This window comes from Papaver somniferum, chromosome 7 (genome assembly GCF_003573695.1).
Source record: "Papaver somniferum cultivar HN1 chromosome 7, ASM357369v1, whole genome shotgun sequence".
Lineage (NCBI taxonomy): Eukaryota > Viridiplantae > Streptophyta > Magnoliopsida > Ranunculales > Papaveraceae > Papaver > Papaver somniferum.
Genome location: NC_039364.1, coordinates 131,993,863 through 132,138,041, shown reverse-complemented (window position 1 = coordinate 132,138,041; position 144,179 = coordinate 131,993,863). Strand labels below are relative to the sequence as shown.

The 144,179-nt window shown below is 39.3% G+C and overlaps 1 protein-coding gene across 1 annotated transcript; it reads right to left on the bottom strand.

The window, feature by feature from the left end:
- Positions 1-53,617: 53,617 nt before the first annotated feature.
- Positions 53,618-100,599, bottom strand: LOC113295246 (transcription initiation factor TFIID subunit 11-like). The gene is made up of 4 exons (XM_026543598.1): positions 100,419-100,599; positions 99,527-99,642; positions 99,008-99,166; positions 53,618-54,184 (listed from the first exon to the last, which is right to left on the bottom strand). Exons 1-4 carry the CDS (start codon positions 100,597-100,599, stop codon positions 53,618-53,620), a joined length of 1,023 nt encoding a protein of 340 aa, XP_026399383.1.
- Between the last annotated feature and the right edge of the window lie 43,580 nt (positions 100,600-144,179).

Sequence of the window (144,179 nt, the reverse complement as noted above, 5' to 3'; positions counted from 1 at the left end):
TATTTAAGATGGTATATGCAGTGGGCCGATTGAATGCCCAGAGTGAGGTCCGTATACGCTACATCTGTAAGACCAAAAATGTGTCCATTAAGTCCAAAACTTTAAAATATTAAACAGTCCAAATTAGGTCCCATTTCTTGGCCTACCAGCTAACGTCCACTAGCCCAAAGTAGCTTGTTAGCTCGCGTATCCATTAAGTCCTGCTAGCTAAGGTCCACTAGCTCAAAATGCTCAAAAGGGTCCGTTAGGCGTGAGTAAAAAGATGTCAAGCTAGGTTAGACGTCCGCCCTACAGAAATGTGTAAAAATGTGGACACCGATTCCTTTGCTCCCAGGACTTTCTATCCAACTAAAATCTTAGAATAAAGTGAAATATATTTTAGTTTTGGGAATGATATCGAAATAATTTGAGAAAGAAAATAATTTTTTGCGAAAATATGGAAATGAAATTTAGGTTTTTAATTGGCGCCATTGGATTTAGGTCGTTTAAATCTAAGGTTTTAGTCGAGAGGGAGAGAATATAAATAGGGAGCAATATCTTGTCGCCAGGAGGAGAAAAAAAACTTTGGGAGAGAAACAGAGAGAAAGAACATAGAAAAACCATTTTCAGTAAGAAGGAGAATATGAGACGTATTTTTGTGGGCATTCGATCGGCTATCGCTGGAAGTGGGACTTGGAAACGATCGGGTTTACGGAAGGGTGCATCCCTTTGTTGAATCATCCTGATCTAAGCGACATTTTGATCATTAATCAGTGAAAACAGGTCCGTACTATACCCTTAAATCTTTTTATCAAAAAATTGCTTGTGTGGTGATTGTATGCGAAAAGTAATGAAAAGTATTATTCTGTTTGGTAATGGATTCGTATCAAGTCTGTTCTTACTTTTCTTCATAAGTTTAATCGTTTGTCCACCACCATATCTCTGCCTAGATTGACTTCGTATGCCAAACGAGTTATACAACTTCATTCACGTCATATTTAAGTTGATCATATATCGCATGATTTTGCTATGATGTCTGCAAGTGAATGTCCATCACGATCTGTTTTGCTCCGTTATACTTCGGTGTCATATCTTGGATATTAGGTTCGCAGTATTGCTTGCAGTCGTGATTTGTTCTTGATGCTTGTTTGTGTCTTGTTTGGTGATATTCGTTCTTGTTAGTTGTCTCTTGTAGTTGGTTTTCATATCCATGCGTCTGTTGTGAAAGTGAAATTCATGCTAATGTGTCGTATACGAAATCATTCAAGACATATTTACGTGAGCAGTTTGTTGCTGTTAGTTAGCATACAGGTCCATAGTGGTTGTCAAGCCTGCAACGTAGGTTCATGCATCGTTTGTTTGGGTGGTGAAGAAAGTATGCTTACTGTTTGGTCTAAATGTTCCTCATGAGCGAGTGAATGCTAGGATATAGTGCCATGTCAATCCCTGCCATATTTGTTTTCCTAAGATGATGAGAATAGCATAATAATAATAATAATAATAATAATAATAATAATGATGATTGATTAATGATAATAATAATGATGAGATGATGATTGATAATAATAACAATAATATAATGATTGGTTAATGAAGTGATGATTAATAATAATAATAATAATGATATGATAATGATATGTGATGATTGATAAATAATGATAATAATATTGGTTTGAGGTGAATTCGGTTTTTGCGTGATTTTTGATCATAATAATAATTTTCTCGGTTTGACTGGTTTCTGTTTCCATTCTATAGGTGTGTTTATTAGCTTAATAGTTCATTAGTTTTTTATAATTTTATGTATTTATTTTATTATTTGTTATTGAAAGTTAGAACCCTAAAATCCTAAATATAAAATAGAGACCAAGTTTCGGCTTGGACGGGCTGGGTGAATCTCTGAAAATTGGACCAGTGTTACTTTTTTTGGATCCCAACTCCCTAAGTTGGGTGGTGGCTTCGATAATAATAATTCTCCTAAATAATTATTTCCTTGCGTGTTTCCCATTTTGGATATCGAGAGATCCTAACCGATTTCGACGATACCTATAGTGGCGACTTCACTGGGGATTGGAATATAACTTGAAACATATTTGGGATTTTAGGGTTTTAATTTGACACTACTCGGTGTTGCGCACACACACTGCACGCACCCATTCACCTTGCATTTTCATTTTGCATCGTCCAAGTCCGAATCTTAGGAAAATCCGTGGCTAGTAAGCTGAACCCACTGGGCGTTATCAGCCGAACCACCATAAGCCTTAGCCAAGTACCAAAGAAGACTAGTTTCGACTACGTCTGAGGTATATTCTGCTAAGGTAGCCCAAGCCTACCCAAAATCTAGTAAAACCTGCATGCACGTGCATAAACTGCATCCATTGGAGCACAAAATCTGAGGCATAAGCACTTCTTTACGTGTTGATTATTTATCTTTTGTGAAAACAGATTTAGGGAAAGTTTCACAAAATGACCGGGCACTCTGAAATGACCGGCGACACTGAGAACGTGGCAGGCTTGATTCAACAATTCCAGAAGATGTTGGATACTAAGTTCACTGAAAACAGGAAGTGGACTCTTGATACTATTGCTGAGGCGGTAGGGAAAAATAAGGGGTTTGAAATGGGTGACAATGAGAATGATGATGATGAAGAGGAGGAATAAGAGAAGATCAAAGAAAATTTTGTAGAATCAGGAGAAACCACTGCACGTGAACATCAATTATCACGGAGGCTCAAAGAGGTTGAAAGGACCTTACAAAAGATAGGGGGAGGTGCAGTAGGCATGCATGGTTATATCCTTATCCCGAGGTTCATTTACCGTCAGACTTTAAATTTCCGGACATGGATAGGTATGATGGAACTGGGTGCCCAAAAACTCATATTCGCATGTATGTTGGGTACTTGAAGCCACTGGGTATTGATGATGGGTTGCTAGTCCAATTGTTCCAAAGGAGTTTGTCCGGAACGACACTAAAATGGTTAATGAAGACAGATCCAAGTTCGGTTTCGACATGGAGGAATATGGTCAACATGTTCGTGAAGCGGTTTACACAAGTCACCGACATTCAATTTACCCGCAAGCATTTGGAGGCAGTCAAACAAGGTCCAAACGAATCTTTTTCTGAATTCTTCCCGCGTTGGAGGACCAAAGCCATGGAGTTGCATGAGAAGTTAACTGAAGAGGAGATGGTGGATATCGTAATAAACTGCTTGAATTATGAATATTCCAACAGGCTGAGTTCGTCTTACCATGCAACCCTAATCTCTTTTTGGAAGGTCGGTTCACAAGTAGAAAATGCACTGGATTCAGGAAAAATGACAAGGTTATCCAATCAGGTAGATTCGAAAGGAAAGAAGAATGGGGGAACCACAACCGCACTTAAAGATCAAGTGAACACCGTGTCAGAAATTACAAGGCAACCATACCAGCCAACCGCAACTTCGACAAAAGTTGTTCCTCCTGCAATGCAATACCAGGAGCAAGGACAGAACTGGAACCAGGGTCAAGGACAAAACTGGAACCAGGAGCAAGGTCAGAATTGGAATCAAGGAAGATATGGGTGTCCGCAGAGAAATTTTACTAAGTTAGGACACCCAATGAGTCAGATACTGCCTGCATTGATTACCAAAGGTTTGATAAAGCTACCTGCTATAAGACCTCCTCTGCCGAATCCACCAAGATGGTTTAATCCAGATGCGAGATGTGAGTTCCATAGGGAAGTCGGTCATTGGACTGATCGGTGTGCAACTCTTAGGCACACAATTCAAGATCTTATTGAATCTAAGCAGTTGTCTGTTGGGGAAGGAAGGAAACCGAATATAAATCAGAATTCATTACCACATCACCAGGGGCAGCCCAGAATCAACTTCGTTTCGTCTGGAAAGGATTATGATCCGGCTGATTCGATCTATAAGCATAATGACTAGCTTTGTTCGACAATCCACATCTCGGAAATTTTACCTACTCGTCAACCACGAACTGTCCATATCAGTGAACTCTTCACAGATCAGGTACAAAACATGGATTTTTTTGGTTCGACTAATCATTCTGGTTTTTGGTCTGATTCTTTCACAGTTCAATCAATTATGCCCGCAAATCAAACGTATGCGACAAGCACGAGCCGATTTCCGTCGGAACCTGTGTATCTCTCAGATATCCTGCCAGAACATACCAAGCCTGCAAGGACGATTCATATTTCTGAACTTTTGTCTACTCCCGTCCAACCTCTATCGGACCATGTCTACCTCTCAGACATCTTATCAGAACCAGTACTCAAGACGGACCGAACTCCTGTTGAGCCCGTTTACTTGTCGGACATTCTGCCCCAACCGATGTACGATATAGATCATTCATACACAAAATCATGGGTAGATCCATTTAAAGCTGAAGATGGTGATGAAGTACAAAATTTAACAAGAAGTGGTAGAATTTACAAGCCTCCAAATATGAGGGATGAGCCTGTTATCACACCGTCAGCACCACCAGTGAAATCCGCTATAGAAGAGGACAAAAAAATTATTGAGCAGTTGCAAAGGAGAAAGGCGAATATTTCCATTTGGGGTTTGTTGATGGCATCGACTAGCCATAGAGAAGCTGTATTGGCTGAGTTGAATGCTTCACATGTATCAACTATGATTTCTCCAGAGGAATTGGCAGCAACAGTGGCACAGGTGATAAGAGCAAACTTGCTATCATTTTCGGATGAGGATTTGCCGCCTGAAGGGAAAGACCATAATCGAGCACTCCAAATCACAGTAGGATGCCAAGGTTATCATGTGCCTCATGTGTTAATAGATAATGGGCATGTCGTTAACATTTGCACCCTCGCCACTGCAAAAAGAATTGGGGTGAAGGATGAAGATATATGTTTCCGAAGTGATACTGCAAGGACTGTTCGGGGTTTTGATAATGAGAAAAGGTGTGTCATGGGTGAGTTTACCACAACCTTGGTTATCGTTCCGGCTCATACCAAGATAACATTTTTGTCTATAGATATTAATGCAAGCTTTACAATTCTTTTGGGGAGACCGTGGTTACATGCGAACCTAGCTGTGAGTTCGTCTTTGCACCAAAAATTGAGATTCATCTACGGGGATAAGTTGGTAACTATCCAGGGAGATTTAGAGGAAGAAGAAGGAAAAGGTAAAATCAATCACATCACAATCCCAGCGGTCGAAACAAATCTGGTGGACAAGAATTATACAGAAGAAAGTGTGAATCAGGTATTTCACAAGGCCTTATCCAGGGAAAAACTTCCAAGTTGGTTCGAGCATGGTAACACCAAGGTGGCCCATTATCTGAGAAAACACCGATCCTTTCCCTGTATGGGTTTAGGTTTAAGAGGTAATGTTCGTACTGAACCTCTTGACGGACAGCAAGTGTCTCGTGAAGCTCCATACGGTTTAGGGTACCATCCGACTGAAGAAGACCGTTTGAAACATGAACTTGAAAAATCACCATGGAATCGCCAAGCAAGAAAAGCTGCAGGAATAGACTGGAGCACCCATCCTTCGTTAAATGGCCACTTTTAAGGAAGGGAGACTCAAGTCCTTACATGGGTTTCACGGAGCCATCTTTTATGAAAAGAATGGAAATTGATGGTGGCATTGGAGAAATAACCGAAGATTTGGGTAACCTCTTTGTGGAAGAACAAGAGGTAGACATGATACAAACTGAGCCAGGTAAGTCACCCGCTGGTATACGCTATGTTGATCCAGTTAGTTTAATTCGATTTGAAAAGATTAACCCGGTTTGCGTACCAGAAAACTGTATTTTGTCTAAAAATATTTCACGGAAACAAAATAATTTTGAAAACAAATTATTTGACTGGCACATGGGGCACAATGACACTGATAAACCAACTCTCAACAATGAGTAAATCCTCAAGAACTTGGAAAATAAGCCAAAACCAATCGAAGAAAAAAAGTCGGTCAATCTGAACACGGAAGATCGACCACAACCGGTCAAGATTGGTACTACTTTATTTTCAGGAGAAGGGAAGACGATAATAGAGGATATGCCAGGGTTAGACATGGATATAGCAGAGAATACATTCGTACAGTTTCCTTTAAATAAGAATGACAAGACAATCTTGAAGGACAAATTTATCCTCCCTCATATGGATGCCCTTATCGAAATGGGTGCAAGACATAGCTTACATTCAATGATGGATATGTTTTCAGGATATAATCAGATAAAGGTGAAGGAAAAATATAGAAGAAAGGCACCCACTGGTGAGATGGTTTATGAAACAGAAGAAGTTTTTCCCGCTGAAAAGGAAAAAGGCATGATACCTAAAGATGAATGAAAAAAGACAAAAATTCAACAACCAAATTTGATCAATGAAAGAAGGATACGTACTGCATTTCAAGCCCAGAAACATCATCCACGAAGATTAAAGGAAGTCAGGCCCGCAAAGCACTTGGACCCGAGAGGAAAATTCAAGCCCAATTTGGAAGGTCCGAATATCATCAAGAGAAGCTACCCAGGAGCCGCAGTCCGGCTAACTGATTGGGATGGACGAGAAGAATTAAAGGCATAGAATGCCGACCGACTGAAGAAATACTACACCTAAGGTAAGTCCAATCTATCTAAGGGCGGCGAACGCTCGTACAACTTAAGGAGATTTTTTTAGGAGTCCAATATCTCTCTCTCATAGTGTCAAGTAAAAAGTCTAGGGGTAGGGTCATCACCGTTTTTGGCCCCATCAGTCAAAAAAAAATCGAATCAGGAATCATTATTTTCAGTTTTAAAGTGTCAGTAAAAAGTAAGGCGACACCGCCATCATCATACTGGGCCCACGTCAGTAGAATAAGTCTTTTGAAGTCATAGAGAGAGATATGTCTGTATGTATGTATGTCACCACTAGTCTTGTGCACCATCTCCTAAAGTTCTATGAGCAACAGACGTCCAAACAGATAGAATTGAAAAGAAAAAAAAATGAAAAAAAAAATGGAAAAAGAAAAAAAAATTGTGTAGTTAATAAACAACCACTTGAGAAAATTGGTCGGCAATCGAAGAAGAATAAGAAGCATGGTCTATTATAAGAATAAGAATCAGCGGTCAACATTTGAAGAATGAAGAATCAGTGAAGAATAATAAGTCGTAGGACGAAATAAGGATAAAGAGAGGAAGGCAACATATAAGTACTAGAAATTTTTGGGCAAAACATCATACCGTTGGGGATGGTCGGAGGTGATCAGATTGAATCTTCTCAAAATTCAACGGTAATAGCATATTTCCAATGTTCACTCTCCCACATGGTATATCAGAGGTCAAGATCATTTGTAAACTAGTCAGGTATCTTTGTATTCAATTTTATATGTTTTTCAAAAATTAAAGATAAATATATAAAATAAAAATAAAATAAATAAAAAATAATTGGGAATGTTATATATGCCCCTACTATCCATGGATCCTGCACAAGTACCTTTATGAGTCTTTACATATACCCCTAGTGGAATAATTGAAATTATGAACAGAAAAATGATTTGCATAATCCCAACTTTAACCTTTACCTCTTACACTTCGGCCTCATCTTCATTTCTCACTCGAGAAAAACCAGTGGAACCCTTTCACTCTCATCTGCATCTCCCTCGCCACCACCATCTCCATCTCCGTCGCCACCACAACCAACGCCACCAACACCATCGCTATCGGCATCATCTCAGAGAGTTATCACTATCTCTCTTCTCCTTATCCCCGGCAATCACCACCACCACCAACAACAAACCCATCGATCCACCTCCAATTCCACCACCACCTCAAAATCCACCAAGTCTATCACCATATCCATCAACAATTCTCTCTTTATGTGAATCAAATCCTGAAATTCGAATATAAAAATCATCAGGAGCAGCGGTCCATCTTCTTCTTCTTCGTTGAAGATTCGGGTTAGATCCCAATTTTAGGTTTTGATTTCTGGTATGGATCTCATTTTAAACTAAATTTCCGATAATAAACGATTTCATTATCAGATTCAGAGTAACCGAGATTGATTTTTGGTTTCGTGTAACTTTTAAGATCGAGATTCGATTTTGAATGAATAATTGGCAGTTTGAATTTGGAGTTTGAATGAAGAATTCAGTGTCGAAAAAGATACATCAGTCATGGGTACTTGTTGATTTCGATTATAGATACTATAATTAGAGAAAGCAAAGAAGAATCATGGGTCTGTTGAGAAGAATCGGGAATTAGGGATTTGATTTACATAAAATGAAGAAATTGAAGCTCTCTAATGAACAACAAGAATTAGAGCTGATATTGCAGACAACAAGAATTAGAGCTGATATTGCAAACAACAAGAATTAGAGCTGATATTGCAGACAACAACAATTAGAGCTAAGAGATGAGCTGTGTTTGAGGATGCAGGGTTGTATTTACAGTGTTGGTGTGGAACTTGGTGATTGTCTTTTGGAAACTTAGGAGATGGCTTATGATGGAGATGTTTTTGATGATTTGGATATAGCTGTAGTTGTTGAGATGGGTTTGCAGTATTTGTGTACTTTAACAAAGACGGTGGTGGTTATATTACAGTTGACGAACTCCAGCAAGCTTGTGTAGAGCATAACATGACTGACGTTCTTTTATCATTAAAGAAGTTGATCAGGATAATGTATGTATTGAAAATCATTGAAATTTTTAATTTTTCATATATCATTTTAGGCGAACCTTCATTTTCGTTAAATGTTGTTTATGTATCAAGATGGTAGGACCGATTATGGTGAGTTTGGTCAGTGTTACCATTTATCTGTCTATTGAATGTGATTTTGATATGATTTTTTACATGGAAGAAGCTGAGCTATGTTGTGTCATGTGGTGGTGTATGAGATGGTGGTTGATGTTGTTGTAGTAGGAGGTGGTGTTGCTTTACAAGAGCTGCTGAGACTGAAACCAAACATGAACTGAAATTGGTGATGCAATGGCCAGGTCAAGAAGTGGTTTGTAAGATGCAGATGGTTTTTGAAGCAGGTAAAGAGTGAATGAGCTGGAATTGCAGTGACTAGTATTGGTAAAGATGCAAGTGCAGGAATTGCATTTTTAGTGATGCTGCAAGCGCAAAATTGCAGTTGTTGTTGGAGTTGATCTATAAGTTTGTGGAACAGGGTTGCAGTTAGTGAAGCAGTGAACAAATGGGAGTTGAAGTGAAGTGCAGAACAGTTTGATGCTGCAGCTGAAGGTTGGCCAATAGAGCTGGGTTTGCATACAATTTGTTAAGTTGAGATTACTGATAGATGCTCAACTGGTATATGTGAGTTTTTTTTTTGCCAAACCAGGTAGCTTTTTATATGCATGTTACCTTGTGTTTATGCATGAATATGTGGTGTAATGGTAGCACAACTGACTATATGTCAGAAGATGTGTGTTCGACTCACACTAGGTTCACTTTTCAGTGTACACTTTTTATTTTCTAGAGACAAATTGTGATAGTTGTCTCCATATATGAAGACAACTTGCGCTAGTTGCTTTCACTTTTGAAGACAACTTTGTGTTAGTTTCCTTCACTTTTGAAGACAACTTGAGCTAGTTGCCTCAGATTCGGAGACAATTTGAGTTAGTTGGCTCCATTTTGTTTTGCAACTTGTTCTTGTACACTATTTTATTGGAAACAACTTGAGCTAGTTGCCTCCACTTTTGGAGACAACTTAAGCTAGTTGCCTCGGGTATGGACACTATTTATTGGAGACAACTTGAGCTAGTTGCCTCTGATATGGACACAACTTCTGCTAGTTGACTCCACATGGTAGTGGTGGTCATCGGCGGCGGCGGTGGTGGTTGACGTTGGTGGTGGTTAGTGGCGGCGGTTGGTGGCGGTTATTTACGGCGGCGGTGGTGGTTGGTGGCGGTGGTGGTGGACATTGGTGGTGTTGGTTAGCGGCGGCGGTGGTTGGCGGTGGTGGTGGTTGGTGGTTAGCATGGTGGACATTGGTGGTTGGCGGTGGTGGTGGTGGTTGGCGGTGGACAGTGGTGGCGGGTAGTAGAGGTAGTTTTTTTTTTTTTTTTGAATAATGGTTAGCGCTTTTTGTATATACACTATATAAAAGAGGGTATTTTAGTAATGTATTAAGCTTAGGGGTATTTGTAAAGTTCAAAAGGGTATATTTGCAAGGGGCCTCATAGTAGGGGTATATAGATAATGTTCCCAAAAAATAAATAAAAACCTCTAGTTGTGTGGAAGCCGATGAGGAAAAATCTAGGTAAACATAAAATAAATTACACTTTTTAGATTGACTGAGGCAATAATTCCACACAATTAGTTGTATTTCATTCTTTTTTTATAGGACTTTTCTTTTCTATTTTCTAGAATTATTTTCTTCGGAAGCATGTACTACTAATCGCTCTCTCTTGTGTGAAGCACAACAACGTGTTTTTGCAGCTACTCAATTTGTAGGTCTATAACTTCAATTTGTAAGTCTTCGCGGGTAACTTTGCGCTTTAAAATAGGAATGGCCTCCCGCTCGAAGAAAATATAGGATTGAAATACCACAAAAATTTGCGGAAGTTAACAGGGTGATCCAAGAGAATTGGATTTGAAGAAAGTGGCGAAAGTAGGAGTCATCTACGGCAAGAGAGAACATTTATAACAGGTAAGTAAGTGTTTTCTTGTTTTCCGGAGCGCAACAATTACAAGCTTCTTGACTTAATTAATTAGTCATGAAGATGTATATGTATGCGTAAAATTAAATGCTTAGAGATGATCTGAGTGAACTCCATAGTGTCATCCCGGGTGGCTCAAGGTGAATTCAACAGATTTTGGGGAACCTTTTATGCACGAAATTTGGGTGTTCGGCTTAGCCATTCGGTTGTATACAACCTCTGCCAAAGAGGGGCAACTGTAGACACTAATTTCGTACGTAAATTTTAGAACCATTTTTTGGGGACCATGATTTTTTTGTTGGGGACCATGCTTCTATTTTAGGTAAGACATTATAAGTAATCCTAAGTCACCCCTTATCTAAATGTTTTTCTTAATATCAAACTTACTCTCCTTAATTAAATGTGTTAGTTTAATGATTAATTAGTTATTAGTTAATGATGAGTACGATCAGTATGATTAGTGATTAGTATGATTAGTAATGATTAGTTACCATTAACAAGTTCTATTACAAAAAATTGAAAATTTTCTTTGCGAAAAATTTTAAAATTTTTTGCGATTAAGTTCGGTTACCCAAATTTATGACCAAAAACGAACTAAATGATTAGTGATTAGTATGATTAGTAATGATTAGTGATTAGTATGATTAGTAATGATTAGTATGATTATTAATGATTAGTTACCAGTAAGAAGTTCGGTTACAAAAAATTAAAAAATTTCCTTGCGATCAAACTGAACTCTGTATTTGGTGTGACCATTAAATAGTTCGGTTATAAAAAAATTTAGAACTTTTTACGATCAAACCGAGCTTAAAGTTCGGTTAAGAAATATTTTTTGCGACGTAACCGAACTAAAGTTCGGTTGGGAAATGTTTTTTGCAACTAACCGAACTGTTAGGGTTCGGTTGGGAAATGTTTTTAGCTACTAACCGAACTAAGGTTCGGTTGGGAAATGTTTTTGCAACTAACCGAACTATTAGGGTTCGGTTGGGAAATGTTTTTTGCTACTAACCGAACTATTAGGGTTCGGTTGGAAAATGTTTTTTGCGACATAACCGAACTAAGGTTCGTTTGAGAATTTTTTTTTGCGAAATAGCCAAACTGTTCTTCATGTTCATCATTTCCATTAGGTTCGGTTAGTTCGACAAAGTTTTTCACATAATTCCTAACCGAACTTCTCTCTGCAACTTTCATTTTCAACTCATTTTGATGGTTAATACTCATTTTTCAATCGAACGAGGAACGTCAAGCAAAGAGAGAAGAAGAAGAGGATAATTATTTTTTTCAAAACTAAAAAATTTCGATTCCCCCTATTTTTGTTTTTGATTTTGGTTAATAGATTCATTTAGATTAGATATATATGATAAGATTTATATAGTTATTAGGTTAGGTTTAAATTAAATTAAAGTAAAGGGTAAATGTGTACTTACCTAATTTTAGGACACCCCTTATAAATAAAGGGAGGTTGACCTAATAAGACCATGGTCCCCCAAAAAAACCATGGTCCCTAAAAAATGGTTCAAATTTTAACCGCACTTCCGTATGATCGTATTTAAGATGGTATAGGCAGTGAGCCGATTGAATACCCAGAGTGAGGTCCGTATACGCTACATCTGTAAGACCAAAAATGTGTCCATTAAGTCCAAAACTTTAAAATATCAAACATTCCAAATTAGGTCCCATTTCTTGAACGATTTTTTGGGGACCATGATTTTTTTTTGGGGACCATGGTTTTATTTTGGGTAAAGGCATTAGAAGTAATTTTAGGTCACCCATATCTAGTTATTTATTTAATACCTAATCTACCCTCTTAATTAATTTTAGGTTATGATTAGTGAATGATTTAGTTAAAAACAATTACTGAGATTAAATTAAAAGATGGGTTTATTATTAGTTGAGTAGAATTATTGAGAGAGTAGAGTTAGAGAAGATGAATGAGAAAAGCATGGAAAATAAAAAAAAAATCCAATTCACTAAGTTTGAGTATTCAAATGATGAAAACTCATCTGATTCTTCATCTCCATCCTCTCCTAGAATATTTGTTAATCTTCAAAATGATCCGGATTTGAACTGGATTTTGAACAGTTCGGTTACTTTATATGAAGAACAAGTAACGGAACTCATCTGAAACTGTAATTCGGTTGCTCCGTGAGATGAACAAGTAACCGAACTCATCTGAAAGTATAGTTCGGTTACTTGTTCCAAACACGCAGGTTACCGAACTCTCAAATAATAGAATTTCTAGGAGTTACAACGTTATGTTCGGTTGGTTCTCAACTAACCGAACTTTGGTGTACAAAGTTCGGTTGGTTCGCAAACTGCATGCACTTTTGATCTAACCGAACTTTACGTAATATAAGAGTATATAAGTTTACAAAGTTCGGTTCTTTCGCAAACTTGAACCTAACAGCTAACCACCCGAACTCTGAGTTCGATTTCCGCGATAAAATTGTGAAGTTACCGAACTTAACAAAAAAAAATGTGAACTTCCAGAGTCTATTGGCTAAGTTCGGTTACTTTGTAGTTTTAAAATTTTTTGCGAACAAACCGAACTCTATTGGCTAAGTTCGGTTATTTTGGAACTCAACATAGTGGCCACAACAACACAGTTCGGTTAGACTGGATTTGTTTTTTTCGGTTCTAAGGGTGGAGTTCGGTTACTTTGTAGTTTTAAATCTTTTTGCGAAACAACCGAACAGAGAGTTCGGTGACTTAGTTTTAAATCCAATAGAACCGAACTGTTCTTCGTGTTCTTCATTTTCAAGAAGTTCGGTTAGTAAACTAGGGTTTTTTGGAAAATCGGCCTAACCAAACATGACTCTGTAACTCCTATTAAAACCCTATTTTGATGATTTCAATTCGATCGAAGCAATCAAAATCAAATTAAAGTGAAGGGTTTGTTGGAAAATACCTCTGGAGTGGTCCCATGCCAGAATCAGGTTGCGGCTGGCGTCTTTTATACTGGATAAAATTATTATGTAACCGAACTTAATTGTGATTGCATTGATGTTGTTACATTTCTTAAATAGGCGGTGGCGGTGGTGGTGGGAGGAGGTGGTGGTGGTAATCGGTGGTTGGTGGTGGTGATAATCGGATGTGGTGGTGGTGGTAATCGGCGGTGGTGGGCGGTGGTGGTGGGAGGTTATTCGGTTGGTTTTAAATTAAATTAGGTTAAGGTTAGGTTAGTCATTTCAAGGTTTTAGGACACCCCTTATCATTATAGGAAAGGTGGCCTAATAAAATCATGGTCCCCTCAAAAAAATCATGATCCCTAAAAAATCACTTGGCCTACCAGCTAACATCCACTAGCCCAAAGTAGCTTGTTAGCTCGCGTATCTATTAAGTCCTGCTAGCTAAGGTCCACTAGCTCAAAATGCTCAAAAGGGTCCATTAGGCGTGAGTAAAAAGATGTCAAGCTAGGTTAGACGTCCGCCCTACAGAAATGTGTAAAAATGTGGACACCGATTCCTTTGCTCCCAAGACTTTCTATCCAACTAAAATCTTAGAATAAAGTGAATATATTTTGGCTTTGGGAAGGATATCGAAATAATTTGAGAAAGAAAATAATCTTTTTGTGAAAATATGGAAATGAAATTTAGGTTTTTAATTGGCGTCATTGGATTTAGGTCGTTTAATCCTAAGGTTCTAGTCGAGAGGGAGAGAATATAAATGGGGAGCAATTTCTTGTCGCGAGGAGGAGAAAAAAAACTTTGGGAGAGAAACAGAGAAAAACCATTTTCAATAAGAAGGAGAATAGGAGACGTATTTTTGTGGGCATTCGATCGGCTATCGCTGGAAGTGGGACTTGGAAACGATCGGGTTTACGGAAGTGTACATCCCTTTGTTGAATCATCCTGATCTAAGCGACATTTTGATCATTAATCAGTGAAAACAGGTCCGTACTATACCCTTAAATCTTTTTATCAAAAAATTGCTTGTGTGGTGATTGTATGCGAAAAGTAATGAAGAATATTGATTCTGTTTGGTAATGGATTCGTGTCAAGTCTGTTCTTACTTTTCTTCATAAGTTTAATCGTTTGTCCATCACCATATCTCTGCCTAGATTGACTTCGTATGCCAAACGGGTTATACAACTTCATTCACGTCATATTTAAGTTGATCATATATCGCATGATTTTGCTATAATGGCTGCAAGTGAATGTCCATCACGATCTGTTTTGCTCCGTTATACTTCGGTGTCATATCTTGGATATTAGGTTCTCAGTATTGCTTGCAGTCGTGATTTGTTCTTGATGCTTGTTTGTGTCTTGTCTGGTGATATTCGTTCTTGTTAGTTGTCTCTTATAGTTGGTTTTCATATCCATGCGCTCTGTTGTGAAAGTGAAATTCATGCTACTGTGTCGTATACGAAATCATTCAAGACATATTTACGTGAGCAATTTGTTGCTGTTAGTTAGCATACAGGTCCATAGTGGTTGTCAAGCCTGCAGCGTAGGTTCATGCATCGTTTGTTTGGGTGGTGAAGAAAGTATGCTTACTGTTTGGTCTAAATGTTCCTCATGTGCGAGTGAATGCTAGGATATAGTGCCATGTCAATCCCTGCCATATTTGTTTTCCTTAGATGATGAGAATAGCATAATAATAATAATAATGATGATTGATTAATGATAATAATAATGATTAGATGATGATTGATAATAGTAATAATGATATAATGATTGGTTAATGAAGTGATGATTAATAATAATAATAATAATAATAATAATGATATGTGATGATTGATAAATAATGATAATATTGGTTTGAGGTGAATTCGGTTTTTGCCTGATTTTTGATCATAATAATAATTCTCTCAGTTTGACTGGGTTCTGTTTCCATTCTACAGGTGTGTTTATTAGCTTAATAGTTCATTAGTTTTTTATAATTTTATGTATTTATTTTATTATTTGTTATTGAAAGTTAGAGCCCTAAAATCCTAAATATAAAATAGAGGCCAAGTTTTGGCTTGGACGGATTAGGTGCCTCACACCTTCCTAGCCCATATCTTGATTCCCGGACTGAATCTCTGAAAATTGGACCAGTGTTATCTTTTTGGATCCCAACTCACTAAGTTGGGTGGCAGCTTCGATAATAATAATTCCCCTAAATAATTATTTCCTTGCGTGATTCCCATTTTGGATATCGAGAGATCCTAACCGATTTCGACGGTACCTACAAAAGTAAAGAACGAACTTGATAACCTTCAACTGCAGATAAACCAGCTTATTGATGGACATGCAAAAATCCTTGGTACTCAGAATATCTTGATCAGGAATCAGAAGAAAGTTATCCTTGACTGCGCTAAGGCTCGACATTTTGCTCGCATTGTTGATCGAAAAACTAACGTTCTAACTCATGAACATGGTGTCTCTACCGTCAGCAAGATCAAGTGTTAGATCATAGCTCGGTCAACCTCGCATGCGTTGTTATCTCAAGCATGTTTGTCAATATTAGTGATCAAAACTATGAGTCTTGATTTCTAGTCTACATAGCTAAGTCTCGGACTAGGATAGAAAAGTTTAGTGGATCTCAAGGACTTCATGGTGATTCATCATACAACAACGAAGATCTAGTCAAGGAACCGGTGGAACTTCATCAACAAAAAGGTATATGAAGACTTGAACTTATCTATCACTCGAAAGTCTATTTACTCTATCTCCTACTTCTTAAGAGACAAAAGTTGTATGCTATATAGAATTGATCATACACATTTGATATTTCGAGCCGATTATATCTCGCGTATCTATATCTCGAAATCATGTGTTGGTAAAGCGTTTCGCTTTGGTCGGTTTTATCTTCACCTAGTGACGAAAGTCATAATGTTTCAATCACTTTGAAAATCGCTTTGACGAGAAATAGTGTAACAACTATATAACGTCCTCTAAGAATGTTTCAATGGTTGGAATGAGAGTTTAGGTCAATATAACCAATGATGGATATAAGCATTGTGTGGAAACACATATGTGCATAAGTCCTATTCCTTAATCCGAAGTTTGCGAACTTTGTTGATTCAGAGAAACCGGAGGAATTGGCTTTGCCAAGTCCGCGAACTCAGTTTGCGAACTCAGTCCGCGAACTGACGGAAGTTCTCTTACTGAGAATTTCTGCTGGGATTTCCAAAAACTCATTTGCGTGTTTAGTCCGCGAACCTAGTCCGCGAAATAGAGGAAGTCTCTTTGCCGAGATTTTCTGCTGAGTTTGGAAACTCTGCCGGTTGCCTTAAGTCCGCGAACTTGTTTGCGAACTTGAGTGGGTTATGATCTAAAGATGTGCTCTGAACATGAAACTTAAATTACTAAGGAATGCAGTATGCAAACCGTGGCTATAAAGTTCATGAGCCGATTCAATCGAATCGAATCATCTTTGTTTCAATTGTGTCTTGTGTAGTTACATAAGATCTCATAGCAATTGAACAACTCTCTAACTAGTTCGTATTGAAGTCAATTGAACTAGTTATGGTGAAGAAGAACAAGGTTAATATGAAATGCTCATATGGTTAACCATTTGGTTACTATGTTGAACCAACATACACGTACACGTTTGGGTACGGTTTTCACAAACCCAGTAAACGTATATCTCAAGTGTGTGTGACAAGCTTAGTTTTCGATCTAACGGTTGAGAAATATTAGCTTGAATCTAAATCAGGTTTTCATCTAACGGTGGATAATGAATGCTTAGATACCAAGGTAACCTAGATTGCAAACCCTGATTTGAAAGGCTATATAAAGGAGACATCTAGCATTGGGCAAAACTAATCCCCACACGTATGTGTGATACTAGTGCGCTTGCTAGAGTCGATTCTCCTCTAACCTTTGGTTTTCTTCTCTAAAACCAGGTTAACGACTTAAAGACTTCATTGGGATTGTGAAGCCAGACCGATACTACTTTTATCGTAGTTGTGTGATCTGATCTTGCATCTTCTATCGTACGAGTACAATATGTGATTGGCTTCAGATCGTGAGAGTTCTCCGATAGGAAAGATAAAGAAGTCACAAACATCTTCGTCTCACTGTTTGTGATTCCTCGACTTCCTCTTGTTTATAAGAAGTAAGACTGTTGTGAGGTGATTGATTAATCTAGGTTGTTCTTCGGGAATATAAGACCGGATTATCAATTGGTTCCTGTTCACCTTGATTTCATATCATAAGACAGAACAAAACTTTAGGGTTCTTCTGTGGGAGACGGATTTATCATTCGATAGACTTTTCTGTGTGAGATAGATTTGTTTATTATCAAGTCTGCGATTTTGGGTTGCAGAAACTCTTAGTTGTGGGTGAGATCAACTAAGGGAATCAAGTGTGCAGTGTCCTGCTGGGATCAGAGGCGTAGGAGTACAACTGTACCTTGGATCAGTGGGAGACTGATTGGGGTTCAACTATAGTCCAGTCCGAAGTTAGCTTGTAGCAGGATAGTGTCTGTAGCGGCTTAATACAGTGTATATTCAATTTGGACTAGGTCCCGGGGTTTTTGTGCATTTGCGGTTTCCTTGTTAACAAAACTTCTGGTGTCTTTGTTATTTCTTTTCTGCATTATATTTGTTATATAATTGAAATAATATAAGTTGTGCGTTTAAGATCATCAATTGGAAATTCGACCTTTGGTTGTTGATTGATATTGATTGATCCTTGGACATTGGTATTTGGTACCGTCCAATTTATTTCTCTTTGATAAAGATTCGCAGATTTCTATTTGATTGAGTAAAGATCAAATCGAGAGATTGAGATATAAACTCGTTGATATACTTTTGATTGATTGAGTCTTGTAGATTCTCTTAAAAGTATATTCGGGTTTGTCCATACAGATTGCTAAGCGAAATATTGGGTGGTGTTGTTAGACCCCCTCTTTTTCAATTGGTATCAGAGCAGGAAAACACACTAAGACCTCATCAGTCTGTGTTTGTAGCAATCTGACTCTATGGAAAGAAGTGTTATTTCTGTTAACGTACCACCAGTCTTCGATGGCTCAAACTACATGTGGTGGAAAATTGCGATGCGTACATTTCTTCAATCGCGTGATTTCCAAGCATGGGTATATGTTGTTAATGGCTACACAGCTCCTGTTGAATTTTTCAGGATGTTATCGTGCCTAATGACATCGGTAACTATAATGTTGCTGAGTCACTTGCTGCGAAGCAAAACCCCGACGGCCTGAATGCCATCATGCATGCCATTAACCCTGATCTTAGACATCATGTGACTAGTTGCACGACGTCTAAAGAGGCTTGGGATACTTTAGAAACCGTATTTGAAAGTAACACATGTGAAAAGGAAGCAAGGCTTCAAAACCTTAACTCCGAATGGGAAGATCTTCACATGGCAGAAGAAGAGTCATTTGATGGATTTTATCACAAAATGTCTGAAATTGTTAATGCATCCTGTGCATTGGGTAAGACCATTCCTGAAAAGGAAATTGTGATGAAAATCCTCAGATCGCTGCCATCTATATACGAGTCTAAAAAGCATGCCATCGTTGAGGGAAATAACCTGGATACCCTTTCGCGAAATACTCTTGTCGGAAAACTTAGAATTTTCGATCGCGAATCTGAACCAAGAGATAAACATCAGTCGTCTACTCCTGATAGAAAATCTCGTCGTTCCAAATTGATTGGTAAGAAAAATGAGAATTTCTTTATTTCTACGTTATCTCTGTTCATACAACAAATTAAAAAAAATACTCAGACGGAGTAAAAGAAAGTCTCAAAAAGAGGGTCAATCAATCAATAAAAGGGATAAGAAAATTCAGAAAAGCTGTACTGACAAAACTGACTTGTGTGTTATAGAGGAGTTTCTACTTCTAAAGATTCAGTTTTTGAGGAGAGTAAGATAACTAAAGCTTGGATGAATACTCTTGATTATTGTCCTGGGGATGAAATCCATGATTGTTCTCTTAACTTGCTTGCTGAAAATCACAATTGTGATTCTTACATGACATGTCAAAATCCTCCGACTATGTCACTTAAACAATGTCAACAGACCTCACCTGATACTGTATTTCTCCCCAACTTGAGTAATACAGAAAAACACAAGCTGTTACCAAACTTCTCAGTTTCCTTGTGTAAAAATTAGGATCGTTGCAGCACAAATAATCAACAGCTATTCAACCCTACTAAACGTTGTTTGGAGAAAAAGAGAACGGAATCTCCTATGATGTCTCTGCCTAAAACACTACTGAAGCTACAGAAAACAACAATCAAGATCTTCAAGACCCTCGTTGGAATGCAAAAGGGTGTTGTGCATAACTCTTTCTCTCCAAAGGATAGACAGAAACCAGAGTTAACATGTAAGTCCTCCTCACATGAAATATCTCCCAGTCCTATATTGGATTGGAATGATTATTGTCTATAATCATGTCATTGTGATTCCTTGGTCTACCCCTCTTAGACAAGAATCACAATATTCAAGAGGGATTCGTTTTGTTTTTGTCTAGCGTTTGTGTTATCCTCCTTGTCAGCTCTTGAACGGGTCGTGATCCATTAAAGACGGTTCTGAGGGTACACATTTTTCTGTTAGGGTTTTGAAAGGTCTGTTTTGGAATTTCTCCATCTTTTTTTTCTTTAAATGGAGTTTTGTTTTTCTGGTTTATCATTTCATTTACCTCTTCCACCATGTCCTCCTCTAGTCTTTCAAGTAAGGAAAGTGATGTTTGGACTGTTTTGTTTCCCTCTAAGAAGATTCGTTTTGATTCTTCCGACAATGAGATGTGTTATGACAAACATGCCTCCTCTTCTGATGAGAATCCTTCCGTCTCTCAGTTTGAAAAGCTCTCTTTAACCATGAATCTCGTCTTGCAACAAGTACGTGCTCTGAAAAGTGAAATTGAAGCTTCTTCCAAAAGACTCGAAGAGAAAATGGACAATCTTGAATCCAGGATTGATCTAATTGAATATGAGCTTGATGAGTATAGGGAATACGAGAAGAATATTCAGTGTAAGTGAAATGCTTTTTAGATACCTAGTATGTCTTCTTTTTGGATTAGTTGGAAGAATAACTAATGTTTTGAATAGCGAAGATTGTGACTACACATAGTTATTTTTGTTTTCCTCTTCTTGTGTTATTTTTTAGGTTTATTGGTATTAAATTCTAAAAATATTTGGAGGATGATGTTATTGCAGTGCTAATCTGTTTGATTTTGAAGTATTGCAATATTTTTATGGGATATGTATTGTTTGCGTCCGTGAACTTGAAGGTCCCATATGTTGTCAAAAGTAAAGTCGTTCATAAATTGGTATTCGTATTGATGAAAGGACGAATGGACTTTTCACAAATACAAAACTTATACCTATGCAGTCATTTATTTGATGGAAAATAGGATGAAATCTTTTGTGTGACAAGGATAAAGTCTATTATGTTGTTATGAAAATAGTGATGGAAAATAGAATAGATCCTTGTATATTATCCACGGTTTTGATCTTCGTTGATCCATCTTTTGTTACCGTGAAGGCTTCATTGTTTGTCTCATGTTGAGCACGATACAACTAAGTCGATTAATTTTGGCTTTTTTGGTTGTTCCGTGAGATTCTATATGTTGAGCATTCTTGAACTAAATTAATCATCTTGTTGGTTATTTAGTTGTTTGATCCGAAAGTCTTCTTTTGTCGAGCAAAACAATTTACAATTAAATTGATTACTTCGGTGATTAGTTTGGTTGTGTATTCCAATTAGATTAATTATAGGTTCTCTTATAATTAATCTAGTTAAGTTTTCATATATTCCGTAAGGTTTTCCTTATGTTGAGTATTTGAACGGTTAAGTTAGTCATCTGCGTATGATTATCTTAGTCGTAGCTCCGTAAGTTTACTTATGTTGAGCACAATCAACTAAATTGATCACTTTTGTGGTTTGATTTAGTTGCGTATTCTAATTAAATTAATCATGGGTTTACTTGTGATTAATTTGGTTGAGTTTTGGATATAGAAAATCATTCCTATGGTTTTTGGTGTCCAATTAAAAATCCTTCTTTTCTTTCGAAATTAAGGTCGCTCTTGTTGTTCTTTCGGGAATGACATCAAATGGCGGAGAGTTCTTTTGAACTTGTGCTTAATGGTAATATCTTGCGGGGTGTGCGGCTGTGGAATTTTATAGGGGTTATCTTGTATCTTAAAACTCCTTGATGAATGCATTTAGCTTCGACTTCATGATTGCATCTAAATTAATTTGGTATGTATTTTTTCTTTTAGTCTATGAAACGTCTCTTCTCGGAAATTTCATTAGGATCCCGTTCTTGTACCTTTGCCAATTTTATTGACAAAAAGGGGGAGAATTAATGTGTAGTTCTACTACATATACACATGGTTTTCGGATCATTGTGTAAGGGGGAGTGGTTTTAATGTGAGATGGAGTATTGACTAAGGGGGAATGATACATATCACCATAGTATTATTGTTGAAGTCGTGATGCAATTGGACTTTGATGTTACATAATAATACTATGTCACTGTATAATGATGATCGAGAATCTCGAGTTCTCTCATTGTTATAGCTATGGATCTTCAACAAAGGTGATGCTAAACTTACAACCTTTGGGATCATTGGAGTACTTGGAAGGATGAAGATTTCAAGGAACGTTGAAGATTAGACTATGGAATAGGAGCCACTAAAGTTTATCTTTTTGTATTCTATATGTATTAATAGTTTTGTCACTAAAATTGACAAAGGGGGGGATTTTTAGAGCATAGCTCGGTCAACCTCGCATGAGTTGCTATCTCAAGCATATTTGTCAATATTATTGATCAAAACTATGAGTCTTGATTTCTAGTCTACATAGCTAAGTCTCGGACTAGGATAGAAAAGTGTAGTTGAGCTCAAGGACTTCATGGAGATTCATCATACAACGACGAAGATCTACTCAAGGAACCGGTGGAACTTCATCAACAAAAAGGCATGTGGAGACTTGAACTTATCTATCACTCAAAAGTCTATATACTTTATCTCCTACTTCTTATGAGACAAAAGTCGTATGCTATATAGACTGGATCATACACATTTGATATTTCGAGTCGAGTATATCTCGCGTATCTATATCTCGAAATCATGTGTTGGTAAAGCGTTTCGCTTTGATCGGGTTTATCTTCACCTAGTGACGAAAGTCATAATGTTTCAATCACTTTGAAAATCGCTTTGACGAGAAATAGTGTAACAACTATATAACGTCCTCTAAGAATGTTTCAATGGTTGAAATGAGAGTTTAGGTCAATATAACTAATAATGGATATAAGCATTGTGTGGAAACACATATGTGCATAAGTCGTATTCCTTAATCCGAAGTTTGCGAACTTGTTGATTGAGAGAAACCGGAGGAATTGGCTTTTCCAAGTCCGCGAACTCAGTTTGCGAACTCAGTCCGCGAACTGACGGAAGTTCTCTTACCGAGAATTTCTGCCGGGATTTGCGTGTTTAGTCCACGAACCTAGTCCGCGAACTGGCGGAAGTCTCTTTGTCGAGATTTTCTGCTAAGTTTGGAAACTCTGCTGGTTTCCTTAAATCCGCGAACTTGTTTGCGAACTTGAGTGGGTTATCATCTAAAGATGTGCTCTGAACATGAAACTTAAATTACTAAGGAATGCAGTATGCAAACCGTGGCTATAAAAGTTCATGAGCTGATTCAATCGAATCGAATCATCTTTGTTTCAATTGTGTCTTGTGTAGTTACATAAGATCTCATAGCAATTGAACAACTCTCTAACTAGTTCGTATTGAAGTCAATTGAACTAGTTATGGTGAAGAAGAACAAGGTTAATATGAAATGCTCATATGGTTAACCATTTTATTACTATGTTGAACCAACATACACGTACACGTTTGGGCACGGTTCTCACAAACCCAATAAACGTATATCTCAAGTGTGTGTGACAAGCTAAGTTTTTGATCTAACGACTGAGAAATATTAGCTTGAATTTAAATCAGGTTTTCATCTAACGGTGGATAATGAATGCTTAGTTACCAAGGTAACCTAGATTGCAAACCCTTATTTGAAAGGCTATACAAATGAGACATTTAGCATTAGGCAAAACTAATCCCCACACGTCTGTGTTATACTAGTGCGCTTGCTAGAGTCGATTCTCCTCTAACCTTTGGTTTTCTTCTCTAAAACCAGGTTAACGACTTAAAGACTTCATTGGGATTGTGAAGCCAGACCGATACTACTTTTATCGTAGTTGTGTGATTTGATCTTGCATCTTCTATCGTACGAGTACAATCTGTGATTGGATTGAGATCGTGAGAGTTCTCCGGTAGGAAAGATAAAGAAGTCACAAACATGTTCTTCTCATTGTTTGTGATTCCTCGACGTCCTCTTGTTTATAACAAGTAAGACTGTTGTGAGGTGATTGATTAATCTAGGCTGTTCTTCGGGAATATAAGACCGTATTATCAATTGGTTCCTGTTCACCATGATTTCATATCATAAGACGGAAGAAAACTTCATGGTTCTTCTGTGGGAGACAGATTTATCCTACGATTGACTTTTCTATGTGAGACAGATTTGTTTATTATCAAGTCTGCGATTTTGGGTTGCAGCAACTCTTAGTTGTGGGTGAGATCAGCTAAGGGAATCAAGTGCGCAGTGTCCTGCTGGGATCAGAGGCGTAGGGAGTACAATTGTACCTTGGATCAGTGGGAGACTGATTGGGGTTCAACTATAGTCCAGTCCGAAGTTAGCTTGTAGCAGGCTAGTGTCTGTAGCGGCTTAATACAGTGTGTATTCAATCTGGACTAGGTCCCGGGGTTTTTATGCATTTGCGGTTTCCTCGTTAACAAAACTTCTGGTGTCTTTGTTATTTCTTTTCTGCATTATATTTGTTATATAATTTAAATAATACAGGTTGTGCGTTTAAGATCATCAATTGGAAATCCGACCTTTGGTTGTTGATTGATATTGATTGATCCTTGGACATTGGTCTTTGGTACCGTCCAAGTTATCTCTCTTTGATAAAGACTCGCAGATTTCTATTTGCTTGAGTAAAGATCAAATCGAGAGATTGAGATATAAACTCGTTGATATACTTTTAATTGATTGAGTCTTGTTGATTATCTTAAAAGTATATTCAGGTTTGTCCATACAGATTGCTAAGTGAAATATTGGGTGGTGTTGTTAGACCCCCGCTTTTTCATCAAGGATATCAATGATTCCTTTTTCGATGGACCATTCCAGAGGTATGAAATCATCAAGGAAAACTGAGTTTATTTTTATTTGCCTAGTATGTCTTCTTTTTGGTTTAGGTGGAAGAATAACTAGTGCTTGGAATAGCAATGATTGTGACTACACATAGCTATTATTTTCATCTTCATGTTTTTAGGTTTTTTGTTTTAAATTCTAAAACTTTTGGAGGATGATGTTTTGCAGTAATTAATCTTTATTATTTGTTATATTGCAACTTGTTATGGGATATTGGTGTTTACGTCCGTGAACTATGTTTATCCCATACTTTGTCAAAAGTAAAGTCGTTTTTGATCAGTAATCATTTATTGATTAAAGAATGAATGGACTTTTGACAAATACAAAAGTTAAGCCTATATAGTCAATCTTTGATGGAAGATAGGTTAAAATCTTTTGTAACAAGGATTATGTCTATTAATTATCGCTATGCAAATAATGATTGAAGATAGAATGAATCCTTGTGTATTCCACAATATTGATCTTCATGGATCCATGTTTTATGTATTACCGTGAGGCTCCGTAATGTGTCTTATGTTGAGCACTAAACAACCAAGTTGATTATTTTATGATTGGATTTGTTGTTGTTCCGTAAGGTACTATATGTTGAGAATTTTGAACTAAATTACTCATCTTGTTTGGTTATTTAGTTATTACTCCATAAGTTTTTCTTGTGTTGAGTATATGAACGATTAAGCTAATCATTCTCTATGGTTAACTTAGTCGTAGCTCCGTAAGTTTTCTTATGTTGAGCATAATCAATTAAATTGATCACTTTTTGTGTTTAATTTGCTTGCGTATTCCGATTAAATTAATCATGGGTTTACTTGTGATTAATTTGATTGAGTTTTTGGATATAAAAATCATTCTTATGGTTTTGGTGTCCAATATAATCCTTCTTTTCTTTTGAAATTAAGGTCGCTCGTTGTTGTTCTTTCGGGAATGACATCAAATGGGGGAGAGTTCTTTTGAACTTGTGCTTGATGGTCATATCTCGAGGGGTGTGCGGCTGTGGAATTTTAGAGGGGTTATGTATCTTTAAACTCCTTGATGAATGAATTTAGCTTTGTCTTTATGATTACATCTGAATTAGTTGGTATGTATTTTCTTTTAGTCATAAAATGTCTCTTTCGGAAATTTCATTATGATCTCATTCTTGTACCTTTGCCAATTTTATTGACAAAAAGGGGGAGAATTAATATGTAGTTCACACTACAAATACATATGGTTTTCGGATCATTGTGTAAGGGGGAGTGGTTTCCATGTGAGATGGAGTATTGACTAAGGGGAAGTGATACATATCACCATATTATTGTTGAAGTTGTGATACAATTGAACTTTGACACTGTGTAATAATACTATGACACTGTATAACAATGATCGAGAATTATGTTTTCTCATTGTTATAGCTACGGATCTTCAACAACGATGATGCTAAACTTACAACCTTTGGGATCATTGGAGTACTTGGAAGTTACGAATATTTTGAAGAATTTTGAAGATTAGACATGTGGAATAAGAGCTACTAAAGTTTCATTATCTTTTTTGTATTCCATATGTATTGATAGTTGTAGATGGGGAAAAACGAGTCGCCGGTTTTTTGGGAAGTGAAGAGACGAGCGTGCTGTCGAGACTCTTCATCCGGGAAAAATGTTAATCCTCACACAGATGCACTGCAAAGGGAGTGCTTGTATTCGAGAGATCAATCTGTAGGACTCCGGCCTAAACCAAGTCAATGGCCGTTCCAGAGTCAATTCGGTCACAAAGAGGGAGATGGGATGATCTGTATGAGGGAAGCTGAGAATTGTGTGGGATCAGTGGTGATCAAGGATTGTGGATGTGTTGAAGGTTTCTGGAATAATTGGTGAACTGTTGAGTTCGAATAAGTTCTGGTGGATTGATGAATTCTTGAGAGTGATTACTCGTAAAATTCTTGTTAGACGTATGTTCGAGTGTTCGAATCTTGTCCTTCAATCATGGATTCATAGAATTATTTATATTGTCAGAGTAATGAACACATTGATCCCTGTAAGTGTGACGGTTTCTTGAGTGAAAGAGTGGGAAAGTGAGAGATCGTGGTAAAGTAAGTTCCATGTCGTGTGGAGACTTGACAGATCGTGCACCCACTACTTTGCTAACTCCTTCAACCGTTTTCACGACTTATGCACATTTCTCGTCGTTGATGAATCCACGTGTCGTAGACTGCCAGACCAAAACCCTGAGTGATATCCCCCCATTTGTGACGTGATTGATGTCTCACGAATCGTGGAGTCTGATTGGCAGACATGTATTTAGTTAGTCAGTTGTTGACTGATTAGACAATGAGTCTAGGTTTTGTTGAATCGAGCATAAGTGATAAAGTCTCAGCGATTCAAGGATCAAACATGTAGTTCTATGAATTAGTGTCAATATTGTAAGTTCAGTGATGAATTACTGACCCGTTGAACGACTGAGCAAGTATTGCTCAATTCGACGAATTGCTGAATATTGGGAATTTGACAAGTAGTTGAGCAAGTATTGTCAATTCGACAAATTGATAATTTTGACGTTCAACTGAGCAAGTATTGCTCAATTAGACAAAATACTGAATGTTGATAATTTGACGTGCAATTGAGCAAGTGTTACTCAATTCGACAAATTACTGATAAATTATTAAATATTGAAAACTGAACAATATTTGAGAAACTGAGCAAGTGTTGCTCGATTCGACGAAATATTTATTGGTGGCGTGACCCAATAAAATATTACAATATTGGTAGAATACCGAATATTATAAGATTAATTCATATATTAGTTGTTGAATTAATACAAATCCATTAGTTCTTGAATCTTACTCAGAATGATGATTCGTAGAACATTTATTTGAAACCCTAATTTCAGATCATAGTTGATGAATCGTTGAAAATAGGTTATGAGTGATAGAGGGACCGACCACATGGGATGATGGGCATCCATGTGGTGCCCGGTGCTCGACTGAGCACGCACCAGGGTTCTCAGTTTGAGAGTTGGCGAAAGAATGATGAATAAATGCCGGTTTCATCATTTTACTGAAATAGTGCTAGGTTCAGCATTAGGTTATAAAACCTAGGTATGAGAGATGGGGACCGACCAAGAGGCCATGGGACCGGCTCTTGGTGGTCACGTGACCAATTGTTGGCCATTTGAGAAATCCCCATGTTGGTTGGAGAGAGTTTGGGCCCAATATGAGCAATTGAGAAAATTAGGTCAGAATTATGAAAACGTGTGGGACCGGATTTGTGCAAGCCTTAGGAATGACTCTGGTCGATCATGAGGGCATGCACGCGCCTTGGTGTCTGTATCTCCATACCGAGAATTTCAGTATTTTCTGATGTGCGTTCGAGCAACATTGTGAATTTTCAGAAGAGTTTCATCTTGACTGAAATTCTTGATTTTTGTTGGAATGAGCGTGTATGCTCAATTCATCAATATTTTGTAAATATTGAAATAAAAGTTTTTTAATATTTAAAATTGTCGTGAGAGGATAGCCAGTCGTGTGACCATGTTGGCTTTTGGTTTTTCATGATTTGAGCAATATTTGAGAAAATATGAAGAAATCATGAATTTTGCTCAAACCCAGGAGTTTCATGAATTGAGGAAAATAATAATTACAAAAGAATAAGGATTGCAAGGTGTGGAACTGGCCACATCTAGGGCATGGCCGCCCGGCTAGATTTCCTGGTCCGACACACCTTTTTCTAATTTTATATTATTATTTTTTATGAATCCTTGAAATTACAGAGAATCCATGAGTTTTGTTGAAACGGAGGAGTTTCATGTGATTGGGGAGCAATAATTATAAAAATCTAGGGATTGTGAGGTGTGGGACTGGCCACGGATTTGGATGGCCGGCCGGCTTAGTTTCCCGGTCCTGTACACCTTTCCTTATTTCATAATATTATTTCATGATTCCATGAAGTTATGGAGAATTCATGAGTTTTGCACAAACAAGGAAAGTTGCTAAATTGAAGGAGTTTTCATGAGTTCATGAAAATAACAAAATAGGGCAAAATAATAAAAGAGGCATGGGACCGGTCACGGCTAGGGCATGGTCGGCCTGCCGGTGGGCCCGACCCCTGGGCGCCTCTTATTATTTTATTATTATTTGTTATTTTCTCTAGTTTTGCGTAGGATTCCTCATCCGTCTATGCTTTTTGGATGCTCGTTTGTGCATCCGGGTGCTCAGTCGTGCATCATTGTCGAGTACACTTGCACCATTTTCGTGGGGCTTACTTGATAGACACATTTTTGTGTCTAATTTGTCTCGGTTCTGTATATTGATAGTGCTCATTTTTGTACTTATTATGGTGTTTTATGTGTGTGTAATTATTTTTGGCCAATAAACATTTTTGGAAAAATCGGCTCGAAAAGTTGTCCATAGCACCCGGAGGAAGTGATTTTGCCCCCCAGACTTTGGATAAGGGACACCACCAGGGCACCCCCTAGACAACTGCTATCGGCACCCCTATTCTGGATAGGGGGCGCCTCTTCTTCTTCACAATTCAAACGAGTTCTTTTTGGCGGGAATTAATGCAGCAGCGAAGCAAGATTTGGAGTTGGATTTCTTGGCTGATTTGGAGAGATTCAACTGCATATTTGTTTTGGGCTGGACTTCTTGGAGCATAACAGAGTTGGTACAAGGGATTGGACCAAACAAATTGGGCTATATAAGCCGGGAGAAGCAAACAGAGGCGTCGGAAGTTTATCGGGTTTTGTTGCTGACTAGGCTTAGTTTTAGTCGGAGTTTGACGTGGAGATGGATTGGGATTCAGTTTATTCATCAAAACATGATTGGTATGTGTCTCAGATTCGCAAAAATAGCAACAAATCTTCGAATCAATCAAAACAGATGAGGAAGAGAAGATATTACGGGCTCTGGTGAGTTTATATATGGCAGTTACATGATTATGTTGGGTTTAATTCGAGATAGAATATTTCTCTAGCCTATTTGGAGTGTATACGGCTCATCTAAAAGCGTAAATAAGATTTAGCAGGGAAAGAAATCCCGAGACTTGAGGTGGAGGAAAAATAAGAATAACCGAAGATTTCTTGAGGTTTAATCGACCTATGGGCTATAAAAGGAGCAGGGATAGGTCAAGGAAGGGTTACGTACACTTTGGGGAAGTTTAGGAGAGAACAGAAAGCTGAAATCACAAGTTGAAGTTTTGTTTCTGCTGCTGCAATACCTAGAACACGAAGAACATAAGACGCACAAGCAACTGTCGCGGACAAATATCGTTATTCAACAGCAGAACCTATTTATCGTTTATCAACTGTGATTGCCTAAGGTCTTTATCTACTATTTATCCTTTGTAACAGAGATTCTGTAACACACTCACGCTGTTGCAAATCGGCTGTGTTATTACTTTTCATCCTTTTAATCATCTTTTGAGCCATAAACAAATATTTTAAGATCATGATTAATACAAGGAGATAAACCCCATTGCTGAGGCGATAGAGGAAGCTATTTTTCCAACAAGAAGTGGTATATTCTATTTCATCTATTTATTGCAATTATTATTATGATTATTTGCCTTGAGCTATAATTGAATATGATTTTTACTTGAGTGATTGTGATCTATTTTGATGAAGTATGCTTAGTTTAACTTTTGATGCTTCATACTTGATATTTACAATTATTGCTTTTGAAAATCTACTTGTTGCAATATTTTAGAATCAAATTGAACGAGAAAATTGCATAAATATAAAGATTGGATTAAATCACTTTGAACTTGGAAGATAGTGGAATTTTAGCCTTAGTTGTCTTTTAATATTGATATCAACTTTGTCAGTGTTTGCTATAATTATTAGTGAGTTTTCTATTTTAGTTTTAGAATTTAAGTCTATATTTTATCCTTCGCAAGTCTGAGAATCGAACCACTTTTACCACTATCTATAAAATACATCAATTTTTGGCGCCACCGACGCGGATTTGCTTTTAGGGTTTTAGACTTATTTTTCTTTTATTTTGTTAGGTTTTTATTATTTTTGTTCTTTTTTACGTTTTTGGGTATTTATCTTTGTCTACAGGTTTTGGATCACAAAGAAAATTGAGCCAAGGAGTTTGGTGATTTCGTAAAGACTGGATCTTAAAGCATAAAGACTTGGAGCGAAAGATTAAAGCGAAAAGAACGGAAAAGAAAACAGTTTCTTTTAGTTATTTTATTTCTTAGGGTTTTGTTTATATTTCCTTATTAAAAAAAACTGTATTAGGTTTTATTATTTTTGTAAATTTTCTTTTCTTTTTGGACACTTTGGACTTTAAACTTTAGGACATTATTTTTTAAACCCTACGGAAGGGTAGTTTAAATATAAACTGTGTGCAGAGAAGGACGGCGATTACGATATCGCCTCGGCCCCTCGGTTTCGTACATGACATAGGAGTTGTGGCCCGAGTCGACTTCAGCGGTTCTTCTCCCGCCTGGTACGGGAGGTAAATTTTTCGAAACACCCGTGAATCCCCTGTCAGCGGGTTTACTGTATTCCTTCGTTTGCATATATGCTGAGGACTTGAAAATGGCTGCTTTAATTTCCTAGTAAAGGGAAAGGACTGGCTATACAATATAAGGGTTCGGATTTCATCACCGTTCTTTTCTTGCCCGCCTTAGGAAAACGAAACCAAACGCGAACCTAAGCCTAAAATTTTGACTAGAACGAGACATATAGGGTAACGATCTTAATAGGAAAGTCGTTCGAAAATATTGGTTACTCTTTTGAGCATACTTCGAAGTTCATGATGGTTTCTGTGAGTTGAATGCGTGACTGCGCCGCCTTATAATACCGGTGAGGCCTTTGGGTATCAAAGCTCCACCGAGCTTCCCTCGCCTCTATTCAAATTACTTTGACTCGGATTGATTCCAGAGGGGTTTGCTCAGATTGTAACGAGTTCCTTTTCGAAAGAATAGAAGATGGTCTAGAAACAATATAAGTGGAGCCATCATGCTTTTTGTTTGCTAGAAATTAATGGAGCCATCATGCTTTTTGATGCCTTTTGGAGCCATCATGGTTTGATTTGGTTGAGTCAGCCTTGTTTTGTGATTGCATAGAAGTCCCTACCTTATTCTTTTACATGCCTGAACGTAAAAGAGACGCCCTAGGTAGATTTGTTAAAGAGAAACCTAGTAGTTCTAAGCGTCTCGATTACCTCAATTTAGAAAGCCCGATTCTTGAAGATTCCGTTTTTGAACGTCTATTTGAGGAGAAAATCCCTGATATTCCAATAGTGCCAGAAATGGCAACTTTGAAAGCTTTGTTGAACCCTACTAGGACTACTCGTCCCTCGTGTATCAGGTTATCTGAAACTGAAGAAAATTATGAACTTAAGCCTGGAACCTTACAGTTGCTCCCAATATTTTTAGGGAAAGAAAATGAAAACCTCTATTTCCATGTTAGGGACTTTGAGGAAATTTGTAGTACCCTAAAAATTAGAAACCTTGATGATGATGCTTTGAAACTCAGGTTATTAACCTTTTCCTTGAAAGATAAATCCAAATCGTGGCTATATAGTTTGGCTTCCAGATCAATTGAAACATATGAACAACTTACATCTGCCTTTTTGAACAAGTTTTTCCCTAGGCACAAAACATCGTCTATTAGGACGCAAATCTGCACATTTTCTCAACAGGAGGGAGAATCCTTGTATAGGTATTTGGAAAGGTTCAATGATCTATTAGCCCAATGTCCACATCATGGTTTAGAAAAGGTTAGGTTAGTTCAGATCATTTATGAGGGTTTAGACTATCCCACTACAACCACAGTAGAATCTACGTGTACAGGTGGGTTTGAAAACCAAACAGTTGATGATGCGATGACATATTTGCATGAAATCGCCGAAAAAGACCCAACAATAGGAAAGTAATAGGGGACCCCAGAAAACAATTCTTCTAGGCAGAGGAAACATTAATAGGGTAGAAGGAAACTTTGAATCAGATGCCAAAATTGCTGCTATAGCGAAAAGGTTAGAAGCTTTAGAAGTGGGTCACACTAGTGGTAGATTAGAGTCTTTTTGGGAAGGCCAGAATAATGAATAGCAAGCCAATGCTCTCTATAATAACACTAGATTCGATAACCGTCAGAAGTTTGACCCATATTAAGAAACCTATAATCCTGGTTGGAGAAACCATTCGAACCTTTCGTGGTCTAAGGGCCAGAGTCAAGGTCAGTTTAGTAATTCTAATGCTCCCCCAGGTTTTGGTTCAGATAAGAACTCTTCAGGTCAGTTTCAGAACTCTTCAGAGAATAGAATGACGAGCTTAGAGGAATCTCTTAGTATATTAAGAAAAAGCTAGGATATGTTAGCACAGAGGCAGGACATGTTAGTAAAGAGCCAAGTTAGTTTTCAACAGGAAACCAAGCAGAACTTTCAAACTAATGCTCAGACTCTTGCTAAGTTAGAACTTCAAGTCGGCCAAATAGCTAAGACCTTAAGTGAGAGAGATAACGGAAGGTTCCCTAGTCAGACTAATCCCAATCCTAGAGGATTTCATGAAGTATGTGCAAAACCATCTAATCAATTGAATGTTGTTAGAACCCTTAGGAGTGGCAGAGTAGTAGGCAATCAGGTAACCATGCCCGATAGTGAACGTACTGTAGTTCACCCCTCAGGATATCATCCCTCAAGACCACTAGCTGAGGGGACTGATAAAATTTCTGATGATGCCAACTCGGTTCCTGAGAGGTCTGATTCTGTGCCTAGAGCCCCATTTTCCCAGCTATTAGTACCAACAAAGAAGGAATCGAACTTTAATGACATATTGGGTTTTTAAGCAAGTTACCATAAACCTTCCTTTATTAGATGCAATTAGGCAAATTCCTGCTTATTCCAAGTTCCTCAAGGATATGTGTACGCGAAAGCGAAAACTTAACGTCCATAAGAAAGCCTTCTTAGCTAGTCATGTAAGTTCAATCATTCAGAACACCACAACTCCAAAGTACAAAGACCCAAGTTCCCCTACCATTGCTTGTAAAATAGGTAAACACCGGGTGGAAAAAGATTTACTTGACTTAGGATCCAGTGTGAACTTATTGACGTACCATGTGTACTTACAACTAGGACTTGGTGAAATGAAACCTACTCAGATGACACTGCAGTTAGCTGATAGGTCTGTTAAAATTCCTCGAGGTGTTATTGAGGATGTTCTCATTGAGGTCGACAAGTTTATTTATCCAGTAGATTTCATGGTCTTAGATACCCAACCTTTCCCTGACCCAGAGAACCAGATACCTGTGATTTTAGGTCGCCCATTTTTAGCTACATCTAATGCGATCATTAACTGTCAAAATGGTGTGATGAATTTATCTTTTGGTAATATGACTATGGAGATGAACATTTTTAATATCAGTAAGCTACCTTATGAGCTAGATGACACGTGTGTCGAAGAGGTGAATATGATAGAAGCCTTAGTTCAGGAGTCATTACCAAACATCTTGTCTGAAGACCCATTAGAAAATTGTCTATCCCATTTCGGTTTAGACTTTGACGACGATAACACTATTGAACAGGTGAATGCTCTATTATATTCTACCCCTGTGTTAGACACTAATAGATGGAAAGCTAGGTTCGAACCATTACCAGTTTCTGAGAATACCCTAATTCCTTCTTTATAAGAGCCTCCTAAGTTGGACCTTAAACCACTACCAGATACCCTGAATTATGTGTTTTTAGGACCATCTGAGACTTTACCTGTGATAGTAGCTTCCGATTTGGATAGTGATCAGGAAAGTAGGCTAGTAAAAGTTCTTCAAGATAATAAGGAAGCTTTAGGGTGGACTATAGCAGACATTAAGGGTATAAGTCCTACCGTTTGTATGCATCAGATTCATTTAGAAGAAGACTCCAAACCTTCTAGGGAGATCCAACGTCGGCTGAACCCTAACATGAAAGAGGTAGTTCGAAAAGAGGTGCTTAAGTTGTTAGATGCGGGTATTATCTACCCAATTTCATACAGTAAGTGGGTCAGCCCCGTTCAGGTTGTTCCCAAGAAATCAGGTATCACTGTAGTCCAGAATGATAACAATGAGTTAATCCCAACCCGAGTGACCACGGGATGGCGTGGCTGTATTGACTATAGAAAATTGAACAAGGTCACAAGGAAGGATCACTTTCCCCTTCCTTTTATCGACCAAATGCTAGAGAGATTAACTGGATATAGTTATTATTGCTTTCTAGATGGCTTTTTCGGATATAATCAGATCGTTATTTCCCCAGAAGACCAAGAGAAAACCACTTTTACCTGTCCCTTAGGTACCTTTGCGTATAAACGCAAGCCTTTTGGTATTTATAATGCCCCTGCGACCTTTCAGCGTTGTATGATGAGCATATTTTCTGATATGGTAAACGGTTTTTAGAGGTCTTTATGGATGATTTTTCAGTGTTTGGTTCATCTTTTGATGATTACTTGCATCATTTGACATTAGTGTTGACTAGGTGTAAGGAAAAGAATTTAGTGCTTAATTGGGAAAAATGTCATTTCATGGTTAAATCAGGAATTGTGTTAGGGCACACTGTTTCTTCAAAGGGTATAGAGGTAGATAAAGCCAAAGTTGACCTTATTAATACCTTACAGGTCCCAAAAACCATAAAAGACATTAGGTCATTCTTAGGACATGCAGGTTTTTATCGTCGATTCATTAAGGATTTTAGCTTGATTTCTAGACCTCTTTGCAATTTACTTGCAAAAGACGTTAAGTTTGTCTTTGATGAAGCTTGTTTAGAATCTTTCGAGAAGCTTAAGACTTTACTCACTACCGCTCCCATAGTCCAGGCACCTAACTGGAACCTACCCTTTGAGATTATGTGTGATGCTTCAGATTATGCTATAGGCGTCGTTTTAGGTCAGCGTGTTGAAAAATTATTTCATGTGATTTACTATGCTAGCAAAACTCTGAATGATGCCCCAGTTGAACTATACAACTACCGAGAAGGATCTGTTATCCATCGTGTTTGCCTTGGATAAGTTTAAATCCTACCTATTAGGTTCTAAGATCGTAATCTATACTGATCATGCTGTTTTTGAAATACCTTTTGTCTAAGAATGATAACAAACCTAGATTGATTAGGTGGATCCTATTGTTACAAGAATTTTCTCCTGACATTAGAGACAAAAAGGGTGCTGAAAATGTAGTAGCAGACCACTTATCTAGGCTAGTTTTTAGTTCCCCTAGTGATTCCCTTCCTATAAGGGATAACTTTCCTGATGAACAATTGTTCTCTGTTTCCCAATCACCTTGGTATGCAAATATAGGAATTATCTTGTTACTGGTCGAACCCCTCAACATTGGGGTAAACAAGATCGTTCTAGGTTTTTAGCCGAGGTTAAGCATTTCTTTTGGGATGATCCTTATTTGTTTAAGTATTGTCCAAACCAGATTATTAGGAGATGTGTACCTGAGAGTGACCAGTCAAGTATTCTTTCCTTTTGTCATGAACATGCTTGTGGGGGTCATTTTAGTGCTAAGAAGACTTCTGCTAAGATATTGCAGTGTGGCTTTTACTGGCCTTCGTTGTTTAAGGACTCCCATAGTCATTGTGTGTCTTGTGATCGTTTCCAGAGGTTAGGGACCATTTCCCGTAGAAATATGATGCCTTTGAACCCTATTTTAGTGATTGAGGTCTTTGATGTGTGGGGCATTGATTTTATGGGTCCAATTCCTAATTCTTTGGGTTATCTTTACATACTTGTCGATGTAGACTATGTGTCTAAGTGGGTTGAGGCGGTTCCGTGTAAAACAAATGACCATAGGGTCGTAATTAAGTTTCTGAAAGAGAATACACTTACACATTTTGGTACACCGCGAGCTATAATTAGTGATGGGGGTTCACACTTTTGTAATAGACCGTTTGCTCTATTAATGAAACAATATGGTAATACCCACAAAGTAGCTACCCCGTATCACCCACAGACTAGTGGTCAGGTAGAGGTTTCCAATAGGGAAATTAAGCATATTTTAGAGAAAATAGTTAATCCCAATAGGAAAGACTGGTCGTCGAGGCTTACTGATGCCTTATGGGCTTACCGTACTGCGTTTAACACCCATTGGAATGTCACCCTACCATTTAGTATTTGGCAAGGCATGTCACTTGCCTGTTGAGTTAGAGCATAGAACCTATTGGGCTGTTAAGCAGCTAAACTTTTCACTTGACAAGGCAGGAGCTCACAGAAAGATCCAGCTCAATGAGTTGGACGAGATTCGTAGAGATGCATACGATAGTGCTAAGGAGTATAAGAACAAAATGAAACTTGTGCATGATAATAATATTTTACGGAAGTCATTTTCTCCAGGTCAAAAAGTTCTTCTGTATGACACTCGTTTGCATCTATTCCCCGGAAAACTACGCTCTCGATGGACCAGTCCTTTTGTGGTCCGTACTGTTTTTCCTCATGGCGCTGTTGAGATTGAGACATCAGATGGTAGTAGTTCTTCAAAGGTTAATGGTCAGAGATTGAAGCCCTTTTTAGAGCCTTTTCTTACAGGTGATGTTGAGGAGGTCCCTCTGGAGGACCCTGTTTACCCTTGATTGACCATCGAGGCGATTTGTATGTTGTATACTATTTTTGTCAGTTTTTGGTTTCACTTCACCCAGGTACTATCTTTCCGAACTCTCTCTTTACTATTTCCTCATGTTACTTATATTTTTGGCACTGTTCTTTCATTCGAAACATTGAAGACAATGTGAGATTTAAGTTTGGGGGTGGGGTAGAAAATTTTTGTTATAATAAATAAACTCCAGAGCCTAGAAGTTTATGCATATTAAGGATAGCACTAACCAACCTAAGTGGATGGAAGCATTTTGGTTGTAGGAGTTGAGGAACCAATCTGATTAGATGGAAACATCTAGAAGAGTCTATTCATAAAAGCACAGAGCTCAGGTGTTAGAAATAACAAGATAGTTTCACCATATCTCGTTGAGTCCTTTTCACTTCTATTTTTTTTTTTAAACTATGTTACTCTAAGTGATTAGGTGGAGCTCACGATTCAAGTTGTTACTAATGCTAGGGTGAATTAGAGTGATTGAGATACAAAAAAAAAAAAAAAAAGAGAAAAGAGAAAAAGAAACTGAGACCAGACCATTTGACCAACCGGAATAAATTCAATAAAGTCGACCACTGGTACCCATGTATGTGCCAGCTGTGTTGACCTAGAGTTAGGATTATCAATCACTGGTTCCCTTGTATATGCCAGTTGTGTTGATATTAGTCAGACTAGTATCTCAGTCCATTAGGATAGGTTCATTTTGGCGGAGGCCTTCAGACAGATATGAGAAACACCGTTCACTTAGTAAACATCAAAACCATCTATGTTTGTCTCTATATCCATCTTCTTGATCTATCCATGTGATTAGTTTTGACTCCGGATATTGATGTCTATAGTGCGACTATCTAAGTAGAGCTATGTCACTTATATATGAATTTTAGTATGCTTGAGTGCAAACTTGTGTACATCAATTGGAATTTCGCATCAGGGTACTTCCTCCTGTAGTCAATAAGTATGCCAACCAAGGAAATTATTTAGTGCTTTCCAAGGTTCTGCGTAGATAGCTAGGGTCTGGAGTATAAAGGTTTTGTTGGTATACCTCTGGTAAGCCCTCCCGAGACTATAACTCGGCCACTAGGGCCACCTAGGGGTTTAAAGGCTTATTGCATACGCTAAATGCAATCGACGATGCCTGCGTCAGTGAGTTAGGATTTTATTTTTCTATTTTATCTTTACTCGAGGACTAGCAAATAATAGGTTTGGGGGTATTTGATAGACACATTTTTGTGTCTAATTTGTCTCGATTTTATATATTTATAGTGCTCATTTTTGTACTTATTATGGTGTTTTATGTGTGTGTAGGTATTTTTGGCCAATAAACATTTTTGGAAAAATTGGCTCGAAAAGTTGTCCAAAGCACCCGGAGGAAGTGATTTTGGCCCCCAGACTTTGGATAAGGGGAACCACCAAGGCACCCCTTAGACAACTGCTACCGGCACCCCTACTCTGGATAGGGGGCGCCTCTTCTTCTTCACAATTCAAACGAGTTCTTTTTGGCGGGAATTAATGCAGCAGTGAAGCAACATTTGGAGTTGGATTTCTTGGCTGATTTGGAGAGATTCAACTGCATATTACTTTTGGGCTGCACTTCTTGGAGCATAACAGAGTTGGTACAAGGGATTGGACCAAACAAATTGGGCTATATAAGCAGGGAGAAGCAAACAGAGGCGTCGGAAATTTATCGGGTTTTGTTGCTGACTAGGCTTAGTTTTAGTCGGAGTTTGACGTGGAGATGGATTGGGATTCAGTTGATTCATCAAAACAGGATTGGTATGTGTCTCAGATTCGCAAAAATAACAACAAATCTTCGAATCAATCAAAACAGAGGAGGAAAAGATATTACGGGCTCTAGTGAGTTTATATATAGCAGCTACATGATTCTGTTGGGTTTAATTCGAGATAGAATATTGCTCTAGCCTATTTGGAGTGTATATGGCTCATCTAAAAGCATAAAGAAGATTTAGCAGGGAAATAAATCCCGAGACTTGAGGTGGAGGAAAAATAAGAATAATCGAAGATTTCTTGAGGTTTAATCGACCTGTGGGCTATAAAAGGAGCAGGGATAGGTCAAGGAAGGGTTACGTACACTTTGGGGAAGTTTAATAGAGAACAGAAAGCTGAAATCACAAGTTAAAGTTTTGTTTCTGCTGCTGCAATACCTAGAACACGAAGAACATAAGACGCACAAGCAACTGTCGCGGACAAATATCGCTTTTCAACAGCATAACCTATTTATCGTTTATCAACTGTGTTTGCCTAAGGTATTTAGCTACTATTTCTTCTTTGTAACAGAGATTCTGTAACACACTCACGCTGTTGCAAATCGGCTGTGTTATTACTTTTCATCCTTTTAATCATCTTTTGAGCCATAAACAAATATTTTAAGATCATGATTAATACAAGGAGATAAACCCCATTGCTGAGGCGATAGAGGAAGCTATTTTTTCCAACAAGAAGTGGTATATTCTATTTCATCTATTTATTGCAATTATTATTATGATTATTTGCCTTGAGCTATAATTGAATATGATTTTTACTTGAGTGATTGTGATCTATTTTGATGAAGTATGCTTAGTTTATAGACTTTTGATGCTTCATACTTGATATTTAAAATTATTGCTTTTGAAAATCTACTTGTTGCAATATTTTAGAATCAAATTGAACGAGAAAATTGCATAAATATAAAGATTGGATTCAATCACTTTGAACTTGGAAGATAGTGGAATCTTAGCCTCAGTTGTCTTTTAATATTGATATCAACTTTGTCAGTGTTTGCTATAATTATTAGTGAGTTTTCTATTTTAGTTTTAGAATTTAAGTCTATATTTTATCCTTCGTAAGTCTGAGAATCGAACCACTTTTACCACTATCTATAAAATACATCATCCGTCTATGCTTTTTGGATGCTCGTTTGTGCATCCGGGTGCTCAGTCGTGCATCATTGTCGAGTACACTTGCACCATTTTCATGGGGATTACTCAGTGATGGTCCAGATGCCCGGTTGTTGAGTATTTATTACTAATTCATGAAATTCAGTGGAGAATAATTCAGGAAACGAAGTAATAAAATGAGTAGTTATTTATTATCAATTCATATGATCAGCTGTGGATTCGACCATGAATTCAGAATAATAAAACAGGCATTACCATTCTATGGGATCGTGGATTCGACCATAGAATCGGAATAGTATCTATCACCATTCCATGAGATCGTCCGTGGATTAGATCATGAAATCGGAGTAATAGGATAATATAATCGTTTATTGCCATTCTATGAGATCAAGCCATAAGGAAAAAACACCCTGTAATGTCTTGGGCTAAACAAATTTGGCAACCATTTATTCATCCTTATACTTCCACTAATGTATGGAAAATCCTAAGGGGAGCTTGTGCAACAGAGGAAGCAGTTAGAAAAAAGGGGTTCTCTACTGTATCAAAATGTTATCTTTGTGCAAATAGTCACGACACAATGGAGCACTTACTTTGGTCCTGTGATTTCAGTAAGAAGATATGGCATTGGATGAGTGGTATCTTTAAATGCTCCATACCAAATAACTTTAAGGAAATCTTGAAGGGTACATGTGGAAAAAGTCCTGCCATTTCAGAAATATAGAAAATATGCTCATTCAACATTATGGAAGAGCTGTGGTATTTGAGGAATTCCATCATTTATGAAGCTGCTACAAGTAATGTTGAAGTATTTAAACAGAGGATTATGAGAATTTTCAGAGAAGGAAGGGTAAGAATGAGAGGTGAAATGTGGGGAAACATGTATGACCTGCAAATACTTCAATATTTTGGTATCTCTGGAGTACATTCTAAAACTACAAGGGTAAAACAATGCATCTTCAAGATTCCTGAAGTTGATCAAGTCTTAATTTGTTGTGATGGTGCATCAAAGGGAAACCCTGGTATGGATGGTCTGGGATTTGTAGCTAGAGATAACTCAGTGATTGTATTGGAGCTGCTTCTGGAGGAATGGGTGTAGCCACAAACTATCTAGCATAAGTAATGGCTCTAATAGTGGCAGGAGAATGGGCCATTAGTAAACATTTCAGGAAGGTATGTTTCAGTCTTGATTCACAGGCTGTTTTAATTGCTTTTGCAAACAATAAGGTGCCATGGATAGTGCTGAGTAGATGGGAGAAGATCAAAAGGTTAATTTCTGCTATCACTTTGAGACATTCTTATAGAGAAACAAATTTTTATGCTGACACAATGGCAAAAAGGGGTGTGCTGATGCAAAGAGGAATAATAATCTATTATGAAGAAAAACCACAATGTCTGGAAAGGCTAGAAAATGAGACTGACATGTATTTTAGATTTTGAATTGTTGTAATGCCTTTGTATATCTGGCATATGCTTTTTGGTTGCCTTGTTGGCTTATTCTTGTAAATTCTTCATTTTAGTAATAAAATTCATGATTTAGCAAAAAAAAAGAGATCAAGCCATGGATTCGATCATGGAATAGGAGCAATTATTATTGCCATTCCATGGGATCAGGTCGTGGATTCGACCATGGAATAGGAGCAATAATAGATCATTCTGGGAATTCAGTGGTGAATGTCACGGCAGAATTAATCTATTGCAGAAAAGATATTAGCCAGTTAAAGCGTCACATCCATTCTGAATGGTGCATAGTCAGGGAGTCACGGTTGTTGTTTACAACCTGAAGGCGTTATTTCTCTCAATCTACGGAGAACTGCCTGAATCTATACACGGTCTCTCCACATAGTAAGGGAACGGCGAGTTTCACCGACGTCCTGAAGGCGTCCACTGCCCAACTATTCTTCTATGTGGAGGTGGGTCTCTCTCCTGCAGTCAGGGAACAGTGAGTGTCACCGACGTCCTGAAGGCGTTAAGCTCTCAGTCTACGGAGAACCGCCCAATTATGTTATTCTGCATAGAGGTCATGATGAAATTCCAGGGATCGAATCGCTCGGCTAGTGGGGCTTTTCGAAAACATGTTCATCATGGCTTCTAAAATATGAATCGTTGCATGCCTGAAAGCCATGTCAAAAACATGCCTCATGATTTTACGGTTTTGCCTTTTGTTGAAAATCCACCATCAACATTAAGTCCCATGCTTAGTGAGGGACAGTTATGTTCAGCAATAAGCATTAAATGGTGATTTTTAGTCGATGAGATCGGTGGTTGAACTCAGTCTACAAAGGTGTATTCTGAATCCTCGATTTTCCCAAATGATGTCATGTACGAGCAAATGTTCGGGTGAGGACCCTGATATTATGATAGAGTGTGATTCCGTGAGCATGAAGAGATGAAGCATCGCTGATTTGGTTAGTTAAAAGCCCAGGTTTGGTCGGTTTAGCATTCGTGGGCCCAAACCCAAAAGAGGAACCCGTGTGTTTTAGATTTTGGAAATAAAATTAATATAAAAGGGAAGAAGCCCTAATAATAATTCTCATCATTGACCGACCAGCTCTCCCTCTCTTCATCACCTCACGAGCAACATCAGCAACAGAAAGTCCGCCGGATTCCAGCATCGCCGCTCGTCTGCTCACCGTCCGGCTGAATTCCGGTCAACGCCGGCAGGTGAGTCCGTCATTTTTTTTTTTTTTGTATGTTTTATGAATTCATGAGTTGTTCATAAAACAAAAATCCCATGGTTGCATGTATGCATAGGATTTATGAAATTTTTTTAGAAAACGTATGTGTGCTCGTTCATTCGTTAGTTTAAGAAACGAGCAAAAATCCCTAATATGGAAGAAATATATAAAATTTTGAATAGACATGGTCTAGTTACAGTAGTAAAATTTTTGTTTATTAGGTTTCACGAAAACCCAAATTTGTTTTCGAAGCATGAAATTTGAAAATACTTTTAGAAACGTAGGTTTGTTCGTAAAAAGTAATAAATAATAAACCTTAGGGTTAAAGGGATTTTGAAAAGACCTGGAGTTCATGATAAAGAATTGTTTATGATCTTTCAAAAAAATTTAGAATATGTTGACCTTTGCAAAATATAAAAAAGACCCTCGCTTCATAGACGAATGCTCAATTGAGCAAAAAGATTTATATATATATATATATATATATATATATATATATATATATATATATATATATATATATATATATATATATATATATATATTCACGTGAGTTATTAATTCACGATATTTTTTTTAAAAGGTACGTGACTTATTCACGTTTTATTAGATAGAAATCGAGTTTTGAAAGCAAACAATTTATGAATTGATGAATTCATAGTGTATGTACGAGTTTAGTGATTTTATAGTGTATGTACACATAAAATCAGCGAATTCTCACATGGAAGGTTATGTGAATTATTCATAGTTTCGTGAGAAGTCATTGTTGACTCTTTGTAGATGGTGGATTTTCGACAAGGGCTAAAATCATAAACCCATAATTGTATATGCTCCTTATCCAGCAATCAGACGAGTATTGAGGCTCATGTCTCTTATCGAAAGCGTGAAAGCTCATGCCACGAGAATCCATGACTAAGAATACTGTCTCTCAGAGTATATGAAGATGTGTAGTCTCTCAGATGAGGCAACGGCATATCTCATAAATACTGAGCAATTTCAGTGATCATTTTATATAGAAATTTCAAGATTAGATGGCTCCTAGACAGCTTTCCTGCTAGTATAGAGAAACAACGTCTTCAGGATGTAACAATTGTTTTCCCTGACTATATAAAAGAATATTGGCGCTTCAACAAGCTCATATCACCCAATTCCTGAATAATTAATGCTCCTAGACGATCGTACTAGTATAGAGCCATCAGTTAATTATTCTTAAATCATTAGATTCATTAACTGAATCTCTGGAAAATATTCAATATTTTCATAATATTTCGTCACTTCAATTTATGGTTCTTCCCAGCAGAATTCCATGGGTTGGTGATAAATACTCAATATACGGGCATCTGAGCACTATCGAGTAAGCCCCGACCAAAATGGTGCGAGTGTATTCAGCAATAATGCACTAACGAGCACCTGAATACACGAATGAGTATTTCAGAATACGACGAGACGAATGAACCTATGTAGAATAGGAAAGAAAATAATAAACAATAAAATATTAACCAAAGCGTTTGGGGACTGGGCCCACCGGCCGGCTGGTCGTGCCATGACCAGTCCCACGCCCAGTTTTATATTTTATCATATTTTTGTTATTTTCCTTGATCTTATGAAAATCCTTTCATTTGAACAAATATCCTTCGTTTTAAGGAAATTCCTCAGTTTCATGATATTTCCTTCGCATCAAGGAAATAATATAAAATTGGGAAAAGTGTCATGGGACCGTGTTTACTTTCCAACCAGCTATGCCTTGATCCTGGCCAGTCCCACACCTTATGATTCCTCATTATTTTATTATTATTTCCCTAATCTCATGAAAACTCCTTAATTTCATGTTATTTCCTTCAAATCATGAAAAATAATAAAAAATTAGGAAAACTCGCGGGACCAGGCCCCAGTCGGCCGGTCATTCCCTATCCGGTCCCACACCCCCTTATTTTATCATTATTATTTTTATGTTTCCTTGATCCCACAAAATTCCTTGATCTCATGATATTTCTTTCAAATTATGAAAATTCCTTCAAATCATGAAATAATACATAAAAGTAGGGAAAACTCGCGGGACCGGACCCAAGCCGGCCGACCATGCTCAAGCCGGTCCCACACGCCCTTATTTTATTATTATTAATATTATTTGTTTCCTTGATCTCATGGAAACTCCTTCACTTCAAGGAAACTCCTTGATTTTAACAAAACTCTTGGGTTTCAACAAACTCCTTGATTTCATGATATTTTCATAAAGTCATGAAAATAATATAAAATTAGGAAAAGTACTATGGGACCATGGTCATTGGACGGCTGGCCATGCCTTGGCCTCAACCGGTCCCACTCATCATAATTCCTTCATTTTATAATTATTTTCCTTCATCCCATGAAGTTTTCTCAGTTTCAGCAAAATTTCATGATTTCTTCATATTTTCTCAAATGGTTGCTCAAACGCACGCCCGAAAATATCAAAATTCTCAGAACTGAGACACAGACACTTTAACGGCGTGAGCATGTTACCTTGACCGACCAAGGTTGTCTCTTTGCCTTACAAGGGGTCGGTCTCACGTATTCTGATAATTTGACCTAATTTGCACAATTGCACGTATGAGGTCCAGAACTCTTCCAAATAATTTTAGAACTTCATAAAATGATCGTCATTCGATCCCGTGACCATCCAGAACCGGTTTCATGACCCATTGGTTGGTCTCTCACCTCTTCATATTTAATTCGGTTTTATCATCTAAGGCTTAGACGAGCATTATTTTAATAAATGATTAAACCAATATTTGATCATCCTTTCACCAACTCTCCAAGAGACCTTGGTGTTTGCTCACTCGAGCATACGGGCATTACTCGGTCGACCCACGGTCCCATGTAGCCGGTCCCTCCTTCACTCCATGGTTAATTTTCAATAAACCATCAAATTGGTCATCAATTGATCGAATTAGGGTTTCTGAGTCCAAGGATCATAAATCCAGATTCGAACGCTAATAATTTTACGATGATCTCATGAGCATCATTTTATTAATTATGCTCGGTTCAATTACCAGTATCTTAAATTAATATTTTGGTCACGCTACCAATAATTATCAGACGAGCAATACTTGCTCAGATGAGCAATATTTGCTCAGACTAAGAAATGATGGTCCAACTGTCAATATTCAACAATTCATCGAATGAGCAATATTTGCTCACCCTAACTATCAAACGGTTCACTTACGCATTATACCTCTGACATGTTCAATTCATGAGTCTCAGAACATTTTCAAGTCATGTTCGACTCAAAAATACAAGGACTCATCGTCCCATGAAGTATACAAGGACTCATTTTCCCATGAATTCACGAAGTCAGCAACTGACTAAACTAAGTACACGTCTGCCTTGCAGACTCCACAATCACGAGACATCAATCGTGTCACATGGGGGATATTAACTAGGATTTTGGTCTGGCGGTCTACGACACGTGTGTTCATTCACAAGATGAGAATGTGAGCAAATCGTGCAATCAGTTGAAGGACTTAACAAAAGTAGTGGATGGAAAATCGATCAAGTCCCCGCACGTTGAGCAACTGGTTTTAACACGATTTCCATCTCTCCACTCTTTGATTCCATCAACTGTCACACTTCATGCGATCATGGTGTTTACAATTCTAGCAACATAAATAGGTCTTTGAATCATGATTGAAGGGAGAACAATCTCAGGTCAAACAGACAACACGAGATTAACAACTCAACGTCTGAGTAATTACTCTCAACAGAGTAAATTCAATCATTCAGAACTTATCTTATTCAGAATACACAATACACCTACAATCTTTGATTACCATTGATCTCACACATTTCTCAGCTTCCCTCCTACAGATCGACCCATCCTCTCTTGTGACCGAATTTACTCTGGAACGACCATTGTCTTGGTTTAGGCCGGAGTACTACAGATTGATCTCTCGAATTCAAAGCACTCCCTTCTTGAAGTGCATCTGTGTGAGGTTGAACATTTCGCTCGGTTAAAGGAGTCTCCTCCGCATGGTCGTCTCCTCAATTCCGTAAAAACGAGCAAATCGTTTTACCTCATCTACAGATTGGCGACCACAGTGGGAGATCATTCTCTCGGTTGCAATCTCACTTCTCACAAAGATGGTCGGTCTCAGATCCAACTCAGCTATGCAAAACTCCAATCAGAGTATCTCAAATGGTGACGCTTCTCTGGCTCATCCAAATGATTCTGGTAATATTCGTCATTCGTACTTTACTACTCCTTTTTCAACTATCAATACATTTGATGGATAACTTCCGTCACTATTCGAACTTGCACGAAGGCAGAAGATATTAGAAAGGAACATAAATACATTGAAGGGAGCAATCGATAATTTGTTCAACTTCATGGTGGACCTGAAAAGAATCTTAGGATCTCAAGTTGTGGAGAGATCATCTCCTGACACCACTGATGTTGGCCCTCAGACCAACAGTTTCACCACTTAGGAAAAGACGGTGGATCAGGAGGTCACGCACTTGATTGAAAGTCTTTGTGAACTCCTGCACTTCTCAAGGGATTAACGCACGAACACGTTCGCTGCACTCAACTAGATATCATCAGACATACAGCTAACCCCTCATGTCTAGCAATTGAAGAAACATCCATGATGTTTGACCATTCAATCGACAATATCACATTCGGAGAAGAAGACCGCATGGCAGATGAAGGACATAATCGAGCCTTGTACGTGATTGGTCTCATCAGAGACTCCGAGTTCAAAAGATCCCTTGTTGATACAGGCGCTTTTACAAATATTATCACTATGAAGACCCTCAAGGAGACCAAGTTCCCGCATAGTAAGATCGTTCGTCACCCCATCTTGATGACGGGTTTTGAAGGAAGTCAGATCCATACATAGACTTGAAGGTTGGCCCTATTCAATCAAAGGCCAAATTTCACGTGATCGAACAAGAGCCAGATTATCACATGATACTCGGACGACCATGGCTCCATGGCAACAAGGTGGTTCCTTCAACATACCATCAATGCATGAAGGTCTGCTCATTAACAAAATTGTTAGTATTGCGGCTTAATCATCTCCTTACACCCCGGTCTATGATGTTGAATTTCTCGAGTATCAAAAGGACATCCCTGAACCTCCCAGCAAGATTTATATTACTCCACTCCTAACTGGAAATCCATCAAAAAGGTTGCTGACAAGCCATCATCCTCAGGTACAATCAAGTCATCTGTTACACCAATTAAGAATGGTAAATATCAGGTCTCGACTCCAGGATCTAACTTCATAGCCAGTCATGATGCAGAGGGGAGGATCATTTATCGCCGACGCAAAGATTAGCAATTAATAGGGGAGAACGATGAAAAGTCTCCCCGCCCCGAAAAATCATGTCAGAGCGAACCATTACTCGAAGAAGAGGTTCAAGATGCTCGATGACAATTGCAAGATGGCACCGACTCCACTACTGATGATCTCGAAACAATCAACATCGGGACAAAGGATAATCCAAGGCCACTCTTAATTAGCTCAGCACTGTCACCGGAGGAGCGGACGGAACTGATAAACCCGTTGAAAGAGTATCAGGATGTCTTCGCCTGGACGTTCGAAGAAATGCCTGGTCTGGACAAAAAATTGGTCACTCATCATCTGCACATCACTCCCTGCTCCAAACCTGTCAAACAACCTCCTAGGCAATTCAGACGCGAAGTCGAGGAGCAAATCAAAGTCGAAATCCAGAAACTACTAGCAGCAGGATTCATCAAGCCTATTCAACATCTAACATGGTTAGCAAATGTTGTTCCTGTTAAGAAGAAAAATGGTCAAATCAGATGCTGTGTTGATTTCAGGAATCTAAATAAATGTTGTCTGAATGATGATTTTCCTTTACCCAACATTGATATGCTCGTCGATGCGACCAGTGGTCACGGTATGTTCACATTCATGGATGGTTACAGTGGATACAACCAGATAAATATGTACGAGCATGATGCCAACAAGACTGCATTCCGTACTCCCATTGGGAATTTCCACTACACTATGATGCCCTTTGGATTAAAGAACGCAGGTGCCACTTATCAACGAGCTATGACTGCCATATCCACGACATGATGCACAAGCAAGTGGAAGACTATGTTGACGATGTAGTGGTGAAATCGAAGACTCGAGCATCCCACCTCGAAGTTTTAAGACAAGTTTTCGAAATATGCATAGAATACAAACTAAAGATGAATCCTCTGAAGTGTGCTTTTGGTGTTTCCTCCGGAAAGTTTCTAGGATTCATGGTCACAGCAGAAGGAATCAAATTCGATCCAGACAAAACGGAAGCTATTACTACCATGCCTCCTTCACGCACTGTGAAAGAACTGCAGAGTTTTATGGGCAAGGGAAATTATATTCGACGCTTCATTCCTGGATTGGCTCAACTCATTGCTTCGTTCACCCCTCTACTGAAGAAAGGAGCAAGTTTTGCATGGATAACCGTTCAACAAGAAGCATTCCAGAAAATACAACAGATACTATTATCGTCTGTTGTCATGAAATCTCCAGTGCAAGGACGACCACTGATACTGTACACAGCTTCCAGTGATGTTGCTATCGGAGCGCTCCTTTCTTAAGAAGACGACGAAGGCATCGAACGACCGATCTACTACTTCAGCCGTACAATGAGAGACGCGCAACTCCGATACCCAAACGCTAAGAGAGCATGTTTAGAATTAGTATATGCAATTCAGAAATTCAAGCATTATTTACTATCCAACAAAGTCATACTTGCTTCCAAAGCTGACCCTATAAAGTTTCTACTATCAAAGCCAGCCTTGATAGGGAGACCAGCAAAGTGGCAACTTCAGATGTCATAATTTGACATAGCTTGTACACCACCTAAATCAATCAAAGGTCAAGCAGTTGCAGACTTGATTGCTGCTTTTCCAGAAGAAGATGCAGCGATATTACATGAAGATGTACCTGGTGAGTTTCCAGATATCTTAGTTATCAAGGAAGAGACATGGGTTTTATACTTTGATGGATCTGACACCCCTAGCAACGAAAATGGAGGAGCGGGCGTAGTGATAGTATCCCCATCTGGTGAAGTTTTCTCACATTCGTTCAAGTTGGATTTTCACTGCACCAACAATTTAGCAGAATATGAAGCTTTCTTGCTAGGATTGTCCCTGTCCAAGCAAGCAAGAGCAATACACCTTGAGATAAGAGGAGATTTAAAGTTGTTGGTAAATAAAATGAATGGAACATACTCTCTCAAAGAAGTCACGCTCGCTCCATTCAGAGCCGAAGCTCAACGGCTATTAACTCATTTTCTGATGCGATGATTGTCTATACTGGACGAAATAACAATAGGCATGTTGACTGCCTAGTGACTCTCGCTTCTAAGATACAATTCGAAGGAGCGGAGAAAACAATCACAGTGCAGAGGCGTGTTATGTCATCTACCTGGCTCGCTCAAGTTGAAGACATTCAGGCGAACGATTCAAGAGCACCCATCATTCACGAGTTGAACAGTTCTCTTTCAGAAGGGAAAGTTATTCTCAAAGAATTAAAGAATTATTTCTTGCTTCATGGAGCGTTATATTATCGAAATCCAGACGGGTCTTTATCGCGATGCCTCGGAAAAGACGAAGCGGACGAACAACTCAAACACATACATGAAGAAATCTGCGGACAAACACTGGTGGTAACACTTTACAGAAAGCTTCAAAGGATGGGATACTATTGGCCTTCCATGGAGGCTCAATCTAGGGTTCAGAAAAAGTCTTGTCCCAATTGTCAGACGCCTCCTCATCATTTAGAAACTCTGACATCCCATCACACTGGGGACTGGAGGGAACCTTACATCAAGTACCTTCGGGACAATGAATTGCCATTGGAAAAGAAAGAAATGATCAAACTCATTCAAAGGGATAAAATATTTGCCTTTCTTGACAGAGTCCTATACCGCAAAATCTTTGGTGGGAACTTACTACGATGCTTAGCTGAGCATGAAATCCCAACAATTTTGAAGGACATGCACGATGGAGAACATCAAGGAAAGAGGAAACTATTTCTCCGAGTTCATGAGAAATATTATTGGCCAACTATGGAAGACGATGCAGCTGCTTACGTACAGATATGTTACAAATTCCAAATCCATGGTAATCTCATCCACACTCCTTGTCTCCCATTGAACTCTGTGAATAGTCCATGGCCTTTCTACAGCTGGGGACTGGATACAATAGGGAAAATCAATCCAGTGTCTTCAAAACAGCATGAGTACATCATCACTGCAACAAAATATTTTACTAAGTGGGTTGAAGCCATCCCTCTTCGGAGCACCACTGGAGTCACGATTGAAGCTTTCATCAAAGAACACATAATATGTAGGTTCGGCGTTCCTAAGCATATCATCACTGATAATGGGACTCCTTTCGCCAACAAAAACGTGACAGACTTGCTCGAGGAATACGGCATCAAACAAATTTTCTCCACGCCATACTATCCTCAAGGAAACGGACAAGCAGAAAGCACCAATAAAACTTTGATACGGATCCTCAGTCGAACAATTCATGATAATCCTCGAACGTGGCATGAACAATTGCCCATGGATTTATGGGCCTATCGGACCGCACCAAGGAGTTTGATCGGAACTTCACCATACTCTCTTGTCTATGGAGCTGACTCCATACTTCCAGCAGAAATCAAGATTCCTTCAGCAAGGATCGCCACATCCAGTGGAGTACAATGGGATGAAGCAGAAGTATCCAACTCAAGGATCGCCGAACTGGACATGCTTGAGTCAAGAAGGGCTAAGGTAGAAAAATACGTGGAAGCATAAAAACAAAGGATCTCCAGAGCTTACAACAAAATGGTAAGACCTCGAACATTCCAAGTAGGAGATTTGGTGATAAAAACAGCAAAACACATTCAACAAGATATGTCTGCTCCCAAGTTCTCTCCAAAATGGGAAGGACCATATGTAATCATCAAGGCAGTGTCCAGTGGATATTACAAGATCTTAGCCATTGACGGAGGAGTGGAAGGAAATATCTTCAACGGAAAATGGCTCAAAGCATATTATTCCTGACCCGTAGAAAACCATTACCTTTTTATCATTTCAAGCATTTCTCAAAATGTAATTTATATTATTCCAGAGAGTATGCAAAGTACTCCTTTGTTCATTAAATATTTCATAAATGAACAAAAATTTCTTTATTAATTATTCTATCTACAGAAAAGCCTGAACCTATTCAAAAAACAACAATCACAAAGGCTCACTCAGAATAAACCATCCAGCAGAGGGTAATTCTTAAAGACAGCCATGTCTAACTTTTTTTGAAAGTTCTTGGTCTTCACCTTCAAGTCCTGGACAGCTTTCTCGACTCTCGCCGATTCCAAGGCAAGTGCCTTCTGCTCTTCCAAGAAAGCAGTTGTGGTAGAAATTGCATCAGCAGCAGCTGCCTCCCTGTGAATTTTGATCATCTCAAGCCGACAATGAAGCCAGCCTATGTTGAACCGCAAAGTTTCACAGTTTGAGATCATTTCATCCCATCTGTGCAGTTCATGATGCTTGACATCTAGCAGACTCGTCTCGTTCATCTCTTCAGTAATCGGTAACAACCCGGCAACCGTGGTCAAGAGGGTCGCGATAAAGCCTCTACATATTTCCGTTGTAACAATGTGTCCATACCGTCTCCAAATTTTGGTATACAGAGGTACGTGACATTTTGGAATGACGAATCCACTAACCACACCATTATTTAGGGAATTATTAGTCATGGGAACTTCAAAGGGGAATCCAGCTATTGGATACTCATGGACGTGAGCTCTAACCCCAGACTCCACGGAATCAGTAGAGTCCTCGTCAACATGGTTGCTGCTATCTTCAACCACGACCACTGACTTCCCGTTCCTCCTCTTTCTAGCATCGACAACAACATGCACATCAACCTGTGACAGAGAAGTTTTCAATTTCAGATGAAGATTGGATAAACCGTCGAGTGAAGCTTCAATCAAGAAATCATAAAATTACTCACAGACGTGTCGGCTCCAGTGTGAGCGGACCTATACCGGGCAGGGGCTCTGACAGTACGCTTGGGTCTTGAATTATGAGAAGAAGATGGATTCTTCTGATTATCCTGCAACAAATCATTTTCCTGTGATCAGTTTCTTTGATCAAAAGAATACGAAGAAGATATACAACTTACCGAGAACGACGCTTCTATTTCATGCTTCGACTGAGGTTCGTTTCGAGAAGAAACACTACAGCGAGACATGATGAGGAAAGGTATGGCGATCAAAATTTCCTTTGTGCAATGAAACTAACTCAGGAATGGAAGAAATATTTGCGTAAATATTAAACCCTAGGTCTTGGAGAAATATATACAAGACACGGTGGGTGATTATCTCTGCGTATAGTCAATTCAGTTGCGAGTTTTACTGAAACCCTAAGTTCCAAACAAGATCAATACTGGAGATGCGGAGGAAAATAATGCACTGGGGACTGACCAAAGCTGGACATGATCAGAAATCCACACGACCTTGTGTGTGTTATATGTCTTCTCGGCATATGTGACGTGTCTGGATATTTTCACATATGGAAACCGTTAAAGCAAGTAAAGGAGATCACAATGGGTTTGGCGCAAGAGCATTATTTAATTCTATTTGGTTCAATCAAGAAGAACCAACATTAATAAAAGGATTTCTCATTCAAAAGGAAAATCTTAATACTGAAGTGAAATTGTTCAAATAATCAAAGAGGATTCCTACAATGAATACTAATAAAACATTCAAATATTTAAATAAGATTAGGAATAAAACTACTCGTCAGATTCGTCAAAGTCATCAGATTTGTCAGGCTCATCATCATTCTCAGAATTCTCTTCTTCGTCAGAATCACTGTCAGTGCCATTGATGAAGTCTGGGTGAATGTCAAGATCGTCCGTGTCCGAGTCATCTTCTGCTTTATGCTCAGCTTCGAGTTCAGCTTCAACTTGTTTCGCAATCTCCTTGAGCTCTCTTGTACGCTGGTCTGTCTTAATCTTACGATCCTGTGGCACCCACATGGGTTCATCTTCCGAAGCGTCATAGTCAGAGTCGGAGGGTACACCGTCAACAAACCGATGTTTCTCCTCAGCCGCTAGTATTTTGCGCCGGACTCGGTCCTTTCTACGCTGACGATCCTCTGCCTCATCATCCTCGACTTTTCTCTTCATAAGCTTAGCATAAGTGACTCTCCGGTCATTAAGGGGGATACTAGGCTTTGCCTCCTCAACATGATTCGCCTTAGATTTCGATTCGACTGCAGAAGCTTTGGAATCCTCATCAGAAGAGCTGGAGGAGTAATAATGATTGTAATCACTGCTGCTGCTGGAGGTCACCATAGTCTGGAACCAAATCAAAAAGCATGAAATTACGAATGATCCAAGGATATCGATTCCAACAACAAAACGGTAACTCTTAACTCTTACCTCTTTACAATTTCACTAACATTAGTGATTGAGCTATAAGAGTTAGCACTACGAAATTAGTTCGCTCTTCAAAACCTACAAAAGACGAGAAAAACTCAGGTTTTCATAAAATCATGAACATTTCTACTGCGTAAACATTCACCTCGGGGTTATAAAAACAAGCTAAAACAACATTTCATCATAAATAATTGTTTACCTTTAAACACTATTCAAAATTCGAGTTTTGATTTTTTAAATATATATATATTCATATATATGAGTAAAATGTGATTACTCACGTAAATTAAAAAAAAAACATTTTTATGTGAGCAAGGCTCACGTAAAATATGTGGATATTCCACGGTCTCATCAAAAAAAAAATGTCCATGAACAGGCCATGGTTTTATTAAAAAAAAAAAAAAAACTTTTTCCTTCGTACTGTCGTCTTTCTTTGAAACGAAGGTTTATTTCGGTTTTGTGAAAAGTCCATGTCTTTTCAAAATAAAGTCTTGATTTCCATGAAAACTCATAAACAAAATTTTATCGCTGGACACAAGTTTATACATAAAATCTCTCCTAAATCAGGGATTATTGCTAGTTTCTTAAACTAATGATCGAACGAACATACGTCTTCAAAAAACAAGGGTTTTCAACAAAATTCACACTCATATATGCACATGTATATAATTTTAGCATGATCAAGACATGAACAACTCATGAAACTCATGAACTTCAGCAAAAAAAAATAATTGTGTAACTGGTCGGCGCCGACCGGAAGCTGGTCGGACGGGCGATCGACGGCGACTGACGGCGGTGGAGCTTCGACGGAAAATTCTTCTCCTGTTGTTGACGTGAGGGAGATGAAGGTGGTGTTGGTCGTGTGAGGTGAAATAAAAAAAATGGGGGGATTATATCCCTTTTATATCAAATTTTATTTCCAAAACCTAATCTCACAAGGATTTCCTTATTGGGCCCGGCCCGCGAATCCTAAAACGACCAAGGTCCCGTCATCAGAATCAGCGGTTCAACACCAATTTATGATCGTTATATGATGCTCTATCATGCCACTGGAATCTTCATTCAAGTCGTGGTTTGCTCGTGTCGTCAAAAATCCGGTAACGTCTTATCTTACGACTAAGTTCGATTACTTATATTGTTTGTAACCGGAAAATCACCATTCGATGTTGAATGAGGAACATGATTGTTCCTCACTAAGCAGGGGACTTAATGTAGATGGTGGATTTTCGACAAAGGCTAAAATCGTAAACCCATAATTGTATATGCTCCTTATCCAGCAATCAGACGAGTATTGAGGCTCATGTCTCTTATCGAAAGCGTGAAAGCTCATGCTACGAGAATCCATGACTAAGAATACTGTCTCTCAGAGTATATGAAGATGTGTAGTCTCTCAGATGAGGCAGCGGCATATCTCATAAATACTGAGCAATTTCAGTGATCATTTTATATAGAAAATGCAAGATTAGATGGCTCCTAGACAGCTTGCCTTCTAGTATAGAGAAACAACGTCTTCAGGATGTAACAATTGTTTTCCCTGACTATATAAAAGAATTATGGTGCTTCAACAAGCTCATATCACCCAATTCCTGAATAATTAATGCTCCTACACGATCGTACTAGTATAGAGTCATCAGTTAATTATTCTTAAATCATTAGATTCATTAACTGAATCTCTGGAGAATATTCAATATTTTCATAATATTTCGTCACTTCAATTTATGGTTCTTCCCAGCAGAATTCCATGGGTTAGTGATAAATATTCAATATACGGGTATCTGAGCACTATCGAGTAAGCCCCGACCAAAATGGTGCGAGTGTATTCAGCAATAATGCACTAACGAGCACCTGAACGCACGAATGAGTATTTCATAATACGACGAGACGATGAACCTATGCAGAATAGGAAAGAAAATAATAAATAATAAAATATTAACCAAAGCGCTAGGGGACTGGGCCCACCGGCCGGCCGGTCGTGACCAGGCCCACGCCCAGTTTTATATTTTATCACTTTTTTTTGTTATTTTCCTTGATCTATGAAAATCCTTTCATTTGAACAAATATCCTTTGTTTTAAGGAAATTCCTCAGTTTCATGGTATTTCCTTCGCATCAAGGAAATAATATAAAATTGGAAAAAAGTGTCATGGGACCATGTTTACTAGCCAACCGGCAATGCCTTGATCCTGGCCGGTCCCACACCTCATGATTCCTCATTATTTTATTATTATTTCCCTAATCTCATGAAAACTCCTTAATTTCATGTTATTTCCTTCAAATCATGAAAAATAATAAAAAATTAGGGAAACTCGCGGGACCGGCTTCAGCCGGCCGGTCATTCCCGAGCCGGTCCCACACACCCCTTATTTTATCATTATTATTTTTATGTTTCCTTGATCCCATGAAATTCCTTGATCTCATGGTATTTTTTTCAAATTATGAAAATTCCTTCAAATCATGAAATAATACATAAAGTTAGGGAAAACTCGCGGGACCGGGCCCTAGCCGGTCCCACACGCCCTTATTTTATTATTATTAATATTATTTGTTTCCTTGATCTCATGGAAACTCCTTCCCTTCAAGGAAACTCCTTGATATTAACAAAACTCCTGGGTTTCAACAAACTCCTTGATTTCATGATATTTTCATAAAATCATGAAAATAATATAAAATTAAGAAAACTACCATGGCATCGTGGTCATTGGCCGGCCGGCCATGCCTTGGCATCAGTCGGTCCCACTCTTCATAATTCCTACATTTTATAATTATTTTCCTTCATCCCATGAAGTTTTCTCAGTTTCAGCAAAATTCCCTGATTTCTTCATATTTTCTCAAATGTTTGCTCAAACGCACGCCAGAAAATCTCAAAATTCTCAGAACTGAGAAACAGACACTTTAACGACATGAGCATGTTACCTTGACCGACCAAGGTTGGCTATTTTCCTTGCAAGGGGTCGATCTCACGTATTCTGACAAATTGACCTAATTTGCACAATTGCACGTATGAGGTCCAGATTTCTTCCAAATAATTTTGGAACTTCATAAAATGATCGTCATTTGATCTCGTGACCATCCAGGACCGGTTTCATGACCCCTTGGTCGGTCTCTCACCTCTTCATATTTAATTAGGTTTTATCATCTAAGGCTCAGACGAGCATTATTTTAATAAATGATTAAACCAGTATTTGATCATCCTTTCACCAACTCTCCAAGAGACCTTGGTGTTTGCTCACTCGAGTATACGGGCGTTACATGGTCGACCCACGGTCCCATGTAGCTGGTCCCTCCTTCATTCCATGGTTCATTTTCAATAAACCATCAAATTGGTCATCAATTGATCGAATTAGGGTTTCTGAGTCCAAGGATCATGTTAGAGCATAGTTCGGTCGACCTCGCATGCGTTGCTATATCAAGCATGTATGTCAATGTTAGTGATCAAAACTATAAGTCTTGATTTCTAGCATATTAGCTAAGTCTCGGACTAGGATAGGAAAAGTGTAGTTGAGCTCAACGACTTCATGGCGATTCAACGACAACGACGAAGATCTACATAAGGAACTGTGGAACTTCATCAACAAATAGGTATGTGAAGACTTGAACTTATCTATCACTCAAAAGTCTATCTATTCTATCTCCTACTTCTTATGAGACAAAAGTCGTATGCTATATAGACTAGATCATACACATTTGATATTTCGAGCTGAGTATTCAATGCTTATCTTTTTCTCGAAATCATGTGTTGGTAAAGCGTTTCACTTTGATCAAGTTTATCTTCACCTAGTGACGAAAGTCATGAAAAGTTTCAATCACTTTGAGAATTGCTCTGACGTGAATCGGTCTGTGAATAACGGCTACATAGCGTCCTCTGAGAATGTCTCAATGATTGGAATGAGAGTTTAGATTACATAACCATGTATTCCTTGAACCGAAGTTTTCGAACTTTGTTGATCAAGAGAAATCGGCAGGATTGTGGAATGGGCTTTGCCAAGTCCGCGAACTCAATTTGCAGATTCAGCCCGCGAACTGACGGAAGTTTTCATACCGAAAATTTCTGCTGGGATTTCCAAAACTCGTTTGTGTGCTAAGTCCGCGAACTCAGTTCGCGAACCCAGTCCGCGAACTGGCGGAAGTTCTCGACCGAGAATTTCTGCTGAGTTTGGAAAACTCAACCGATTGAACTTAAGTCCGTGAACTTGTTTGTGAGCTTAAGTGGTTATGATCTAAATATGTGCTCTGAACATGATACATTAAATTACTAAGGAATGCTTTTGCAAACCGTGGATATAATTTTCATGAACCGATTCAATCGAATTGAATCATCTTTGTTTCAATTGTGTCTTGTGTAGTTACATAAGATCTCATAGCAATTGAACAACTCTTAACTAGTTCGTTTGAAGTAAATTGAACTAGTTATGGTGAAGAAGAATCAGGTTAATATGAGATGCTCGCTCATATGGTTAACCTTTTGGTTACTATGTTGAACCAACATACGCGTAAACGTTTGGGCACGGTTTTCACAAACCCAGTAAACGTTTACCAAGTGTGTATGACAAGCTTTGTTTTTCGATCTAACGGTTGAGAAATATTAGCTTGAATCTAAATCAGGTTTTCATCTAACGGTGAATATGGATTGCTTTGTACCTAAGGCAAAACCCTGATTTGAAGGTTATATATATGGGACTTCTAGCTTGAGCAAAACTTAATCCCCACACATCTGTGTGATACTAGTGCGCTCGCTAGAGTCGATCCCCATTAACCTTTGATTTTCTTCTTTAAAATAAGGTTAACGACTTAAAGACTTCATTGGGATTGTGAAGCCAGACCGATACTACTTTTATCGTAGTTGTGTGATCTGATCTTGCATTTTCTATCGTACGAGTACAATCGATTTGATTGATATCGTGAGAGTTCTCCGATAGGCAAGATAAAGAAGTTACAAACATCTTCGTCTCATTGTTTGTGATTCCTCGATAATCCACGTGTGTAGTCAGGAAGGATTATTGAGAGGTGATTGATTAATCTAGGTTGTTCTTCGGGAATATAAGACCGGATTATCAATTGGTTCATGTTACCTTGATTTTATATCTAAAGACGGAACAAAACCTAGGGTTTATCTGTGGGAGACAGATTTATCCTTTGATAGACTTTTCTGTGTGAGACAGATTTGTTTATTGTTAAAGCCTACGATTTTGGGTCGTAGCAACTCTTAGTTGTGGGTGAGATCAGCTAAGGGAATCAAGTACGTAGCATCCTTCTGGGATCAGAGGTGTAGGAGTACAACTGTACCTTGTATCAGTGGGAGATTGATAGGGGTTTAACTATAGTCCAGTCCAAAGTTAATTTGCAGTATGCTAGTGTCTGTAGCGTCTTAATACATTGTGTATTCAATCTGGACTAGGTCCCAGGGTTTTTTTGCATTTGCGGTTTCCTCGTTAACAAAATTTCTAGTGTCTGTGTTATTTCTTTTCCGCATTATATTTTTATATAATTGAAATAATACAGGTTGTGCGTTAAGATCATCAATTGGAAATCCAACCTTTGGTTGTTGATTGATATTGATTGATCCTTGGATATTGGTCTTTGGTACCATCCAAGTTATCTCTCTTTGATAAAGACTCGCATATTTCTATTTGCTTGAGTAAAGATCAAATTGAGAGATTGAGATATAAACTCTTTGATATATCTTTTTATTGATTGAGTCCGACTGTCTAGTTGATTCTCATAAAAAGTATATTGGAGTTTGTCCATACAGATTGCTAATCGAATTATTGGGTGGTGTTGTTAGACCCCCGTTTTTTCAATTGGTATCAGAGCAGGCAAACACGTTTAAGACCTAACAAGTATGTGTTTGTAGCGATCTGACTCTATGGACAGAGGTGCTATCTCTATTAACGTACCACCAGTCTTCGATGGCTCCAAGCTTTTCTTCAAGCGCGTGATTTCCAATCATGGGTATATGTGGTTAATGGATATGATGCTCCCGTTGTGGCATCCGGTGATGTAAACGTTCCCAAACCTATTGGTGAATATACCGTTGTTGAGATAACTGTTGCAAAGAAAAATTCCGACGGTTTGAATGCTATTATACATGCCATTACTCAAAATCTTCAGCATCATGTGACAAATTACACTAGGTCTAAAGATGCTTGGGATATCTTAGAAACCGTATTTGAAGGGAACTCCAGTGAAAAAGATGCTAGGCTTCAAAACCTTAATTCTGATTGGGAGAACCTTCGTATGGCGGATGAAGAAACATTGGATGATTTTAATCACAAAGTGTCTGAAATTGTGAATGCATCTTTTGCATTAGGTAAGACTATTCCTGAAAAGGACATTGTGATGAAAATTCTCAGATCGCTGCCATTTAGATATGAGTCTAAGAAGCATGCCATCGTTGAGGGAAATAACCTTGATAATCTTTCCAGAAACACCTTGGTTGGAAAGCTTAAAATCTTTGACCATGAGCATACATCCAAAGTCGGTAAGGATGTTTCCTTTAAAGCACAGAAGAACACCAAGTTACTTGTCAAAGGTAAGAGTGTTCATGTTTCTGAGGATGATCAGTCTGATGACGATTTTTCAGATGAAGATCTTGATAAATCAGTCTCCTTGATCACAAGACAGTTTAAGGATCTTCTGTTGAAGAGAAGTAAATGGTTTTCAAGAGACAAACCTAGGTCATCAGACAAACCTCACGGTCGCGACCCTCCTAAAAACAGGGATGCTGACGAGGCTTATGACGAGGATATGCCTCAGTGCTTTAAGTGTAAGGGTTTTGGCCATTTTGCTAATGAATGCCCAAATCGTAGAAAATACACTGGGAACAAAGGTCTAGCTGTAATACTTGATGAGATGTCAGAAACCTACAACTCCGATGAAGATAGGAAATCAAGTGTTGGTCTTTTATGTGAAAACATTGATTTTGATGGTTGCAGCAATACCTATATCAATCTTGATGGTTTTGGTAAAGAAGAAGACCCAATCAAGCTGGAAGATTCAATTGACTCATCTTTTGAGAACACTGGTTGTGATACTTCAGGATCTACTATGTGTTTAGTTGTTGTCGCTCCACAAATGCCTGAATACTATCCAAGTTTGACGTGCTCGTTTTGCTCGATGAAGGGACACGAACTATCAAGGTGTTACAAGCACAAACATCAAGTGAGGCACGCCAACAAACTTCAATGAAGAGCAAATCATTTAGCAGGAAAGCTTAAACTTTCCCAGAAGACTGCTGAGGTATGTAAGATTTTATCTTCGTTTAAGAAGCCAGTTCCCAAAGAAAGACCATTTGAGAAGAAAGTATGGTCAAAATGTTTTGATAGAAAGAAGTCTGTGGATTCCTCTCCTGAGGAAAATGGTGGACAAATTATTGTACATTACAGCACAAATTAATTGTGTTGATTGGTAAATCTTGTCTCATGTGCATGATCAAAAGAGACAAGATCATGAACGCACAGGCTTTAGGAAAGGGTGTTTTCTTAGGTTTGTTGTTTTCTGTCTATCAAATAAAAGAAAGAGTTATTATCGATAATTCTACTCTCTATAGGGTTTAGAGTTGAATGACCACGAAGCTGTTTATAGGTTTTGAACCCTACATTCCTTTTTCCTCTTGACATTATTTATATCTCAAGACTTCTTAATGAGGTTGTGAATTTCATCCACAAAAATCAGTTGGTTATAACTGTTCTCAAAGCATTGTGTCTATGGAGAGAAAAGATGTCAACATGATTGCTATGTCTTCAATCAAGGAAAAAGAAAAATCTCCTGGTTCTAGATATTTGAAAAGAAAAAGAACAAGAAAGCCAAAGGCTGTACCTTCCAACTCTCAGAAGTATTCCGATGTTCTTGATGAGTTGAAGGAAGTAAGAAAGTAGATTCGTGAAATAAAGGCTTTTGTTTCAAAGTCTTTGGAGATTCAGAGAGCCCTGGTTCGACATAATCAGCCTAGACAGTTCGTTGATGTTAACTCCTATCTTCGTGAACCGAATGTTCCAATGGTTGTTGACGACAAGGAGTTTGGGAATGATGCTGAATATCTCAAAGACATTATTTCCTAGGACGTCTTCTTTTTGGGATTAGTTGGAAGAATAACTAGTGCTTTGAATAGCGACGATTGTGACTACACATAGCTATTTTTGTCTTCATCTTCTTATGTTATTTTTTAGGTTTTGGTTTTAAAATTCTAAAAATATTTGGAGGATGATTATTATTGCAGTATTTTTGGTTTGATATATTGCAATATTTTTATGGGATATGTATTGTTTGCGTCCGTGAACTTGAAGGTCCAATATTGTTGTCAAAAGTAAAGTCGTTCATGATCGGTATTCGTTTATTGGTTTAAGGACGAATGGACTTTTGGCAATTACAAAAGTTATGCCTATGCAATCATGTATTTGATGGAAAATAGGATTAAATCTTTTGTTTAACAAGGATAAAGTATATTATATTGTTATGCATATAATGATGGAAAATAGAATAGATCCTTGTATGTTTATCCACGGTTTTGATCTTCATTGATCTATCATTTGTATACCGTGAAGGCTCCATTGTGTCTTATGTTGAGCACGATACGACTAAGCCGATTATTCTTATTGGCTTTGTTGGTTGTTTCGTAAGATGCTATATGTTGAGCATTAGGAACTAAATTAATCAACTAGTTTGGTTATTTAGTTTGTACTCCATAAGTTTCTTTCTTTCTTATGTTGAGTACATGTACGGTTAAGATTGTCATATTCTATGATGAACTTAGTCGAGGTTCCATAATTCTCTTATGTTGATCCCAAAATAATTAAATTGATTACTTCGGCGATTAGTTTGGTTATTTGTATTCCAATTAGATTAATTATATATTCTCTTGTAATTAATCTAGTTGAGTTTTCATATATTCCACAATTCCCTGTGTTGAGTATATGAATGGCTACACTATCATGTTTTATTGGTTAATGTAATCTCGAATATTCCGTAAGGTTTTCCTTATGTTGAGTATTCTTATATTTCGTAAGGTTTTCCTTATGTTGAGTATTTGAATGGTTAAGTTAGTCACCTCCATATGATTAACTTAGTCGTAGCTTGTTGATATGTATGTTTACTTATGTTGAGCACAATCAATTAAATTAATCACTTTTGTGGTTTGATTTAGTTGTGTATTCCAATTGAATTAATCAAGGGTTTACTTGTGATTAATTTGGTTGAGTTTTGGATATAAAAGATCATATCTTTGATTTTTGGTGTCCAATTAAAAATCCTTCTTTTCTTTCGAAATTAAGGTCGCTCTTGTTGTTCTCTCGGGAATGACATCAAATTGGGGAGAGTTCTTTTGAACTTGTGCTTAATGGTAATATCTTGCGGGGTGTGCGGTTGTGGAATTTTAAAGGGGTTATCTTGTATCTTTAAACTCCTTGATGAATGTTGTTAGCTTCGGCTATAAGACTGCATCTAAATTAAGATGATGTGTATTCTTTCTTTTGGTCTGTAGATGGTGGATTTTCGACGAAGGCTAAAATCGTAAACACATAATTATATGAACTTCTGATCCAGCAATCAGACGCGAGTATTGAGACACGGGTCTCTCATCAAATCTCTGACTGAGAATACTGTCTCTCAGAGTACATGCAGATATGTAGTCTCTCGTATTGGAAACGGCATATCTCATGAATACTGAACACTTCAGTAATTACTTCTATATAGAATCACGAGATTGACAGCTCCTAGACAGCTTGCCTGCTAGTATAGAGCAATAACGTCTTCAGGATACAAACAACAGTTTTCCCTGACTATATAAAGGATATGACGCTTCAACTAGCTCATGTCACTTAGAATAATTAATGCTCCTAGACAGCTTGCCTGCTAGTATAGAGCCATCAATTAATTATTCCTAAATTCTTGGATTCATCCACTGAATTTGTGAAAATATTCAAATATTTTCGTAATAGTTCGTTACTTCAATATATGGTTCTTCCCAGCAGAATTTCATGGGTTAGTAATAAATATTCAACGTACGGGCGTCTGAGCTACCTTCAAGTAAGCGCCGATTCAAATGGTGCAAGTGTACTCAACGATGATGCACTAACAATCACCGCACAAACGAGTATTTCAAAATACGACGAAACGATGAACCTATGCAAAATAGGAAGGAAAATAATAAATAATTAAATATTGACCAAGGCGTTGGGGGATTGGGCTCACCGGCCGGACGGCCGTGCCATGGCTAATCCCACGCCAGTTTTATATTTTATCATATTTTTTGTTATTTTCCTTGATCTTATGAAAATCCTTTCATTTGAACAAATATCCTTCGTTTTGAGGAAACTCCTCAGTTTCATGGTGTTTCCTTCGCACCAACGAAATAATACAAAATTGGGAAAATATTGTGGGGCCCACACCTCATGGTTTCTCAATATTGTTTTTTATTATTTCTCTAATCTCATGAAAACTCCTTAATCTCGTGGTATTTTCACAAAACCATGAAAAATATAATATAAAATTAGGGAAACTCGTGGGACTAGGCCCTAGTCGGCCGACCATGCCTCAGCCGGTCCCACACGCCCCTTTATTTTATCATTGTTATTTTAGGTTTCCTTGATCTCATGAAGTTCCTTTATTTCATGGTATTTCTTTCAAATTATGAAAATTCCTTCAAATCATGGAAATAATAAATAAAATACATAAAATTAGGGAAAACGCACGGGAACGGGCCCCAGCCGGCCGGCCATGCCTCAGACGGTCCCACACGCCCTTATTTTATTATTTTTAATATTATTAGCTTCCTTAATCCCATGGAAACTCTGTCACTTTAAGGAAATTCCTTAATTTCAACAAACTCCTTGATTTCATGATATTTTCATAAAACCATGAAAAATAATATAAAATTAGGAAAAGGCACCATGGGACCGTGGTCACTAGCCGATCGGCCATGCCTTGGCTCCAGCGGTCCCACGCCTGGTTATTCCTTTATTTTATAATTATTTTCCTTCATCTCATGAAGTTTCCTCAGTTTCAGCAAAACCCTGATTTTGTCATATTTCTCAAATGGATGCTCAAATGCACGCTAGGAAATATCAAAATTCTCAAGACTGAGACACGGACACCCTGGCGACGTGAGCATGTTACCTTGACCGACCAAGGTTGGATCTTTGGCTTGCAAGGAGTCGGTCCCTCGTATTTTCACAATTTAACCTAATTTTCGCAATTGCACGTATTAGGTCCAAAACTCTTCCAAATAATTTTGGAATTTCATAGAATGATCGTCAGTCGATCCCGTGACCACCCAGGACCGATTTCATGACCCCTTGGTCGGTCCCTCACCTCTTCATAATTAATTAGGTTTTATCACCTAAGGCTCAGACGAGTATTATATGAGAAATGATTGAACCCGCATTTGATCATTCTTTCACCAAGAGATCTTGGTATTTGCTCACGCGAGCATATGGGCGCCACATAGTCGATCCATGATCCCGTATAGCCGATCCCTCCTTCATTCCATGGTTAGTTTTCAAATAAACCATCAATTGGTCATCAATTGATCAAATTAGGGTTTTTCTGAGTCCAAGGATCATGATTCCAGACTCGCTAATAATTTTACGACGATCTCATGATCATCATTTTATTATACTCGGTTCAACTACCAGTATTCTAATTAATGTTTTATCTTGGTCACGCTACCAATAATTCATCAGACGAGCAACACTTGCTCAGAAGAGCAATATTTGCTCAAACCAAGGAATATTGGTTCAACCCTCAATATTCAACAATTCATCGAATGAGCAATACTTGCTCGCCTCAACTATCAATGTGAGAATTATATCTCTATCTCAACAGACACGTTCAATTCATGAGTCTCAGAATATTTTGCAAAATCATGTTCAACTCAGCAAATACATGGACTCATCGTCCTATGAAGTCAACAACTGACTAATTAATCACGAGACGTCAATCGTGTCACATGCGGGGATATTAACTAGGGTTTTGGTCTGGCGGTCTACGACACGTGTGTTCATACACACAATGGAATGTGAGCAAGTCGTGCAATCAGTTGAAGGAGTTAACAAAGTAGTGGATGGAAAATCGACCAAGTCTCTGCACTATGAGCAACTGGTTTCAAACACGATTTCCATTTCCCCACTCTTTTATTCCATCAACTATCACACTTCATGGGATCATGGTGTCTACAATTATATCAATATAAATAAGTCTCTGAATCATGATTGAAAAGACAACAAGAATCTCACGTCTCACAGACAACACGAGATTAACAACTCATCATCTGAGCAGTTACTCTCAACAGAGATTCAATCATTCAGAACTTATCTTATTAAAAATTCACAACACACCTACAATCTTTGATTACCATTGATTCCACACATTTCTCAGCTTCCTTCCTACAGATCAACCCATCCTCTCTTGTGACCGAATTTACTCTAAAACGGCCATTGTCTTGGTTTAGGCCGGAGTACTATAGATTGATCTCTCGAATTAAAAGCACTCCCTTCTTGCAGTGCATCTGTGTGAGGTTGAACATTCCGCTCGGTTCAAGGAGTCTCCTTCGTACGGTCGTCTCCTCAATTCCGTAAAAACCAGCAAATCGTTTTTCCCCATCTACAGATTGGCGACCACAGTGGGATATTAATCTCTCGGTTGCAATCTCACAAATCCACAAAATGGCTGGTCTTAGGTCTAGGTTAGTCACAGGTTCCAACGCAAACGGCGCTAGCACTAGCAGCAGCAACAACAACGACAACGAGGATATCCCGAAAACGATTCCGGTCTCTAACACTGACAGTGGTGTTGTTACTCCTCTTCACGTCAACACGGAGGGTCATCCTTTGTTCGACCGACACCCTGAGGAAGTCAGAGGAAATCCACCACCTACCATTGCTGATTTCATCAAAGTGCAAGAGACTCTTGCAAAAAATCAAACCGATATGGCTACATCACATATGGAACTATTTAATCAACTGAAGGCTCTCACTGATACAATGTCAGGGAAGATCCAAGAAAAATGAAAAGAGAAGGAGAAATCCTCAGACGCTGATCCTGAGGTAATCCCGATTCATACAGTGGATGATGATGAAGTCCGCAAAGCTGCAGACGATCCATCAGCGAAGGAGTCATCAAACTTCATCACTCAGGAAGATTTGGAACGCCTTCTGGAGAACCGTGGAAAAGACAAGACCCCACATGTCCATCGACACCAGCCTCCATACCCTGCTGCTACGCAAAGGATTCCTCTTCCAAAAGGTTATATCTCTCCAACCTTTACTTTGTACGACGGAACCGACAATGCTCGGGAACATGTTTCTCGGTTCCTAGAAGCTTTGGGTGAATATGAGCATAACCATGTTGTTCGCCTCAAAGAATTTTCAAAATCCTTGAAAGGCAAAGCATACACCTGGTACAACAACATCGCACCAGGAACTATCAACAGTTGGGGGGAAATGGTTAATGTTTTCTATTGGAAGTATTTCTTCGTTTCAGAGAAAGTTACCCTCTCTGATCTCGGAAGGATGTTTCAAAAGAACAACGAACATCCTAACGATTATGTGAAAAGGTTCAGAGTTCAAGCGTTGGATTGCCATGTTCTGAATGTCACAGAATAGCAACTCGTGGACTTATGCATCAACGGCGTGATTCCAGTCTACAGAGCTTTATTGGAGAATCTCAGGTTCCATACCTTCTCAGAACTCCATGAAGCAGCCAAGAGGTCGGCAACTACTGCACCTGCTCTATTAGAAAGGACTAAAACTGCAAAAGCTGAAGAGCCACGATAGGCCAGAGGCAGCAGCAGACGTTTGATCAACAAATAATACAACCTTCAACCTTCCACAAATGTTGTCGCGGAAGGGAGCAAACGAAAAGTTGAACCACAGCATAAGCATACTTCCTCAACCCCTTCAAAGGCGCAAAAGAAAGATAATGTGCAAGCTCCTCCTCAACACGCGGAAGATCCATAGGCACTTGATTTCCCCTGCTCCATTGAAGAATTTATCAAATTATTAGATGCCTGGATTCAAGACGGTGCCATCAAGTTGCCATATGTCCAGAAGGAACCAACTGAAGAGGCCATGGAAAATCCTCGGTATTGTCGCTTTCTTAGATTTGTCAGCCATCCCACAAGTGATTGCAAAACTTTGAAGCGCATATTTAAAGAAAAGGTCGAATCAGGAGAACTCAACCTGGGGACTGAAGGAGTGCACAGAAACCCCCTTCCCGTCAGAACTTTTACTATCTCTAAACCCCCCGTCAAAGAAGCAGTTCAATCCCTAATTTAGCATGTCTTCGAATTACTATACTTATCAAAAGCTCAAAGGAAAGACATGTTTGCTGCATTGAACCACATCGTGTCAGGCAAGCGTTTGTTGATTCAAGAGACGTCCACTGAGCCTCCAGCGACGGACAAAGAAATGTATGATTGGGGACTGCTCACTACAGTGCATATCAAAGAAAACGAGTTCAATAGGGAGTTTGTTGATGTCTGCACTGTCATCAACATCATCCCTTTGAAAACTCTCATAGCCGCTGGCATTACTCGACAGGAAGCTACTCATGACTTAATTTGCACAATTGCTCGTATTAGGTCCAACAATCTTCCAAACACTTTGGATTTTCATGAAGTGATCGTCAGGCGGTCACGTGACAACCCAGGGTCGGTTTCATGACTCCATGGTCGGTCCCTCGCCTCGTTATAATTAATTAGGTTTTCTCACCTAAGGCTTAGACGAGCATTTTTGAATAAATGATTAAACCAGCATTTAATCATTCTTTCACCAACAAATCGTCAACTCTTCAGGAGTTCTTCGTATTTGCTCACGTGAGCATATGGACACTACATGGTTGATCCACGGTCCCATGTAATCGCTCCCTCCTTCGTCCCATGGTTGAAATTCTGACGAACCATGAATTGATCATCAATTGATCAAATTAGGGTTTCTGAATCCAAGGATCATCATTTCATATTCCAACCTTAATAATTTTACGACGGCCTCATGGTCATTAATTTTATTAATTATGCTCGGTTCAACGACCAGTATTCTAATTAAAAATTTTGGTACGCTGCCAATAATCCATCAGACGAGCAACACATGCTCAGACGATCAAATATTCAACAATTCATCACATGAGCAACACTTGCTCAGATGATAAATATTTGTTCAAACAAAGGAATATTGGTTCAACAATCAATATTCAACGATCCATCGAATGAGCAACACTTGCTCACTTCATCGTAAGAATTATACCTCTGTCTCATGGCATGTTCAATTCATGAGTTTCAGAACATCATGTTCGACACTCAATAACTACATGGACTCATCGTCCCATCAAACCACGAAGTCATCAATTGACTAACAAACCACGAGACGTCAATCGTGTCACTTGGGGGATATCACTTAGGGTTTTGGTATGGCGGTCTACGGCACGTGTGTTCAAACACACGATGGAATGTGAGCAAGTCGTGCAATCAGTTGAAGGAATTCACGAGGTAGTGGGTGGAAAATCGACCAAGTCTCCACACGTTGAGCAACTGGTTTCAAACACGATCTCCACTTCCCCACTCCTTGATTCCATCAACTGTCACACTTCATGGAATCATGGTGTCTACAATTCCAGCAATATAAATAAGTCTCTGAATCATGATTGAATCATCAGTATCATCAATCTCACGTCAAACTGACAACACGAGATCATCAACTCATCGATTGAGCAACTACTCTCAATTAAGCAATTTCAATCACTCAGAGCTTATCGTATTCGGAATTCACACACCCACAATCTTTGACTACCATCGATTCCACACATTTCCCAGCTTCCCTCCTACAGATCAACCCATCCTCTCTTGTGACCGAATTTACTCTGGAACGGTCATTGTCTTGATTTAGGCCGGAGTACTACAGATTTATCTCTCGAATCTAAAGCATCCCCTTTGCAGCGGTGCATCTGTGTCAGGTTTAACATTTCGCTCGGTTTGAGGAGTCTCCTCATAACGGTCGTCTCCTCAATTCCTTAAAAACCAGCAAATCGTTTTTCCCCATCTACAGATTGGCGACCACAGTGGGAGGTCATTCTATCGGTTGTAATCTCACAATTTCCCAAGATGGTTGATCTCAGGTCAGGTTCAGTTACAAATCCTAACACAAACCGTGCTAGCACTAGCAACAACAACAATCAGAATATCCCGGAGACAATTCCGACTTCCAACACTGATGGTGGTGACACTACTCCTCCTCACGCCGAAGGTCATCCACTGTTCGGACGATACCCTGAAGAAGTCAGAGGAGATCCACCGCCTACCATTGCTGATCTTATCAAAGCGCAGGAAACTCTTGCAAAGAACCAGACTGACATGGCTGCTACACAGAAGGAGCTGTGTAATTATCTCAAAACTCTTATTGACAAGATGTCAGAGAAGACTCAAGAGAAGGGAAACAAGGAGGATAAATCCTCGGACGACGGTCATGAAGTAATTCCAATCCATACAGTAGAAGACGACGAAGTCCACAAAACTGCCGACAACTCATCAGCGAAAGGATCAATGAATTTCATCACTCGCGAGGATCTGGAGCACCTCTTAGAGAACCATGGAAAAGGCAAGGCATCGCATGATCATCATCATCAACCTCCTTATCCTTCCGCTACGCAAAGGATTCCACTCCTCAAAGGTTACGTTTCTCCAACTTTCACCTTGTATGATGGAACTGGCAATGCTCGGGAACATGTCTCTCGTTTTCTCGAAGCCTTGGGAGAACATGAACATAATCATGTCGTCCGTCTCAAGGAATTCTCAAAATCTCTGAAAGGCAGGGCATACACCTGGTATAACAGCATCACACCAGGGACCATCAACAATTGGGGAGAAATGGTTAACGCATTTTACAGGAAATACTTCTTCGTGTCAGAACAAGTCACCCTCTCCGACCTTGGAAGAATGTTTCAGAGGGTTAGTGAAAATCCCAATGATTATGTGAAAAGGTTCAGAGTCCAAGCCCTGGATTGTCATGACCCAAACGTCATGGAGCAACAATTGGTGGACTTGTGCATCAATGGCATGCTCCCGGTCTACAGGGCCTTGCTAGAAAACCTTCGATTCCAGACTTTCTCATAGCTTCACGAAGCTGCGAAGAGGTCGGCAACCACTGCACCCGCTTTTTTGGAAAGAGCAAAGTCAACAAAGTCTGAAGATTCAAAAGACACTCGAGGAAGCAGGCGTCTGATCAACAAGCAGTATAACCTGCAACCTTCAAAAAATGTTGTCGTGGAAAGGAGTAAGAGAAAAGCAGAACCACAACACAAGTAGACTTCCTCCACCCCTTCAAAGACACACAAGAAGGAGAATTCGAAAATCCCTCCTCAGCATACGGAAGATCCAGAAGCAACTGATTTTCCCTATTCAATGGAAGAAGTTAATGAACTACTCGATGCCTGGATTCAAGACGGCGCAATAAAATTTCCTTATGTCAAGAAGGAACCAACTGAAGAGGCCATGGAAAATCCTCGGTATTGTCACTTCCATAGATACGTCAGCCATCCTACGAGTGATTGCAAAATTTTGAAGCGCATATTCAAAGAAAATGTCAAATCCGGAGAGCTCAACCTTGGGACTGAGGGGGTGCACAAAAACCCCCTCCCAGTCAGAACTTTTACCATCTCCGAACCTCCTGTCAAGGAAACAGTCCAATCTCTGATCTAACATGTCTGCGAGCTGTTGTATCTTTCGAAAGCTCAAAGGAAAGACATGTTTGCTGCACTGAACCACATCGTGTCCGGAAGACTTCCGCTGATCTAAGAGACCACCACCGGACCTTCAGCCACCGACACAGAAATGTATGACTGGGGATTGCTCACTACAGTGCACATTAAAGGAAATGAGTTCAAGAGGGCGTTCATAGATGTTGGTACCGCCGTCAACATCATCCCTTTGAAAACTCTCAGAGATGCTGGTATTACTCGACGGGAAGCCACCCACGCTCCCATAGCAATCAGGGACCACGAAGGATTCTCCAAAAACGCATACGGCTTCATCACTCTCAAAGTTACGATGTGCACTGAGGCCAAGTTTTTCATAATCCGGGAAGACCCTGGATACGACATGGTCCTTGGGAGAACTTGGATTCATGCTGAAAGGACAACGATGCCTTCAACACATCCTGTCATCGACAAGGATTCCGAGTCGGAAGACGACGCAGAGGACGCATAACCGTTTGAGCATCTGGAAGAAGTAAAAACTCTGATGGGACTTACGCAGGAACTTGGAGATAATCCGCACACCTTTGTCAGAAGGTTTCGAGCTCGGGCAAGTCTTATTCCTCCTCTTGATCCAATATTACCAATGTTCAAATACGCTACTATGGTCCAGGGACTTCTCCCCATGAATAATTTAGCAGTCATCAAAAGCTACGAGTGGGTAACTTCACCTCGGCAATATGACACTCAATGGTTGGGTTCAGAACTTCTTCAAATCGGTCACTCCATCGAGAGGTTTATTGCTGAAGACTTGGCTAAGCATGATCAACACTATGTTGGATACTCTCTTCTGCGCGAGTGTCCATACGGGCCACAATCGAGGAATTCCATCAAAGAAGGAATTCCGAATCAGCGGAAGATATTCAAGGCACGATCGACCAAACCTAAAAAGTTTCATGAAGGGGACCTGGTTTTCAAAGCAGTTCAGCGCGGTCTTCATTCTACAAGGAACTCCAATTGGGAAGTACCATTCATGGTCGCTGAGTCCGTGGCCGGAGGATACTACAAATTGACCAACACATATGGAAGAACCCTACTGTAGATGGTGGATTTTCGACAAAGGCTAAATTCGTAAACTCATAATCATACGAAACTCTGATTCAGCAATCGGACGTGAGTATCGAGACACGAGTCTCTCATTGAATTCTCAACAGAGAGTACTTTCTCTCAGAGTACATGTAGATATGAAGTCTGGACAACGGCATATCTCATGAATACTGAATACTTTCAGTGATTATTTATATATAGCATCACGTGATGGACGGCTCCTAGACAGCTTGCTCTGCTAGTATAGAGCGATAACGTCTTCAGGAACAAACAACGAGTTTACCCTGACTATATAAAAGATATGACTTACCGACAAGCTCATATCGGGATGATTAATGATCCTAGACAGCTTTCTCTACAGTATGGAGCCACAAAGTTAATTATTCCTAATTGCTCCTATTCCGTGGTCAAATCCACCACTGGTCCCATGGAATGGCGATAACAATTGTTCGGATTCTATGATCGAATCCACGACTTGATCTCATAGAATAACAATAACTATATTATCTCATTACTCCGATTTCATGATCGAATCCACAACTGGTCTCATAAATGGTAATAGATAAATCTTAATTACTCTGATTCTATGGTCGAATCTACGATCCCATGGAATGGTAATGCTCACTTTATTATTATGAATTCGTAGTCGAATCCTCAGTTGATCCTATGAATTAATAGTAAACATCTTATTGCTCAGTTTTGTGAATTATTTTCCATCGAATTCCACAATTGGTAATAAATAATCAACAACCGGTCGTCTGAGCTACCTCTAAGTAAGCCCCGATTCAAATGGTAAAAGTGTATTCAACGATGATACACTAACAGTCACCGCACGAACGAGTATTTCAAAAATACAACGAAACGATGAACCTATACAAAATAGAGAAAAAAATTATAAATAATTAAAATATTGACCAGGATGCTGGGAGAACGGACAGACGACCAACCGACCTGTCGTGGTCAATACCACGCTAGTTTTTATATTTTAATGCATTTTTATTATTTTTCATGATTTGATGAAAATTCTCTCATTTTATCAAATTTCCTTCGTCTCGAGGAAACTCCTCGGTTTCATGGTACTTCCATAAATCCATAAAAAATAATATAAAATTAAGGAAAGGAGTGTGGGGCGTGACCATTGGCCAACCGGCCATGCCTTGGTCCCAACCGGCCCCACACCCACGGTTCCTTATTATTTTATTATTATTTCTCTAATTTCATGAAAAAACTCCTTTATTTCATGGTATTTTTGCATAAATCATCAAATAATAATAAAATAAATTATGAAAACTTGTGGGACCGGGCCTTGGCCGGCCGGCCATGCCCTAGCCGGTCCCACACGCCCATTTTTTTATTATTAGTTTTCCTTGAATTCATCAAATTTCTTGATTTCATGGTATTTCTCTTAAATTAGGAAAAATTCCCTCAAATCATCAAAACTACCTAAAAAATATTAAAAAATCATGAAAACTCGTGGGACCGGGCCCAAGCCGGCCGGCCATGCCTCCACAGTCCCGCACGCCCTTGTTTTTATTATTTTAATATTTTTTGCTTCCCTGAACTCATGAAAACTCCTTCAGTTCATGGAACTCCCTAAATTCATCAAATTTCTCAAAATTCATGAATTTTTCATAAAATCATTATAAAATTAGGGAAACTTGTGGGACCGGGCCCTGGCCGGCCAGTCATGCCTTCCACGGTCCCACACGCCCTTGTTTTATTATTTTAATATCTTTTGGTTCCTTGAACTCATGAAAACTCCTTCAATTCATGGAAACTCCCAAAATTCATGAATTTTTCATAAATCATCAAAATATTATAAAATTAAGGAAAAGGCACCACGGGACCGTGGTCACGACCGGCCGACCATGCCTTGACCATGGCGGTCCCACGCCTCTTCATTCCTTATTTTATAATTATTTTTCATTATCTCATGGTGTTTTCCTCAGTTTCGTCGAAACCCTAATTTTGGCATATTTTCTCGAATGGATGCTCAATTGCACGCCAAAAAATATCAAAATTCTCAGGACTGAGACGCGGACGCCTTGGTGACACGAGCACGCTATCTTGACCGACCAAGATTGACTCTTTGGCTCACAGAAGCCAGTCCCATCAATTTTCACAATTTTGACCTAATTTGCACAATTGCTCGTATTAGGTCCAAAACTCTCCCAAACACTTTGGATTTTCATGAAGTGATCATCAGGCGGTCACGGGTCAACCCAGGGCCGGTTTCATGACTCCATGGTCGGTCCCTCGCCTCGTCATAATTAATTAGGTTTTCTCACCTAAGGCTCAGACGAGCATTTTCGAATAAATGATTAAACCAGGATTTAATCATTCTTTCATCAAAAAATCGTCAACTCTTCAGGAGTTCTTTGTATTTGCTCACATGAGCATATGGACACTACATGATTGATCCACGGTCACATGTAGTTTCTCCCTCCTTCTTCCCATGGTTAAACTTCTGACGAACCATGAATTGATCATCAATTGATCAAATTAGGGTTTCTGAATCCAAGGATCATCATTCCAGATTCCAACCTTAATAATTTTACGACGACCTCATGGTCATTAATTTTCTTAATTATGCTCGGTTCAACGACCAGTATTCTAATTAATATTTTTGGTACGCTGCCAATAACCCATCAGATGAGCAACACATGCTCAGACGATCAAATATTCAACAATTCATCACATGAGCAACACTTGCTCAGATGATAAATATTTTCTCAAACCAAGGAATATTGGTTCAACAATCAATATTCAACGATCCATCGAATGAGCAATACTTGCTCACTTCATCGTAAGAACTATATCTCTGTCTCATGACATGTTCAATTCATGAGTTTCAGAACATCATGTCGATACTCAACAACTACATGGACTCATCGTCCCATCAAACCACGAAGTCATCAATTGACTAACAAACCACGAGAAGTCAATCGTGTCACTTGGGGGATATCACTTAGGGTTTTTGGTCTGACGGTCTACGGCACGTGTGTTCAAACACACGATGAAATATGAGCAAGTCGTGCAATCAGTTGAAGGAATTCACGAGGTAGTGGGTGGAAAATCGACCCAAGTCTCCACACGTTGAGCAACTGGTTTCAAACACGATCTCCACTTCCCCACTCCTTGATTCCATCAACTGTCACACTTCATGGAATCATGGTGTCTACAATTCCAGCAATATAAATAAGTCTCTGAATCATGATTGAATCATCAGTATCATCAATATCACGTCAAACTGACAACACGAGATCATCAACTCATCGATTGAGAAACTACTCTCAATTGAGCAATTTCAATCACTCAGAGCTTATCGTATTCAGAATTCACACACCCACAATCTTTGATTACCATTGATTCCACACATTTCTCATCTTCCCTCCTACAGATCAACCCATCCTCTCTTGTGACCGAATTTACTCTGGAACGGTCATTGTCTTGATTTAGGCCGGAGTACTACAGATTGATCTCTCGAATCTAAAGCACCCCCTTTGAAGCGGTGCATCTGTGTGAGGTTTAACATTTTACTCGGTTTGAGGAGTCTCCTCCGTACGGTCGTCTCCTCAATTCCTTAAAAACCAGCAAATCGTTTTTCCCCATCTACAGATTGGCGACCACAGTGGGAGATTAATCTCTCGGTTGCAATCTAATTTAGATCAGAATATTTCAAATGGAAACATTCCTCATGTTACATCTGGCGGCATGGAAGGCAGAGGGGTACCGACTTTGGCAGAGTTGTCTCAAATCCTAGAGGTCCATACCAGGAACATGGACCTGATGAAGAAGACGATAAACCACATCCTCGACTTTCTCATCAAATTAACATCCGAGTTAGGCGGTACCTCCGCTCCAGAAGTTTCAACACCGGGGACTGGAGCATCATCTGATCCTCGAATCAACAGCTTCACCACATACGAGAAACCGGTGGAACAATAGGTCACACATTTGATCGAAAATCTATGTGAACTCCTGCACTTCTCCAGGGATCGGCACACATACACATTTTCAGCATTCAACCAGATATCATCCAGCGTGCAAATAACGCCACCAACACCATCAGTTGAAGAAGTCTCCATAGTGCCTGAGCATTCGATTGACAACATCTCTTTTGGAGAAGAAGATCACATGACGGACGAAGGACACAATCGAGCATTGTATGTCACTGGTTTCATCAAAGGCACTGAATTTAGAAGAGCTCTTGTTGACACCGGTGCTTCTACCAACATTATCACCATGAAGACTCTCAGGATGGCCAGGTTCCCACAAGGTAAAATCGTTCGCTATCCCATCCTAATGACAGGATTTGAAGGAATTCAAAGCCATACATATGGATATGCATACATAGATTTGAGGGTGGGGCCGATTCGATCGAAAGCGAAGTTTCATGTGATCGAGAAAGAACCTGACTCCCATATAATACTGGGACGCCCATGGCTCCATGATAATAAGGTGGTTCCTTCAACATACCATCAATGCATGAAGGCCCTGCTCGACAACAAGATCGTTCGCATTCCGGCTTCATCATCTCCTTATGCTCCCGTCTATGATACTGAGTTCCTTGAATCTCAGAAAGGCATCCCGGAACCGCCAAGCAGGATTCACAGTACGCCACTTCCAAGCTGGAAGACTATCGAGAAGGCTGATAACGATCCGTCATCCTCAGCTGCTAAAGTGATCAAGTCACCTACTACACTGACTAAATTCCATAATGATCAAGTCTCAACTCCAGGGACAAACTTCACGACCGATCGAGACGTAGAAGGGAGAGTCGTTTATCGCCGACGGAAAGATTAGCAATTAATCGGGGAGAACGATGAAAAGTCTCCCCACCATGAAGAATCATGTCAGAGTGAGAAATCACTTGAAGAAGTCCAAGATGCCCCACAACAACTACAGGACGGCACTGACTCTACCACTGACGATCTTGAAACAATCAACATTGGGTCTGAGACGATCCAAGGCCAATCCTGATCAGTTCAGCGCTATCACCAGAGGAGCGGACCGAGCTGGTGAAATTATTAAAAAAATATCAAGATGTCTTCGCCTGGACGTACGAAGAAATGCCGGGTCTGGATGAAAAACTCGTCACCTATCACCTGCACATCGTCCCTGGTTCCAAAGCTGTCAAAAAACCGCCCAGACAATTTAGACACGAAGTCGAGGAGCAAATCAAGGTCGAAATCCAGAAACTATTGGTAGCAGGGTTCATCAAACCTATTCTTCATCCAACGTGGCTAGCAAATGTGGTACCTGTTAAGAAGAAAAATGGTCAAATCAGATGTTATGTTGACTTCAGGTTCTTGAATAAATGTTGTCCGAAGGATGATTTCCCTCTAACAAACATTGACATGCTCGTCGATGCAACCAGCGGTCACGGTATGTTCTCATTCATGGACGGCTATAGTGGGTACAACCAGATCAAGATGTATGAACATGACGCCAACAAGACTGCGTTCCGTACTCCCATTGGGAATTTTCACTACACCGTGATGCCCTTTGGATTAAAGAATGCTGGTGCCACCTATCAACGATCCATGACTGCCATATTCCACGACATGATGCACAAGCAAGTAGAAGACTATGTTGACGATGTGGTGGTAAAATCGAAAACTCGAGCATCTCATATCGAAGTTCTAAGGCAGGTGTTCGAAAGGTGCATAGACTACAAATTAAAAATGAATCCTTTAAAGAGCGCATTCGGAGTTTCTTCTGGAAAATTCTTAGGATTCCTGGTCACGGCTGAAGGGATCAAAGTCGACCCCGACAAGGCAAAAGCTATTACCACCATGCCTCCTCCACGTACCGTGAAGGAACTAAAGAGATTTTATGGGAAAGGTAAATTATATTCGACGCTTCATTCCTGGATTAGCTCAACTCATTGCTTCGTTCACCCCTCTGCTGAAGAAAGGAGAAAGCTTCACCTGGACAGCTGTTCAACAAGAAGCTTTCCATAAAATACAAAAGATATTATTATCACCGGCCATCATGAGGTCTCCAGTGCAGGGACGAGCTCTGATTCTTTACACATCCTCCAGTAACATCGCCATCGGCGCACTCCTCGCTCAGGAAGATGACGAAGGCGTCGAACGACCGATTTACTACTTCAGCCGCACAATGAGAGATGCTCAACTCCGATACCCAAAGGACAAAAGGGCATGCCTGGCATTGGTACATGCAATCCATAAGTTCAGATATTACTTACTATCTAACAGGGTCGTACTCATCTCCAAAGATGATCCCATAAAGTTCTTGCTATCAAAGCCAGCCTTGATAGGAAGACCCAGCGAAGTGGCTACTCCAGATTTCAGAATTTGACATAGCTTGCACGCCACCTAAAGCCATCAAAGTTTAAGCGGTCGCAGACTTGCTCGCTGATTTTCCAGGGGAAGACACAACAACACTACATGAAGAAGTACCCGGCGAATTCCCAGACATCTTAGTCATCAAGGAAGAAACATGGATTCTATACTTTGATGGATCTGCCACCCATAGTAGTGACACCGGAGGAGCGGGCATAATGTTGGTGTCTCCATCTGGTGAAGTTTTCTCACATTCGTTCAAGTTGGATTTCCACTGCACCAACAACTCAGCGGAATATGAAGCCTTCCTATTAGGATTATCCTTGGCCAAGCAAGCAGGAGCAACACACCTCGAGATAAGGGGAGATTCAAAATTATTGGTCAACCAGATGAATGGAACGTATTCTCTCAAATAATTCACACTTGCTCCATTCAGAACCGAAGCTCAGCGACTGTTGACCTATTTTGCTGACGCAACGATCGTCCATACTGGACGGACTAACAACAGGCATGGTGATTGCCTAGAAACTCTCGCCTCCAAGCTGCAATTCGAAGGATCACACAAAACGATCATTGTACAAAGACGTACGGTATCATCAACTTGGCTCACTCAGATCGAAGACATTCCAGCGAATGATTGGCGAGCACCCATCATTCATGAATTGAGCAGCTCTATTTCAAAAGGCAAAGTCAGCCTCAAGGAATTTAAAAACTACTTCTTGCTTCATGGAGGGCTATACTATCGAAAACCTGATGGATCTCTATCACGATGTCTTGGGAGCGACGAAGTGGAAGAACAGCTCAAACGCATACATGAGGAAGTCTGTGGGCAAACGTTAGTGGTAACACTTTACAGAAAGATTCAAAGAATGGGGTAATACTGGCCATCCATGGAGACTCAATCAAGAGCTTTACAAGGGTCTTGTCCTGATTGCCAAACACCTCCTCATCACTTGGAGGTTTTGACGATCCACCACACTGGGGACTGGAGGGAGCCTTACATCAAATACCTTCAGGACAACGAACTACCACTGGAAAAGAAGCAAGCAGTCAAACTCATTCAGAAAGCTAAGAGATTTGTCCATCTCGATGGGATCTTATACCGCAAAAGCTTTAGTGGAAATTTACTAAGGTGCTTCGCCGAACATGAAATCCCTACAATCCTGAAGGAAGTACATGATGGAGAACATCAGGGAAAGAATAAACTATTTCTTCAAATTTATGAGAAATATTATTGGCCAACCATGGAAGATGATACAGCCGCACACGTTCGTAGGTGTCACCAATGCCAAACTCATGGTAATCTCATCCACACTCCTTGTCTCCCATTGAATTCTGTGAATAGCCCGTGGCCTTTCTACAGCTGGGGACTAGATATTATTGGGAAGATCAATCCAGCATCTTCAAAACAACATGAATACATCATCACTGCGACAGAGTACTTCACCAAGTGGGTCGAAGTTATTCCTCTTCGAAGCACCACTGGAGTTACGATTGCCGCCTTCATCAAAGAGCACATAATATGCAGATTCGGAGTTCCTAAGCATATCATCACAGATAACGGAACTCTTTTTGCCAATCAAGATGTTGAGAGGTTGCTCAATAAATATGGGATCAAACAAATCTTCTCTACGCCTTACTATCCACAAGGAAATGGTCAAGCAGAAAGTACTAACAAGACTTTGGTTAGGATTATCAGTCGGACGATTCATGACAATCCTCGATCATGGTATGAGCAATTACCCATGGATCTATGGGCTTATAGAACTGCACCAAGGAGCTCGATCGGTACTTCACCATATTCCCTTGTCTATGAAGCCGATGCCATACTTCCAGCAGAAATCAAAGTTTCCTCAGCCAGGATTGCAGCATCCAGTGGTGTACAATGGGATGAGGCCGAAATCTCCAGATCAAGAAACACTGAGCTAGATATGCTGGAATCAAGAAGAACCAAGGTGGAAAAATATGTGGAGGCCTACAAACAGAGAATCTCCAGAGCCTACAACAAAATGGTAAGACCTCAAACATTTCAAGTAGGAGATTTGGTATTAAATACGGCAAAGCACATTCAACAAGACATGTCCGCTCCTAAGTTCTCTCCTAAATGGGAAGGGCCATATGTTGTTATCAAAGCAGTGTCTAGCGGATACTACAAAATTTTAGCAATCAATGGAGGAAAGGAAGGAAACATCATCAACGGCAAATGGCTCAAAGCTTATTATGCCTGATCCATGAAACAAACTACCTCTTCATCATTTCAAGTATTTTCAAAAATGTAATTTCATTCCTCCAAAGAGCATGTGAATGCTCCTTTGTTCATTAAACATTTCAAAATGAGCAAAATTCGTTCATACCACGATCAACTGTTTCACCTAACTAGAAACTCAGATTTACTCAAAAAATAACAACCACAAATGCTCACTCAGAGCAAACCATCCAGCAATGGATAATCCCTGTAAGAAGCCACGTCAAGCTTCTTCTGAAAAATATTGGTCTTTGCCTTTAAGTCTTCGACCGCTTTCTCAACCCTTGCTGACTCCAGAGCCAGTATCCTCTCCTCATCCAGTAAAGCTGCATTCATGGAAATCGTATCAGCAGCCTCTGCCGCCTTATGAACCTTGATTATCTCAAGACGACGACGGAGCCAACTTACATTGAATCGCAATATCTCACAATTCGATATCATTTCATCCCATTGGTGAAGCTCATGGTTTTTGATGTCTCGCAAGTGCATCTTATTCATTTCCTCGATGATCGGCAATAACCCCGCTACCGTGGTTAAAAGGGTTGGAAGAAAACCTTTCCACACTTCAGTGGTGGCAATATGACCATACTTCTTCCAGATCTTGGTGTACAGAGATACATGACATTTGGGAACCACGAATCCGCCGACCATTTCATTGTCTGGGAAGGTATTAATCAATGGGGCTTCAAATAAAATTCCAGCGGTTGGGTATTCACAAGCATGGACACCGTCTCCGGTCTCCACGGATCCTGCAGAATCTTCACATGCCTGGTTGTTTCTTTCCTCGACCTCAACCACGGTCACGGACTTTCCACTCTTTCTTCGTCTAGCGTCGACGACGACACGGACATCCGCCTATGATGAAATGAAAGAGTGTTAATCCCGGGACTCAGTACAATTTCAAGAGTCATAAGTTTACTTACAGACGATCCAGCTTCAGCATGAGCCGATCCATACCGGGCAGGAGCTCTAACAATCCGCTTAGGCCTTGCATTATGACGAGTAGTATTCTTCTTACATTCCTACGACAAATCATTTTCTTGTGATCAACAATCGAACAGAGACAAGAAAGGAGAAGAAGAAGAAGTGTACAACTTACTGAGATAGACGTTGTTGTTTCACGCTTCGACTGAAGATCATCTTGAGAAGAAATGTTATTGCTCGACATGACAGCAAGGAGGTAGGATCAAAACTTCTCTGCACGATGAAACTGACTCAGGAATGGAAGAAATATTTGCGTGGATCATAGATTTGGAGTCTTGAGGATATATATATACCAGGAGATAGTTATGTAGTCAACTCAGTTATGAGTTCCACTGAAATCCTAGGCTTCAAAGATCGATACCGGAGACACGGAGGAAAATAACACACTGGGGACTGAACATCACGGGTCAAAGGATAGGCCACGCGCCTTGTACACGTCATGAATTCTCGGCCGTGTGTTATGTTGCTTCTCATGAAAATCGACAAGTCATGATGAATTTGGATATATGGGCATCGGTCCATGTCATGGATTAGAAGAAATTGACGTTAACAAAATGTTCATCATTCAGAAGAAAAGTCTAATTGAAATAAAGTCGTTTAAACAGTCAAAAAGAAAGATATCTACTATGAACACTAAAAAGGGAATTCTCTACCATCTACAAGAAGATGGAAGTAAAACTACTCGTCGGACTCATCCGAATTGTCAGCTTCATCATCACTGTCCTTCTCGGAATCATCTTCTTCAGAGTCACTATCAAGATCATTGGCGAAGTCCGGTGGACGGAAGATAACATCATCATCTGAATCTGAATTATCTTCTGCTGCAGCTTCATCTTCAATTTTCTTCATCGTCCTCCGATGCTCTCTTTCATATCGATCAGGCTTAATGTAACGCTCGGAGGGTTCCCATGCGATCTCTCCTTCAGAAGAATCAGCATCAGAATCAGAAGGCACCCCATCCAAGAATTGACGCTTCTCCTCAACCCTCTGTCTCTTACGACGGGTGCGATCTTTTTCACGTTGACGGGCATCCTCCTTTTTGTCTTCAGCTCTTTTCTTTTCGAGTTCAGCAAAAGAGACTCTTCGCTTAGCCAAAGGAACATTAGGCTTCGCCCCTTTCTGGGTAACCCTAGCCTTCGATTTCGCTATAGGAGCGTCGGAACTCTCATCAGAAGAGCCAGAGGAAGAAGAGGAATACCAGTAATCGTAATTGTTGTTACTGTTGGTCGACATTTTCTGGAACTGGAAGATCAAAGATTACTACCATGTAAACAAACCAACATCAGCAAAAAATGGTAACTCTTAACTCTTACCTTTTACACTTCCACTAAAAATGGTGATAGTAATACTAGAGTTAACACCTCAAAATCGTTCGTCTCTTCGAAAACTGCAAAAACGAAACTTTATTTAATTTCCGAAACTGATTTTTCATGAAATCACGGACACAATTTTCATAATGTGAACATTCACACAACTGACCTATGAAGTTTACAACAATAAAATATTTCATCATAAATATATTGTCTATCTTCGAAGGTTCCTCAAAACCCACGTTTCTGGTTTTTCGAAAAAGCAGCAATTAATGCAACTTGCATACATAAACTCTCAAGGATTTTATTTGATGAAAACAAACTCATGAAAATAAAATATATCATCATATTATGCACAATATATGTCACGGCTGCATATACATATATATATAAAAAAATTATTTTTCCTTCGTATCGTCGTTATTTGTCTTTAAAACGAAGGTTTATTTCAAAAAATATTGTGAAAGCTCACATCTTATACATATGATAAAGTTTTGTATTTACATGAAAGCTCATAAGCAAAATTTTATCACTGGACACAAGTTCATCATCCATATTTTCCTTCGTGTCATCGTCATTTGTCTTTAAAACGAAGGATTATTCCGATTTCATGAAAATTCACTTCTTTTATGATGAAACCTTGGTATACATGAAATATCATACACCAAGTTTCATCACTGGACCTAGGTTCATATTAAAAAAAAAATCTCTCCTAAATCAGGGATTATAGTTAGTTTTCAAAACTAACGATCGAAAGAACATACAATTTCAAAAACGAGGGTTTTTCATAAAACTCACACTAATATACACACATGTATATAACTTCATCATGATCAAAGCATGAACAACTCATGAGAATCATAAACATCAGCAAAAAAAAAAAAAAAAACGTACCTCGTCGGCCGGAATTTGGTCGGCGACTGCGGCGCCCGGCGGTCTTCTCCTGCTGCTGGCGTGAAGGCGCTGAGGTGATGAAGGTGCTGGCCGTGTGTGAAGGAAAATAAAAAAAAAAAGGATTAATCCATTTTATATCAATTTTTTTTCCAAAACCTAATTTTCTAAGGATTTCCTTATTGGGCCCGACCCGCGAATCCTAACCGACCACGGACTCGTCATCCAAACCAGCGGTCCAACACCAATTTATGCTCATCAAAACGATGCTCCAATCATGACATTGAAGCCTTCATCAAGTCGTGGTTTGCTCGTGCTCTCTAAATCCGGTAACGTCTCAACTTATGACTAAGTTCAATTATTGGTATTATTATTTATGGTCGGAAAATCACCATTTAATGCTGACTGGGGAACACAGCTTTCCTCAGTAAGCAGGGGACTTAATGTAGATGGTGTATTTTCGACAAAGGCTAAATTCCTAAACTCATAATCATACGAAACTCTGATTCAGCAATCAGGCGTGAGTATCGAGACACGAGTCTCTCATCGAATTCTCAACAGAGAGTACTTTCTCTCAGAGTACATGTATATATGAAGTCTCACGACTGGACAACGACATGTCTCATGTATACTGAATACTTCAGTGATTATTTCTATATAGTATCACGTGATGGACGGCTCCTGGACAGCTTGCTCTGCTAGTATAGAGCGATAACGTCTTCAGGAACAAACAACGAGTTTACCCTGACTATATAAAAGATATGACTTACAGACAAGCTCATATCGGGATGATTAATGATCCTAGACATCTTGCTCTACAGTATGGAGCCAAAAAGTTAATTGTTCCTAATTGCTCATATTCCATGGTCGAATCCACGACTGGTCCCATGGAATGGCGATAACAATTGTTCTGATTCTATGATCCAATCCACGACTTGATCTCATAGAATAGCAATAACTATATTATCTCATTACTCCGATTTCATGATCGAATCCACACCTGGTCTCATAAATGGTAATAGATAAATCTTAATTAATCTGATTCTATGGTCGAATATACGATCCCATGGAATGGTAATGCTCACTTTATTATTATGAATTCGTAGTCGAATCCTCAGTTGATCCTATGAATTAATAATAAACATCTTATTGCTCAGTTTTGTGAATTATTCTCCATCGAATTCCACAATTGGTAATAAATAAACAACAACCGGGCGTCTGAGCTACCTCTAAGTAAGCCCCGATTCAAATGGTAAAAGTGTATTCAACGATGATACACTAACAGTCACCGCACGAACGAGTATTTCAAAAATACAACGAAACGATGAACCTATGCAAAATAGAGAAGAAAATTATAAATAATTAAAATATTGACCAGGGTGCTGGGAGCACGGACACACGACCAACCGACCGTGTCGTGGTCAATCCCACGCCAGTTTTTATATTTTAATGCATTTTTATTATTTTTCATGATTTGATGAAAATTCTCTCATTTTATCAAATTTCCTTCGTCTCGAGGAAACTCCTCGGTTTCATGGTACTTCCATAAATCCATAAAAAATAATATAAAATTAAGGAAAGGAACGTGGGGCGTGACCATTGGCCAATCGGCCATGCCTTGGTCCCAATCGGCCCCACACCCACGGTTCTTTATTATTTTATTATTATTATTTCTCTAATTTCATGAAAAAACTCCTTGATTTCATGGTATTTTTGCATAAATCATCAAATAATAAAATAAAATAAATTATGAAAACTTGTGGGACCGGGCCTTGGCCGGCCGGCCATGCCCTAGTCGGTCCCACACGCCCCTTTGTTTTATTATTTTATTATTAGTTTTCCTTGAATTCATCAAATTCCTTGATTTCATGGTATTTCTCTCAAATTAGGAAAAATTCCCTCAAATCATCAAAAATACCTAAAAAACATTAAAAAATCATGAAAACTCGTGGGACCGGGACCAAGCCGGCCGACCATGCCTCCATGGTCCCACACGCCCTTGTTTTTATTATTTTAATATTTTTTGCTTCCCTGAACTCATGAAAACTCCTTCAGTTCATGGAAACTCCCTAAATTCATCAAATTTCTCAAAATTCATGAATTTATAATAAAATCATTATAAAATTAGGAAAACTTGTGGGACCGGGCCCTGGCCGTCCAGTCATGCCTTCCACGGTCCCACACGCCCTTGTTTTATTATTTTAATATCTTTTGGTTCCTTGATTTCATGAAAACTCCTTCAATTCATGGAAACTCCCAAAATTCATCAAATTTCTCAAAATTCATGAATTTTTCATAAAATCATCAAAATATTATAAAATTAATGAAAAGGCACCACGGGACCATGGTCACGACCGGCCGACCATGCCTTGACCACGGCGGTCCCACGCCTCCTCATTCCTTATTTTATGATTATTTTTCATCATCTCATGGTGTTTTCCTCAGTTTCGTCGAAACCCTAATTTTGGCATATTTTCTCGAATGGATGCTCAGTTGCACGCCAGAAAATATCAAAATTCTCAAGACTGAGACGCGGACGCCTTGGGGACACGAGCACGCTATCTTGACCAACCAATATTGACTCTTTGGCTCACGGAAGCCAGTCCCATCAATTTTCACAGTTTTGACCTAATTTGCACAATTGCTCGTATTAGGTCCAAAACTCTCCCAAACACTTTGGATTTTCATGAAGTGCTCATCAGGAGGTCACGGGTCAACCCAGGGACGGTTTCATGACTCCATGGTCGGTCCCTCGCCTCGTCATAATTAATTAGGTTTTCTCACCTAAGGCTCAGACGAGCATTTTCGAATAAATGATTAAACCAGCATTTAATCATTCTTTCATCAACAAATCGTCAACTATTCAGGAGTTCTTTGTATTTGCTCACATGAGCATATGGACACTACATGGTTGATCCACGGTCCCATGTAGTCTCTCCCTCCTTTGTACCATGGTTAAACTTCTGACGAACCATGAATTGATCATCAATTGATCAAATTAGGGTTTCTGAATCCAAGGATCATCATTCCAGATTCCAACCTTAATAATTTTACGACGAACTCATGGTCATTAATTTTATTAATTATGCTCGGTTCAACGACCAGTATTCTAATTAATATTTTTGGTACGCTGCCAATAACCCATCAGATGAGCAACACATGCTCAGACGATCAAATATTCAACAATTCATCACATGAGCAACATTTGCTCAGATGATAAATATTTTCTCAAACCAAGGAATATTGGTTCAACAATCAATATTCAACGATCCATCGAATGAGCAATACTTGCTCACTTCATCGTAAGAACTATACCTCTGTCTCATGACATGTTCAATTCATGAGTTTGAAAATATCATGTTCAACTCAACGACTACATGGACTCATCGTCCCATCAAACCACGAAGTCATCAATTGACTAACAAACCACGAGACGTCAATCATGTCACTTGGGGATATCACTTAGGGTTTTTGGTCTGGCGGTCTACGGCACGTGTGTTCAAACACACGATGGAATGTGAGCAAGTCGTGCAATCAGTTGAAGGAATTCACGAGGTATTGAGTGGAAAATCTACCAAGTCTCCACACATTGAGCAACTGGTTTCAAACACGATCTCCACTTCCCACTCCTTGATTCCATCAACTGTCACACATGGTGTCTATAATTCCAGCAATATAAATAAGTCTCTGAATCATGATTGAATCATCAGTATCATCAATCTCACGTCAAACTGACAACACGAGATCATCAACTCATCGATTGAGCAATTACTCTCAATTGAGAAATTTCAATCACTCAGAGCTTATCGTATTCAGAATTCACACACCCACAATCTTTGATTACCATTGATTCCACACATTTCTCAGCTTCCCTCCTACAGATCAACCCATCCTCTCTTGTGACCGAGTTTACTCTGGAACGGTCATTGTCTTGATTTAGGCCGGAGTACTACAGATTGATCTCTCGAATCTAAAGAACCCCCTTTGCAGCGGTGCATCTGTGTGAGGTTTAACATTTCGCTCGGTTTGAGGAGTCTCCTCCGTACGGTTGTCTCCTCAATTCCTTAAAAATCAACAAATCGTTTTTCCCTATCTACACCTACCAGTTTTTCACGAAAATTGGCTCAAGGCGTTTATCTGAAATTATTGGACATTTAAGGTATTGGGCGTTTGAAGAACTCATGGTGTTGGGATTTATTATTTAGGATTTTCTTTCATTTGTATTTCAATTCCTCCAAAACATTTGCAATACTTGCAATCAGTGTTTGAATTCAGCAATTTATCAAAGTTCAGTTCATATTTCGTAAAAGAAAATCTCTATCAAATCTATAAGAAAATCCTTAACCATCAGTCGATCCAAAACCTTATAAATATCAAAACCCAAGTATAAACCTCACATCTCTCAGAAGTTTATAAGTTCAAAAGATCAGCAAGAAAAGGCTTTCGCTCATCAGCATCCTTCAAGGCTTGCAAAGCAGACCTCTCCTTGTTCAACTCCTCGATCAGCTTGGAAATCTTGTCCTCCTTCTCCTCCACAACATCATTAGGAAAGGGTATGTTCTTTTCACATGAATCCTTGATATACGAAGTCATTTCACGTTAAGGCCAATTCTTTCTGAATTCTCCAAGTTAAACTTCCAATCAAAGAGTATATCTGGAGTCATGGTATTCCTGGGTCTCGTATGCATATCACTCACGACACGCAAGATAACGCCTACTTGCATGGTTAAAGCATAATCACGCCCAGGGTTCCTGTCAACGATCATGTGGCCGAACTTCTTCCATATCGTCTCGTACAAGCGTGCATATCCAATGGGAACGCTGAATCCACCGACCAGTTCATGATACGGGAGTGAAGTGAAAAAGGGAGGATTGAAAGAAACCCCTACAGTTGGATATTCATACACTATTATACGGTTCTCAGTCACTGGAGCGGCTTCCACGACCAAAGCAACAGTTCCTTCGGTATTCTCCGCTGCTATCTCGGTTTCTTCTATCACTGAAGAAACAACCATCTGGTTTTCCATAACATCATAAGCGACTATCTCATGGCCTCGAAGTGCCGGGATGGTTGTCTCTTCATCAATAACTTCAGAAAGGTTAGAGTTGTCATCATGGTCTCCAGTATCCTCAACTTCGGTATTTAGCACCTAATACGAAGATTACATGAGGTTAGAATCACGAAGCCAAAGGATATTATTAAACACAGCATACCATCAAGGCAACATCATCAAGGTTCATCATACTGCATTCAAATCACGAGCAAGGTTCATCATACTGCATTCAAATCACGAGCAAATAACATGAAAGTCATGAAAATACATTTTACGATGAGTCCGTCTGAGGAAACTGAACTCTTCCCTGTACTAGGAGACTAACTGGGAGAAATCTACAAGGAATCTGAGGATGGGTCATATTCCATTATCTTTGTATGGATGTCCTCTAGGACATGTCAAAATTTCATGACAATCCGATGAACGAGCGAGTAGATGTGGCCAAATTATCAAGTGATGCGCAATCTGAAAAAGTTCTGGAAGTCTCCTGGAAGTTTACTATTTCGCCTTTTTCAGGCTCTGAACGTACTCAAAACTTAAAAATCTTCTATGTTAAAGCTTGGAAATTTTCCGGGATTGAATTTGCACATGCAGATCATCAAAATCCTACTCCGGACGAGGATTCTACAGCGTTTTTACTAAAAAGCTGGGTTCTGAATTTTCTGACGACGCGATTCGACTAAGTTTTCATATATTCACATGGTTTCTCATTCATTCATTCACAATTCAACACTTTTGTACTTCTATGAAGAATATACATGATATATACTTACTTGAAGAGTCATCGAAGTGTCCAAGGGGTTGGAATTGTCCACATCAACGACAAGAGGAACATCACTTCCATCCGGCTCCGAATCTTGGGAATTACCTCCATTTCCCTTCCCAGAGGATGATTGAGTTCCAGAATTATCCATCTCCATGATGACATCCTCCTGTACACGTCATTTACAATCAATATTTTTCATCCATGAAGCTCCACATTTGAACATATGAAGAAATACTTACAGTTTCTTCGTCACTCAAATCAGCGATTGCTTGTTCAGTAGCAGAAAATTGAATACTTTCAAGACTCGATGGAGTAAAATTCTGCAACAAAATTAACAACATTGGCTTCATGATTCTAATGTTAATAGCAATGAAAGTCACAGTGGGAAATATTGGGAACTCACCAAAGCACCAACTGGGGACTTTACGGTATTGGGTAAAGCTTATAACCTTTATGCATGCCTTCCCCGCCATGAATAACCGCCTCAATCTCTGAGAAATCTACACCGATTCGAGGTCGTACATTACGACCGTCTTGTGGTGGAATCCAGTAATGTAATCAGAATACAGTTCTTATAATTTCGTGAAGATTATATGAAGAAACATACCTGAGAGCATCCTGAAGACGACTTTCGTTTATCACTAGAAAGATACTTCAATCTGGGTCGAATGAAAATCATCTCAGCCGAAGGAAGATCCTTGAATGGAGGTTTGGGAAATCTTACAAATCCATGCAAACGCCCAAGTTGCTGGTCCCAGAATTCTACATAACCTGGGGTTACATAAGCGAATCTATCAGAACCAGGAAACCAGTAGCTACTCCCTTCCACGTGAGTATGATCCAAATGAGTCCTGAGTTGCTCAACTGATGGCTTCCTTCTCCGTATGGTTGGAACACACTGATCCATACCCATTTGTCGAGCTGCTCTATCAATATTATACTCCTCCACTTAAAGCTCTCCAAACGTGACTGATAGCAAATGACCAGGAGTGCAACTCAACATGAAAGATCTTTCGCCATCACTCAGATGCGCACCAGACGTCAAACTCGTGCCTTCTCCAGTATTGAAAGTCATCGGCTGAGAAACATAATCAGGGACTGACACCCACGGGCGAAAATTGAACTCAGATTCTTCATCTAACACATCAATAAAACGTATTTTAGAACGAGGCTGCTTGGTGGACCAACGCATGATCCTAGCATTATCTTTCTCAGGGAAAGTATGGCGTGCATCAGTATTCGGTCCTTGCAGAACATTACGTTGAGTAGGTGCATAATTCTTAAAATGCTCCCACATCAAAGCTTGAAGAAACATCGTGTTGGCATAACACTCAATCTTCATAGAGCCGTTCGACACACTGGAGTCTATAGTCAAGGAGTCCGGGTTGTAATACAAGGAGCGTAAGAATAAACTACCTATCGGAAGTTGCTCACCTTGATCCATCTTAATAGCAAAGGGAATCACAAAAGACTTCAACAAGTTTCCACAGTCTTCAAAAACGTCTCTGGACAACCATAAACATAAGAAATCAACAATGGGTAACATACCGTAGATGGGTTTATCAGAAACCTCGTCTTTGGGCCACCAGTGTGTCAACAAGGAAGCATAGCATCCTTTAATACCATCCTTATTCGCTTTCTCCATTGCAGCTGTCAAGACATGAGAAACGGCGGTCTCCTCATCTGAAAGGTCCCCAGGAAGATTTCCCGTGATCGAGAGATGCATCAGAGCCGCCACGTCTTCCAAGGTAATGGTAAACTCTCCCCATCTACATATGAAAGTGTGAGTGGGAATGCACCAGCGAGAAAACAGAGCCACAATACCACTTGCGCCATGATAAATGAACAACTCTCCAGAAGCTTGAATAGCTCTCGTCACTTGCGCCTGGTCGAGCATAGTCCTCAGATGAGGAAAACCCAACATATGCCTCGCCCAGCCGGCAAATTTCTCCAAAGGTCGTCGAGAAAGCTTAAACTCTATGATTGATGAGGCGAAGACCCTTCGTTCAAGACAAAATCGAATCACTGTCTTAGGAGTCACCAATTTCTTCTGAGTAACAGTTCTGGGATTTATCAAAAGATGATACACTGGGGATTTCAAATGTTGCTTAGCTCCTGGGATATCTTTTTCAAAGAATGCATCATCTATGTTCGGGACATTCTTAATCCCAGGGATTTCGTCTTCGTCTCCCCCAACGGAAGTTTCATCCATGCATGTCTCATATCTGGAGATGCCATCATCAACGCACATCTCTTCCCTCGAGGCGTCGTCAGCTTGGGATTGGACATCTTTGCTAAGTAGCTGAAGAGGTTCACACTACATTCTACTTCAGTATGCCGTCCAGATATAAATCAAGGAAATACGAGAAAAAATGGTAACTCTTAACTCTCACCTTTTATACTTCCACTAACAATAGTGATAGTAATGCTAGAGTTAACACCCCAAAATCGTTCGTCTCTTCGAAAACTGCAAAAACGAACGAAACTTTATTTAATTTCCGAAACTGATTTTTCATGAAATCACGGACACAATTTCCATAATGTGAACATTCACACAACTGACCTACGAAGTTTACAACAATAAAATATTTCATCATAAATATATTGTATATCTTCGAAGGTTCCTCAAAACCCACGTTTCTGATTTTTGGAAAAACAGCAACTAATGCAACTTGCATATATAAATTCTCAAAGAATTTTATCTAATGAAAACAAATTCATGCAAATAAAATATACCATCATATTTTACACAATATATGTCACGGCTACATATATATATATAAAAAATTATTTTTCCTTTGTATCGTCGTTATTTGTCTTTAAAACGAAGGTTTATTTCAAAAAAATATTGTGAAAGTTCACATCTCATACATATAATAAAGTTTTGTATTTAAATGAAATCTCATAAGCAAAATTTTATCACTGGACACAAGTTCATCATACATATTTTCCTTCGTGCCATCGTTATTTGTCTTTAAAACGAAGGATTATTCCGATTTCATGAAAATTCACTTCTTTTATGAAAAAACCGTGGCACACATGAAAGCTCATACACTAAGTTTTATTACTGGACCTAGGTTCATATTAAAAAAAAATCTCTCCTAAATCAGGGATTATAGTTAGTTTTCAAAACTAACGATCGAACGAACATACGTTTTCAAAAACGAGGGTTTTTTCATAAAACTCACACTAATATACACACATGTATATAACTTCATCATGATCAAAGCATGAAAAACTCATGAGGATCATAAACATCAGCAAACAAAAAAAAACGTACCTGGGAGCGCCGGCCGGAATTTGGCCGGCGGCGACTGGCGCCGATCCCGGCGGTCTTCCCCTGTTGCTGGCGTGAAGGTGCTGAGGCGGTGGAGAACTACTCGTGGGAAAAAAAAAAGGATTAATCCCTTTTATATCAATTTTATTTCCAAAACCTAATTTTCTAAGGATTTCCTTATTGGGCCCGACCCGCGAATCCTAACCGACCACGGACTCGTCGTCCAAACCAGCGGTTCAACACCAATTTATTCTCATCAAACGATGCTCCAATCATGACATTGAAAATTTTATCAAGTCGTAGTTTGCTCATGCTCTTTAAATCCGGTAACGTCTCAACTTATGACTAATTTCAATCACTGGTATTATTATTTATGGCTGGAAAATCACCATTTAATGCTGACTGAGGAACACAGCTTTCCTCAGTAAGAAGGGGACTTAATGTAAATGGTGGATTTTCGACAAAGGATAAAATTGTAAACTCATAATTATATGAAGCTATGATTTAGCAATCAGACGTGAGTGTTGAGACACGGCTCTCTCATCGAATTCTCAACGGATAGTACTTTCTCTCAGAGTACATGTGGATATGTAGTCTCACGACCGGACAACGGCATATCTCAGGAATACTGAATATTTTAAGTGATTATTTCTATATAGCATCACATGATGGACGGCTCCTAGACAGCTTTCTCTGCTAGTATAGAGCGATAACGTCTTCAGGAACAAACAACGAGTTTACCCTGACTATATAAAGGATATGACTTACCGACAAGCTCATATCGGGATGATTAATGATCCTAGACAGCTTGCTCTGCTATTATAGAGCCACAAAGTTAATTATTCCTAATTACAATCGCTCCCATTCCATGGTCGAATCCACGACTGGTCCCATGGAATGACAATAACAATTGTTCTGATTCTATGATCGAATCCACAACTTGATCTCATAGAATAGCAATAACTATATTATCTCATTACTCCGATTTCATGATCGAATCCACAACTGGTCTCATAAATGGTAATAGATAAACCTTAATTACTCTGATTCTATGGTCGAATCTACGATCCCATGGAATGGTAATGCTCACTTTATTATTTTAAATTCGTAGTTGAATCCTCAGCTGATCCTATGAATTAATAATAAACATCTTATTACTCAGTTTTGTGAATTATTCTCCACTAAATTCCACAATTAATAATAAATGATCAACAACTGGGCGTCTGAGCTACCTCTAAGTAAGCCCGATTCAAATGGTGAAGGTGTATTCAACGATGATACACTAACAGTCACCACACGAACGAGTATTTCAAAAATACAACGAAACGATGAACCTATGCAAAATGGAGAAGAAAATAATAAATAATTAAAATATTGACCAGGGTGCTGGGAGCATGGACACACGACCGACCGACCGTGTCGTGGTAAATCCCACTCCAGTTTTATATTAATGCATTTTTATTATTTTCCATGATTTGATGAAAATTCTCTCATTTTATCAAATCTCCTTCGTCTTGAGGAAACTCCTCGGTTTCATGGTACTTCCATAAATCCATAAAAAATAATATAAAATTAAGGAAAGGAGTGTGGGGCGTGATCATTGGCCAACCGTCCATGCCTTGGTCCCAACCGGCCCCACACCCACGGTTCCTTATTATTTTATTATTATTATTATTATTATTATTATTATTTCTCCAATTTCATAAAAAACTCCTTGATTTCATGGTATTTTTGCACAAATCATCAAATAATAATAAAATAAATTATGAAAACTTGTGGGACCGGGCCTTGGCCGGACGGCCATGCCCTAGGTGGTCCCACACGTCCCTTTGTTTTATTATTTTATTATTAGTTTTCCTTGAATTCATCAAATTCCTTGATTTCATGGTATTTCTCTCAAATTAGGAAAAATTCCCTCAAATCATCAAAATACCTAAAAATATTAAAAAAATTAGGAAAACTCATGGGACCGGGCCCTAGCCGGCCGACGATGCCTTCCACGGTCCCACACACCCTTGTTTTTTATTATTTTTATATTTTTTTCTTCCTTGAACTCATGAAAACTCCTTCAATTCATGGAAACTCCCAAAATTCATCAAATTTCTCAAAATTCATGAATTTTTCATAAAATCATCAAAATATTATAAAATTAAGGAAAAGTCACCACGAGACCATGGTCACGACCGGCCGACCATGCCTTGACCACGGAGGTCCCACGCCTACTCATTCCTTATTTTATAATTATTTTTCATCATCTCATGGTGTTTTCCTCAGTTTCGTCGAAACCCTAATTTTGGCATATTTTCTCGAATGGATGCTCAATTGCACGCCAGAAAATATCAAAATTCTCAGGACTGAAACACGGACGCCTTGGGGACACGAAAACGCTATCTTGACCGACCAAGATTGGCTCTTTGGCTCACGGAAGCCGGTCCCATCAATTTTCATAGTTTTGACCTAGTTTGCACAATTGCTCGTATTAGGTCCAAAACTCTTCCAAACACTTTGTCTTTTCATGAAGTGATCGTCAGGCGGTCACGTGACAACCCAGGGACGATTTCATGACTCCATGGTCGGTCCCTCGCCTCGTCATAATTAATTAGGTTTTCTCACCTAAGGCTCAGACGAGCATTTTCGAATAAATGATTAAACCAGCATTTAATCATTCTTTCACCAAAAAATCGTCAACTCTTCAGGAGTTATTCGTATTTGCTCACGTGAGCATATGGAAACTACATGGTTGATCCACGGTCCCATGTAATCGCTCCCTCCTTCGTCCCATTGTTGAAATTCTGACGAACCATGAATTGAACATCAATTGATCAAATTAGGGTTTCTGAATCCAAGGATCATCATTCCATATTCCAACCTTAATAATTTTACGACGGCCTCATGGTCATTAATTTTATTAATTATGCTCGTTTCAACGACCAGTATTCTAATTAATATTTTTGGTACGTTACCAATAATCCATCAGACGAGCAACACATGCTCAGACGATCAAATATTCAACAATTCATCACATGAGCAACACTTGCTCAGATGATAAATATTTGTTCAAACCAAGGAATATTGGTTCAACAATCAATATACAACGATCCATCGAATGAGCAACACTTGCTCACTTCATCGTAAGAATTAAAACTCTGTCTCATGGCATGTTCAATTCATGAGTTTCAGAACATCATGTTCGACACTCAGAAACTACATGGACTCATTGTCCCGTCAAACCAAGAAGTCATCAATTGACTAACAAACCACGAGACGTCAATCGTGTCACTTGGGGGGATATAACTTAGGGTTTTTGTCTGGCGGTCTACAGCACGTGTGTTCAAACACACGATGGAATGTGAGCAAGTCGTGCAATCAGTTGAAGGAATTCACGAGGTAGTGGGTGGAAAATCGACCAAGTCTCCACACGTTGAGCAACTGGTTTCAAACACGATCTCCACTTCCCCACTCCTTGATTCCATCAACTGTCACACTTCATGGAATCATGGTGTCTACAATTCCAGCAATATAAATAAATCTCTGAATCATGATTGAATCATCATCAGTATCATCAATCTCACGTCTCATCGACAACACGAGATCATCAACTCATCAATTGAGCAACTATTCTCAATTGAGCAATTTCAATCACTCAGAGCTTATCGTATTCGGAATTCACACACCCACAATCTTTGAATACCATCGATTCCACACATTTCCCAGCTTCCCTCCTACATATCAACTCATCCTCTCTTGTGACCGAATTTACTCTGGAACGGTCATTGTCTTGATTTAGGACAGAGTACTACAGATTGATCTCTTGAATCTAAAGCACCCCCTTTGCAGCGGTGCATCTGTGTGAGGTTTAACATTTCTATCGGTTTGAGGAGTCTCCTCCGTACGGTCGTCTCCTCAATTCCTTAAAAATCAGCAAATCGTTTTTCCCCATCTACAGTTTGCAATACTTGCAATCAGTATTTGAATTCAACAATTTATCAAAATTCAGTTCATATTTCTTAAAAGAGAATCTCTATCAAATCCAAAAAAAAATCCTTAACCATCTACCAATCCAAAACCATCTAATATAAAAACCCAAATAAAAACCTCACACCTCTCAGAAGTTCAGAAGTTCAAGAGATTATGAAAGGGAAATCAAAGAAAATCAGCAAAAAAGGATTTTCGCTCCTCCGCATCCTTCAAGACCTGCAAAGCCGCCTTCTCCTTGTTCAACTCTTCAGTCAGCCTGGCAATCTTGTCTTCCTTCTCCATCACAGCATCATTGGGAAAGGGTATGTTGTTCTCACATGAGTCCTTGATAGCGTTCATTTGCTTACGAAGCCACTTCACATTGAAGCCAAGCCTTTCTGAATTCTTTAAGTTAAACTCCCAATCAAAGAGTATATCTGGAATTACAGTATTTCTGGCCCTAGTGCATATATCACTTACGACACGCAAGATAATACCTACTTGCATTGTTAAATCATAAGCGCGTCCAGGATCCCTGTCAACAATCAGATGACCAAACTTCTTCCATATTTTCTCGTACAAGCCTGCATATCCAATGGGAACGCTGAATCCACCAATTAGTTCATGATACGGGAGTGAAGCATCAAATGGATCATGAAAATACGTTTTACGGTAACCTCGTCTGAAGAAACTGTACTCTGCTCTGTACTAAAAGACGAAATGGGAGTAATATACAAGGAATCTGAGGATGGGTTATATTTCATTCTCTTCGTATAGATTTCCTCTAAAGTGTGTCACAATTTCATGACAATCCGATGAACAAACAAGGAGATGCGGTCAAAACATTGAGCAACATATCATCTGAAAAAGTTCTGAAAGTCTCCTGGAAGTCTACTGTTTCGCCTTTTTCAGGCCCTGAACGTTCTCAAAACTTAAAATGATTCTTCAATAAAGCTTGGAAATTTTCCAGGCTTAAATATGCATATGCAGATCATGAAAATCCGACTCCAGATGAAGGTTTTACGGCGTTTTTGCTAAAAAACTGAGTTCTGAATTTTCTGACGACGAATTTCGACTAAGTTTTTCGTGTATACACATGGATTCTCATTCATTCATTCACAATCAGCACTTTCATACTTCTATGAAGAGGATACAGGGCATATACTTACTTGGGGGGTCTCCGAAGTATTCAAGGAATTGGGATTGTCTGTGATAACGACAAAAGGCTCATTACTTCTATTCGGCTCCGAATCTTTGAAAGTGCTTTCGTCTCTATTCTCAGAGGATGGCCGGGTATCAGCACTCTCCGTCTCCATGACGAAATACTCCTGGATACATCCTCAACAATCAACATTTTATCTATAAAACATCATAATTGAATATACGAAGAAATACATACGGCTTCTTCTTCATCGCTCAAATCAGGAATTGTTTGCTCAGTAGCAGAAAACCGAAGACCATCGATACTTGATGGAGTAAAATTTTGCAACGGAATAACAACATTGGTTTCATGATCCTAATAATGCGTGAGAGAAAAAGTCACAACAAGGGAAATACTGAGAACTCACCAAAGAACCAACTGGGGACTTTACGGTATTAGGTAACAGCTTATAACTTTTGTTCCGTCTTTCTCCACCATGAACAATCGCTTTAGTTTCTGAGAAATCTACACGGATTCGAGATCTTACATTACGACCGCCCTGTGAAATCATCTCAGTAGAAGGGGGATCCTTCACTGGAGGCTGACCAACCCTCACAAAATCACGCAACCGCTCAAGTTGTTGATCCCAGAAGTCTACATAACCTGGAGTTACATATGAAAATCTCTCAGAGCAAGGAAACCAGTAATTACTTCCTTCCACATGGGTATGGTCTAAATGGGTACTGAGATGTTCAACTGATGGCTTCCTCCTCCGGAAGTTGGAACACACTGATCCATACTCATTTGTCGAGCTACTCTATCAATATTATATACCTCCACTGAAAGCTCTCCGTACATAGCCGACATCAAATGACCAGGGGTGCAACTCAACATGAAAGATCTCTCGCCATCATTCAGATTCGCACCAGATGTCAAAGCCATACTCTCTCCAGTGTTGAAAGTCGTCGGCTGAGAAACATAAGAAGGGACTGACACCCACGGGCGGAAGTTGAATTCAGATTCATCATCTAACACATCAATAAGGCGTGCTTTAGACCGAGGCTGCTTTGTGGACCAGCGCATGATCCTGGCATTATCTTTCTCAAAGAAGATATGACGAGCATCATCATTCTGTCCTTGCAAGATATTACATGGAATAGGCGCATAGTTATTGAAATGCTCCCACATCAAAGCTTGAAGAAATATCGTGTTAGCATAGCACTCAATCTTCATAAAGCCGTTTGATACACTGGAGTCTATAACCAAGGAGTCTAAGTTAGAATACAAAGATCCCAAGAATAGGCTACCTATTGGAAGTTGCTCACCTTGAGCCATATTGATAGCAAAGGGGATCACGAAGGGTTTCAACAAGTTTCCACTGTCTTCAAAAATGTCTCTGGACAACCATAAACATAAGAAAGCAACAATGGGTAACATACCGTCGATGGGTTTATCATAAACCTCATCTTTTGGCCACCAGCATGTCAGCCAGTAAGCACAACATCCTTTACTTCCAGACGCCTTATTCACTTCTTCCATTGCAGTTGTCAAGATGTTAGAAACTGCAATCTCCTCATCTGAAAGATCTCCAGGAAGATTACCCGTGATTGGGAGATGCATCAAAGCAGCTACATCCTCTAAGGTAATGGTAAACTCTCCCCACAAGGTGTGAGTGGGAATACACCAACGAGGAAGTATTCTCCAGAAGCTTGAATAGCTCTCGTCACTTGCGCCTGATCAAGCATAGCCCTGACATGAGGGAAACCCAGCATATGTCTTGCCCATCCAGAGAAATTTTCCAAAGGTCGTCGAGAAAGCTTAAACTCTATGATTTATGCAAAGAAGATCCCTCGTTCAAGACAAAACTGGATCACTATCTTGGGAGACACCAATTTCTTCTGAGTAACATTTCTGGGATTTATCAAAAGACGATATGCTGGAGATTTGAGATGTTTTTCAGCTTCCTTCTGAACCTCAAAAAATGCATCATCCACATTCGGAACATTCTTAATTCCAGGGGCTTCATCCTCTTCTTTGCCAACGGAAGTCTCATCCATACATGTTTCATCCCTGGAGATATCATCATCAACGCACATTTCATCTCTCGAGGCGTCATTAGCTTGGGAGTTGGACATCTTTGCGGAGTAACTGTAAAATTCACACTACATTCTACTTCAGTACATCATCCAGATATGAAATTCAACAAGATGATGGAATCATGCAAATGGAAATACTAGCATCTACAAAATGGTAATTCTTAACTCTTACCTTTTTACGATTCCACTAACAATAGTGATAGTAATGCGAGAGTTAAACACCTCAAAACTCGTTCGTTTCTTCGAAACCTACAGAAGACGAACGAAACTCATATTTTCATAATATCATGAACATTTCTACTGTGTGAACATTCACCATGGAATTATGAAAACTAAAACATTATTTCATCATAAATAATTGTTTTCTTTGAATATTACTCAAAATCAAACTCGGGTTTTTGAAAATATATGTTTACAAAAACGTGAACAATAACTCACTTTTCATTTTGTGAGTGATAACTCACGCAAAAAAAAAAAAAAAAAAAAAAAAAAAAAAAAAAAAAACACCCTGTTCCATGAGCAGATCACGGTTTTTGCATACAAAAATATTTTCATGGACAGGTCATGATTTTATATAAAAAAAAGAAAGCTCTTTTCCTTCGTATCGTCGTTCGTCTTTAAAAATGAAGGTTTATTTCAATTTTGTGAAAGCTCACACGTTATAAGATAAAGTTTTGATTTCCATGATAGCTCATAAACAAAATTTTATCACTGGACACAAGTCCATGTATAAAAAAAAAACTTTTTTCCTTCGTACTATCGTCATTCTTTAAAACGAGGGTTTATTTCGGTTTTGTGAAAATTCACTCCTTTTACGATAAAACCTTGGTTCTCATGAAAGCTCATAAATAAAGTTTTATCACTGGACCTAGGTTTATACATAAAAAAAATCTCTCCTAGATCAGGGATTATTATAAGTTTTCAAAACTAACGATCAGACGAACACACGTTTTCAAAAACGAAGGTTTTCAACAAAAACTTATACTCATATATGCACATGTATATAATTTTATCATGATCAAGGCATGAAAAACTCATGAAACTCATGAACATCAGCAAAAAAATAACTTACGTGTGGTCGGCGGTGGCCGGAATTCGGCCGGACGGCAGTCGACGACACCGGCGATCGGTGACAGCGACAAATTTCGGCGAATTCCCCCTGCTACTGTTGACGTGATGAAGATGAGGAGGTGATGAAGGTACTGGTCGTGGAGAAAATAATAAAAAAAGGGATTAAATCCCTTTTATATCAAATTTTATTTCCAAAACCTAATTCCACAAGGATTTCCTTATTGGGCCCGGCCCGCGAATCCTAAACGACCAAGGTCCCGTCGTCCAAATCAGTGGTTCAATACCAATTTATGATCATCGAACGATGCTCTATCATGCCATTGGGATATTCATTCAAGACGTGATTTGCTCGTACTATCGAAATTCGGTAACGTCTTAACTTACGATTAAGTTCAATTACTTATATTGTTATAACCGAAAAATCACCATTCAATGCTGACTGAGGAAGAACACGACTGTTCCTCACTAAGCAGGGGACTTAATGTGGATGGTGGATTTTCGACGAAGGCTAAAGTCGTAAACCCATAATTATACAAACTTATGATACAGCAATCAGACGCGAGTATTGAGACACGGGTCTCTCATCAAATCTCTGACTGAGAATAATGTCCCTCAGAGTACATGCAGATATGTAGTCTCTCGGCTAGGCAACGGCATATCTCATGAATATTGAACACTTCAGAAATTACTTCTATATAGAATCACAAGATTGACAGCTCCTAGACAGCTTGCCTGCTAGTATAGAGCAATAACGTCTTCAGGATACAAACAACAGTTTTCCCTGATTATATAAAGGATATGACGCTTCAACTAGCTCATGTCACTTAGAATAATTAATGCTCCTAGACAGCTTGCTTTCTAGTACAGAGCCATCAATTAATTATTCCTAAATTCTTGGATTCATCCAGTGAATTTCAGAAAATATTCAAATATTTTCGTAATATTTCGTTACTTCAATCTATGGTTCTTCCCAACAAAATTCCATGGGTTAGTAATAAATATTCAATGTACGGGCGTCTGAGATACCTTCGAGTAAGCCCCGATTCAAATGGTGCAAGTGTACTCAACGATGATGCACTAACAATCACCGCACAAACGAGTATTTCAAAATACGACGAAACGATGAACCTATGCAAAATAGGAAGGAAAATAATAAATAATTAAATATTGACCAAGGCGCTGGGGGATTGGCTCACCGGACGGCCGGCCGTGCCGTGGCTAATCCCACGCCAGTTTTATATTTTATCATATTTTTTGTTATTTTCCTTGATCTTATGAAAATCCTTTCATTTGAACAAATATCCTTCGTTTTGAGGAAACTCCTCAATTTCATGGTGTTTCCTTCGCGCCAAAGAAATAATATAAAATTGGGAAAATATTGTGGGGCCGTGATTATTGGCCAACCGGCCATGCCTTGATCCCGGCCGGCCCCACACCTCATGGTTTCTCATTATTTTATTATTGTTTCCCTAATCTCATGGTATTTTCATAAAACCATGAAAAATATAATATAAAATTAGGGAAACTCGTGGGACTAGGCCCCAGTCGGCCGGTGATGAGTGCTAAAAAGTGCATATTTCTATATCTTTTTGTTGGCATTTAACTCATCTTTTGTGCATTAATTCTACATTTTATCCCATATTCTGTATTTTCTTTGTTTTCAAGAATAAATATTTTTATTAACTAATTTTGCATTTTTAGGTAATAAATAAAGTTTGGATGAATAGCGGAGCAAAAAGAGCAGAAAAGTGGTGGAAGCCAAGAGGAATCACACAAGGAAACCGCGAAGAATGTTGTGCGCAAGACCAAAAGGCTAGAACTGGGCTTGAAGAGGAAGAATTGTTCTTAAAGAAGATATGGGCTTGGCATACCCAAGGCCCAAAACCCTCACCCAAACCCATTTCCAATATCCATACCCGCCTTCATATTCAGCCGTCGGATTGGATCATCTCAGCATCGTACGGTCGCTTCATCATAGTGCATCAAAATCTGAAGATCCTGAAAAACATTATAGCACCTAACTCCATCTTGAGCCGTCAGTTTCGTTGTACTTCCGCATCCAACGGTCGCTCCTCGCTTCCTTCCATCTCGTCTTTAGATCGATCCATTATCTCCACATCCCACGGCTCATCCTCGCTGTTCATCCAATTTGCTACAACCTCCCAACACCCGAGCACCTAACACCTATACCCGTCAGCCAAACAGACCTTACCCAATTTTCCATCGACCACCTTCTTCTCCATCTTCTCCCCCATACCTCTGCAACAGATCCACCAACTCCATCGCCAACACACCCTCGTCTCTTCCAGCCACCAAATTCCACCGAAACATTACAACCACTCCAACCACTAAAAGCCATCATCACCAAATTTCTCTAGCCATCTATTTCATCGATTTCTCACCTCACCTCTTCCTGAAACCCTAGGTGAGAAATTGATGCAATAGGTGAGTCTATAGACGTAATTGGAAGGCATGGAGAGGAGCAGGAAGAGCAGAAGAAGAGTGGGTCGAAGAGATGGAGCAATTGTCCCATCTAATTAGGTGAGAAATCAGAAACCCTAACTGCCCTGTTTTGAATTTGGGGGAAAATTGTAAACCCTAATTATGTAAATTGGGTATAAATAGGACTTGTGGGTGTTGTTGTAGAGCTATGCCTGGATTAGCCATTGCATCAGTAGAATAGTTTAGTTTTGTTATTTCCATGAACTGTTAGCTTTGAGGGTTTATCAATCTTTTCAATTCCATGATTCTCAATTCAAATGCATTGTTAATATTAGCTGTTCAGAACTCCAACATGTATTGAATTTGAGTGTGTGATTGTTACAATTTACATCAAGCTCATGTTCATGTTTATGTTATGTTATGTTCTTATGTTAGCATCAGTAGGATAGTTTTATACATTGTTGTCTGACAAACAACATGTTTAAGAACTTCATCATGTTTTAATTCTACTACTAAGGCAGAGATGAAACTCTAGATAAATATAACCCTATTGTATGAGCACTTCTTTTCCATGACAGTTTGATGACAAGCATGTTTTAATTTCCGAAAAGGCTATATGAACTGAATGTAGTATAATCTTAGATTGCTTGTACCTTAGAAAGACAAGTAATGCTAGGGGATTGACTTATGATAGCTGAGATTAAGGCATCGCTGTGATAGGAGAAGACTAGTATATCATCTTAGAGAATTATATGCATCTAGGGGTGGAATTGAAGCCTTAGTTCTCACCTTATCCCTTATCTTCCATCACTGCCCTTGGCTCACAGCCTTGGTTTGTAGCCTTGGTTTGCATCTGTTTTGTTTATTTTGCAACTATCACTTCCCTGTAAATACCATTGTATATGCCATTGTTGTTCCATTGTAAATTCACTTCCTTGCCTTGCAAATGTCACCATCTTCTTTGTAACACTATCTTTTTATCTCTTTCTTTGTTTCATTGTCTTTCATTCTCTTTGTATGCCCCTGTCACTCTTATTGTTACACTATGCTTTGTAAATATGCACTGTCACTGCCCTGTAAAGCCTATGTCTACCTCTGTTTCATTATCTTTGTTTCCCTCACTGCCTTGGCTTGCTTTGCCTTTGCCACTGCCTAAATACCATTGTATATGCCACTGCCTAAATACCATTGTATATGCCACTGTCACCTTTAACTCACCTTGTATAGGCCCTGTTTTGCTCTCTTTGCGTCATTGTGTCATTGTCACTCATTGCATTTAGATTAACTAGCTTAGGAATGCTTCAATACACCCCAAGTCCCTGTGGAATGACCCTGTCTTGCACACATTACTACAATTTGACCCTGTGCACTTGCAGGTTATCATTGTAGGCATCCATTTATTCATCTTATTTACACATCTATATTTGCCTACCAAGTTTTTGGCGCCGCTGCCGGGGACTTGGCTGCTGTTTTGTTGAAGTTTTTCTTGTATCTTAGTTTGCTGTTTTTGCATAACTTGCTGTGCATCTTACTGTTTTGCATTGCATCTTAGGTTAACTGCATCTTAGTGTAACTTGCATTAGCATCTTGCATATTGCATATTAGTTTGCATCTTAGTTTGCATATCACTGCTGTATTGATCCCTCATTGCTTCTTTTTCAAGAGAAACTTACTTCTCTTTTTGAGCCAACAGGTGTTGCTGCTGCTGCTGCTTCCTGTTGCTGCTGCCAGCCTCTGTTGCTGTGTTGCTGGGCTTTCCACTTGCTGCTGCTGGTGCTGAGCCTCTGGTGCTCTTGCTGTTGTTGCTGCAGTTGTGCTGCTACTTTCTTCTTCTCCCTGCTGCTGCTGCTACTTCTGCCTGCTAGGCTTCCCTGGTGCAGTTGGAGTGAACCTGGTACAGCTAGCCATTCTTGCTGGTGCTGCCTTCTCCAAGCTGCCTGGTGCTGTTGGGTTGACCCAACTGGGTTTCTGTTGTAAAGCCAAAGGAAAGCCAAAGCCCAACTGGGCCTCTCCAACAAAAGTTTAGGAAGATCCAAAGCCCAACTGGGCTTGTGAAACTTAAAAAAATAGGGACCAAAGCCTAACTGGCTTCCCTCCAAAAAGGTAAGCCTAAACCCAAACCCAAATTTATTGGGCTTGTAATTTTTTTGTGGGTTTATATTGTTATTCTCTTTTGGGCTTGTGATTGTAATTATCTTTTTGGGCATGTAATAATTATTTTAATTTTATTTCTTTTATTTTATTTTTATTTGGGATTGTAATAATTTTAGTTTTATTTTCTTTTTTTTTGTGGGTTTGTAATAATTAGTTTTATTTTTATTTCTTTCTTTATTTGGGCTTGTAATTTAGTTGTTTGTTAGGCTTGTAGTTTCTTAATAGTGGGCTTGCTCTAAACTTAAATTTTTTGATTTTGGGCTTGCCTCTTTTGTGAACCAAACTTAACTAAAAAAAAAAAAATTGCTCCTTATTTCAAAAACCAAAATTTTTCTCCCTCTTTAAAAACCAAAATTTTCTTTTCAAAACCCTTTCAAATCAAATTTTCAAAACCCATTAAAACCAAATTTTTTGAAAAAATGGGAGTGTGTGAATAAACTCCGTAGTCTCCATGAATACATGTACCCTAACATAATAAGTCAGTTATCATGTATCGTCTTACCCCAGACTGATGGCCCATTTGAACTAAACGCAAGCATGATACAAATACTTCCTATATTTCGAGGGTTCGATTCTGAGAATCCCTATAACCATGTAAGAAAGTTTGAACAAATTGTCCGGGCTTTACAACCTGACCATATATCCGAAGACTCTTTGAAATTGCGCTTGTTTACATTTTCTTTAAAGGAAAGGGCTAAAACATGGTTTTGCAATCTGAGACCGCAGTCAATCACCACTTGGGACCAACTCACAAATCAATTTGTCGGAAAGTTCTTTCCATATCATAGGACCATCTCTAGTCGTCGAAGTATTAATTGTTTTGTCCAGTTAGATGGAGAAACACTTTTTCATTATTTTGAACGATTTAATGATTTGTTGTTTGAGTGTCCTCATCATGGCCTCGAGAAGTGGAGACTGGTCTCCATTCTTTATGAGGGACTAGACTTTAAGTCTCGAGCCTTGGTTGAATCTATGTGTAATGGTGAATTCATTGATAAAACTGTGGACGATGCATGGTTATTTCTAGCTGAAGTTGCAGAGAAAACCCATCAGTGGGAAACCTATAGGGAAACTAGGACCATGCCACATGATATGGGTAATCACCATGAGTCAGATGTTGATTTTCCCAATGAGCTTAATTCTGGATATAGTGTTTCATACCCTATTGCTGAAAATGTCAATCCATATTCACCTATTTTAGAGGCAGATGTATGGACGAAAAACACTAATGGTTTTGACAAAGTAGGATTTTCATGTATTTGTGATGATGATGATTATGATGATGTTATATTAGAAGAACATGTCTATGCTGAAAATGTTATGGAACCTTTGGGTTCAAATACATTAGGCTTTTCTGCCCCGACCTTCATGAATGATGTTTCTTCTAGTATTCCATATACATGTGATGAGATACTGATTTAGATATTGTGCAGTTATCCTGTGAAGAGCATGACTTAGGTAAATCTTCTGTTGACACTAATGATCCTATGCATGAAAAATAGTTGATGTGTCTGATTCCATACTTAAGCCACAATATATTGCTTCTTTGATGTTAATTTGATATTCGGATAACCATGATTCTGAATTTGGACTTGTGAAATTTTTGTGATGATGAGCATGCTACACAACTTGAGTGTGATTAGAAATGCTGATGTGACTGATAATATTGGTACTTTGATCTCATGCATGTGAGAAACTTAGATGTCACTTCTTGCCTAAGTCACAATTGATATTCCACCCAACCTAGATTTGGTTTGTACAATTCAAACCAATTTTCTGAAGATTCCCAACTAGGATTGGAACTGTGTGCCTCTCAAGTCCTTTGGACTATTTTGCATCTAAATAATACTTTGGAGCCACAGTTGGAATATGCATGTTTGTCCATCCCAAACAAAGTCATTTCGAATTAGACCTTGTGCATGATGACCCCAAAATGCGAGATTTTGTATCCAAAATATCTGTTGAAAATCCAGGTTTGGGGGTAGCTCATTTTTTTCACAGCTTCACTTGCATGCCTATCATTTAGTTATTTGTGAAGCTGTTGAAACCCTACACTTTGTCTTTTGGGTTGATCCTCAACTCTTTAGATTGTTAGTGTATGTGAATTTTTTGTATATAATCCAGTAGATAAAATTTTAAAATTTTTGTTCCTTTTGTATATTTTGCTAATCCAATATGATCGGCTGAATATGTTGGATTCTTGCCTGAATAACGGAGTTCTAATCTTGCTTTCGCAAATCGGGTATTCTCTTTCCTTTTTCTCTACTCAACATGATCCTCTTCTATGTTGTATTATAATATTGTTCATATTTGAAACATTGAGGACAATGTTTAGTTTAGGTTTGGGGGTATAGAGTAGATACGATAATGCCATAATTGAAAAAACAGAACTCCTTCTTTTTGAAAAAATTTAAAAATTCCAAAAAAAAATTAAAAATAAAAAAAAACATAAAAATGGAGCTCATTTACCTTGAAATGTTGACTCTTGTGCAAATATGTAATTTTTAGGAGTCTTAGTCTAGATATTTAGGCACCCTGATTCTAGCACAATTCACATAGTGATAAGAAACTTGCACGCGCACGATCTACCAATACATGTATAGCCTCGATCTTCAAGGTGTTTGATAGGAAGTTAGATTGCCAATCACTTTAGAATACTGAATGAGACTTGACTAGCTTGTTCTTTGGTTGGCTGGGATAGAAGTTGGAGGATACGTTAAGAAAAGCAACCATAGAATTTGACCGGATGCATTCGATAAGGGCACCTCTTGCAAAGTCATGTAATTTTTTTTTTTTTTGTTATGTATCAAAAGTGTCACTTGTTCAAAAAAAAAAAAAAAAAAAAATATCAAAAAAAAAAATAAAAATCAAGTATTTATTATTCCATGTTTTGTCATGTTAAAGACAATAGTTCTCTCTTGTTCCAAAAATAAAAGAGAGTAATCAATGTAAATAAGAGTCATGTAAAGAGTCATCTTTTTGTTGTAAATAGTCTTGTAATAAGCAAGGAGGGTGCAGCCATCGATGTATAACGCGGGTAAACTGAAATATCACCAACTCATTGGGTGAACATTCACAATTCTCGTAAAGCCGGACAGCTAGCTTGGCTTAGAATTCGGTTCTTAGCCTAAAAACTATCTCTTGGTGATTAGTAGTCATAACTTCAGGTCATTCTAGAAACATGTGTAGATACACTTTACACTCTTATCACGTGTCTTTAGTTGTTATCAGTGCTAGGATTGTGCCTTTGATAGCTAGATTGACATCTCCATTTTGCTGTGAGCTTCTACTGTCTTGCACATGTCACATTTGATGGAATCTGAGCTTATATTTTGTCCTAGAACTTTGTAGGTACGTTCTAAGCAAACCTTCACGAGACTTCACTCGTCCACTAGGGACACTTAGTGGTTTAAAAGGCTTAGTGCATATGCTAAATGCATTCGAGAGACCAGCGACAGTGGTATAGGTAGGATTTCCTTAGTTTTGTTTTACTTGAGGACAAGTAAAATTCAGGTTTGGGGGTATTTGATGAGTGCTAAAAAGTGCATATTTCTATATCTTTTTGTTGGCATTTAACTCATCTTTTGTGCATTAATTCTACATTTTATCCCATATTCTGTATTTTCTTTGTTTTCAAGAATAAATATTTTTATTAACTAATTTTGCATTTTTAGGTAATAAATAAAGTTTGGATGAATAGCGGAGCAAAAAGAGCAGAAAAGTGGTGGAAGCCAAGAGGAATCACACAAGGAAACCGCGAAGAATGTTGTGCGCAAGACCAAAAGGCTAGAACTGGGCTTGAAGAGGAAGAATTGTTCTTAAAGAAGATATGGGCTTGGCATACCCAAGGCCCAAAACCCTCACCCAAACCCATTTCCAATATCCATACCCGCCTTCATATTCAGCCGTCGGATTGGATCATCTCAGCATCGTACGGTCGCTTCATCATAGTGCATCAAAATCTGAAGATCCTGAAAAACATTATAGCACCTAACTCCATCTTGAGCCGTTAGTTTCGTTGTACTTCCGCATCCAACGGTCGCTACTCGCTTCCTTCCATCTCGTCGTTAGATCGATCCATTATCTCCACATCCCACGGCTCATCCTCGCTGTTCATCCAATTTGCTACAACCTCCCAACACCCGAGCACCTAACACCTATACCCGTCAGCCAAACAGACCTTACCCAATTTTCCATCGACCACCTTCTTCTCCATCTTCTCCCCCATCCCTCTGCAACAGATCCACCAACTCCATCGCCACCACACACTCGTCTCTGCCAGCCACCAAATTCCACCGAAACATCACAACAACTCCAACCACTAAAACCCATCATCACCCTATTTCTCTAGCCATCTATTTCATCGATTTCTCACCTCACCTCTCCCTGAAACCCTAGGTGAGAAATTGATGAAATAGGTGAGTCTATAGACGTAATTGGAAGGCATGGAGAGGAGCAGGAAGAGCAGAAGAAGAGTGGGTCGAAGAGATGGAGCAATTGTCCCATCTAATTAGGTGAGAGATCAGAAACCCTAACTGCCCTGTTTTGAATTTGGGGGAAAATTGTAAACCCTAATTATGTAAATTGGGTATAAATAGGACTTGTGGGTGTTGTTGTAGAGCTATGCCTGGATTAGCCAGTGCATCAGTAGAATAGTTTAGTTTTGTTATTTCCATGAACTGTTAGCTTTGAGGGTTTATCAATCTTTTCAATTCCATGATTCTCAATTCAAATGCATTGTTAATATTAGCTGTTCAGAACTCCAACATGTATTGAATTTGAGTGTGTGATTGTTACAATTTACATCAAGCTCATGTTCATGTTTATGTTATGTTATGTTCTTATGTTAGCATCAGTAGGATAGTTTTATACATTGTTGTCTGACAAACAACATGTTTAAGAACTTCATCATGTTTTAATTCTACTACTAAGGCAGAGATGAAACTCTATATAAATATAACCCTATTGTATGAGCACTTCTTTTCCATGACAGTTTGATGACAAGCATGTTTTAATTTCCGAAAAGGCTATATGAACTGAATGTAGTATAATCTTAGATTGCTTGTACCTTAGAAAGACAAGTAATGCTAGGGGATTGACTTATGATAGCTGAGATTAAGGCATCGATGTGATAGGAGAAGACTAGTATATCATCTTAGAGAATTATATGCATCTAGGGGTGGAATTGAAGCCTTATTTCTCACCTTATCCCTTATCTTCCATCACTGCCCTTGGCTCACAGCCTTGGTTTGTAGCCTTGGTTTGCATCTGTTTTGTTTATTTTGCAACTATCACTGCCCTGTAAATACCATTGTATATGCTATTTTTGTTCCATTGTAAATTCACTGCCTTGCCTTGCAAATGTCACCATCTTCTTTGTAACACTATCTTTGTATCTCTTTCTTTGTTTCATTGTCTCTCATTCTCTTTGTATGCCCCTGTCACTCTTATTGTTACACTATGCTTTGTAAATATGCACTGTCACTGCCCTGTAAAGCCTATGTCTACCTCTGTTTCATTATCTTTGTTTCCCTCACTGCCTTGGCTTGATTTGCCTTTGCCACTGCCTAAATACCATTGTATATGCCACTGCCTAAATACCATTGTATATGCCACTGTCACCTTTAACTCACCTTGTATAGGCCCTGTTTTGCTCTCTTTGCGTCATTGTGTCATTGTCACTCATTGCATTTAGATTAACTAGCTTAGGAATGCTTCAATACACCCCAAGTCCCTGTGGAATGACCCTGTCTTGCACATATTACTACAATTTGACCCTGTGCACTTGCAGGTTATCACTGTAGGCATCCATTTATTCATCTTATTTACACATCTATATTTGCCTACCAAGTTTTTGGCGCCGCTGCCGGGGACTTGGCTGATGTTTTGTTGAAGTTTTTCTTGTATCTTAGTTTGCTGCTTTTGCATAACTTGCTGTGCATCTTACTGTTTTGCATTGCATCTTAGGTTAACTGCATCTTAGTGTAACTTGCATTAGCATCTTTCATATTAGTTTGCATCTTAGTTTGCATATCACTGCTGTATTGATCCCTCATTGCTTCTTTTTCAAGAGAAACTTACTTCTCTTTTTGAGCCAACAGGTGTTGTTGCTGCTGCTGCTTCCTGTTGTTGCTGCCAGCCTCTGCTGCTGTGCTGCTGCTGCTGGGCTTGCCCATCATCACCCTATTTCTCTAGCCATCTATTTCATCGATTTCTCACCTCACCTCTCCCTGAAACCCTAGGTGAGAAATTGATGAAATAGGTGAGTCTATAGACGTAATTGGAAGGCATGGAGAGGAGCAGGAAGAGCAGAAGAAGAGTGGGTCGAAGAGATGGAGCAATTGTCCCATCTAATTAGGTGAGAAATCAGAAACCCTAACTGCCCTGTTTTGAATTTGGGGGAAAATTGTAAACCCTAATTATGTAAATTGGGTATAAATAGGACTTGTGGGTGTTGTTGTAGAGCTATGCCTGGATTAGCCAGTGCATCAGTAGAATAGTTTAGTTTTGTTATTTCCATGAACTGTTAGCTTTGAGGGTTTATCAATCTTTTCAATTCCATGATTCTCAATTCAAATGCATTGTTAATATTAGCTGTTCAGAACTCCAACATGTATTGAATTTGAGTGTGTGATTGTTACAATTTACATCAAGCTCATGTTCATGTTTATGTTATGTTATGTTCTTATGTTAGCAACAGTAGGATAGTTTTATACATTGTTGTCTGACAAACAACATGTTTAAGAACTTTATCATGTTTTAATTCTACTACTAAGGCAGAGATGAAACTCTATATAAATATAACCCTATTGTATGAGCACTTCTTTTCCATGACAGTTTGATGACAAGCATGTTTTAATTTCCGAAAAGGCTATATGAACTGAATGTAGTATAATCTTAGATTGCTTGTACCTTAGAAAGACAAGTAATGCTAGGGGATTGACTTATGATAGCTGAGATTAAGGCATCGCTGTGATAGGAGAAGACTAGTATATCATCTTAGAGAATTATATGCATCTAGGGGTGGAATTGAAGCCTTATTTCTCACCTTATCCCTTATCTTCCATCACTGCCCTTGGCTCACAGCCTTGGTTTGTAGCCTTGGTTTGCATCTGTTTTGTTTATTTTGCAACTATCACTGCCCTGTAAATACCATTGTATATGCTATTTTTGTTCCATTGTAAATTCACTGCCTTGCCTTGCAAATGTCACCATCTTCTTTGTAACACTATCTTTGTATCTCTTTCTTTGTTTCATTGTCTCTCATTCTCTTTGTATGCCCCTGTCACTCTTATTGTTACACTATGCTTTGTAAATATGCACTGTCACTGCCTTGTAAAGCCTATGTCTACCTCTGTTTCATTATCTTTTTTTCCCTCACTGCCTTGGCTTGATTTGCCTTTGCCACTGCCTAAATACCATTGTATATGCCACTGCCTAAATACCATTGTATATGCCACTGTCACCTTTAACTCACCTTGTATAGGCCCTGTTTTGCTCTCTTTGCGTCATTGTGTCATTGTCACTCATTGCATTTAGATTAACTAGCTTAGGAATGCTTCAATACACCCCAAGTCCCTGTGGAATGACCCTGTCTTGCACACATTACTACAATTTGACCCTGTGCACTTGCAGGTTATCACTGTAGGCATCCATTTATTCATCTTATTTACACATCTATATTTGCCTACCAAGTTTTTGGCGTCGCTGCCGGGGACTTGGCTGATGTTTTGTTGAAGTTTTTCTTGTATCTTAGTTTGCTGCTTTTGCATAACTTGCTGTGCATCTTACTGTTTTGCATTGCATCTTAGGTTAACTGCATCTTAGTGTAACTTGCATTAGCATCTTGCATATTAGTTTGCATCTTAGTTTGCATATCATTGCTGTATTGATCCCTCATTGCTTCTTTTTCAAGAGAAACTTACTTCTCTTTTTGAGCCAACAGGTGTTGTTGCTGCTGCTGCTTCCTGTTGCTGCTGCCAGCCTCTGCTGCTGTGCTGCTGCTGCTGGGCTTGCCACTTGCTGCTGCTGGTGCTGAGCCTCTGGTGCTCTTGCTGTTGTTGCTGCAGTTGTGCTGCTACTTTCTTCTTCTCCCTGCTGCTGCTGCTACTTCTGCCTGCTAGGCTGCCCTGGTGCAGTTGGAGTGAACCTGGTACAACTAGCCATTCTTGCTGGTGCTGCCTTCTCCAAGCTGCCTGGTGCTGTTGGGTTGACCCAACTGGGTTTCTGTTGTAAAGCCAAAGGAAAGCCAAAGCCCAACTGGGCCTCTCCAACAAAAGTTTAGGAAGATCCAAAGCCCAACTGGGCTTGTGCAACTTAAAAAAATAGGGACCAAAGCCTAACTGGGCTTCCCTCCAAAAAGGTAAGCCTAAACCCAAACCCAAATTTATTGGGCTTGTAATTTTTTTGTGGGTTTATATTGTTATTCTCTTTTGGGCTTGTGATTGTAATTATCTTTTTGGGCATGTAATAATTATTTTAATTTTATTTCTTTTATTTTATTTTTATTTGGGATTGTAATAATTTTAGTTTTATTTTCTTTTTTTTTGTGGGTTTGTAATAATTAGTTTTATTTTTATTTGGCTTGCAAGGAGCCGGTCCCTCGTATTTTCACGATTTGACCTTATTTGCGCAATTTCACGTATTAGGTCCAAAACTCTTCCAAATAATCTTGGAATTTCATAGAATGATCGTCAGTCGATCCCGTGACCACCCAGGGCTGGTTTCATGACCGCTTGGTCGGTCCCTCACCTCTTCATAATTAATTAGGTTTTATCACCTAAGGCTCAGACGAGCATTATATGAGAAATGATTGAACCCGCATTTGATCATTCTTTCACCAAGAGATCTTGGTATTGGCTCACGCGAGCATATGGGCGCTACATAGTCGATCCATGATCCCTTATAGTCGATCCCTCCTTCAGTCCATGGTTAATTTTCAAATAAACTATCAATTGGTCATCATTTGATCAAATTAGGGTTTTTCTGAGTCCAAGGATCATGATTCCAGACTCGCTAACAATTTTACGACGATCTCATGATCATCATTTTATTATACTCGGTTCAACCCTCAATATTCAACAATTCATCGAATGAGCAATACTTGCTCGCCTCAACTATCAACGTGAGAATTATATCTCTGTCTCAACAGAAACATTCAATTCATGAGTCTCAGAACATTTTGCAAAATCATGTTCAACTCAGCAAATACATGGACTCATCGTCCTATGAAGTCAACAACTGACTAATTAATCACGAGACGTCAATCGTGTCACATGGGGGGATATTAACTAGGGTTTTGGTCTGGCGTTCTACGGCATGTGTGTTCATACACACAATGGAATGTGAGCAAGTCATGCAATCAGTTGAAGGAGTTAACAAAGTAGTGGATGGAAAATCGACCAAGTATCTGCACGATGAGAAACTGGTTTCAAACACGATTTCCATTTCCCCACTCTTTGATTCCATCAAATATCACACTTCATGGGATCATGGTGTCTACAATTATAGCAATATAAATAAGTCTCTGAATCATGATTGGAAAGACAACAAGAATCTCACGTCTCACAGACAACACGAGATTAACAACTCATCATCTGAGCAAATACTCTCAACAGATATTCAATCATTCAGAATTTATCTTATTAAGAATTCACAACACACCCACAATCTTTGATTACCATTGATTCCGCACATTTCTCAGCTTCCCTCCTACAGATCAACCCATCCTCTCTTGTGACCGAATTTACTCTGGAACGACCATTGTCTTGGTTTAGGCCGGAGTATTACAGATTGATCTCTCGAATTCAAAGAAATCCCTTCTTGCAGTGCATCTGTGTGCGGTTGAACATTTCGCTCGGTTCAAGGGGTCTCCTCCGTACGGTCGTCTCCTCAATTCCGTAAAAACCAGCAAATCGTTTGTCCCCATCTACATGGTCCATGAAATGTCTCTTGTGGAAATTTCATTATGAACCCGTTCTTTTACCTTTGCCAATTTTATTGACAAAAAGGGGGAGAAATATTGTAGTTCACACTACTAATACATATGGTTTTCAGATCATTGTGTAAGGGGAAGTGGTTTCCATGATCGAGATAGAGTATTGACTAAGGGGGAGTGATACATATCACCATAGTATTATTGTTAAAGTCGTGATGCAATTGGACTTTGATGTTTCATAATAGTACTATGACGTTGTATAATAATGATCGAGAATCTCGATTTCTCTCATTATTATTGCTATGGATCTTCAACAACGGTGATGCTAAACTTATAACCTTTGGGATCATTGGAGTACTTGGAAGGACGAAGATTTCAAGGAATATTGAAGATTAGACTATGGAATAGGAGCCACTAAAGTTTATCTTTTTTGTATTCCATATGTATTAATAGTTTTGTCACTAAAATTGACAAAGGGGGAGATTGTTAGAGCATAGCTCGGTCGACCTCGCATGCGTTTCTATATCAAGCATGTTTGTCAATGTTAGTGATCAAAACTATAAGTCTTGATTTCTAGACTATTAGCTAAGTCTCGGACTAGGATAGGAAAAGTGTAGTTGAGCTCAAGGAATTCATGGCGATTCAACGACAACGACGAAGATCTAGTGGAACTTCATCAACAAAAAGGTATGTGAAACCTTGAACTTATATATCACTCAAAAGTATATCTATTTTATATCCTACTTCTTATGAGACAAAAGTCGTATGCTATATAGACTAGATCATAAACATTTGATATTTCGAGCTGAGTATTCAATGCTTATCTTTTTCTCGAAATCATTTGTTGGTAAAGCGTTTCGCTTTGATCAGGTTTATCTTCACCTAGTGACGAAAGTCATGGAAAGTTTCAATCACTTTGAGAATTGCTCTGACGTGAATCGGTCTGTGAATAACGGCTACATAGCATCCTGTGAGAGTGTCTCAATAATTGGAATGAGAGTTTAGATTACATAACCATGTATTCCTTGAAATTAAGTTTTCGAACTTTGTTGATCAAGAGAAATCGGCAGGATTGTGGAATTGTCCTTTCCAAGTCCGCGAACTCAGTTTGAAGATTCAGTCCGCAAACTGACGGAAGTTTTCATACCAAAAATTCCTGCTGGGATTTCCAAAGCTCGATTGTGTGCTAAGTCTGCGAACTGGCGGAAGTTCTCGACCGAGAATTTCTGATGAGTTTGGAAAACTCAACCGATTGAACTTAAGTCCGCGAACTTGTTTGTGAGCTTAAGTGGTTATGATCTAAAGATGTGCTTTGAACATGATACATTAAATTACTAAGGAATGCTTTTGCAAACCATGGCTATAATGTTCATGAGCCGATTCAGTCGAATCAAATCATATTTGTTTCAATTGTGTCTTGTGTAGTTACATAAGATCTCGTAGCATTTGAACAACTCTTAACTAGTTCGTTTGAAGTCAATTGAACTAGTTATGGTGAAGAAGAACCAGGTTAATATGAGATGCTCATATGGTTAACCTTTTGGTTACTATGTTGAACCAACATACGCGTACACGTTTGGGCATGGTTTTCACAAACCCAGTAAATGTTTACCAAGTGTGTATGACAAGCTTTGTTTTTCGATCTAACAGTTGAGAAATATTAGCTTGAATCTAAATCAGGTTTTCATCTAACGGTGAATATGGATTGCTTTGTACCTAAGGCAAAACCCTGATTTGAAAGGCTATAAATAGGGGACTTCTAGCTAGATCAAAACTTAATCCCCACACGTCTGTGTGATACCAGTGCGCTCGCTAGAGTCGATCTTCATTAACCTTTGATTTTCTTCTCTAAAATCAGGTTAACGACTTAAAGACTTTATTGGGATTGTGAAGCCAGATCGATACTACTTTTATCGTAGTTGTGTGATCTGATCTTGCATTTTCTATCGTACGAGTACAATCGATTTGATTGGATTGAGATCGTGAGAGTTCTCCGATAGGCAAGATAAAGAACTCACAAACATCTTCGTGTCACTGTTTGTGATTCCTCGATAATCCGTTTGTGTAGTCAGGAAGGATTATTGAGAGGTGATTGATTAATCTAGGTTGTTCTTCGGGAATATAAGACCGGATTATCAATTGGTTCATGTTACCTTGATTTTATATCTAAAGACGGAACAAAACCTAGGGTTTATCTGTGGGAGACAGATTTATCCTTTGATAGACTTTTCTATGTGAGACAGATTTGTTTATTGTTAAAGCCTGCGATTTTGGGTCGTAGCAACTCTTAGTTGTGGGTGAGATCAGCTAAGGGAATCAAGTACGTAGCATCCTGCTGGGATCAGAGGCATAGGAGTACAATTGTACCTTGTATCAGTGGGAGATCGATAGGGGTTCAACTATAGTCCAGTATGAAGTTAGTTTGCAGTGAGCTAGTGTCTGTAGCGGCTTAATACAGTGTGTATTCAATCTGGACTAGGTCCCGGGTTTTTTTTTTGCATTTGCGGTTTCCTCGTTAACAAAATTTATGGTGTCTGTGTTATTTCTTTTCCGCATTATATTTTTATATAATTGAAATAATACAGGTTGTGGGTTAAGATCATCAATTGGAAATCCAACCTTTGGTTGTTGATTGATATTGATTGATCCTTGGATATTGGTCTTTGGTACCATCCAAGTTATCTCTCTTTGATAAAGACTCGCAGATTTCTATTTGCTTGAGTAAAGATCAAATTGAGAGATTGAGATATAAACTCTTTGATATATCTTTTTATTGATTGAGTCTGACTGTCTAGTTGATTCTCATAAAAAGTATATTGGAGTTTGTCCATACAGATTGCTAATCGAATTATTGGGTGGTGTTGTTAGTCTCCCGCTTTTTCATATCATAATTCCAGATTCGAACGCTAATAATTTTACGACGATCTCATGATCATCATTTTATTAATTATGCTCGGTTCAATTATCAGTATCTTAAATTAATATTTTGGTCACGCTACCAATAATTCATCAGACGAGCAATACTTGATCAAATGAGAAATATTTGCTCAGACTAAGGAATGATGGTCCAACTGTCAATATTCAACAATTCATCGAATGAGCAATATTTTCTCACCCTAACTATCAAACGATCACTTATGCATTATACCTATGACATGTTCAATTAATGAGTCTCAGAACATTTTTAAGTCATGTTCGACTCAAAAATACAAGGACTCATCGTCCCATGAAGTATACAAGGACTCATTGTCCCATGAAGTCACGAAGTCAGCAACTGACTAAACTAAATACATGTCTGCCTTGCAGACTCCACAATCACGAGACATTAATCGTGTCACATGGGGGATATTAACTAGGGTTTTGGTCTGGCGGTCTACGGAACGTGTGTTCATACACACGATGAGAATGTGAGCAAGTCGTGCAATCAGTTGAAGGACTTAACAAAAGTAATAGATATAAAATCGACCAAGTCTCCGCACGTTGAGCAACTGGTTTTAACACGATTTCCATCTCTCCACTCTTTGATTCCATCAACTGTCACACTTCATGGGATCATGGTGTTTACAATTCTAGCAACATAAATAGGTCTCTGAATCATGATTAAAGGGAGAACAATCTCAGGTCAAATAGACAATACGAGATTAACAACTCAACGTCTGAGTAATTACTCTCAACAGAGCAAATTCAATCATTCAGAATTTATTTTATTCAGAATACACGGTACACCTACAATCTTTGATTACCATTGATCTCACACATTTCTCATCTTCCCTCCTACAGATCGACCCATCCTCTCTTGTGACCGAATTTACTCTGGAACGACCATTGTCTTGGTTTAGGCCGGAGTACTACAGATTGATCTCTCGAATTCAAAGCACTCCCTTCTTGCAGTGCATCTGTGTGAGGTTGAACATTTCGCTCGGTTCAAGGAGTCTCCTCCGCACGGTCGTCTCCTCAATTCCGTAAAAACCAGCAAATCGTTTTGCCTCATCTACACTCTTGAATGATACATTTTATGCTCGGCTTTGCAGGTTTGAAAGAACGAGCAAGTTTTGGGGTTTTACGCTGTTATCACTAAGTTCGTGAAATCATAAATAGGAAAGAGTTTAGGATTACCATTTTTGTAGACGTTGATATGAGCATCATAATTGTTTGATTGCCTAAATTCCATTGTATTGATGAAACTCATGTGGAATATTGCAGCAACTTGGCGGAGATGACTTGATCCCGTAATGATGTTGAAAGTGACGTTTCCAGAGAAGATACTTCTGGAGATGATGTTTCCACAGATGTGTCTTCTAGAGATGATGGTTACTCCAGGGATAGCGATTCTGGGACTTTTTAGGGAAAGGAGGAAATTCCTAAACCCAAGAACATTCCAAACATCGAAGATAGATTCTTTGAGTATTTGTACAGGCCTGAAAAGTGTCCTTTAGGTTCCTCGTTTCGGTTGCTCATAAATCCCAGGACCACTGCTCAGAATAAGTTGGTGTCCCCTTCAGTAATAACTCGGTTCTGTTTGGAAGGAAAGCGTTATTCGGCTTCTCATGTGGAACTCAAACTTTCTCGGAAGCCGCTGACACACTTCTCTGGATGGGCACGACATATGCTGGGACACGGCCGTGTAAGGACCTTGCTAGATAGTGCATAGGTGACACGAGCCATTCAAGCTGCAATTTGATCATTAATTATGACATACCAGGTGTCGTAGCTTTGCTTGCTCGTTGTTGTATCCCTACTCACACCTTTATATGTAGATGGGGGGAATTCACCGTCACTTTAGAAGATGTAGCTGCTTTGTTGCACCTTCCAGTTACCGGTAATTTCCCTGAATAGCTTTCAGCAGAGGAGAATGAGATATCTAATGTATTGGAGGCCAAGATGCACGAATTTAATGAGTCGCCCAAATCTTGCTACGCTCAATGGTTGTCACATTGGTGGCCGAGAGATAGAGTTCCTGAAGAACCAGTTGATGGTACTTTAACAATTGTTGCTTTCTTATGCTTGTGGCTCTCCAGGGATATTCTTGAAGATAGTGGACATATGCTGAAGCCGTTTGTGATTCCATTCGCCATAAAGATGTCTAAAGGTGAGAAACTTCCAATTGGTAGTCTATTCTTAGGTTCACTGTTTGCCAATTTAGACTCTTTAGTTATAGACTCCAGCGTCTCCAACGGCTTTATGAAAATTGAAACATATGCCAACACTATGTTCCTACAAGCATTGATGTGGGAGCACCTTGAGAATTATGCTCCGATTCCTCGTAGCGTTTTGCAAAGACCCAAGGTTGATACTTGTCATTCTTTCTTCGAGACAAATAATGACAGGATCATGCGCTGGTCTACAAAGCAGCCACAATATAAGATATGCATTACTGACGTTTTGGATATTGAATCTGAGTTCAACTTTCGCCCCTGGGTGTCGGTCCCTGATCTCTTCTCGCAATTGATCACTTTCAATACTGCTGAGGAAAATGTCACGCTGAAGACTGGTACTGTTTTGAATGATGGAGAGATATCTTTCATATTGAGTTGCACTCCTGGCCACCTAGTATCAGTGATGCATGGAGAATTCCGAGTAGAAGAACATAACATCGACAGGGCATCTCGAAAAATGGGCGTCGACCAGTGTGTCCCAGGTTACCGAATGAACAAACCATCAGTTGAGTATCTGAAGGCTAATTTAGATTGCACTCGTGTGGAGGGAAATGAGTATTTATTCCCATGCTCTGATCGTGCTAATTTTGTGACTCCGGGTTATATAGACTTATGGCGTCAACAGCTTGAGCGTTTGTATGCTTTTGTGATGGATGTTAAATCTCCAGCACAAGATTTTCCTCCCCTCGACTTGATTTCTGCTCGTCCAAGGTTGAAATATCTTTCCCGCGGTGACAAGAGGAAGACGTCTCCAGAATGCGCACATGTAAGCTTTCTCATGATTTTGGCAAAGAATGTGATAGTTGCACTTTAATCACTCGTTAATTATGTATAGGATGGTCGTGTTGTGAGACCTCGAATTCGTGTAGACTTCTCAGAACTCCAAGAAAGTCCCCAAGGCGGAGATGGTAGGAGCAAAACATCTCATAGGATGATACCGAATGATGTGCAGTCTCCAGCTGCTTCTTTGGTGAGTTGTTAGCACTTCCATTATCGTTGTGATTTTCTTGTCCATGTAATCAGGATCTTGAATACTGTTAATTTGTTTCAGAATTTTGCTCCACCGGTTATTGACGGTCTTCATATTTCCTCTATACGGGAATTTCAGGAATCCAGCACTGATGGAGAGGTCGATGTGAGTATCCCTTTGTGTAATTGATTATGGATTTTCCTTGATTGAAGTAATGACGATTATTATTGACGTATCCAGGAGGAAATTGTTGTGGAGAGCCAATATGGTCGTGCTACTTGTTCATCTTCGAATATTGGAGGGAAAGAGAACCCTCAAGAGTCGGAACCGAATGGAGATAAAAATGCTACTAATGTTGATGCCGACCATTCCAATCCTTCGGACGACTTAGGAACCCCTCAAGTAAGTATATATCTTGTATTATCTTCATAGAAGTATAATGTTGCTGATTTGTGAATGAATGAATGAGAATCCATGTAAATTTATGGATAATTTTGCCGAAAATACGTCATCAGAAAATTTCAGACTTCAGATTTTAGTAAAAACGCTGTAGAATTCTCGTCTGAAGTCGGATTTTTGCGATCTGCATATGCATTTTCAAGCCCAGGAGATTTCCAAGCTTTAGCAAAGAATATTTTCGAATTTTGAGCATGTTTAGGGCCTGAAGAAGGCGAAATAGTGACTTCCAGGAAACCTTCAGAATTTTTTCAGATTGCATGTTGTTTGTTGTTTTGGCCACATATCCTGTAGTTGCAGGAAATCCTACACTACACCCTTCACAAGATTTCATTAACATTCAACTCATTTTGGATTAACAATCCTAATTTTATTGATGAATCTTTAAACAATCTTACAAGAAAAGATAAAGGAATCAAGAATAACCACTGTTCTAAATTTTCTCTCTCCTATTTACTTGCTTCTCACTCAAAAAAGATCTCTCTCCCTTTTCTTTACAACTGAATGACTATTTATAGGGAAATACATAATGGATGACAGCAAATCTGTCCTTTATTTTCGGATATGGCTTGCGACATTCTCGCAATCTTACAAATATTAATCTCGCAAACTCCCTAATTTTCGCAGGACCATCACATTTTTCTCATGAATTAGCTGACGTCGTTTATTATGTCATTTCTGAAGTTGTTCTGCGACACTGTTGTATTGTGTTGTTAATAATTTCGCTGAGGCATTATTGCTGCGAGATTCTGATCCTACATCTTGCCTCTTCTCATATCTTCTCTGCGAAGTAGAGAACGATGTGAGAAATGCCGCAGCTGTCCATCTCTTCATATTCTGCGTTTATCACACGTATCCTTTCTTCCATCTATTTCTTGACACGTCTTCTGTAACCACTGCTTTTCAACCGCTCACGTCTTTTCCCATTAATGGTTTTTATTTCTTCGAGTAAAAAAAATATATTCTCTATATATTCTTCTTACTCTTCTTTCTATTTTCTTTTTACTTTCTCTTCTCTTTTTACTCTCTCATCTCTGCAACTCTATTGTTCTTCCGTAAGTTCTGCTACTGTAATTCTTCCTTCTTCAATCTTCTTACTTTTCATTCATTCCCATACCCTATATTCAGATATGCCTCCAAGCGGTCAAAAGCATGAGAAAACTTTTAAGGAAATCCAAAAAGATCTCGACGAGAGAGGTTTTACACTTTCTACCATTTCTGGTGAAAGTGCCAAATCAATTCTTTCTATTAAACTTTTTTCTGATCAACACTGTGATGATCAGATAATCATAGTTTCGCTGGGTCAAATTCTCGCAGGTCTCCCCATTCCTCTTTATGACCCTGACATTCCTTTATTTTATGAGATTCTCGCTCATCCAGACTTCTCGCGAGCTATCTTTCAATTAAGTGGAGATTGCATCCGTCTAATGTTGGAGTTCGCTAACCGTGGTGTTGGTAAAGGATATCTCTACTCTAAAGAACTTAGGGATCCTAAATTCGCAGACTTGGAGATAATCGCTGAAAAATACGCAGTAGCAAGTTTCTTTGAGAATTATGAATTGATCTCCATGGAGAAAGAGAATACTCGCTGGGGTGTTCGTTTGAAAAGGAAAGATAATATTGCTGAAGATAAAATACTCATGCATGAAATTGATTGGCACTCTGGAATAAATAAAACCCCTCACCAATCCAAAGATGATAAATGGTGCGTCTTCCCCTTGATGCTGAAAGGACCTTATATTGCTGGTTCGAATGTCATTCCTGCGAGTCTCGCTGCTTACCGACCTTGGGTATTCTCTTGGCCTGATAAAGTGAAAGAGGTATGTTTCTTCCAGTTTCGCCCACTTTACATTTCTTTATTTATCTTTACTCTTTTGTTCGCTGATTCTTACGACATTTTACAGATCCAGAAATTGAAAGATAGCTACCATAGGACTGGGAAAGCCAATACCTTGTTAGCTCTTCGCTCATACGCAGATGAGGTAAGAAATATTCTTTTATGATTTTAAAAAATATATTGTTGCCTCTATTTCTTATCTTCATTTGTGTGTGAAGATTATTTCTGAAGTAGAAGAACCCACCAAAGCTGCGACGGCTGGTGATAAGGGTAAAGATATTCTTCGCAAAGGAAAATCATCTGCATCCTCTTCGAGGAAAAGAAAGAGAGGGAATTCTCCTCCTCCTTTAGATGTTCATTTCCCTTATGGTTCTGAAGATGATGAAGACAACAAAGATGATGATGACGACTCTGCTGCTAATAAAGATTCTCTACCTGGATCCTCTATGGCACAGTTATCTAGTATCTTCTCTGATTCTTGGCAAGGGATGGGAGATAATTGCCTCGCTAGTATATGAAAATCTCTCGCAACTATTTGCGATACTCCTTTGTTGGATGGTGATAGTTCTCTTCGTGGGGTCTCCAGATCAGTGACTCCTAGCTTCCCTAAATTCTCTCAATAGTTTGGTATGCCTTCGTCTTTTTACTTCTTCATTATTGTGACTCAAAATTTCTTTTTATTGTAATTATTTTTTGTATTTTCTTCGCAGGCTGGAAAAGCTTCTTTCGTTGTTGCCTCAGATTTGGAGAGGAGATGCGAAATCCTTGAAAAGAAAAATCTTCAATTTCGTACGAAGAGTGAAGAACTGGAAACTGAAGCTAAAGGTCTTCGTGAGAAGAACGAACAATTAGAAGTTGAAGTTAAAGGTATTCGCGAGAAGAACAAACAACTGGAAACCGACACTTCTTCGCAAAGGAACAAAATTTCTACTCTTCAAAAAGCTAATGATCAGCTCTATGGTATGCAATTTTTCTCCTTTCCTTTCATTCATTCATCCTATTGTCTTATCTTATTTGATTAATCCTTTTTGCAGACATTTATGGTCTTTCTGATGAAGCCATTCTTCTTCGTTCATTTCCCGATGCCCTAGATAATGACACTCTTCTTGAACATCTTAATAAATCTTTGAATAGTTTCTCTAATGATAAAATTTCATCTCTGCCTTTGAATGAACTTAAATCCAAATTTCGCCTCTTAGAGATTGATCATAGATCTAGTTTAGGTTTAGCCAACCAATTTAAACGTTTTTATCTCAATTCTAAAGAGAAGATCAATGAATTAAGAACCAAGATTAGCAAACTTATAGATGATAAAGATCGTATCTCTGATCAAGGTGTTAAAGCTTTGGCGAAATTCCAACAGACTCTTCTTGAGGTTCAACTTGAACGAGATGAAGCCAATCGTCAAAATGTTGTGCTTAGCGAGAGAGAAAACCAAGTTCGTTCTCGTCTTCTTATAAATAGTGATGATGAGTTCGCTTGGGCCGCGACAATCTTGGATAACGCCAGAAAAGATTCGGGTGTAAATGTTAGTCTCCAAGTTGAGCATACAGCCTTGATTAGATATGATTTCTGAGAGAGAAGGTATCATGTTATGTCTTTATCTTTTATTTATTAATCTTTTTTTTCACGAGTTTTTATCAAGTTACTGATTAATTGTTATATGCTTCGCAGATCTGAAGTAGATATCGCCAAGAGTTGAGGAACTTGAAGCTGAAAAAGAGGAACTCGCAAAGAATCTTTCTTCTCGCAACGACAAATATTCTAGATTAAAGAATCAACCAAGATCACTGTGCGAACTTTAAGAACGACGCTCTGCATTTTCGCAATCAAACTATTCAAATGGTTTGTGATGACCATAGTTTCCTCACTCTGATTATCCTTGTCTCTTGGAGGAGATCCCAAAGAACATTCCTAGTTTGGCCATCTCTGATAGCGAAGCTGATGATGAAGAATCTGATGGTGATGAAGGTTTCGATGGAGATAAAGGTTCTGATGCAGACGAAGAGAGAACAAGTTTATGAAGATGATGAAGGATCAACTAAGAAGTAGTCTTTGTTTCTTTCTTTGATCTTCTGTAATACTTGTCATTTATTCCTTCTTTTTGTATATTTGCGAATTCTTTTGGTTCCCCATATTCCTTAATATATGAGTTTCTTTCATTTCGACCTGCATTCATTAAAACAATTCTTCCTTGCAATACGGTTAATCACATAATCATTAATTTTTTGAATTTTTGCGTAAATCTATCATGTGGAGACAAATAACATTTTCTAATTTCATTCATTCCCATACTTGCCTCTGTTATTTGTATCCAAATGAGAGATTTTGCAGATTTTCTTATTTTGTGCCTCAACTTCGCAGTTGTTTATGTATATTTCGCAATCATATGTGAAGTGAATTTTGATTCTTTTCAAAATCTCATTCCTGTGGTCTTATTTTGCCTTCCTAGTTAAAGGTCTTATTATGCCACCTCTTGTCATTGCGACAAATCGCAGGACGTCCTTGCACTTTCATGCAAAAACCCATTGATCTTGCCTTAACTTTTTCTTTTGTATTATTGCCTCTCCAGATAGTTGCGACAATATGACAGGCCTAAATTTTCTTGCGAAAATAAATCCCCATGACATTGCCGTCTTGCGACGAAATCGCAGGACGTCTTCGCACTTTCATGCGAAAACCCATTGATCTCTCGTTATCTTTTCTTTTGTATTATTGCCTCTTCAGGATTTCGCACAAATATGACAAGCCTTAATACCCTGCGAGTAAAATCCTCATGACATTTGCGTCTTAAGACCTTATCAGCTCCCAATGGGGGTGCCGCCCTTATCTCCCCCTGGTTGCCCCGTTCAGGAGCGTACCTCTACCATACAAGGTTGGCTCCTCCCATCCGGTCTTAACAACAACCAGTTGTTTTCGCAGCCTCTTATCCCTTTTACCTATAGGTTTATGGTTACGAGACTGCACCCTAAGTGGGGTTTTTTTCGGGCGAGTGCAGTATAAGCCAAGACTTGTCAAGAATGGCAAGGTAGCTCCAGACGCCCCTGGCACTCTTGACTCAACCGTGTACCTCGGCGCCTTGGTCATATTCTCACTCCTTGGGAGAGTCCTTATTACCTTAGTCGCCCAACCTAAGTCATATGCTTAAGCTGAGAATCCAAGGTCCTCTCCCGGATGGGCTTTATTGACCCCAAATCTCCATGACTCAGGTTCCGGTGGCGGTGTAGCCTTTCCCTGAGCCATGCAACAGGTACCCCCTTATATGACGTACTTTAGGTCTTACATTTGCCTCTTGCAAATTGTATTCGCGAACTAGGTGTACGCCATAAAGGTTCGCCCCTTTCTCTTTTGTCATTGTTCTTGATTGTCTTTTGTAGAATTCATTATCTCTGCAGATTCTCGCACATCATCATATCGTATTTGCACTTTCAATCTCTTTTCATTCATAAATGTATTTTTGAGAATTTTATTTGTTGCGAGAGTGTCGCAACAAATCAATCATTCATTCATTTCTTATTTTTATTACCTTTGCCATTCTCTGCTTCTTTGTTATTTTCTGCTACTGCTTCCTTGGTAGTGGTATGTTCACCATTTCTTATTCTGAGCTAGCATTACTTTCGCAACATTTCTTCTTCTTTTCTTTCGATTGCATCCACCATCAATCTCTCACTTCTTTGTGTCTATTTGATTTTGTGTCGCCAACTTTCATTCTTGTTTGCTCTTCCTTCGCAGGATTCTACCTCAATTTCGTAACACGTCTTTCCTTCAACCCAATCTCCCTTTATGATTCCTATACCGCTGGGGTGAGGGAATTTGATGCACTGGTGGAAAGTTGAAGCTACACCTAGAATCCTATTGTAGATGGTGGATTTTCGATAAAGGCTAAAATCGTAAACTCATAATCATACGAAGTTCTGATTCAGCAATCAGACGTGAGTATCGAGACACGGGTCTCTCATCGAATTCTCAACGGAGAGTACTTTCTCTCAGAGTACATGTAGATATGTAGTCTCACGACTGGACAACGGCATATCTCATGAATACTGAATACTTTCAGTGATTATTTCTATATAGTATCACGAGATGGACGGCTCCTAGACAGCTTGCTCTGCTAGTATAGAGTGATAACGTCTTCAGGAACAAACAACAAGTTTACCCTGACTATATAAAGGATATGACTTACCGACAAGCTCATATCGGGATAATTAATGCTCCTAGACAGCTTGCTCTGCTAGTATAGAGCCACGAAGTTAATTATTCCTAGTTAAGATTAATTCTGCCGTGACATTCACTACTGAATTCCCAGATTAATCTATTATTGCTCCTATTCCATGGTCGAATCCACGACTGGAATCCCATGGAATGGCAATAACAATTGCTCCTATTCCATGGTCGAATCCACGACTGGTCCCATGTAATAGCAATAACTATATTATCTCATTACTCCGATTTCATGATCGAATCCACAACTGGTCTCATAAATGGTAATAGATAAAACTTAATTACTCTAATTCTATGATCGAATCTACGATCCCATGGAATGGTAATGCTCACTTTATTATTCTGAATTCGTAGTTGAATCCTCAGCTGATCTTACGAATTAATAATAAACATCTTATTGCTCAGTTTTGTGAATTATTCTCCATCGAATTCCACAATTAGTAATAAATAATCAACAACCGGGCGTCTGAGCTACCTCTAAGTAATCCCCGATTCAAATGGTGAAGGTGTATTCAACGACGATACACTAACAGTCACCGCACGAACGAGTATTTCAAAAATACAACGAAACGATGAACCTATGCAAAATAGAGAAGAAAATAATAAATAATTAAAAATATTGACCAGGGTGCTGGGAGCACGGACACATGACCGACCGACCGTGTCGTGGTCAATCCCATGCAAGTTTTATATTTTTAATGCATTTTTATTATTTTCCATGATTTGATGAAAATTCTCTCATTTTATCAAATCTCCTTCGCCTCGAGGAAACTCCTCGGTTCCATGGTACTTCCATAAATCCATAAAAATAATATAAAATTAAGGAAAGGAGTGTGGGGCGTGACCATTGGCCAACAGGCCATGCCTTGGTCCCAACCGGCCCCTCACCCCACGGTTCTTTATTATTTTATTATTATTATTATTTCTCTAATTTCATGAAAAACTCCTTGATTTCATGGTATTTTTGCACAAATAATCATATAATAATAAATAAAATTATGAAAACTTGTGGGACTGGGCCACTAGCCGGCCGGCCATGCCCTAGCCGGTCCCACACGCCCTTTGCTTTATTATTTTATTATTATTTATCCTATTTTTCCTTGAATTCATCAAATTCCTTGATTTTATGGTATTTCTCTCAAATTAGGAAAAATTCCCTCAAATCATCAAAAATACCTAAAAATATTAAAAAATTATGAAAAACTGGTGGGACCGGTCCATAGCCTGCCGGCCATGCCTCCATGGTCCCACACGCCCGTGTTTTTTATTATTTTAATATTTTGCTTCCATGAACTCATGAAAACTCCTTCAATTCATGGAAACTCCCTAAATTCATCAAATTTCTCAAAATTCATGAATTTTTCATAAAATCATCAAAATATTATAAAATTAAGAAAAAGGCACCACGGGACCGTGGTCACGATCGGCCGACTATGCCTTGACCACGGCGATCCCACGCCTCCTCATTCCTTATTTTATAATTATTTTTCATCATCTCATGGTGTTTTCCTCAGTTTCGTCGAAACCCTAATTTTGACATATTTTCTCGAATGGATGCTCAATTGCACGCCAGAAAATATCAAAATTCTAAGGACTGAGACGCGGATGCCTTGGGGACACGAGCACGCTATCTTGACCGACCAAGATTGGCTCTTTGGCTCACGGAAGCCGGTCCCATCAATTTTCACAGTTTTGACCTAATTTGCACAATTGCTCGTATTGAGTCCAAAACTCTTCCAAACACTTTGGATTTTCATGAAGTGATCGTCAGGCGGTCACGTGACAACCCAAGGCCGGTTTCATGACCCCATGGTCGGTCCCTCGCCTCGTCGTAATTAATTAGGTTTTCTCACCTAAGGCTCAGACGAGTATTTTGAATAAATGATTAAGCCAGCATTTAATCATTCTTCCACCAACAAATCGTCAACTCTTCAGGAGTTCTTCGTATTTGATCACATGAGCATATGGACACTACATGGTTGATCCATGGTCCCATGTAGTCGCTCCCTCCTTCGTCCCATGGTTAAACTTCTGACGAACCATGAATTGATCATCAATTGATCAAATTAGGGTTTCTGAATCCAAGGATTATCATTCCAGATTCCAACCTTAATAATTTTACGACGGCCTCATGGTCATTAATTTTATTAATTATGCTCGGTTCTACACCAGTGTTCTAATTAATATTTTTGGTACGCTGCCAATAAGCCATCAGATGAGCAACACATGCTCAGACGATCAAATATTCAACAATTTATCACATGAGCAACACTTGCTCAGATGATAAATATTTTCTCAAACCAAGGAATATTGGTTCAACAATCAATATTCAACGATCCATCGAATGAGCAATACTTGCTCACTTCATCGTAAGAACTATACCTCTGTCTCATGACATGTTCAATTCATGAGTTTCAAAACATCATGTTCAACTCAACGACTACATGGACTCATCGTCCCATCAAACCACGAAGTCATCAATTGACTAACAAACCACGAGACGGCAATCGTGTCACTTGGGGGGATATCACTTAGGGTTTTGGTCTGGTGGTCTACGGCACGTGTGTTCAAACACGCGATGGAATGTGAGCAAGTCGTGAAATCAGTTGAAGGAATTCACGAGGTAGTGGGTGGAAAATCGACCAAGTCTCCACACGTTGAGCAACTGGTTTCAAACACGATCTCCACTTCCCCACTCCTTGATTCCATCAACTGTCACACTTCATGGAATCATGGTGTCTAAAATTCCAACAATATGAATAAGTCTCTGAATCATGATTGAATCATCGGCATCATCAGTATCATCAATCTCACGTCAAACTGACAACACGAGATCATCAACTCATCAATTGAGCAATTTCAATCACTCGGAGCCTATCATATTCAGAATTCACACACCCAGAATCTTTGGTTACCATTGATTCCACACATTTCTCAGCTTCCCTCCTACAGATCAACCCATCCTCTCTTGTGACCGAATTTACTCTGGAACGTTCATTGTCTTGATTTAGGCCGGAATACTATAGATTGATATCTCGAATCTAAAGCACCCTCTTTGCAGCGGTGCATCTGTGTGAGGTTTAATATTTCGCTCGGTTCGAGGAGTCTCCTCCGTACGGTCGTCTCCTCAATTCCTTAAAAACCAGCAAATCGTTTTTCCCCATCTACATATTGGCAACCACAGTGGGAGATTAATCTCTCGGTTGCAATCTAACAATCTCACAAGATGGTTGGTATTAGGACTAATTCAACTAATTCAGATCATAATATTTCAAACGTGTAACATTCCTCATGTTACACATGGCGGCATGGAAGGCAGAGGGATCCCGACTTTGGCAGAGTTGGCTCAAATCCTAGAGGTCCATACCAGGAACATGGACATGATGAAGGAGACGATAAACCACATCCTCGACTTTCTCATCAGATTAACATCCGAGTTAGGCGGTATCTCCGCTCCATAAGCCTCAACACTGGGGACTGGGACGTCATCTCACCCTCAAATCAACAGCTTCACCACATACGAGAATCCGGTGGAACAAGAGGTCACACATTTGATTGAAAATCTATGTGAACTCCTGCACTTCTCCAGGGATCAGCGCACAGACACATTTTCAGCACTCAACCAGATATCATCCAGCGTGCAAATAACGCCACCAATACCATCAGTTGAAGAAGTTTCCCTAGTGCCTGGGCATTCGATCGACAACATCTCTTTTGGAGAAGAAGATCGCATGACGGATGAAGGACACAACCGAGCATTGTATGTCACTGGTTTCATTAAAGGCACCGAATTTAGAAGAGCTCTTGTCGACACCGGTGCTTCCACCAACATTGTCACTATGAAGACTCTCAGGATGGCCAGATTCCCACAAGGTAAAATCATTCGCTATCCCATCCTAATGACAGGATTTGAAGGAATTCAAAGCCATACATATGGATATGCATACATAGATTTGAGGGTGGGGCCGATTCGATCGAAAGAAAAGTTTCATGTGATCGAGCAAGAACCTGACTACCACCTAATACTGGGAAGCCCATGGCTCCATGATAACAAGGTGGTTCCTTCAACATACCATCAATGCATGAAGGCCTTGCTCGACAACAAGATCGTTTGCATTCCGGCTTCATCATCTCCTTATGCTCCCGTCTATGATACTGAGTTCCTTGAATCTCAAAAGGGCGTCCCGGAACCTCCAAGCAGGATTCACAGTACTCTACTTCCAAGCTGGAAGACTATCGAAAAGGCTGATAACGATCCATCATCTTCAGCTGCTAAAATGATCAAGTCACCTGCTACACCGACTAAACGCCATAATGGTCAAGTCTCAATTTCAGGGTCAAACTTCACGACCGATCGAGATGTAGAAGGAAGAGTCATTTATCGCCGACGGAAAGATTAGCAATTAATCGGGGAGAACGATGAAAAGTATCCCCACCATGAAGAATCGTGTCAGAGTGAGCTATCACTTGAAGAAGAAGTTCAGGATGCCCCACGACAACTACAGGACGGCACTGACTCTACCACTGACGATCTTGAAACAATCAACATTGGGACTGAAGACGATCCAAGGCCAATCCTGATCAGTTCAGCGCTATCACCAGAGGAGCGGACCGAGCTGGTAAAATTATTGAAAGAATATCAAGATGTCTTCGCCTGGACGTACGAAGAAATGCCGGGTCTGGATGACAAACTCGTCACCCATCACCTGCACATCGTCCCTGGTTCCAAAGCTGTCAAACAACCGCCCAGACAATTTAGACACGAAGTCGAGGAGCAAATCAAGGTCGAAATCCAGAAACTGTTGGCAGCAGGGTTCATCAAGCCTATTCTTCATCCAACGTGGCTAGCAAATGTGGTACCTGTTAAGAAGAAAATGGTCAAATCAGATGTTGTGTCGACTTCAGGAACTTGAATAAATGTTGTCCAAAGGATGATTTTCCTCTACCCAACATTGACATGCTCGTCGATGCAACCAGTGGTCACGGTATGTTCTCATTCATGGACGGCTATAGTGGGTACAACCAGATCAAGATGTATGAACATGACGCCAACAAGACTGCGTTCCGTACTCCCATTGGGAATTTTCACTACACTGTGATGCCCTTTGGATTAAAGAATGCTGGTGCCACCTATCAACGAGCCATGACTGCCATATTCCACGACATGATGCACAAGCAAGTAGAAGACTATGTTGATGATGTGGTGGTAAAATCGAAGACTCGAGCATCTCATCTCGAAGTTCTAAGGCAGGTGTTTGAAAGATGCAGAGAATACAAATTAAAAATGAATCCTTTAAAGTGCGCATTCGGAGTTTCTTCCGGAAAATTCTTAGGATTCCTGGTCACGGCTGAAGGGATCAAAGTCGACCCAGACAAGGCAAAAGCTATTACCACCATGCCTCCTCCACGTACCGTGAAGGAACTACAGAGCTTTATGGGCAAGGTAAATTATATTCGACGCTTCATTCCTGGATTAGCTCAACTCATTGCTTCGTTCACACCTCTGCTGAAAAAGGAGCAAGCTTCACCTGGACAGCTGTTCAACAAGAAGCTTTCCATAAAATACAACAATATTATTGTCACCGGCCGTCATGAGGTCTCCAGTGCAGGGACGACCTCTGATTCTTTACACAGCCTCCAGTGACGTCGCCATCGGCGCACTCCTCGCTCAGGAAGACGACGAAGGCGTCGAACGACCGATTTACTACTTCAGCCGCACAATGAGAGATGCTCAACTCCGATATCCAAAGGCCGAAAGGGCATGCCTGGCATTGGTACATGCAATCCAGAAGTTCAGACATTACTTACTATCTAACAGGGTCGTACTCATCTCCAAAGCTGATCCCATAAAGTTCTTGCTATCAAAGCCAGCCTTGATAGGGAGACCAGCGAAGTGGCTACTCCAGATGTCAGAATTTGACATAGCTTGCACGCCACCTAAAGCCATCAAAGGTCAAGCGGTCGCAGACTTGCTCGCTGCTTTTCCAGGGGAAGACACAACAACACTACATGAAGAAGTGCCCGGAATTCCCAGACATCTTGGTCATCAAGGAAGAAACATGGCTTCTATACTTTGATGGATCTGCCACCCCTAGTAGTGACACCGGAGGAGCGGGCATAGTGCTGGTGTCTCCATCTGGTGAAGTTTTCTCACATTCGTTCAAGTTGGATTTCCACTGCACCAACAACTCAGCGGAATATGAAGCCTTCCTATTAGGATTATCCTTGGCCAAGCAAGCAGGAGCAACACACCTCGAGATAAGGGGAGATTCAAAATTATTGGTCAACCAGATGAATGGAACGTATTCTCTCAAAGAAATCACACTTGCTCCATTCAGAACCGAAGCTCAGCGACTGTTGACCTATTTTGCTGACGCAACGATCGTCCATACTGGACGGACTAACAATAGGCATGTGATTGCCTAGCAACTCTCGCCTCCAAGCTGCAATTCGAAGGAGCACAGAAAACGATCACTGTACGAGGCGTACAGTATCTTCGACTTGGCTCACTCAGATCGAAGACATTCCAGCGAACGATTGGCGAGCACCCATCATTCATTTCAAAAGGCCAAGTCAGCCTCAAGGAATTGAAGAACTACTTCTTGCTTCATGGAGGGTACTATCGAAACCCTGATGGATCTCTATCACGATGTCTTGGGAGCGACGAAGCGGAAGAACAGCTCACAGCATACATGAGAAGTCTGTGGGCAAACGTTAGTGGTAACACTTTACAGAAAGCTTCAAAGAATGGGGTACTACTGGCCATCCATGGAGACTCAGTCAAGAGCTTTACAAGGATCTTGTCCTGATTGCCAAACACCTCCTCATCACTTGGAGGTTTTGACGGTCCACCACACTGGGGACTGGAGGGAGCCTTACATCAAATACCTCCGGGACAACGAACTACCACTGGAAAAGAAGCAAGCAGTCAAACTCATTCAGAAAGCTAAGAGATTCGTCTATCTCGATGGGATCTTATACCGCAAAAGCTTTGGTGGAAATTTACTGAGGTGCTTAGCCGAACATGAAATCCCTACAATCCTGAAGGAAGTACATGATGGAGAACATCAAGGAAACTATTTCTTCAAATTCATGAGAATATTATTGGCCATGGTTGGCCTGATGGAATGATGCAGCCCGCACACGTTCAGAGGTGTCACCAATGCCAAACCATGGTAATCTCATCCACACTCCTTGTCTCCCGTTGAATTCTGTGAATAGTCCGTGGCCTTTCTACAGCTGGGGACTAGATATCATTGGGAAGATCAATCCAGCATCTTCAAAACAACATGAATACATCATCACTGCGACAGAGTACTTCACCAAGTGGGTCGAAGCTATTCCTCTTCGAAGCACCACTGGAGTTACGATTGCCGCCTTCATCAAAGAGCACATAATATGCAGATTCGGAGTTCCTAAGCATATCATCACAGATAACGGAACTCCTTTTGCCAATCAAGATGTTGAGAAGCTGCTCAATAAATATGGGATCAAACAAATCTTCTCCACGCCTTACTATCCACAAGGAAATGGTCAAGCAGAAAGTACCAACAAGACTTTGGTCAGGATTATCAGTCGGACGATTCATGACAATCCTCGATCATGGCATGAGCAATTACCCATGGCTCTATGGGCTTACAGAACTGCACCAAGGAGCTCGATCGGTACTTCGCCATATTCCCTTGTCTATGGAGCCGACGCCATACTTCCAGCAGAAATCAAAGTTCCCTCAGCCAGGATTGCAATCCAGTGGTGTACAATGGGATGAGGCCGAAATCTCGATCAAGAATCGCTGAGCTAGATATGCTTGAATCAAGGAGAACCAAGGTGGAAAAATATGTGGAAGCTTACAAACAGAGGATCTCCAGAGCCTACAACAAAATGGTAAGACCTCGAACATTTCAAGTAGGAGATTTGGTATTAAAGACGGCAAAGCACATTCAACAAGACATGTCTGCTCCTAAGTTCTCTCCTAAATGGGAAGGGCCGTATGTTGTTATCAAAGCAGTGTCTAGCGGATACTACAAAATTTTAGCAATCAACGGAGGAAAAGAAGGAAACATCATCAATGGCAAATGGCTCAAAGCTTATTATACCTGATCCATGAAATACACTACCTCTTCATCATTTCAAGCGTTTTCAAAATGTAATTTCATTCCTCCAAAGAGCATGTGAATGCTCCTTTGTTCATTAAACATTCCATAAATGAGAAAAATTCGTTCACACCATGATCAATTGTTTCACCTAACTAGAAATTCAGATTTATTCAGAAAACAACAACCACAAATTCTCACTCAGAGCAAACCATCCAGCAACGGATAGTCCCTGTAAGAAGCCTCGTCAAGCTTCTTCTGAAAAATCTTGGTCTTTGCATTCAAGTCTTCCACCGCTTTCTCAACCCTTGCTGACTCCAGAGCCAGTATCCTCTCCTCATCCAGTAAAGATGCATTCATGGAAATTGCATCAGCAGCCTCTGCCGCCTTATGAACCTTGATTATCTCAAGACGACGACGGAGCCAGCTTACATTGAATCGCAATATCTCACAATTCGAGATCATTTCATCCCATTGGTGCAGTTCATGGTTTTTGACGTCTCGCAAGTGCATCTGATTCATTTCCTCGATGATCGGCAATAGCCCCGCTACCGTGGTTAAAAGGGTTGTAAGAAAACCTTTCCACACTTCTGAGGTAGCAATGTGACCATACTTCTTCCAGATCTTGGTATACAGAGACGCATAAAATTTGGGAATCACGAATTTGCTGACCATTTCATTGTCTGGGAAGGTATTAATCAATGGGGCTTCGAATAAAAGTCCAGCGGGTATTCACGAGCATGGACACCGTCTCCAGTCTCCACGGATCCTGCAGAATCTTCACATGCCTGGTTACTGCTTTCATCAACCTCAACCACGGTCACGGACTTTCCACTCTTTCTTCGTCTAGCATCGACAACGACACGGACATCCGCCTACGATGAAACGAACGAGTGTTAATCCCGGGACACAGTACAATCTCAAGAGTCATAGGTTTAATTACAGACGATCCAGCTTCAGCACGAGCCGATCCATACCGGGCAGGAGCTCTAACAGTCCGCTTAGGCCTTGCATTATGAGGAGTAGCATTCTTCTTACAGTCCTATGACAAATCATTCTCTTGTGATCAACAATCTCGATTGAACAGAGACAAGAAAGGAGAATAAGAAGAAGTGTACAACTTACTGAGATAGACGTTACTATTTCACGCTTCGACTGAAGATCATCTTGAGAAGAAATGATATTACTCGACATGACGGCAAGAGGGTAGGATCAAAACTTCTCTGCACGATGAAACTGACTCAGGAATGAAAGAAATATTTGCGTGGATCATAGATTTGGAGTCTTGAAGATATATATATCAGGCGATAGTCATATAGTCAACTCAGTTACGAGTTTCACTGAAACCCTAGGCTTCAAAGATCGATACCGAAGACGCGGAGGAAAATAACACACTGGGGATTGAACATCACGGGTCAAAGGATAGGCCATGCGGCCTTGTACACGTCATGAATTCTCAGCCGTGTGTTATGTTACTTCTCATGAAAATAGACAAGTCATGATGAATTTGGATATATGGAAATTGGTCCATGTCATGGATTAGAAGAAATCGACGTTAACAAAATGTTCATCATTCATAAGAAAATTCTAATTGAAGTAAAGTCGTTTAAACAGTCAAAAGAAAGATATCCACTATGAAGACTAAAAAGGGAATGCTCTAACGTCTAAAGAAGATGGAAGTAAAACTACTCGTCGGACTCATCCGAATTGTCAGCTTCATCGTCACTGGCCTTCTCGAAATCATGTTCTTCAGAGTCACTATCAGGATCATTGGTGAAGTCCGGTGGACGGTAGATAACATCATCATCTGAATCCGAGTTATCTTCTGTTGCAGCTTCAGCTTCAATTTTCTTCATCATCCTCTGATGCTCTCTTTCATATCGATCAGGCTTAATGTAACGCTCGGATGGTTCCCATGTGATCTCTCCTTCAGAAGCATCAGAATCAGAAGGAACCCCATCCAAGAATTGACGCTTCTCCTCAACCCTCTGTCTCGTACGCCGGGTGCGATCTTTTTCATGTTGACGGGCTTCCTCCTTTTTGTCTTCAGCTCTTTTCTTTTCGAGTTCAGCAATAGAGACTCTTCGCTCACCCAAGGGAACATTAGGATTCTCCCCTTCCTGGTTAACCCTAGCCTTTGATTTCGCTACAGGAGCGTCGGAATCCTCATCAGAAGATCCAGAGGAAGAAGAGGAATACCAGTAATCGTAATTGCTGTTATTGTTGGTCGACATTTTCTGGAACCGGAAGATCAAAGATTACTACTATGTAAACAAACCAACATCAGCAAAAATGGTAACTCTTAACTCTTACCTTTTATACTTCCACTAACAATAGTGATAGTAATGCTAGAGTTAACACCTCAAAATCGTTCGTCTCTTCGAAAACTGCAAAAAAACGAACGAAACTTTATTTAGTTTCCGAAACTGATTTTTCATGAAACCAAGGACACAATTTTCATAATGTGAACATTCACACAACTGAACTATGAAGTTCATAACAATACAATATTCTATCATAAATATATTGTCTATCTTTGAAGAATCCTCAAAACCCACGTGTTGATTTTTCGAAAAAACATCAATTAATGCAACTTGCATACATAAATTCTCAAGGATTTTATCTAACGAAAACAAACTCATGCAAATAAAACATATCATCATATTTTGCACAATATATGTCACGGCTGCATATATATATATATATATATATATATATATATATATATATAACTATTTTTCCTTCGTATCGTCATTATTTGTCTTTACAACTAAGGTTTATTTCAAAAAATATTGTGAAAGCTCACATCTCATACATATGATAAAGTTTTGTATTTACATGAAAGCTCATAAGCAAAATTTTATCACTGGACACAAGTTCATCATACATATTTTCCTTCTTGTCATCGTTATTTGTCTTTAAAACGAAGGATTATTCCGATTTCATGAAAATTCACTTCTTTTATGATAAAACCTTGGTACACATGAAAACTCATAGACTAAGTTTTATCACTGGACCTAGGTTCATATAAAAAAAATCTCTCCTAAATCAGGGATTATAGTTAGTTTTCAAAACTAACGATTGAACGAACATACGTTTTCAAAAAAACGAGGGTTTTTTTCATAAAACTCACACTAATATACACACATGTATATAACTTCATCATGATCAAAGCATGAACAACTCATGAGGATCATAAACATCAGAAGAAAAAAATACTTAACGTGCGGCGGCCTGAATTTGGCTGGACGACAGTCGGACGGCGCCGGCGATCGGTGGCGGCTGGCGGCTCCGGCGGAAAAACCCTTCTTCCCTGGCGTGAAGGTGATGAAGGTGCTGGTCGTGTGTGAGGAAAATAATAAAAAAAAGGATTAATCCCTTTTATATCAATTTTTATTTCCAAAACCTAATTTTCTAAGGATTTCCATATTGGGCCCGACCCGCGAATCCTAACCGACCACGGACTTGTCGTACAAACCAGCGGTTCAACACCAATTTATGCTCATCAAACGACGCTCCAATCATGACATTGAAGCCTTCATCTAGTCGTGGTTTGCTCATGCTTTCTAAATCCGGTAACGTCTCAACTTAAGACTAAGTTCAATTACTGGTATTATTATTTATGGCCGGAAAATCACCATTTAATGCTGACTGAGGAACACAGCTTTCCTCAGTAAGCAGGGGACTTAATGTAGATGGTGGATTTTCGACAAAGGCTAAAATCATAAACTCATAATTATACGAAGCTCTGATTCAGCAATCATACGTGAGTATCGAGACACGGGTCTCTCATCGAATTCTCAACGGAGAGTACTTTCTCTCAGAGTACATGTAGATATGTAGTCTCATGACTGGACAACGGCATATCTCATGAATACTGAATACTTTCAGTGATTATTTTTATATAGTATCACGAGATGGATGGCTCCTAGACAGCTTGCTCTGCTAGTATAGAGTGATAACGTCTTCAGGAACAAACAACAAGTTTACCCTGGCTATATAAAGGATATGACTTACCGACAAGCTCATATCGGGATAATTAATGCTCCTAGACAGCTTGCTCTGCTAGTATAGAGCCACAAAGTTAATTATTCCTAATTAAGATTAATTCTGTCGTGACATTCACTACTGAATTCCCAGAATAATCTATTATTGCTCCTATTCCATGGTCGAATCCACGACTGGTCCCATGGAATGGCAATAAAAATTGCTCCTATTCCATGGTCGAATCCACGACTGGTCCCATGGAATGGAAATAAACAATTGTCTGATTCTATGATCGAATCCACAGCTTGATCTCATAGAATAACAATAACTTTATTATCTCATTACCCCGATTTCATGATCGAATCGACAACTGGTCTCATAAATGGTAATAGATAAATCTTAATTACTCTGATTCTATGGTCGAATATACGATCCCATGGAATGGTAATGCTCACTTTATTATTCTGAATTCGTAGTCGAATCCTCAGCTGATCTTACGAATTAATAATAAACATCTTATTGCTCAGTTTTGTGAATTATTCTCCACCGAATTCCACAATTAGTAATAAATAATCAACAACCGGGCGTCTGAGCTACCTCTAAGTAAGCCCCGATTCAAATGGTGAAGGTGTATTCAACGACGATACACTAACAGTCACCGCACGAACGAGTATTTCAAAAATACAACGAAACGATGAACCTATGCAAAATAGAGATGAAAATAATAAATAATTAAAAATATTGACCAGGGTGCTGGGAGCACGGACACACGACTGACCGACCGTGTCGTGGTCAATCCCACGCCAGTTTTATATTTTTAATGCATTTTTATTATTTTCCATGATTTGATGAAAATTCTCTCATTTTATCAAATCTCCTTCGTCTCTAGGAAACTCCTCGGTTCCATGGTACTTACATAAATCCATAAAAAATAATATAAAATTAAGGAAAGGAGTGCGGGCGTGACCATTGGCCAACCGGCCATGCCTTGGTCCCAACCGGCCCCACACCCCACGGTTCCTTATTATTTTATTATTATTATTATTATTATTATTTCTCTAATTTCATGAAAAACTCCTTGATTTCATGGTATTTTTGCACAAATCATCATATAATAATAAATAAAATAAAATTATGAGAACTTGTGGGACCGGGCCACTAGCCGGCCGGCCATGCCCTAGTCGGTCCCACACGCCCTTTGCTTTATTATTTTATTATTATTTATCCTATTTTTCCTTGAATTCATCAAATTCCTTGATTTTATGGTATTTCTCTCAAATTAGGAAAAATTCCCTCAAATCATCAAAAATACCTAAAAATATTAAAAAATTATGAAAAACTCGTGGGATCGGTCCATAGCCAGGAGGCCATGCCTCCATGGTCCCACACGCCCGTGTTTTTTATTATTTTAATATTTTGCTTCCATGAACTCATGAAAACTCCTTCAATTCATGAAAACTCCCTAAATTCATCAAATTTCTCAAAATTCATGATTTTTTCATAAAATCATCAAAATATTATAAAATTAAGGAAAAGGCACCACGGGACCGTGGTCACGACCAGCCGACCATGCCTTGACCACGGCGGTCCCACGCCTCCTCATTCCTTATTTTATAATTATTTTTCATCATCTCATGGTGTTTTCCTCAGTTTCGTCGAAACCCTAATTTTGACATATTTTCTCGAATGGATGCTCAATTGCACGCCAGAAAATATCAAAATTCTAAGGACTGAGACGCGGATGCCTTGGGGACATGAGCACGCTATCTTGACCGACCAAGATTGGCTCTTTGGCTCACGGAAGCCGGTCCCATCAATTTTCACAGTTTTGACCTAATTTGCACAATTGCTCGTATTAGGTCCAAAACTCTTCCAAACACTTTGGATTTTCATGAAGTGATCGTCAGGCGGTCACGTGACAACCCAAGGCCGGTTTCATGACCCCATGGTCGGTCCCTCGCCTCGTCGTAATTAATTAGGTTTTCTCACCTAAGGCTCGGACGAGTATTTTGAATAAATGATTAAGCCAGCATTTAATCATTCTTCCACCAACAAATCGTCAACTCTTCAGGAGTTCTTCGTATTTGATCACATGAGCATATGGACACTACATGGTTGATCCATGGTCCCATGTAGTCGCTCCCTCCTTCGTCCCATGGTTAAACTTATGACGAACCATGAATTGATCATCAATTGATCAAATTAGGGTTTCTGAATCCAAGGATTATCATTCCAGATTCCAACCTTAATAATTTTACGACGGCCTCATGGTCATTAATTTTATTAATTATGCTCGGTTCTACACCAGTGTTCTAATTAATATTTTTGGTACGCTGCCAATAAGCCATCAGATGAGCAACACATGCTCAGACGATCAAATATTCAACAATTTATCACATGAGCAACACTTGCTCAGATGATAAATATTTTCTCAAACCAAGGAATATTGGTTCAACAATCAATATTCAACGATCCATCGAATGAGCAATACTTGCTCACTTCATCGTAAGAACTATACCTCTGTCTCATGACATGTTCAATTCATGAGTTTCAAAACATCATGTTCAACTCAACGACTACATGGACTCATCGTCCCATCAAACCACGAAGTCATCAATTGACTAACAAACCACGAGACGTCAATCATGTCACTTGGGGGATATCACTTAGGGTTTTTGGTCTGGCGGTCTACGGCACGTGTGTTCAAACATACGATGGAATGTGAGCAAGTCGTGCAATCAGTTGAAGGAATTCACGAGGTATTGAGTGGAAAATCGACC

Coding starts and splice junctions, on each gene's coding strand:
- LOC113295246 (XM_026543598.1), bottom strand. CDS start 100,599: ATGCATCTCCCAATCACGGGTAATCTTCCTGGAGATCTTTCAGATGAG. Junction 99,643..100,418: donor TTATGATAAACCCATCGACG/GTATGTTACCCA, acceptor ATGTAACTCCAG/GTTATGTAGACTTCTGGGAT. Junction 54,185..99,007: donor ATACTTCGGAGACCCCCCAA/GTAAGTATATGC, acceptor ATTTGGTTCCAG/ACTATGGTGACCTCCAGCAG.